The sequence below is a fragment of the Gossypium hirsutum genome, chromosome D04 (assembly GCF_007990345.1).
Source record: "Gossypium hirsutum isolate 1008001.06 chromosome D04, Gossypium_hirsutum_v2.1, whole genome shotgun sequence".
NCBI classification, from domain to species: Eukaryota; Viridiplantae; Streptophyta; class Magnoliopsida; order Malvales; family Malvaceae; genus Gossypium; species Gossypium hirsutum.
Window position 1 is genome coordinate 1,299,080 of NC_053440.1, and position 144,179 is coordinate 1,443,258.

Below are 144,179 nucleotides of genomic sequence, written 5' to 3' on the forward strand. Positions count from 1 at the left end.
TTGTGTATTTATATGATATGATTACTGTTCATGGATGTGATGTCGTAGGTAGGCCCCCATGCATGCAGACACGTACTCTACTCTAGGGTTAACACATGTTTTCTAAATATAGGTTTGCTTAGATATGGGTTCGACTCTTTGATGGTGTGAACCCACATTGTGCGGTCCCATAAGGGTGGGAACACTTGACGTGCGAACTCAAAGTGTCAACAATGTAGAATGTCAAGACCTAATCGGGTAATCGGGTAGCGTATTGGTAATAGCGAGTACCATAACAAACATAATACATATGATGATTTGATTTTAATTTTTGTTACTTGTATAGAAATTTTTTTATCATATTAATAATTTTTTGTAGTAATCAATATTTTTAAAAAAATATATAAATTATGTAATAATATAATTATAATTTGAACTACCAAATATAACCTGGGGAATTACAATATAATTAGTCAACCAAATACGTTTAAAGAATTATAATTATGTGTAATTACAAGAAAAATATAATTACTACCTTAGTAATTAAATTTATAGTGGAAACAAACCGTAGGTTTTTTTGCTTGTAAACTTATTTCATCTATAAAAAATTCATATCAATAATAGAAAGAACAATAACAAGAAAATGTTAATTACAACATAGGATGGGTTACACACCGCAGGATCGGATGGCAATTCAATGAGAAGTTGAGGGGACGATAAGCCTGCAATGGCTGTGTAATGGTGTACGCGTGAATGCAACGCAATGCAGGAAAGAAAAAGTGGAATCTGTGAGGTCCAAATGAGCAAAGAAAGCGCTTAAGCTGTACCATGGCCCAACCCCAACCCCAACCCCAACATAGCATAGTTTAGCTTTCTTAACCCAGCAACTAACGGGCGTCAGCAAATAAAGCTAAAGTAAATATTGCATTCCATTTGCTCACTTGTCTTAAGGTCTCTCACCTCACCTCAGCTCTTGAATAAACGATGGGCGTGATGTCCCCGTCAAACCAGAGCTGCCAGTGCCAAAGCCAATACTGTGGCAGTGATTTTGTATTGTAATTTGTAACTGCAAAAAAAGACATATTGTTTTGGATTTCGTGCTTGTCTGACATTTCACATGACAACTAGATGTAGGTTCCACTACCCACCTTTACTTATTTAGCTTAACTTTTTTTTTTTTGGCTCAATCCTTTACTTTTTATTTGCTTTTCTCTTTCTCGCTCACTCTGGCCTACTGTTGTTTCGCTTTTTAGAGGAGGGGCAGGTGGGTGGAGGCTTAGATTCTTAAATCCTCTTCGCAGTTCTCATTCCAACGGCTGGAAAGAAGGCCTTTTCATGCCGGCCCGCCCGCCAGCATCGCCTCTCCTGTTTCTTTCTTTTTATTATCACCTTTTCATTTTAGACCCCTTTCTTCCCACTTTTCTGATTTCCTTTCTACTGCTATCAAATATGAATCTGGGTTTCATTCTCACTGCTTCCTACCACTAATGTTTGTTTTCCTTTTTTGTTAACTCCGATAGAATCTCTGCCTGCCGGGATTTTGAGCTGTTCCTACTACTGCAGTGCAAATATTTGTTTTTTAATAAGGTTAAACCATCCACGGAGCCTTTTCCCATTAGCTGTAGAAGCACTAGTAGTTCTTCTTTCCCATATCAGTAATATGGTTTTGACTTCATTTTTCTGATATGGGTTTTTGTGGTGAAGATTTTTGCTAATATTAGGCCTCGGATCGAAACATTTCCAACCATTTTGTAGAATCTTCCCAGCAGAGTAGACATAGAGGAAGACAATGGGGTGGGTTACAGTAGCAGATAGAGTTAATATTGGGTTAGTATGTTTGTTTATGATGTTGTGGAGTGTGAGTGGAATTGGTGTGAACTGGGGAACCCAGGCATCCCACCCTCTGCCCCCAGACACTATGGTAAGGTTGCTACGAGATAATGGGTTTCAAAGGGTGAAGCTGTTTGATGCAGATTATGATACACTCAAGACACTGGGTAAGACTGGGATTGAGGTAATGGTGGGAATCCCAAATGACATGCTTGCTATTGTGGGTGGCAGCATGAAGGCTGCTGAGAAATGGGTTGCAAAAAATGTCACCCAACATATAACTTCCAATAATGTCAACATCAGGTCAGCTTTCTCTTTCTTTTTCACTTCCTATCATCATCTTGCTTAGCTGCTTCATCAATGAATTTCAGCTTTGAAAATTACTTGTTTATATATGCTGTTGAGTTGAGACCCTTCTTCTCGCCTTATCTGTAATTAAAACTTTTCTCTGCTTTTAATTTCTATTGTGTTGTATTATTTGTCCTTGTGCAACAATGTTCTTAGTGATCGGAATTATTATTTTGATTGGGGTGAAGTCAGGGTCAAGGCTGTCTTGGGTGTGTAGGAAGAAAACAGAGTGTTCTTATAAAATATTGAATTTTTTTCAATAAATTTTAAATTTTCTCAGTGGATTTGACAACTCATATTAATTGATAATGCAAACTTTAGATAAAAAAAGCATTGAATGAGACAAATTAGTGTACAACTACTCATCATCTGATGTAAAACATGTTAACTCAAAATTATTTATAAAATAGGTTAAAATGTGCTATTAGTCCCTGTACTTAAATAAAATTTGAAATTTAGTCTTTATAATTTAAAAGTTAAACATCAAGTTCTTTTGCTTTTTTTTATTTAAAAATCTTAGTCCAATCATTAACATTGTTAGCATTTTCCATCAAAATTTGTTAATTTAGTTTTTGATTATAGTGCCCTCATATGAGGATACATATAATTGACAAAAAATAAACATGTTAAGTTGACAAATTTTGATAGAAACTACAAACAACGAGAATAATTGAACTAGAATTTTAACTTTTAAAGTGCAAGGACTAAATCTCATATTTTGGATAAGTTCAAGGACTAATAACATATTTTTGCCTTTAAAATATTCATATTTGAATCGTTTTTGTTCTAATGAGAATAGGGATTGAGGGTGTTTGAACCCGTCAAAATATAGTTTTTCAATTTGGGTAATGAAAACCCAAGGCTTATAAATAAGGTATTTATTTATATTTATTTTTAATAAAAGCATTTAATGAGATGATATTATCTAGTTCACTGATTTATGTATTGCTAGTATTCCAAATATAAACTCATAAAATTAATGAAAGGTGTGATAAATATGAAATATTAACTTGAGTACCACCTCGGCCTGAATAGATCTGGCTTCAAACCGTAAAACGGATGAGGACACTTGTAGTTAATCTAGTACATGTAGCAAAAGGCTTTTAAGCCACCAAAGCATGTTTAGTTTCAATATATTAAAAAATTAATTAGATGGACTTTTGTTTCAAAATAGAAATAAAACTTCTAAAAAGTTAATTATCAATTGTACTTAAAAAAGTGATGGGGAAACTCAGGATTTAAAATTTGGAAGCCTAACAATCAACTCGAAGTTTTAGACTCTTTCTTGCTTCTTAAGCAACTTAGTGCAAGAGAAGTTTAAGCACCAAAAGAACTTTGAATTCAACTCTAAAATTTCAACATAGAGTATAATTAAAATTCAATAGAAAAATTTCAAAATTGAAAACAAAAAGAATGCAAGAGAAGAAGAAAAGAGAATCCTTAAGAACTGGGTAGGCCAAAAGAGACTTCTTGAACAATAAGAAGGCTTGTGGCGCAAAGAGATTGGAGACTTTCAAAAATCTTGAAAATTCAATAAGATTAAGAATAAAAGAAATTCGCTGGTTGAGTCTTAGCTCGATTGGTATGGACATTATTGTCAATGCAGGAGGATGTGGGTTCGAGTGTGCTGAAACGCGTTATCTTCCTATTTATGGGGTAGGGAGGGGCTATGAGTAGTTCTAAGCATTGTGTTAAAAGAAAACAGATATGATCAGAAGAAACAACTCACTTGAAGTATTTTATATAAAAAAGACCTGGGGTGTAAGTTTCGGCCTGTGTGCAATATGTTTTACTAGAAGTGGCGGCCAAACTTGTTACGAAGTTCTCCAACAAGAAACTTGTAAATGACTACATTGAAACACAAGAGCATTCTTGTTGAATTTCTTTGAAGTTATTTGAAACAACTCTTGCATGTAGATGTTCAACTTTGATCTTGTGATTGGACCTTGAGGAAAAATCGGACTTGAATCCTTTGAGCCCTTTATGAATGCATCAAAAAGTTATATTTTAAAGACATGCAATACAAAGCATGAGAAGAAAATAAACTAGATTAGTGAATTGACAATAATCATGAAGGAGAAATATGAAGATAGAAAAATAACAAAATAAAAGGAAAAATAACGATTATAATTGTAGTAAACACTATAAGCATATATAGCATTAAAATGCATTTAAACCATAACAAATAATTTATTTTAATTAAGAGATGTATTCTTCTTTTTTCTGGTCACTTTGATTAATAAATAAAAAAGGAAAAACAAGTTTTATGAAGACAATTTAGTAAAATGTGTTTTTAAGTAATCTTCCACTTCTTTAACCAAATAAGAATCATTATATTCGAGCTAAATGAACCTAACTGAATAATATAACATGCAAGTATCAGAAGTAATCTTACATTCCATGAATCAAAATTAAGTTTGAAGCTTCTTTTATCTCCATTCTTGCAATCTCCCGGCAAATTTGCCTGAAAATTTATCTTTGCTTTTACTTTACTTTCCAATGACTCATATGAGTTGACATTGATCTTTTTGGTCTTAAACCTTTTAGCTATATTTATATGAGGCAAAGCAATTGATTATTAAAATTGGTATGGACTGTTGCATGTCTAATAATGACTATTTCCTTCCTAACCACTTAAATATCAACAGTCCTTAAGATGTATTTACAACTTTTGGCAAACATCAAGATGTTGGACCATAACATAAATTTCTAGCTTTGGCTTTCTCTACAGATATGTAGCTGTTGGTAATGAACCTTTCTTGGAGACATATAATGGAAGCTACCTTGGAATAACCTTCCCTGCGCTTCGGAACATCCAGCTTGCGTTGGTCAAAGCTGGGCATAACAACCAAGTAAAAGTCACTGTTCCCCTCAATGCTGATGTTTATGAAAGTACAAATGGCTCTCCGTCTGGTGGGGACTTCCGTGCTGACATCCATGACATCATGCTTACAATTGTCAACTTCTTGAGTCTTAGTTCTGCACCCTTCACTGTGAACATCTATCCTTTTATAAGCCTCTATTCTGATCCCAACTTCCCAGTTGAGTACGCATTCTTTGATGGCAATGCATCGCCAGTAAGTGATGGTGGGACATTATATTACAATATGTTTGACGCTAACCTTGATACCCTTGCACATGCATTACAAAAAAATGGATTTGCAGATTTGCCCATTATAGTTGGTGAGATTGGGTGGCCCACTGATGGAGACCGAAATGCTAACACAGAGTATGCTCGGCGGTTCAATCAAGGTTTTATGTCTCATATTTCAGGTGGGAGAGGAACCCCGATGAGACCTGGCCCAATAGATGCATATTTATTTAGCTTGATTGATGAGGATTCTAAAAGCATTGCTCCAGGAAATTTTGAACGCCACTGGGGGATCTTTACATTTGATGGGCAGGCCAAATACCCTCTGAACCTTGGTACTACAAACTCGGGAGCTTTAATTTCTGCAAAAGGTGTACAATACTTGGAGAGGAAGTGGTGTGTGATGAAGCCTTCAGTCAGACTTGATGATCCACAAGTGGAACCAAGTGTGAGCTTCGCATGTGGTCTTGCCGACTGCACTTGCCTTGGTTACGGGACATCTTGCGGAAATCTCGATGCTTGGGGGAACATATCTTATGCCTTTAACAGTTACTTTCAGAAGAATAACCAGCGCGAAGATGCCTGCAAATTTCCAAATGTTTCGATGATCACAAAAGCAGATCCCTCCCCAAGAGATGGAAATTGCAAATTTAATATAATGATCCAGCCCTATTATGGATCTGCAGGATGGTACGCGCGGAAGCCATTGGGATTGACTTCTGTTCTTCTCATTTTCTCGTTGGTTCTGTGAATTCTAATGATTCTACTTGAGGTAATCTTGTGAGAGACTGAAAAGTGTATGAATTAGAGCCAAAGCCCTCCGAAAAAATCCAGGTGGCTTTGATCATGTTTTTTTCTGTTTCAGTTTCTTTTCAGTCCACAACATCATACTCCTGAGAAAGGATTTTGCTCTTCTTTTTCTTTCATGATGATGATGGTAGTAGTAATCACCCCCCCTTTGACATTTAATTATGCAAAGATTTCTTTTAATGAAGAAATTATGTTAAGAGCAATGGGGTCTCCCACATCTGCAGGAGGAAGAGCAAAATTTGCACCAGTGCTGGTATATGATAGATTATGGAGCAAGCACAGCTTGTGGATAAGGCTTGGTCCGCAATTACCAACCTTGTGGTTTTTGCTCAAACCATTTGACAATTTTATTTAAATTAGATAAAGACGAGGACAACAAATTGGCAAACGATACCAAAACTACACCGAAAAGAAAAAACACAAATAGGAAGCCAAATGTGCTTTGGGAGAGAACCTCAAATGATGTTCATCTTTAATTCTCGACATGACATAAATCCCTAACAACTTTATCATCCTAGCACTTGTGTTTACTTGTTTTGTGTACTTGGTTCAATCAACTTGGTGGTAAGTGTTGGAGAAGTTTCACCAGTGTTTTGAAATTTTCAATAGAACTACCATTGGGTTTAACAGCCTTGCAAACCAGCTCTTTTTGAACTCTAATTTTCTCTCTCATTTTCTTCCCTTCTTGGCTGCACAATATCAACTTCAATGCTTTCTTTGCTCCTCCTTTTGTCAATGTTCCACCTTCTAAGCCCAACGCAAATCCCCATACAACCTCCACAGTACGAGTGTTCAATTGTTGGTCTCCAAAAAATGGCCTGCAGATCATAGGCACACCTCCATTAATACTTTCCAGGACTGAATTCCATCCGCCATGACTTACAAAAACCCCAACTGATGGATGTTCCAATATTTGTTGCTGAGGAGCCCATGGAACTATCTTTCCTTTGGAGCTAGTTCTTTCCAGGAATCCTTGTGGCAGTTGTTTCTCAGGATTTCCCTTCAAAGACCAAAGAAATGGAAACTCACATTCCTCCAGGGCTTCACATAATGCTTGTAGCTCATGGGGTGGTGGGGTTATCAAGCTTCCAAAGCTGATGTATACCACCGATGCTGCCTCATGCTTGCTTACCCAATCCAAGCACCCATGCGAGTCATCCACTGTGGAACTAGAAATTGATACCAAAGTGAAGGGACCAACGTTGAGGAACATACTGAATCTTAATTTCAGCATGTTCACCACTGTATTATCTAACTCTTCGTATGAATTTGCGACAATTGCCGTGGCGCGTGACAGTGACACTCCGATTTTATGCAACAATGCTGGCATGGGGGCATCAATGTCTCCAGAGGCTATTCCATTAGGTAAGTCAGTAACACGAAAGCCAGAAAATTCAGGAAAATCAAGTGGTTTGTCTTCCGGATCTGCAATTTTATGAATATTCATATAAATGACAACATTATATTTGGTCAGCACCGAGCTTTAATCATGGTAAAAGAGAATTAACATCATTGCATCAATAAGATAGTATTACCTCATCAATTTTCAAAGACAAAAAAAGCAATTTTATATACTTACTCATATTTAATATTAATTAATTTACCTAATAGAAAATTTTGAAATTTGATTAAAATTGAAAAAAAAATTTGTGTTAAATATTTATGTTTTGGTTGTCATGGAATAATTTTTCGTCTCACACTAGAAAAATTACATCTTTAAAAAATTTATGAGATGAGATTGTTTTATTTAGTGAAGAACTCTTAAAATGAGGATTGATCTTTAAATTAAAAATAGTTTAGAAAAACTTAAAACATCTATGTTTTCGTTTTAAGAGTTTTGTAATTATCTCTACTTTTTTTAATTAAATTCTTTCTTATGTTTTTTATTTAAGATTTTTTTTCAAAAATAAAAATAATTAAATTAAAATTTTAAAATATATAAATTAATTAAAAAAATATTAAATATAGATAAATTTATAATAATATTTAAAATGATATTGGTGACCATTAATATGCATCACAATCAATATAATTAATTTATAGTTCTAAGCAAAAGTAGCATTGTTGTTGTATATTAAAGATATTTAATACCTTCCTACCTACCTAATAAAAACCATCCATATTTCCTAACCAAAAAAAAAAAAAAGTCCATATCCGTCCTACCTACCGCTCAAGAGTGATTGAAATTTTCTTTAACTACAAAAATATTGAACTAGCAAATCACAATTTCTTAAAATTCTTAATTTGTTTCACATAAGTATTATTTTCAAGGTAAAAAAATGTGAGTTCGAGTGCATTAAAACGCATTATCTTTCTATTTATTAGTTTGTTTAGGAAGTATTAGGGAACAAATAATGAAATGATAGGAAGGAAAAAACAACCATAGCTTATATTATGTTTAATTAACAAAATGAACGAGAGTGAAGTTAAGCATTTTTTTTGATAGAAAGAAAGCATAAGCATCCTTACTGTTAATTCCTACATGCTGGCGAATAACATCGGTCTGGAGATGAAGGAAGAGTGCCCTAGGGCCAGACATCCAAACCGCCACCCAAGGAATATTCAGCTCGTCCGCGATATCAGCCCCAAATGCATAAAATGCATCTGTTATCAAACAATCAACTGGTTTACCAGTTTCAGACACAACAGCATCTATAGCCTTTATAAAACTCCCAGGAACTGCCTTAAGGAAATAATCGACGGGCTCATGAGGATTCCCTCTAAAGCTATACCCCTCAGGTAATCCATCCCATACATTAAAAGGCTTAATTTTATCATGGTTTTTGCTAAAAGTTGAGTTGTTTGATTGTTGGGTGCTAAGGAAGGAAAACATGGTGTCGGGGCAAGCGTCTGATAGTTGACGGGTAATGTTGAGAAGAGGGGCCGCATGGGTGCCGAAAGGGAAAGCCAACACTGCTATGTGTTTAGAAGCATTCTTGTAGCCTTCCATTGGATGTTCTTTCTCTATTCTCTCTGCAAATATAAGAAGGGACTTGTTTTTCTCCAAGCTTGTGAGTTATGAAAATAGATGAACTGTACTTATACTAGTAAAGGGAAAACAAGAAACAATTAAGGCCGATAGTTGGGACTTACAGTATGCGGGACATAAAATATGTGGTTTTACAAGCAACCGTCATTTTCACTCTTCAAAAAGTAGACTTAGTTGAAGGCCTTGTTACGTGGAAATTTAAGTTCCATTAATTGGTTAATGTAAAAATTATTATTTGATGTGGACTGAGTTTTAGTTCGATTAGTATGAGTATTCCTGTTAATGTAGAAGAAGATGAATTTGAGTTATAGGTTGTGGAAAGACTAGTATTCTGTTAAAAAGAGTACAATATTATTTAATTAATGAGAAGAAATTAGAATTTAATTTGTTTTCTTTTTCCAAAAAGTTAATTTAGTTTATTTAAATAAAGTTAATCTAACTATATATCATAAGTGAAACTTTTATGTAATAAAATTTATAAAAAATTGGTATAATAATTAAATATGAATTTAGTTAAAATAGTATTGTATTTTGGGTTTAAATCTTGTTACGTATATATTTTTCTAGATTTTATATAAAATTGTAAAATAATAAAAATGTCTTTAGAAATATATTTGTAGCTTTATAAAAAAATAGAGTAAATTCCATTCATAATTATTCTAAAATAGAGTTTGTCATATTTTGGTCACTAATTGTTTTTAATTTAATCATTCTAATTAAAAGAATTTACAAATTAGTCACTGTCGTTAAATTTTCTGTCACCCTCTAACAGATTGCACAATAATCAATCCACCTAAATTTTTTCCATGTAATCCTCTATGATTATTTGCTTATTTATAAATTTGATGTGTTTTGTGCAAATGTTGATCGAAAATATATATATTTTTTTGTAAATTATAAAGAGGAGGGTAAAGCCTTAACAGCAATGTGACTAGCATGACTTGAATTTAAGCCACACTCGAAGCGATAAACACTCTGATTATTAGGCCACCACACGAGGTTGAATTGAAAATAATTTTGAAACATGGTTCATGTGTTATTTTCCATAGATTGTGCCGTTTGAGGGTTTGTTTGTTATGGTTTTTGTGCGAATGTTGAGATAATTATTTTAGTTTAGGTTCTGTTGTATTGAAAAGTGCATGTATTGTTAGAGCTTGGGAATGAAACTTTTGTTTAGATTGTTGAGTTAATTGTGGTCGGGGTTGTTGATGCACTAAAAGTTGATGAAATATGGACTAATATAACAGGAGATGGCCTGCCAGTTTTGAATTATTACTGGTGTAAATTTTTTGGTCTTTGTGCGCAGTGTCATATAATAGAAAATTAATAGGAAGTTGGACCATGTGGTCCATGGCTTTTTCTACTTGCAAATGAAGAAAAAGGTAGGTGAGAAAGTTTGTAATAATTAGCTTTTAATTGGTGTTGGAAAAGGCAGTTTCGAAATTTCATTTTCGTAAATTGGATATGGAGTTAGTATAAAAATATATTAAAATTTGATCCAATAATTTTGTTGAACTAATTGATAATTTAAGTGCAGAGATTAAATTGTAAAAAATTTAATCATTATAGATTTTTAATTAGCTAAATGTTCAAAATTGTAAATAAACTATTTTGTTACATCAAATAGCGGATGATACGTTAACATCCTCTAATTTTGATTAATGTTTAATGAATTAAGATTTAAACCAAGTATATAAAGGTGAGATAGTGCAAAATTGTCATATTTCTTTCTTCTTCTCCACCGTTTGAACATGAAAACCTAAGGGAAAGACCATTTTTTAACTCAAAGCAATTGATCCCTAATTGGTAAGCTTTTCCAAGTCATTTTTTTATAATTTTTATGTGTTTGAGGTCACGGGAGCTCGATTTAGCTAGCCCATGTACCAATTTACAAAACTATTGAAGTTTTTAAAAGTTTTCATTGTTGATTTCTTGAATAAATTGGTGTTAACTTGATAGATTTTAAGCTTAGATTATGAAAAAGGACTAGATTGTAATGTTTAATTGATAGTTTTGTACATAAGGACTAAAGTGAATAAAATGTGAAATTGAGGTGGAATTTTGGTATAAATAGAGAGTAGAAGGTTTGTAATGAATGTAATTAAATTCAGATTTTAAAGTCAGGCTTAAAATTGAAAGATATTGTCATTTCGATTTTAGGGACTAAATTGACTAAAAAGTAAACATTTAGGGGTATCAAAAAATAAGATTGTATAGGTTCATTCATGTCATAGCATATTGTATAAATTTTTTATTTTGACGGATTGGATGGAATAAGTGTATAGAAAAGAATTGGATCAAACCGGTAATAATCCAAGAAAAAACCAAAATTGTCAATTAGTCCCTGAAGATTCAACTTGTTTGTTGTTTTGGCTAAGTAAGCTCATATGGTATTTATTTATATAGATTGTTGTGTATTATTGTGATTATATAAGTGTTTGGTTGTGAATTTGATCAAAAGGTGAGATTTGGACTAAATTGAAAAGTAATGTTAATATGTGTAATAGATGCCTATATGAACTTAGTAAAGGTTAGGATACGGTTGGCATGCCAATAGGATTTTGTGTACACCTTTACGAGATTGATTACAGATGTTACCAAGATCCAACATTTGTTATGGACTCGCAAATACATTTAACACAGGTTTAGCTCGGACGAGTAACCTGTTGTCGTGTTAAAGGGTTAGCTCAGACAGGTAACTTGACATGTATGTATACTTAGCTTGGATAAACATTCAGATGTGTTGATATAAAGGTTTAGCCCAAATGGGTAACCTGACACGAATATATATATTCATCTCGGACAAGCAACTGGTGTGTTGTAATTACCTGTGTATCCAAGTCTGTTTTCTAGGGTTCATTGGGTGAAATAGTTTATATGAAATGGAAATTAATGATGTTGATGTTCACTTAAATAAATGTTGAATGGAACTTGAATAATGCATTGGAAAAATGTCATGAATATGTATATGATTACATTATCCCTTGAATGAATGAGTTTGGAATCAGTTATACAAAATGACATGAATTGGTATGGTAAGTGATTGAGTTGCCATGTGGTTTGATTACATGTTAATACTCACCTTATTGATGCTTTGCTTTGCCATGTTTAGCCAAACCATGTCAAGTTAAGGTTGTTTATTGTATTTAGATAAAATATGAGGTAAGTTTTGTTTAATGCCTATGAACAGCATCCTATATGCTTACCTAGTTTGTTTTCGTAACGACCCGATAGTCACGAGTGTCGGAAAGTACATTTCTGAAACTCCGTTACCGTAAATCAGACTCGTAAATATTTATTAAAAATATTGACGAAGTTAGTTGTGTAGTTAATTAGGTTTTGGTTAGGTGAAATTGCATGAATTAAGAGTAACTAGGTAAAAAAAAAGACTAAATTGTATAAAAGGTGAAAGTTGAATTATAGATTAAAGAAAAATTAAAGGGACCAAAGGAGCAATTATGCCAATGGTCATTATTAAGGCTGCATAAGTGTATATATATTATAAATATTTAAAGTTAATATATATATATTATAATATTATAATATTAAAACTTAAAAGTTAAGTATATATATTATTATATTATAATGATAAAGTAAAAGAAAAAGAAATAGAAAAAGAAGGAGAGAAAGAAACGAAACAGAGAAGGAAACGAAATAGAGAAGGAAAGAAAGAAAAGAAAGAAGGAGAAAAGTTAGGGTTTCAAGGGTTCAAAGCTCAATTGGTTAGTCAATTTAGTCCATTTTCTTGTAATTTTTATGTTTTTGGAATTACGGTATTAAATACTACTCAACCCATGTCAAAATTTTAGAAATTATTAAGTTTTTAAGTGATGTTTATGTTGAATAATTTTAGTATTAGATATTAAATTGATAGATTTTTAAGTTAGAAATGGGAAAGGATTGAATTGTAGAATAAAATGTAAATTTTGAGTATTAGGGACTAAATTGTGAAAATTAGAAATTTAAGGATTTAAGTGAAATTATGGAGTTAAATCTAGTCTAAAGTGGAATTTGTATGAAAATATAAGATTGATTGTGAAGAAATAAAATTAGTCTCGGTTTAGGGACTAAATTGGAATTTAGGCAAATATTGAGTAAAAATTGAAATATTAAATATGAGATTTAATTGTGTTGTATTGATGAATTTTAATTGTTTTAATTCCGTAGCTAACGTCATACCAGAATCCTTAACTAAAAAGAGAAAAGATAAAGTCGACGAGGAATAGCTCGAAATTTCTAGTTTGTATTTCTATAATCCAAAGCTAGTTATTAATTGTTGTAATATTTATTTAATGTATATGGTAAGTGTTGAGGTGGGTAATTGATATTTTGATATTTGATTGAATGAATTGAATTGGTAGATATATGTATTGAATGGATTGATTTTTTTTTGAATTGAAATGAATATATGTGAAATTAAACCCTATTAACTGTATCGGGTTGAGTCGGATATAGATGGCATGCCATAGGATTGGAAGAGTTCAGGGATTTCTTCGACGTCGAGTCGATGAGACACTGGGTATCAATTTATTACTTCGTATTAATTTGATGAGGCACTGGGTGCCAATTTACTTCAGTTTAACCGATGAGAAACTGGGTGTCAATTTATTACTTCAAATTATCCGATGAGGCACTGGGTGCCAAACTGGTGTGTTTTGGTTGGATTCGTGTATCCGCCTGAGTCTGAGTCATGTTAATAGGGGTAAATGAATAATAAAGTCTTATAATTGATATTGAAATGGAATGATATGAGAAATGAAGTGGAATAGTGAATTGAATATGGTATGGATAAAGCAATTGCATTATGGATAAAGCAATTGCATAAATGAAATGTGATTAAAATTGTGAAAAGTTATTTCTATAGCAAGTGATGGAAAATTTAGTATTGTATGGTTTTAAATGTTCAATTGTGCTTAACATTTTATTATACATATTATATTGTTTTATTTTTAAATATTCGGATTATAGAAATACCACTGAGTTTTTACTCAGCGTACGGTTTTGTTTTTCGTGCGCAAGTTAGGTACTTAATTTTGATCGCCGATTCAGCATCCAACAACGACCCGAACTCAAACATGGTGATGTTTTTCCTTTTGTGTTGGCATGTACCTAGGGTGTCTAAATATTAATCATTTTGCGGATTGATTGTAAATAAGATTATAAGTTAATATTGGATGGTTATATACATATAAATATGTGTTTATGTTTATGTTTGAGGTCATATTATGGCAAATTTTAGTTAATGTTTAAATGAACATGAAATGGGTAAAATAAATTGAAATTGGCATGTTTACAAATTGGATTTGAATGATGTTTTATTGGTATGTTTTGATGATATAATTGTGGTACCTATGAGGATACATTGGTTAGGCACCTAGGATGATTGTTTTGACATATTTTGGATGTGCTTGATTGTGGTTTGAATTGGTTAAGCGAATGATTTTTGAGTTGCTTATTGTTCAAGCTTGCAGGGAATGGTAAACTTGTTGTTAAAGGTATATTTTAAGTCCACACGGCCAGACACACGGGTATGTGATTGGACTGTGTGAGACACATGGCTTGACACACGGGCGTGTGAACCTTGCAGCTTTAAAAATTTTTAATATTTTACGAAAAATTCTCTAAGTCTCCGAATTAGTCCCGATTTGTTTCTAACACGTATTTTGGGCCCCGATGGCTCAAATAATGGACATTATGTATGAATTTAATTGGTTTTTGATCTGAATATTATATGATATCAATATTTAAATTTATGTCTATTTGATCGACAAGCTTCAGTAATGCTCTGAAACCTTATTCCGGTGAAACATTATGTGGGTTAGGGATGTTACATTTTTCCTTTTCCCTTGTAGGTCATCACCTTGCAAAACTTGTCAAGCCAGATCGTTTTGAAGCTCACACTATCCTAACACAACAGCTTTTTATTTATTTATATTGAGTCAGTATTGTGGCTTGTATATTAGGTTAAGGTGTTAATGAAATGGTCACTTTCTAATTCATATGGAATGTATGATGTTGTGGCAAATGTGGAATGTATGAAAGGTTTGGTATGTAATATATGGTGTATGGATCAACTATGCTTGATGTGGTTTAGTACATGATTTTAAACTTGAACATGTCATGTAGATATGCTATAAATTACATATAGATGATATGGTAAGTTGAATGAGTATATAAGCTTATATGTTTATGTCCTTATAATGAAAATGAGATGGTTTGTTTGAATATGAATTGACATAGTGAAGATTGGTATTTGGTTGGTTGGTTTGGATAAACAGATAGTTTTGTAATAGGTTGAGCTTATATCGAATTGGTTTTGATTAGAAATGTTTAAATGACTTGTTTTGGTATGAAATGTTATGAGTTTGGAATGTTTTTAGGTGAGCATAATGGTTGGTTTGATTGGAAATTGTGAAATAGGTACCAAATGACTCATTTTTATCATACAGGGTCTTCATCTTGATAACCATCTTCCCTCATCGCAACATTGGCTGACAGTATGTGACGTCACGACATCGAGTAGCCTGACGTTGTGATGTGACATACTATTTTGGCGACATAACGACGTGGAAAAGATGATGTCACAACGGTAATGGTGAATGGTGAATGGCAACAATGGTCATGGTGATTGATGACCAAAAACTGAAAAAAAGTTTCTAATTTTTGGGTTTTTGAGAGATTTATAGAGAGAATGAGATGTGAGAGGGAGGAGTGAACATTGGCAATTAAGTTTTATGTTGGCACATATCAGAAATTGAAAGCATGCAAGCAGTAGATGCCGACAAAAACAGTGGTGGAAGTCACAATAAATTCTTGTAGATTTGGAGTTTTGTGATGAATTTTAAGAAAAAACTAAGATGGGAAAGAAAAAAGAGGAGAACTGGATGATTATTTTGGTGAAGAATGACATGATTATGGGTTGTTCACCGTTGGGGTGGCAATCGTTACTGAAATCTGGAATTTAAAAATGATTTTTTTGGCAAACAATGAAGATTCTGTTTGAATGTTCTTCCCAAAGTAAAGAGAGAGGCAGCACATTTAACGCTTTTGGTTTTTTAATATTTTTACAAAAATAAAAACATAATTTAATTTATTAAGGGCATATTCATCATTGAGTACTTTTTTTGCTATTACATATCTATCTCTTTTAGTCAAACACACGAATACTATTACAATATTTATTCCATTATATCCAACTAAACCATTGATATGTTTATGATCTATTTCATTACAGTGTTGTTCTATTCCTATAGAATGACTATTCCATTACAACCTTTTTCCAATTCAGTGAACCGAACGTGTCGTAAGGTAAGTGATTGATTTCATTATGTGGTTACCATCAAAGATCCCCGGCAATATCTCATTCAATCCCCCCACAAATTTTCCTTTTCTTTCTTCACTAAAAACTTGTTACAATTCAAATATGCAAAAACCGATTTAGGATTTTGTTTTCCTCTTTGTTTCTTGATGATGATGATTGTACTGATCCCACATATGCACCAATTCTGGTATATGTTAGGGCAAGCACAGCAAATCAATAAGGAAATGTTGGTAGAGGAAAGCCTTGGACCGGAATTACCAACCTCAAGATGTTTGGTCAACAATATTTTAATCAAGCATTAACTTGGTGGTAAGTGTTAGAGACAAGTTTCACCAGTGTTTTGAAATTTTCATTAGAGCTACCATTGGGTTTAACAGCCTTGCAAGCCAGCTCTTTTTGAACTCTAATTTTCTCTCTCATTTTCTTCCCTTCTTGGCTGCACAATATCAACTTCATTGCTTTCTTTGCTCCTTCTTTTGTCAATGTTCCACCTTCTAACCCCAACCCGAATCCCCATACAACCTCCACAGTACGAGTGTTCAATTGTTGGTCTCCAAAAAATGGCCTGCAGATCATAGGCACACATCCATTAATACTTTCCAGGACTGAATTCCATCCACCATGACTTACAAAAACCCCAACTGATGGATGTTCCAATATTTTCTGCTGCGGAGCCCATGGAACTATCTTTCCTTTGGAGCTGGTTCTTTCCAGGAATCCTAGTGGCAGCTGTTTCTCAGGACTTCCCCTCAAAGACCAAAGATATGGAAACTCACATTCTTCCAGGGCTTCACATAATGCATGTAGCTCATGGGGTGGTGGGGTTATCACGCTTCCAAAGCTGATGTATACCACCGACGCTGCCTCATGCTTGCTCATCCAATCCAAGGTCCCATGCGAGTCATCCACTGTGGAACTGGAAACTGATACCAGATTGAAGGGACCAACGTTGAGGAACGTACTGAATCTTAATTTCAGCATGTTCACCACTGTATTATCCAAGTCTTCGTATGAATTTGTGGCAACTGCCGCGGCGCGTGACAGTGACACTCCCATTTTATTCAACAATGCCGGCATGGGGGCGTCAATGTCTCCGGAGGTTAATCCATTGGGTAAGTCAGCAACACGTATGCTAGAAAAATGGGGAAGAAAATGAAGTGGTTTGTCTTTAGGACCTGCAAATTTATGAATATTCATATTTGTTCAGCACCCAATTGTTTTTTAAAGATTAAAGTATAATTTTATTGTATACTAATTTAAAATTTTATAAATTATAAAGAGGAGTTAATTTTTAAATTTTTATTAGTTAATTTTTTTATATTTTTTTATTTAAGTTTTTTTTCTTTGATTAAAGTTTTTAATTATGTAAGTTAATTAAAGAGCAGAAAGGATATATGATGAGTGTCTAAAAATTAAGAATTTTAGAATCTTTCTAATATAAGTTATAGGTTAACATATTAAAAAAATCTTTAAACTATTCTACTTTGTTTAAACAAGCCCTTATACTATTTTATCATTTTTGTACTTAAATAAACCCCTAAACTATGATTTTTACCCACAAAAGTTCTTGATTTTAATACTGAAGGTAAAAATATTTAAAAAATTTAAACTAATTTGCATTTTATATTGATGTGAATTTTTTGAGAATATTTTATTAAATAAAAATAAAAAATATTTTAAAAATTCTTGAAAGTGCTTATATATAAAACACAATCAATTACTCTTTTAAAAATTTTGATTACTTTCTAAAATTAAATGTTGATGTTAAAATGTATATAATTTCTATTGCATCAATAAGAAATTAAAATAAGAACTTGAAATTTAAAATATATTTATTTTAATATTAAAATCAAGAACTTTTATGAGAAAAAAAAGGTTCGGGTTTATTTAACTACAAAAATAATACTATAATAGTTTAATGGAGATTTTTTTTAAATATATTAGCTTTCTGTAAATTCTTCAAAAATACTATTGTTTGCAATTAATATGCTTCACAGTCAAATATTTAATTAATTGATTTTGGACCAACCAGCCTACCAAAAGTCTTATTGTTAATTGTAACAATAATAAAGTTTTTCTCTTTCATGCATGAAATTGGTAAGTTTACGAGCTAGTATGTTAAAACCTACCTAATAAAAACCATCCATATCCTACCTCTCACAAAAAAGGGATTCAAAAGTTATTAAGCTAGTTAGGGTGAGTAAAATTTTTTTTTGAGATTAAAATTAAATTGTATAATTTTACCATTTTAATAATCTATATCGTATGAATCCTTACCGTTAATTCCTACATACTGGCGAATAATATCAGAGTCGACATGAACGAAGAGTGCCCTGGGACTAGCGGTCCAAAGAGCCACCCAAGGGATGTTAAGCTGATCCGCGATATCAGCCCCAAACGCATAAAATGCATCTGTTATCAAAAAATCAATTGGTTTACCAGTTTCAAACACAACAACATCTATAGCCTTCATAAAATTTCTAGGTACCGCCTTAAGGAAATAGTCGACAGGCTCGTGAGGGTTCCCTCTAAAAGTATACCCCTTAGGTAATCCATCCCATACATTAAAAGACTTAATTTTATCAAGATTTTTGGGAAAAGTTGAGTTGTTTGATTGTTGGGTGCTAAGGAAGGAAAACATGGTGTGGGGGCAGGCGTCTGATAGCTGGTGGACGAAGTTGAGAAGAGGGACAGCATGGGTGCCGAAGGGGAAAGCCAACACTGCTATGTGTTTAGAAGCATTCCTGTAGCTTTCCATTGGATATTCTCTGAGGGAATTTCTTGTTCTCCAAGATTTGTGAGTATGAAAATTAGATGAAAAACTATACTTAAACTAATAAGAAAAAACAAGTTTTGGTTGATAGTTTGCATTACGTTGGGACTTGAAATATGTGGTTTTGTACATGCAACCATCATTTTCATTTTTCCAGAAACCAATGTTAGTTGTAGGGATTGTTACGTCCAAATTTAAGTTCCATTAGTTAGTTAATTTAAAAGAATTCCTTTGGTGTGATGTAATTACTTGTATATCCAAGTTCATTTTCTAGGGTTCATTGGGCGAAATAGTTTATATGAAATGAGATATTTGAAATGAGAATTAATGACGTTGATGTTCACTAGAAGAAATGTTGAATTGAACTTGAATAATGTATCAGAAAAATGTCATGAATATGTATGTGATTACATTATCCCTTGAATGAATGAGTTTGGAATCAATGATACAAAATGACATGAATTGGTATGGTAAGTGATTGAGTTGCCATGTGGTTTGATTACATTTTAGTATCACCTTATTGATGCTTTGCTTTGCCATGTTTAGTCAAACTATGTCAAGTTAAGGTTGTTTATTGTATTTAGATAAAAGATGAGGTAAGTTTTGTTTAATACCTATGAACTTATTAAACATCCTATGTGTTTACCTAGTTTGTTTTCCCTTTCTCTTATAGGTCGTCACCTTGCGGAACTTGTCAAGCCAACTCATTTTGAAGCTCACACTATCCTATCACTGAATTAGTAGCTTTTTTGTTTTTATCATTTTGAGTCAGGATTCCGCCATGTATATATTGTAACACCCCTAACCCGTATCCGACGCCGAAATAGGGTTACGGAGCATTACCAGACTTAAAGATCAAACAATCATAGATTTCGTTTGCATAACACATTTGATTTAGAAACCAATCAAATTCGTTCATATAGTCCCTAATATGAGTCCTCGAGGCCCAAAATAGACATTAAAAACAAGTCGTGACTAAACTGAGAACTTAAAGAAATATTTCGGAAAACATAGAAAATTTTCAAAGTGCAGGGGATACACGACCGTGTCTCAGGCCGTGTGGGTAATCGAAATAGGGACACACAATCGTGTCTTAGACCTTGTCTGCACCTGTGTAACTCACTGACTTGGGTCACACGGCCAAGCCACACGCCCATGTGCTAGACCATGTGAAAACTAGAGGGTATACTGACTTGTGTCACACGGCCAAGTCACACGCCCGTGTGCTAGGCCGTATGAGGCTACTGACTTGTTTTCTAAAGAGGTTACAGGGGACACACAGCCGTGTCACCTGGCCATGTGTCACACACGGCTGAGACACATGCTCCTGTCTCTGCCCGTGTGGACAAAAATAGGCCATGTTTCAAGCCATATTTCTCACCCAAATTTGAACCAACCTAAATCAATAATTTGCATATAACCATGACACATTTAGACATTTAAAACCAACCAACATCAAGCTTATAACATGATAACATCACACACAACTATGATACTCATAAGCACCTCCATTGGCCACTTTAAAACATAACAATTATGCCTACAAAATCCACATAAATGATCAAACACATATATGCATTTTCGTGCCTAAAACTTAACATGTATATCACTTATCAACCTCAACTATTTGGTACCCAAGATACCAATTCACAACTAGCACACACTCACATTATAAACATACACCCATATGATAAGGCCATTTACACATATATATATACAGAAAAAAATATACCTAAATACAAGCCAAAATCAAATGGCTAAAAACATGACAATACAAATAGACTACCATTAGCCAAAATAACCTATACATGCCATTAAAACCAAAATGCATAACCAAAAGTACCAAAATAGTCGATAGATAGTGTGATGAGATCTCCGACAACTTCCAATCCAAACGAGCTTTCGAAACACTATAAAACACGAAAAATAACACATAGTAAGCAATTAAGCTTAGTAAGTTTGTATAACTAACTAAAAATATAACTTACCTTTCAACCACAATTTAGGTAAGTAAATTAAATCATAACACAATTCAATTTGGCTTCATTAGCCTAACACATATCCAACAACCAAGTTAGCATGAATTCATTTGTCATATACATACCATTTCCAAGTAATTCACTTAAATACCTGTAATAGTTCATATCAAACTCATATAACTTCGTAACTGAATTGTTCCCGTTGAACCACTTAGAATAATATCGGATACGCGGGTATCTCGCACACTATGTTTCAATACGTGGTCAAAACCACCATGATCTCATTTCAATGCTCTCTCTCGAGCCATAACTAGGTCTGCTCACACAAGCTGTCAATCAAGACGTAGCTACACGGTGCTGCTCACACAAGCTGTAAAGTAACCGCAACACATGCTAGAAACTCAACCACCGGTAGGACGTACGAGACTAGCACCTAAAACACGGTAACCCCTAATGACATGTCATTTGTATCTTATATATTCCTAAGGTTCAAACGAGATCCGAAAGTCGCCGAAACTTTGTTGGATATTTTCGTAGGGTCATATCATCAAGAATATAACATAAAAGCATTTAAATCAAACATAATTTAATGCTATTTAAGTATACGAACTTACCTCAAACTTGTACGGAGAAAAACAATTGTTCAGTCCAAAACTTTATCTTTTCCCCGATCTAATTCTGTATATTGCTTTTCTTGATCTATATAATCAAATTTAACTAATTTAAACCTCATTCTAATCAATTCAATCCAAAAATCAAGTTTTGGAAAAATTACCATTTTGCCCCTATACCTTTGATTTCTTTACAATTTAGTCTCTAGGCTCGTAAAATGAAATTCATGCAATTTCACTCTTACCCAAGCCTAGAAAAATTCTATACATGCTTATAACAGCTCATACATTTCATAATTTCACACATTTACCACACAATTTATCACATTTCTCAATTTAATCCCTAATGACAATTTCATCAAAAATCACTTAACAAAAGTTGTTTAACTCACAAAAAAGATTCATTTTCTTCCATTAAACTTCACAAACAACTAACATGCATTCATGGTAAAACCCTAGACATTAAACAGTTTTGCAAATTAGTCCCTAGGCTAGCTAGATTAAGCTACAACGATTACGAAAACATAAAAATAATTAAAAACAGAACAAAAATTACTCACATGCAAAGAGATATCCCTAGCCGAACCTAACAAGATTCCATGGAGTTTCTTTCTTTTATTTTTCGGTGGAAGAAGAAGAACTAAAGATGATATCTTTTGCTTTCCCTTAATTTACATTAACATATTTATTGATTTACTAAATTAACCTAATTAATTAACCTTATAATCACTTCATTTTATGTCCAACTTTTCCCACTAGTAATTTTAATGGTCTAATTATCATATAAGGACCTCTACTTTAAAGTTCTATAGCTATTTAATACCTTTAGCTAATAGAACACAACTTTTACATTTTACGTGATTTAGTCTTTTTCATCAAATTGAACATGCAAATGGTAAAATTTCTTATTGAAATTTTTATATGATAATACTATCATGCTTTAGATCATAAAATAATATTAAAATAAAATTTTTAATCTCGTATTTGTGGTCTCGAAACCACTATTTCGATTTCTGAAAACGGGTTATTACATATATGGTTAATGTGTTAATGAAATGGTCACTTTCTAATTCATATGGTATGTATGATGTTGTGGCAAATGTGGATTGTATGAAAGGTTTTGTATTTAATATATGGTCTATGAATTAGCTATGCTTGATGTGGTTTAGTACATGATTTAAAACTTGAACATGTCATGCAGATATGCTATGACTTACATATAGATGATATGGTAAGTTGAATGAGTATATGAGCTTATATGCTTATGTACTTGTAATGAAAATGAGATGGCATGTTTGAATATGAATTGGCATAGTTAAGATTGGTATTTGGTTGGTTGGTTTGGATGAAATTTGATTGTTTGTATAGAAATGGATAGTTTTGTAATAGGTTAAGCTTATATTGAATTGGTTTTGATTAGAAATGGTTGCATGACTTGTTTTGGTATGAAATGATACGAGTTTGGAATGTTTTTAAGTGAGCATAATGGTTGGTTTGATTGGAAATTATGAAATAGGTACCAAATGACTCATTTTTATCAAATATAGGGTCCTCGTCTCGATGAGCATCTTCCCTCAACGCAACATCGGTTGATAGTATGTGACGTCGCAACGTCAAGTAGCTTGACATCGTGACGTGACATACTATTTTGGCGACGTCACGATGCAGAAAAGATGATGTCATGACGGTCATGGTGAATGGTGAATGGCAACAACGGTCATGGTGATTGATGATCGTAAACTGAAAAAACAAGTTTTTAATTTTTAGGTTTTTGAAAGATTTACAGAGAGAATGAGAAGTGAGAGGGGGGACTGAATATTGGTAATTAAGTTTTATGTTGGCACATATAAGAAATTGAAAGCATGCAAGCAGTAGATGCCGAAAAAAACAGTGGTGAAAGTCTTGAGAATTTTTATAGATCTGGACTTTTATGATGAATTTTAAGAAAACTAAGATGGGAAAGAAAGAGAGGAGAATTTGATGATTATTTTGGTGAAGAATGGCATGATTCTGGGTTGTTCGCCGTTAGGGTGGCAATCGTTATCAGAATCTGGAATTTAAAAATGTTTTTTTTTTTGGCAAACAATGAAGATTCCGTTTGAATGTTCTTCTCAAAGTTAAGAGAGAGGCAACACATTTAACACATTTAGTTTTTTTTTAATATTTTTACAAAAATAAAAATAAAATTTAATTTATTAAAGGGCATATTTATTATTCGAGTATATTTTTTTTACTATTACATATCTATACCTCTCAACCAACCACACAAATACTATTACAATACTCATTCCATTAAATCTAACCAAACCATTGGTATGCCTATTTAATTCCATTATAGTCTTATTTCATTTCTACAAAATGACTATTCTATTACAGTCTTATTTCAGTTTAGTGAACCAAACGTGCTGTAATGTAAGTGATTGATTTTATTACGTGGTTACCATCAAAGATCCCCAAATTGGCAATATCTCATTCAATCCCCCCACAATTTCTCCTTTTATTTCTTCACTAAAAAGTTTTTTTCCCCTTCCCTTTTTTTTCTTTGATATTTTCCATTGGGAAGATGGTTTTGCTCTCTTGCTATCAAGAATGGAAGGTTTGTTCTTTTATTTTTGAAAAATTAGAATTAAATTGTCTATTTTTACGATAATAAAAATGTAAAAATCCGAAATTTAATACGAAATTTAAAGGATTATATTTTTTAACATGTTTAAAAATCTGAAATTTTTGTTTATTTCTGGTAGAAAATAATTAGATTAGAGAATCATTAATGTTATTTATGGAAATTTAAGATTGACTATTCTTTATTAAAATATACAACTACTTGTTACAATTCAAATATGCAAAAACCGATTTAGGATTTTGTTTTCCTCTTTGTTTCTTGATGATGATGATTGTACTGATCCCACATATGCACCAATTCTGGTATATGTTAGGGCAAGCACAGCAAATCAATAAGGAAATGTTGGTAGAGGAAAGCCTTGGACCGGAATTACCAACCTCAAGATGTTTGGTCAACAATATTTTAATCAAGCATTAACTTGGTGGTAAGTGTTAGAGACAAGTTTCACCAGTGTTTTGAAATTTTCATTAGAGCTACCATTGGGTTTAACAGCCTTGCAAGCCAGCTCTTTTTGAACTCTAATTTTCTCTCTCATTTTCTTCCCTTCTTGGCTGCACAATATCAACTTCAATGCTTTCTTTGCTCCTTCTTTTGTCAATGTTCCACCTTCTAACCCCAACCCGAATCCCCATACAACCTCCACTGTACGAGTGTTCAATTGTTGGTCTCCAAAAAATGGCCTGCAGATCATTGGCACACATCCATTAATACTTTCCAGGACTGAATTCCATCCGACATGACTTACAAAAACCCCAACTGATGGATGTTCCAATATTTTCTGCTGAGGAGCCCATGGAACTATCTTTCCTTTGGAGCTGGTTCTTTCCAGGAATCCTAGTGGCAGCTGTTTCTCAGGACTTCCCCTCAAAGACCAAAGATATGGAAACTCACATTCTTCCAGGGCTTCACATAATGCATGTAGCTCATGGGGTGGTGGGGTTATCACGCTTCCAAAGCTGATGTATACCACCGACGCTGCCTCATGCTTGCTCATCCAATCCAAGGTCCCATGCGAGTCATCCACTGTGGAACTGGAAACTGATACCAGATTGAAGGGACCAACGTTGAGGAACGTACTGAATCTTAATTTCAGCATGTTTACCACTGTATTATCCAAGTCTTCGTATGAATTTGTGGCAACTGCCGCGGCGCGTGACAGTGACACTCCCATTTTATACAACAATGCCGGCATGGGGGCGTCAATGTCTCCGGAGGTTAATCCATTGGGTAAGTCAGCAACACGTATGCTAGAAAAATGGGGAAGAAAATGAAGTGGTTTGTCTTTAGGACCTGCAAATTTATGAATATTCATATTTGTTCAGCACCCAATTGTTTTTGGAGGTAACAAAGTGTAATTTTAATATTAAAATCAACAACTTTTATACCTAAAAGTCTTAGGTTAAAGGTTTAAAGTTTTTTTAATATATTAGCTTTCAGTAAATTCTTCAAAAATCCTATAGATTGCAATTAATATGCTTCACGGTCAATTTAATTAATTGATTTTGGACCAATTGTTGTTGTAACAAGAATAAAGTTATTCTCTTTCATGCATGAAATTGGTAAGTTTATGAGCTAGTGTGTTAAAACCTACCTACCTAATAAAAACCATCCATATCCTACCTATCACAAAAAAGGGATTCAAAAGTTATTAAGCTAGTTAGGTTGAGTAGTAATTTTTTTAGATTAAAATTAAATTGTATAATTTTACGATAATAACAATATAATTTTATCATTTTAATAATCTATATCATATGTATGAATCTTTACCGTTAATTCCTACATGGTGACGAATAATATCGGAGTCGACATGAACGAAGAGTGCCCTGGGACTAGCGGTCCAAAGAGCCACCCAAGGGATGTTAAGCTGATCCGCGATATCTGCCCCAAATGCATAAAATGCATCTGTTATCAAACAATCAAATGGTTTACCAGTTTCAAACACAACAGCATTTATAGCCTTCATAAAATTTCCAGGTACCGCCTTAAGGAAATAGTCGACTGGCTCGTGAGGATTTCCCCTAAAACTATACCCCACAGGTAATCCATCCCATACATTAAAAGGCTTGATTTTATCAAGATTTTTGGGAAAAGTTGAGTTGTTGGATTGTTGGGTGCTAAGGAAGGAAAACATGGTGTGGGGGCAGGCGTCTGATAGCTGGCGGATGAGGTTGAGAAGAGGGACAGCATGGGTGCCGAAGGGGAAAGCCAACACTGCTATGTGTTTAGAAGCACTCCTGTAACCTTCCATTGAATATTCTGCGAGGGGATTTGTTTTTCTCCAAGATTTGTGAGTTACGAAAATTAGATGAAAAACTATAATTTAAACTAATAAGAAAAAACAAGTTTTGGTTGATAGTTTGCATTACGTTGGGACTTGAAATATGTGGTTTTTACATGCAACCATCATTTTCATTTTTCTAGAAACCAATGTTAGTTGTAGGGATTGTTACGTCCAAATTTAAGTTCCAATATTAGTAAGTTAATTTAAAAGTTACAATTTTATACGGAATTTATAAAAATTAAATATGATTTTAATTAAATTAATAAACTTAAAATAATAAAAATTTAAATTTAAATCCCATCATATATTTTTTTAAAATTTAAATTCCATCATGGCATTGATTATATGTTGTTGATTGTTACTCAATTTTTTAAGTCATGATAGAGACCCGAGACACACATATTCCATCTTCAATACGGTGATTGTACAGTCACACTCGAGGACGTAACTTTAGAGCTAGGTTTACCGGTGGATGTGCCAGTCGTTACGGGATCAGTGGTCACTGGTGATTGGAGCGTCGTTTGCGAGCAACTGTTAGGCAAGGTGCCAAACAAGTTTTACGGTACCCCGATAAAGTTGAAATTGTTGGAAGAAAATTTTGAATATCTCCACGAGAGATCAAGTGCCCTTGAAATAGAACAATACGCCTGAGCGTACAACCTGAAGTTAATCGAGGGTTTTCTAATGCTCGGTAAATCTTGAACTCTTGTACATTTAATGTGGCTGTTACAACTTGTCGACTTGAAAGAAGTGGACTGACTTAGTTGAAGGTCAGCCTTGTTGGTGATGTGGTACCGAGAGATGCGTCAGGCGACGCAACCACAAAAAATTAAAATCGGTGATTGCGTACTCCTTCTGCAGCCATGGGCATAGTTCTAATTATCATTTTTATGTCCTTGAGTCGACACCCCTTATACTTTTCCACTCGTAACAAGGTAAAATTAATTTGATAATATAGTTATCATAATATTATTTCATGATTATATTTTTGAAAAAAACATATTATTTGAATAGATGGAACTATAGCCCGAGTTATGTGAGACTACCCGAGGAGCTCAAAGATATCTGAATACTATTAGATTAACGTCGAAAGCGGATGTTAATTTTTTTAAAAAAATAATTATATAATATTTATCTAAGGATTTAAAAATTAATATTAAGTATATAATAAACTTTATTATTTCGTACTATAGTTTGAATGGATGTTATACTCCGGTTCAAGAATTCAAGAATGCATCTTGTTCGAATTCGTGGTCAATCCCAATTATTGACACTTGAATGTGTCATTGATAGTTTACACCATAGTGGAGATGCACGAATTTGATCGAGTGATGCGGCAATTTGAGTTTAGGCAAACTATTCTGCCGCCACCCCAAGACATCGGAGCACTGCACAAGGTCGACTTGCGAGGGAGAACCGACAAAGATTGGCGTAAATTTCACTAGCAATATATCAACATTTGGGAGCATATATACGAATTCTTACCTATTCATGTACCATATTTCGCTCGGGAATTGGCCACCGCTTCGGAATGCATGTCACGCCGTACGAGGAGGCCAAATGACCGCACCGGAATCCAAGGCTTGAAGTAGGTACCGAGATAGGTTCATCAGCGGCTTCAACCCAACAAGTGGCTCCAATGGTTGTACCACACTATGTTCAAGTGGAGACCTTAGAAGTGGAACCGAATAACCTCTCTTATGAGGAAGAACCGGTTCAAATTTTGGTTGGAGAAGTGAAGGAACTCCGAAATAAAAGAATTCATTTGATGAAGGTTCTTTAGCGAAATCACAGGGTCAAGGAAGTTACCTGGGAAAGGAAGACTTCCATGAAGGAACAATATCCTCATCTTTTCAATAAGAAAAAAAATTTGGAGACGAAATTCTTTTATCGGAGAGAGAGTTGTCACACCCAAATTTTATTTTTAATGACCTTTAACTTTAGACGTCATCGAACCTAGATAAATTATTTTAAATTCAACACCTCTACAAATGAGAGATTAGAGTGATTTACATGTTGTGAATTATGGTATAATGAGGGGCTAGTTTTCTTCTTCTAATAGGTGCATGGCTAATAATATTAAATATTTGTAATAGGATTAAAGAGGGGGCTAATAATAACCGTTGATTACAGCAAGTGTTTCTTCTTTTAATCCAAAAATTGATTTCATTAGCTAAGGGAGAAGAGGGAAGGAGCTCGCTTGAAGTTAGGGACGGTTGGGAGAAATTTTGGTGAGCTTTTCTTGGTCTTTGTCAATTCTAATTGCTCAAATTTTTACTGATTCAGTCTTGTTGTTTCGGTTGATGAATACTGTCCGTTTAGGACATGTTTAAGTTGTTCAACTTAGTGCTTTTGGTATACAAGATATTCGGTGTACACTCGGCTGTAATGTGTGTTGAATTAAGCTTTTAGTAAATTAATTTGCATGTTTCTCTAAGCTGCTATGCAGGAAAAAATTTCTGCTGTTCAAATAATAAAATGTGATGCTGTCCTAATGCTAGATTTTCAACATTTATTTTTATGCTAATGTGTCTAAATTATGTTGTTAATGTGTCTTGTTTATACCTTGCATTGCTGCTGATTTATGTTGTCCAAAGCTAGACATATTAGTGGTGTAATAACTATTTAATGCTTTGTTTTGTTTGTTGATTTATGTTGTCCAAAGCCAGACATATTAATGGTGTTATTGTTGTTTAATGCCCTGTTTTATTTGCTGATTTATGTTGTCCAAAGTAGGACATATTGATTTCGTTTTTGCTGCCTAGTGCCCTATTGTATTACCCTTACATTGTCCAAAATCAAGATGTGTTAAATGCTTTATAGCTGTTAAAATAACCTGCATTGTTGATGTATTATGCTGCCCAAAGTAGGAAATTAATGCTGTCCTGATGATGTGTATTCTGTGAGTTATCTGAAAAGTGGGCCGTGTGCCGAAAATAGCTTTGTGGAGGTTCGGAAGGACTGATAGAGGGAAGATAATTTAAGAAATGGAAAATGGCTTTGCAGAGGTTCAGAAGTGTTGATCAAAGTTTAAACAAAGGGAAGATATTTTGAAGAAGTGGAAAAATGGCTTTGCGGAGGTTCGGAAGGGTTGATCGGAGTTTAAGAATGAGGAAGTCATTAGCATTCTCTAAGATGACAAATCATACCTTCTCATCTTTATGATTTGCTAATTTTCCCAAATTCACATTGTAATCGGTCCGACATCCTTGTATTTTGTATAGTTGTGCTAAATCCCATATCGTGTCGTGGGCTACTAATGTGGTGATGTTCATAAAATGTGCAAGAGCTACTATAAGATTGAACAATTTTGGAGAGAATTGTTGTAGTCTGTACTGTTTTGTAGGAGGTTTTAAATTAAAAGTTTTGACTACCTTAATCAATGGTCGAGAGTTCGATCATCGTCCTGAGTATGGAGTAGATTTAATGGGCCTACAGAATGCAGAGAATTAATTACTAGACTTGCTCCAATAGATAACTTAAAAGATAAAAAAAAAATAATTTTGAACTTATGTGTTTCGTGTCTCCTAATTTTCAGATATCATCCTACACTCGAACTTCGGAGGGACTCAGCCAAACTGCGGACCCAATTTCTTTTTGAGGCCTTATTTTTTTGTTTTGTAATGTGTACATATCGGGGCATCATATGCTTGACTACTCGTTGATCTTGGTATTCCCCTGTCTTTTTTTTTTATGTCAAACTGTTGTATATGGTTGTTGAGTTAAGGAGTATCTTAGTGCGGTGATAGAAAAATGTATGAAATGTATAACAATATGCAACCGTATTAGTTAAGCCAAGTTCGTGATTCAAAACTCTCTGATGGAAGCTGAAATGGTTGTCGGTCGTTCGACTCGTTTTGGGGTTGTTACATTGCCAAATCCAATTGGAGAATTGGTTCGCGCATAGATAAGAAATTGTACCTATGCTACCAAATGTAGATATACTTGGCATGGAATTTCGCCTAATATTCACCGGTTCTTCCCCGCAAATTGATATTGTGCTGTTCTTTAGTGTCATGGGATGACGGTGAAATATTTTGCCTAAACCCAAACTGGCGCATCACTCGACCGGATTCGTGCATATCGACTGTCGCAAAAACTATCAATGGCACCTTGATATGCTATATATTGTGATTGACCAAAAATTTGGTCGAGATGCATTCTTCAATTCTCGGATTAACGTATGTCATCTATTCAAACTATAGTACGAAATTATAAATTTTATTAGGTACCTAATACTAAATTTCAAATACTTACGTAAATATTATATAATTTAAAATTCAAAACTAACGTGAGCTTCTTATCGTTGATCTTATAGTAGTCGGATATCTTCGAGATCATCTGCTATACCTACATGACTCGTCTCATTGTTCGACCTATTCAAATAGTATGTTGTTTAAAAAATATAATAATTTAAAAAATATTATGATAACTATATTACCTATGGTAAATCTTTCCTTATTACGAGTAGGAATACATAAGGGGTGTTTACTCGGGGTTGTAAAAATGGTAGCCGGTACCATGCCCATGACTGAAGGAGTATGCAACCGCCGATTTTAATTTTTTATGGTTCTGTCACCCAACACATCTCTCGATACAATGTCGTCAATACAACTGATCCCCAACTGAGTCGCCCCACTTCTTTCAAGTCAACGAGTTTTAGTAGCCACATTAAATGTATTAGATTTCAAGATTTATCAGGCATTAGAAGACCCCCGATTAACCTTAGGATGAAGGTTCTAACGTATTGTTCTATTTCAATGGCACTCACTGAGTTGTTGATATAATTGAAATTGTCTTCCAACCATTTCATCCCTACCCGACTACCACTAAACTTGTCAGACACCTTGCCTAATAGTTGCTCGCAAATTGTGCTCCAATTGCCAATGCTCACTGACCCCGTAATGACTGGCTTATCCACCAATAAACCGAGTTGTAAAGCTACGTCCTCGAGTGTAATTGTATACTCATCGCACGAAAGATGGAATGTGTGTGTCTTGACTCTCCATCTTTCCACCAATGTGTTGATAAGTGCGGGATCCAATTTAATCCTCCGAGCATACAAGATACGTGCAAGAATCCCGCCTCTTGCAAGTGTTGTTCAATAACATGCGGTGCCCTTGTAGTTAAATTATGTGTGTAAGTCTCTAAATTTTGATTTTCGGTCTGATTATATAAATATAAAAAAATATAAAATTAATAATGTTATAACAACTTAATAATGGACTTAATTAAAATTAAAAAATTAAAAATATTTTCTTACCAATTACAATTGGACGCCGGAAATGTGTTTGTTATCCAAACGAATAAACGAAATTTCCATAATAAAAATAAATTAAAATCAAAGAAATTACAAATATAATATTAAAACAACAAGATTTTGAGAGAAATTGAATGAAAAATAGAGAACTAAATAGTTAAGAGAATTGAGAGAATGTAATTTGAATGCAAATGACAGAAAATGACTTGGGTTTATATAGCAAATAAATTAGCCATTGGAAAAAAATTTTGCCATTGGATTTTTTACCATTGGGAAAAAGACGAGTTTTCAGCTGAAAACAGGACACGCTTTCTACCACCTCAATTAAAAACACGTCCCGCTGAACGCGTTTTTTATTTCTCTCACCAAAATCAGCCTACTTTCCTATATATATATATATATGATAAAATCGACCTAAATCTCTAATTTCTTTTTTAAATTGTCATAATCTAGTCAAAAACACTTTATACCTACTAATTATTTTATTTGTTCCATCCGGTTTTAAAATTTAACACTTAAATAAAAAAAAACCTAACTCATTTTATCTTCCCAAAAAATTAGTTAACCCTAAATCTTTTTTTCGTTGTTTATTTTAAATACCATTTTAATGAGTTAAATTAGCAGAATATATCAATTTCAAAAAATATTAAGCAAAGTAGGTGGATTGTATATATAAATAAAAGAGTTATTAATTAAAACAATGAATTAAGAAACTTGAAAATAATATGTTTATTAATTAACAACATTAATTAAAAATTTTAAAAAAAAATTTAAAATAATATGAAATAAAAAATACATACGTGAGTAGGAAAGGAAATAAATTCAGGGTTCAATTAATAAACCATAAACATTTAAGTATATGAGCAAAGGAGGTGATGTGTCAAATTATTAAAGAAAATACATTTTATAGAATATGCTTTCCGACACCTCAACTGTTTCCTTCTCTAAAATAAACTCATATCCCTAAATATGAGAAAAGACGACATACTTTACTAAATATTTTTTAAAAGTCATATTTTTATCTAATTTACCCCGGTTTAGTGTTTTCTATTTTTAGAAAAATTGTACATATAAATTAGTATTATTATATTATTATTATTTCTATTAAAACCTACACGACTATACGTGGGAATTTAAGTTTTCATTTTATTGTTTTCTTTTTGTCTCATATCACCAGTAGCGTATCTAGAGGGTTGGCTGGGCTCCGATCCTCCTAAAATAAAAAAAATATCTATTTAGGCCCTTTAAAAATTTAAAAATGTAAAAATTTTAAATTAGTAAAGATAAAATTACATTTTGGCCCCCTAAAAATGACAAAATTTGATTTAATTCTTTAAAAATTATAAAAATATAGGCTATTAAAAATTACAATTTAATTTCGGCCCCTTAAAAAATTTATCTGGCTTCGTCGTTATGTATCGCTAAAGTATTTAATCTCAATGTTGTTTTTATATTAATCGCACATCGCCCATCCCTTTCTCGTCTCCTCTCATTTTGCCATTTCCCCTTTTCTTTCTCCGTTTCCTCCGTCTTCATCAAGCAATGAAGCTTGTGGATCTCGTTGTTGTTTAACAAAAAGAAAAAAAAAACACGAGGGTTAGGGTGCTGTCTTCATCAAGCAATGAAGAGGAAACGTTGTCACCGTCATTGATATAGCCACCACCGTCGTACTTTGATAGAGATTGGCATGTGGCGTTCTTGGAGATGATGTACAACTTGACGCTTCATCACTACCAACCGTAGGAGATCAATCGCCTCACCCTTTGAATGATACTCTTGCAGTTGCTGAGGATAACGATGACGATGATGTAGATCTGTTTAGTTAAGAGACCAAGTAGGAAAATAAGGTAGCAGAAGAACGCAGATAGAGCCACTGGCCTCCGCCAAGAAGACAGAATGTGAGTCCTTTAACTTGTTTTTATTACGCATGTCAACTAATGCTTGTAAATTTTCTTTATGTTCTAAGTTGACAATTTTAACTTGGGATTTTATTCTTCATTCTCAGCTCGCAAGTCCTCGGTACTGTTGGATATTAAACCATGGGATAAACATGAAGAAGCAGTAAGAGGTGTTATGATGGAGGGACTGCTTTGGGGAGCATGTAAGTGGTCTTTGAAGTTTTGAAGCATGCCATTACAGATCCTGTCAAGAAATCCAATTTTGATTTGGGAGTTCTTAACCTTTTATTATTATATATTATTATTCAAAATGTTGCACATGAGTCATTGAGGGAATCATTTGATAAAGGAGATTTTAGTTTAGATATGTTTTGACTATGACCACTGTTGGGGATTGTAACCAAAATCCTGTCACTTGTTGAATAAATAAATACAGCACAACTTGAATCCGTATAGAACTATTTTTTTTCTATTTAACTTTGACTAGAACAAAGTTTTTTCAACCCTTAAATAGATGTAGTCGAAACTTTTTTTGTATACTTCGTTTTTTTTCAACATTAGTGAATTTCTCCTCCTCTGCTTGTGGTTTTCCCCGAAAGGTTTCCACGTAAAAAATGTATTCTTATTTTTCTTTTCTTATCTTATTACTTTAGGATCATTCTACCACCATTATCGGCGTTTATTATAACAAACACTTTATATATTACAGTTTTGAGCATTTATGCCGCATTTGAATGTTTAATTCTAAAAGTGTCTGAATTCTGGCAACATGCCAATTAAAAGGGTAAGCCCGCTGCCTCTCATTTTATCTCCATGTTCTGAATCATATACACGATGAAGCAAATTAATGACATGAGATGGTTTGTGAAATGAGTTTTAGGTAAAATGCTGTGAACAAAAAGAGGTGTTCGATCATTTATGTAAAGAAATGTTGATGGAGGGCGTCGTCAAAGTGTAACCATTGTCTTCATCAGACCATTTATACTACTATAGTGTAATTATGTTCCATAGGAATATATGTAGACTATAATTATGTATTTGGACTATATTGGGTTGGTGTATTTGGTTTTGTTTGATTTTATTTAGATTATGTTTGTATATTGAATTAAGGCTATAAATAAATTGATATTTTAATTCTTCTGATGAAAAATTAACACTATTAAATTAAATTACAATATTAGCAATTGGACCTATGCTGATGGTCCACACTATTACCATACGTTCCAGGATATAATTGGAATTTCACTTTACACCGATGCAAGAACAACCGTCGGTATATCTGAATTAATACACTTTTTACTAACTATTCACGCTGTCATTGTATGCCTAGGGATATAATTGGAATTTCCTAAGAGCTATTACTATATGTTTGATGTCTATACCAACAAATGATATGCTTGAACTGTCGATATAGGCCTTGGTGCCTATTCTATGGTCACATTTCCCGTTGGTAAAATCTATACTGACGTTACATTTAGTAACGGTTATTTTCCTGTTGGAATAGCCCATTTGTATGTCGGTATAGAGTTTCTAGATCTATTAGCAACAGTTTTTGAGTCGTTATTTATGACAATTTGTTTGAAGTGATTTCTTACATTAAGCGACAATATCATCTCATACTTAACATATAACAATTTACCATTCAAAAAATTTAAAATAAATGAGAAATATAAAAATAAAAACGATTTTTCTGTACTAACCATATTGTAACTAGTATGATCAAAATTTATACAAAAAATGGAACCTAAAATTTGTTGTTCTGATTTACTATCGAAATATGTATTTCAGTAGATACAATCAATAGCAATACAAATTTAACTTCTTTGTTACACACTAATCCGATAAAAAAAAATCTATTTGTTTGTTGCGAAGCTCAAATTTGATATAGCAAAATGACTAAAAAGGTGTAGCATATAAAAATACACACTAAACCCCATACCTGTAAATGTGAAAGCTCATCAATATTCCAGTTTTTATTTCACATAAGTCGCAGTTACAAAAATTTCATGAAAGCAAATCATTATTGAAATTCAATAAGGTCTTTCTCCGATGAAATTCCCAGGAGGATCATAGTTGCAAGTCATGAAAACACCCTTTCCTCCATCACAAACCACCCTGGCACACCCAACTCTTTTGGTACTGCTCCACACTATCTGCGTATAATGCCCACATTCCTGCCCTCCGGCACAGGAATTAGACCAGTAATTGTACCATTTACTCTCGGACACCCAAGCAGCAACCGCGTCGGCAGGCATCCAGCCATCACCACCACCCCAAAATATGTTTTCTCCATAAGGTCCATTGGAGTGCCTCAAAGCACAATCTTCACGCCTTTGGTTAGCATACCATTGAGCATAATGTGCGAGCCTTTCATCCCACACCAATGGTGGCATTCTATTAGCGGCACGAGCAGCATTTTGAGGAGCCATGAACTGGTTAACCAGGCTGAGGTAATTGGCCTCAGTGGTTTAGAATAACAATACGAAAACAATGATGGCGCCATTGCAGACTCTCATTTGAGAATTTTCCATCAAGGACTAGGAGTGTTAGTGGAATGTACAAATTCTCACAATATAAAATACGAAAGAGTTGTTCTATTTAATTTGTTTGTTTTTCTTATTATATAAATAAGGAGATAGCTTGTGTATGGGATATGGCAAGCATGTTCGATTATGATTGCCACATTTGTTGTTGTGGAGTCAAGGTTTTTAAAACAAAATTTTCAGTTTATAATTCAGTTTTAGCTTGATTTGCATAAGTATTGCTGCTTATGCAGGAGGATGTGGGTTCGAGTGTGTTAGCGCATATTATCATCATATTTAAATATTTCACCTTATTCTAAGCAAAAATCAAATTTTAAACCTAAAGTTCTTATAGGATAATATAATATTAAATAAATAAAATGAAATGGAATTAATTAAAAATATTCTACATTAAGTGATAAGTAGCTCTTATCTACTTATTATTTCCCACTTCTTTTTTATAAAAAAATCCTATCAGATTGTTTTTATTTGCAAAAACTTAAATCATTGAAAATATTTTCAATGGTCAATCAAACAATACCTAAATTTCCTAGTGCTAAATTAAATATTCAAAATTATCAAAATATTTTTGAATTAATTATTCATAAGTTGATGGATATTGTTAGGAAAAATTAGTAACTTTAGAAAAAAATTAGTGATTTAGACGGTTGGTTCTTCAGAAAACACTTTACATTAAATAAGTTTTCTTTTGATAGCTTAACTTCTTTGGTTTGTTGGTTAAATGCTTGCATTTTTTACGATTTGAATCTTCTCCCATGTTTATTTATACATTTTTAATGAATGTTGCTTCAAGCTCATTTTTTATTTTATTTTTTAAATTTTTTTAATTAATAAACATGTTATTTTCAAGTTTTTAATTTTATTTTTTAATTAATAACTTATTTATTTATATAGAAAAATAATAATTATATAATTATACAATGAAAATAATTATATATATATCATTATGTTAAATATATTTTGTTTTTAAAAGCATCAACGGGTTAAATATATTATGTTAAATATAATTTTACATACAGATGGGTTATGAGTTAACATTAACAGGTTAGAGAAAAATGTGTTAGGATCAACGGGGTTTACTAAGGGTTAATTCACTAGGTAAGCTTTTTACAGGTTAAGTGGATTAAATCCTAAGTGTCTCTATCATCTCAATATATCAATTCAATGGTGTAGTCTCGACATACACAATCGAAGTAAGTTCTAGAATTACAAATCAACCTGACATATGCACAACCAAAACTAAAATGAACAAGACAATATATGCTTTATAGGTTCAAAAGCTCACAAAAAAATTATGGTTTTGATGTCAAACTTGCAATTTCAAAATTGTAAGATAATAATTCAATTCAATGAGACAACCTAAAATATAATTTCTGAAAAACAACTTATCATGCTTGAATCTCTCGTGTCTTAAAGTATAAATCAACCAATACATAATAATCCACAAATTAACCCAAAACAATATCAATAAAAATTCCAAATAAAAAATAATAATCACTCTAATGGAGGGTATGAGAAATTACTTAAACACAACAAATAATTAAGAGATTTTATCACAGATATCCAAACAACCTCCCCACACTTAAGATGTACATTGTCCTTAATGTACGAACATATATAAGCACAAAATAAGCACAATATCAAAAGAGAGAGAGAAACCGTCCTGAATTTGGATGAAATCTCGAGAATAGGAGAAACCGAAATTGTGGCAAGTCTATATGAAGTGCATGTTTCTGAGCAAACTAATAAGAAGATAAACGCAAATAAATAAGAAGATAAAGAGATTACAAACTCGAACAAAAACAACCATCAAAATAAGAAAAACCCATATAGTTCAAAATAGAAATAAAAATAAAGAAGTCTCACAAACCAAAATAAAAAAACTAAAACTAAAAATAAAAGTACAATTGCAAATAATATAAATAAAGAAAATAAAATGAAAAAGATCAATGATCGTCGTGAGAGGCATCAGGATCCTGAGTCGCATAATCGGGTGGAGAGATATAGAGATGCTGACAAATCTAATGTAAAGTCGCGTCGATGCCATCAAACCGCTTAAAGCATCATTGCTTAAATCGATTGAACCATTCGGAGAGGTTCTCGAGTGTAATAGTAGGAGTAGCAGTAGGGTAACTTGGTGGTGGAGAACGATGTGGGTCCGCACGGTGAAAAGGATCATCATCGGGAAACTCCTCATGTTTATCCCGAGGGTCTGAATGAGATAATATGTATTGACATACGGGCCTAAATAGATAAGACCCTTCCTACTGCGGTCAGTCTGATGGCGGCAAGCGAAGGTAATGAAGCAGGCAAGATCATTGAGATGGCGCTGCGTCATACACCAAAGGAAATACACATCATATGTACCCACAACACTAATACTTTCTCTTCGATCAGTTAATGTGTGGGCCAAAATGGCATAAACATAGCGCAATGCCGGAGGTAGAGACATTGCCTTCAATTGACTTGGGTCATATGGTGTTGCAGTCGTAGCAATGCCAGTCCAATAGAGAGAAGGGGGACTGATGGATGTGCTGATATAATGTGAAGAACCCCTCGGCACTCATGAACTCTTCAAAATAGAGTCCAAGGGTGGCTCCGAAGCCCATGACGCTCAAATAACATGTCGTACCACCGAGTTAGAAAGAAATAGTGCATGATTCATCATGTCTCAACATCACTTGCTGCAGAAAAAATGCCGAACAAAAATCTAATGTAAGCTCCAATTAGGTGGGCTCGATAATAGAGAAAAATCGATCCGAATGAGTTTTCTCGATTAGTGTACGCACTCTATCGATCAAGTGTACCGCCTGTAGGGTTTCCCAATTGATACAACGACATAATCCCAAGGGTTGCTGTTGTAAGTGCTGATATAGATCCTCTTGAGGACCCAAAAGGGAATTGGAGATATGAGTATCTCGTAACTAAGGTGGGGCCCGAAGATGAGGTTACGCCCAGAGTCTTCCCCTTTTTCGAAGCGGGAACGGCGGGCTTAAATTTACCACGGGTGTTTGTCATGATGTACCTAAAATAAAAGATAACATCAAATATCAGATAACCAAGAAAAACCAGTATCACCATCAATTAATTGAGCAAATAGATAAATTAGTAGAATAAATAAACCAATCAACATGCAATTTATCTCAAAACGACCACCGAATCATATAACTAAAAACTAACACTCATACCTAAAACAAAAACCAAATCTAATACTAAAATAAATAAATTAAAGAATAACATAAACTAAATAATAAACAACTAACTATTGAAATCTAACAGGAGTGCTAAACTAAATAGATAAACTAATAATAGTAAGGATAATAATAAATAAAATAATAAAACTAATAAAACCAAATATAATGAATATAATAAAAATAAATAAAATAAATAATAAAAAGAAAAAGAAAATGGGCCAAACGGTAAGGTTTTGGGTAGTTGTCGACGACGGTCAATGGAGGTGGTTAGCACGAAGGTGGATCGACGGTGACGCATGGGGTAAGGGAAATGAGGGGTTAGATTGAGCATCGTTTAGGATTCTTTGTACAAACGAGCGTCGTGGCGTCGCTTTGTCTCTTCTTTGTACAATCTCAAACTGTCATAAGCATTTACTCACCATTCATCTAACTCATTTAGTTGCAACAGTCTCTTCTTACCTGCAAGTTTAGGATCCTAGTTCAAAATTTTTATTGCCCAAAATGCTTTGTGTTCGAGTTCAAGTGGTAAGTGACAACTCTTCCCATAAACAAATTTGTAGGGGGATGTTCCTATAAATGTTTTATACACAATCCTATATTCCCATAAAGCATCATCTAATTTTAAAGCCTAGTCTTTTTTATTCGTCTCTATGGTCTTTTCTAGGATACGTTTGAGTTCTTAGTTCAACACTTTAACTTAACCACTAGTTTGAGGGTGATAAGAGGTAACTGTTTTATGATGTACACTGTATTTCTTAAGGATCCTATCAAATTGAGTATTGCAAAAATGTGTACCCTTATCACTGATAATGACTCAAGGTGCTCTAAAATGAGAGAAAAGTTTCTTAAGAAATTGTTCTAGGTAAAGCATGAGCTTCCACCCATTTTGAAAATCATAAGAAGCAACATACCTATCAGTGTCTTTGAACACAGTGGGCTAATAAAAACATGATTTAAGGACCTTATGTGTTGTTCTAAGTTCACTATAGTGTCTTTCATCGGTCTAAAGTGACAATGCTTTAAAATTCTATTTCCTTCTAGTTCCGAAACACATCTTCGAATCATTTAATCTACACACATGCAAAAAAGAAAAGAATCCTCCCAAAAATAGTTTTTCACATCAGCAAAGAATCGCTTCTTTTGGTGATGAGTCAAATCTTTTGGTAAGACATTAGTTACCAAATTATTCCCAATATTTTCAAACCAAGGGTTTTCAAAATCAGTTACCACAAAGAGTTATCCTTCAGGAAACGAGTCGTTTATCTCCCTTTCATTGAGCTTTTCAATGTAGGGTTCTCGAGTCTTGAGAGGTGGCTGCTACAAGATTTTCAGCTCTTTTCTTATCTTTAATTTCCAAATCAAATTCCTGTAACAATAAAATTCATCTTATAAGTCGAGGTTTTACATTTGGTTTAGTAAGAAGATAACATAGGGTAGAGTGGCCAGTGTATACAACAACTTTAGACAATATTAAATAAGGTTTAAATTTATCAAATGTAAAAACCACAATTAGCAATTCTTTTTCTGTAGTGGTATAATTCTCTTATGCGTTTGTCAAAGTCTTGCTAACATAATTGATCGGTTGAAAATGCTTATCTCTTCGCTGTCCAGTAACTGCACCTACTGAAAAATCACTCGCATCACACATTAGTTCAAAGGGTAACTTCCAATCAGGTGCAACCATAATGGGGCATTAATTAATTTTTCCTTAAGAACATTAACTGCCTATAAACATTCTTGACTAAAATTAAATGACATGTCTTTTTCTAGCAAATTAGTTAAAGACTTAGCTATTTTAGAAAAATCTTTAATAAACCTCCTATAGAACTCAACATGTCTTAGGAAACTTCTAATAGCCTTAACTAAATTAGGGAGAGGTAATTTTTTGAGAGTTTCAATTTTCGCTCTATCGACTTTAGTCCCTTTACTAGACATTTTATGGCCCAAAATAATTTTTCTTGAACCATGAAGTGATGATACTTTTCCCAATTAAACACAAGGTTCGTTTTCTCACATCTCATTAGAAAATGTTTTAAATTCTTAAGGTATAAATGGAAAAAATTACCAAATATCCAAAATTCGTCCATAAATAATTCTATAATGTCTTCCACGAGTTCATCAAAGATAGCTAACATGCAACGCTGAAAAGTGGTAGGAGCATTACATAGTCCAAAATGCATTATTTGATAAGCAAACGTACTATATGGACATGCAAATGTCATTTTTTCTTGATCCTCAAGAGCTATCCAAATTTGAATGTAGTCAGAAAGTCCATCTAGAAAGCAATAATACACGTGACCAGATAATCTCTCTAACATTTGATCTACAAATGGAAGAGGAAAATAGTCTTTCCTTGTAGCATTGTTTAACTTCCTGTAGTCAATGCAAACTTTTCATACCATGACTGTTCTTGTCAGAATCAACTCGTTCTTCTCATTAGCCTCAACAGTCATGCCTCCTTTCTTAGGAACAACCTGCACATGACACACCCAAGTACTATCAGAAATAGGATAAATAACTCCAACATCTAAAAATTTAATTACCTCAATATTAACAACTTATTTCATGTTGGGATTTAACCTTCTTTGAGCTTGATCACATTGCTTATACTTATCTTCCATTAAAATCTTGTGGGTGCAAAAAGGACTAATTCTTCGAATATCAAAAAATTTCCAAGCTATAGCTCTTTTGTGTTCCTTCAAAACTTGAAATAACTCATCCTTCACATTCGGTTTTAAGTCTGAAGCAATAATCACTGGTAGTGTAGAATTATTTCCAAAGAATGCATACTCCAAATGATTCGGCAATCGCTTCAACTCTAATTTGAGAGGTTTTTCAATAGAGGGTTTCAACTTTAAATCTTTACTTACCTCAATGTCTTCAAAATCTTTTTGTCTGAATGGAGACGCATTGCCATCCAAATTAGTTTTCATTTCACTTATCACAAATTTATCTTCATTAGCCTCTTCTCATTGAAGAAAACACAATTCCAATGTGTTATTATGAATAATTTTCTGTAATGAATCTTGAATAGCATGATCAATAGAATCAATAAAATGACAATAATCTCCTTGCTCTCTAGAAAATCGCATAGCATCATAAATTTGAAAAATGATCTCATAATCACCTACCCTAAGCACAAGTTTACCATTACCCACATCAATAATAGCTTTAGCAGTGGTTAAAAAGGTTTGACCTAAAATTAAAGGCACATCAACATCCTCATCCATGTCAAGTAGAACAAAATCAACAAGGAATATGAATTTATCTAATTTCACGAGTACATTTTCAATTATGCCCTTAGGATATTTAACAGATTTTCCAGCTAATTAAATACTCATCCTAGTGGATCAAATTAATACTAGCACCCCAATCAACCAATGTTTTTTCAATGTTTAAACTACCATAAAGCAAGAAATAATAAAACTTTTTGGATCTTTCAACTTAGTGTGCAGTTTATTTTGGAGAATGGCTGAGCACTCCTCATTCAGTTCCACAATGGATAACTCTTCTAACTTTATTTTATTTTTCAATAGCTCATTTAAAAATTTTGCATATGTGAGCATCTACGAAAGAGCTTCAAGAAAACATAAGTTAATATGCAATTGCTTAAAAAGTTTAATAAATTTACCAAATTGTTCATCCATGTGGTCTTTCTTCAACTTTATTGGATATGGGATCGATGGTTTGTATGCTTTAAGCACTGATGTTTGAATTTTTTTGGTTTTTGTCACCCCATCATCTTTATCATCAGTTTCTTGTTTCAACTCTTTTTCAAGCTCAGGCAACACTTTTCCATTCCTCAATGTAATTGCATTCATATTTTCCTTTGGGTTTGGTTTAGTGTTGCTAGGTAAATTATCTTGTTTTCTTTCCAAAACTAATTTAGCAAGCTGTCCAATTTGATTGTCAAGTCCATGACTTGATGCTTGCTGATTTTTCAAAGTTGTCTCAGTGTTTTGAAATCATGTTTCAGAAATTGAAATAAATTTAGCAAGCATCTCTTCAAGGTTTGGTTTCTTTTCTTACTGATAAGGCTACTGAAAACCAGGAAGGGGGTTGTGACCTTTGATTTTCTTGACCACCCCAAGAAAAATTTGGGTGATTCCTCCATCCTGCGTTATAAGTATTATTATAGGGGTTATTTTGAGGTTTAGAATTATTACCCATAAATTTGACTTGCTCATGCTTCATGTTAGACTTGAAAGGTGAATATTCTGAATAAATCATCCCCACTCCATTCGCATCGCATTGCATCACTGGATTTACCTGCTTAAAAAAATTTAAACCATCAATTTTCTTACCAAAAGCTTCAACCTGATTTGCCAACATAGAAACTGCATCAACATTAAAAACTTCATCTGCTTTGATAGGTTTTACTCTTGTAACTTGTCATTGATAATTATTCAGTGTCATCTCCTCAATAAACTCTTGAGCTGTCTTAGGTGTTTTGTTGTTCAATGTTCCTCCAGCTACTGTATCAATCATCTGTCTGGTTAAGGGATTCAAAACATTGAAAAAAGTTTGAACTTGGAGCCATAAAGGTAGTCCATGGTGAGGACACCTCAAGAAATCTTTAAATCTTTCCCATGTTTTATAAAGAGTTTCGATATCAAACTAAACAAAAAAAGAGATGTCGTTCCTCAACTTAGTTGTTTTTTTCCACTATTTTACCTTGTTCTTCAATGAAAATGGGAGCAATTGTAAGCGTATGCCATCATCAGTAATGCCGTTGATCTTGAAAGTGTCGCAAATCTCTAAAAAGTTTGTCAAATCAGTATTTGGATCTTCATCTTACAAACCAACAGACTAAACATATTGTTGCACCATCTGAATTGTGTTCGGCTTGATCTCAAAATTATTTGCATTAATAGTCGGTTTGACAATACTCGATTTAGCCCCAATCAGAGTGGGCTTAGCATACTCATACATAGTTCAATGGGTAGGATGTGTAAGAGGTAGCTGATTATTTTTATTATCACCCATCTCCACAGTAATATCCTTTTCCTCTTAATTGTCTACTAAATTCTGTTGACTTTGCCTTGCTTCTCTAACCTCTCTACGATTTTTACGAGCAGTCTTTTCAATCTCACTATAAAAATAATAATGGATCTGACAGGTTTCTTCTAGTCATAAACCAAAAGAACTTGCTAGAAGCAAACAAACAAAAAATTAGAATGAAAAAATTAAATAAATATTAAAAATATTAAATTAAAAATTAAAAATGGCTAAATAAATGAAAATAAAGTTTTCCTAATATTTTAATCTCGGTAACAACGCCTAAAACTTGATATCCACGAAACTAACTAAAAATTCGACAAAGGCAAGTGCATCTATCAATTAATAGTATAGCTACGGTAAGCACAGGTATCATTCCCATGAAGATTAAAAATACTAGTAATTACTGTCTTTCTATTATTTAACCGACAAATTAAAGTGATTAATTAAAACTAAAATTAACTAAATTAATTAACTAGAGAGCACGATAAAGAACAAGTCAGGAAAACAAATGATTAACAATCAAGAAGCGAAACAACACCCAAGAAAGAATCCACCTATATTTCATCTATCATTATCAATCTGAATTAAACAAAATTTTCACTTAGTATCTTGATCCGTAGAAATTCCTAAATTATGCTAATATCTCTTTTGAGAATAAGAGCAACTAACCCTAGGTTGATTAATTAAAATTTCTTTCTAATTAAAATTCCATTAACTCGATCTATGGATCTACCTATTAGACTTGACTCTAATCCGATAGATTTATGTTATCCTATTTCTAGGATTGCATGCAAATCTACTCAATTATGCTAGATCTACTCTTAAACAGAGACTTTTCGTCCTCTATTCAAGCACATCAACCATGGATTAATAATCCGAAAATATTAAATCAAGAATTAAGCACACAAAATTGAGAACAAGGTCCAAGTATTTATTGCGTAAAACAGAAATCAAAGACATAATTCATCATAGGGTTCATCTCCCTTAGGTATTTAGAAAGTTAGTTCATAATCAAAAAATAAAAATATCTTAGAGACAGTAAAACCACAAGAAATAATTAAACTCATATAAACTTTAAAGAAATCAAAAGGAGATCTTCAATCTTGATAGAAATTTACTTCTGATTCGGTTTCAATGGTGTTTTCTAAATTGTTTTCTTCAAAAATCTCTGATGGCTTTCTCTCATCTTTTTATATTTGGTATATATAGGTCTTAGAATGTCCGAAAAACCTAATAATTACATTTTTCCATGTGTTCGGAATGTGATTCGTGGCAGCCCATATGGATCACACGACCGTGTACCCAGCCTATGTGGCTCCTAAAACTTGCTCTGATTTCGTTCTTTTTTCGCTTATTTTGCTCTCAAATGCTCTCCTAAGTATAGAAGCATGAAATTAAACGATTAGGAGCATAAAATTCACCATTTTAAATCGAATAATCATCCAAAAACGCAATAAGAATGAGGTTTGTGGCTTATTGATCAAATATACACCTTCTCTAAGGATAACCTAGATTCAAATCACAGTTGTACAAAAAAAAGTTATACAGTAATGAAAATTGTCAAAAACGAAAGTTATATGATATGCTTAAGAAAAAAAGCATATACCAAAATTTATAATGTTTTGATTAAAAATTTTGGGGCTAAATTAGCTATATGTCTTCTTCTTTTTTTGTAATTGGCCAAATATATATATTTTTTTAAGATTTAGGAAAATAAGTTGATTTTGGAGAGATAGTATGAAAAGCGTGTCTAGTTGGGCGCACTTTCTGCATAGTTGGCAGAAAAGCTCGTCCAGCTGAGTGAGCTTTTCGCACAGTTGTTAGGAAAGCTCGTCCAGCTTTTGCTGATATGTCAGGGAAAATGCGCCTAACTGGACGTGTTTTCTTTGAAATTTTAAAAAAGCGTTTTCTGCTGAGCGCGTTTTAAATAACAGCCTCTTTAGCCAATTAATAAAAAACGATATTTAATTTAGCCAAATTTTGGTATTGAGAAATTTTTTTTTTTTTTTGATAAAAATTATGTATAGATGTGCTCCGCACCATTCCAAACCAGTTGACTCTTGCAACGCGCATTGCTGATTGCTTGCAAGGATGGGAGAATCCAATCTAATGCCAGCGGGTCCAGTTTTCTTTCTTCTTCCTATGAATAAAACAAAAGAACAGGAACACAAAAATCTACCAATGATATCTGATGAGACGTGCCAGCATGTCATCATGTTCTTTCTTCCCTTTTTTTTTTCATTGATACATGCAATTTGCGAAGGCAAAGTAGTGTGTTTCCTTATCCTAATTCAAATCAGCTCTGCTGCTGCTGCTCTGTTATCAATTTATTATTCATCTTTTCAAAGCTTTTTATATTATTTTAAATAACTAAAATATCACCCCAGAAAGGAAAAGTGAAAATCGAGGCTAAAAAAAATAATTATTATGCTTTATAAAGCAAACCATGTGGCTCAGTTCAGGACATTAACATATGGCACAATCACTCATCTTCATGTGACTTTTTCTTTTTTCTCTCAGTCATTCTTGTCGTGAATCAAACCATCTCATCTGCAAATGTCTCCTCCCTCTCCCCTCATCTTTCTTCTGGTTTTCTTGCTTGTTACTACTTCATTTGTCTCGCAGATCTGCTCGGCAGCCGATGAGGTAGATCCAAACCTACGGTTTGAGAACCCAAGGCTTCGTGAAGCCTACATTGCTTTGCAAGCTTGGAAGTCTGCCATATTTTCGGACCCCTTTAACTTCACTGCCAACTGGAATGGCTCTGATGTTTGCTCGTATATGGGAATCTACTGTGCTCCCTCTCCTTCCAACCCCAAAATCAGAGTGGTTGCCGGCATTGACCTTAATCATGCCGACATTGCTGGTTATCTTCCTCCAGAGCTTGGCCGCCTCACTGATCTTGCACTCTTTCACCTCAACTCCAACCGTTTTTGTGGTGTTGTCCCAACCAGCTTCCGCCGCATGAAGCTGCTTCATGAGCTTGACTTGAGCAACAATCGTTTTGTAGGCAAGTTCCCTAATGTGGTTCTCTCCCTTCCTTCTCTCAAGTACTTGGATCTTCGGTTCAATGAGTTTGAAGGATCGGTCCCATCCAAGCTTTTCGACAAGGAACTTGATGCGCTTTTCTTAAACGACAACTGGTTCAGATTTGGTATTCCTGAGAACCTTGGCAACTCTCCCGTTTCGGTACTGGTCTTCGCCAACAACGATCTTGGAGGTTGCATTCCTGCAAGCATAGGGAAGATGGGCAAAACGCTGAATGAAATCATCCTCATGAACGACAACCTTACTGGATGTTTGCCTCCACAGATCGGGATGCTCAAGGAGCTTACTGTCTTCGATGTCAGCTTCAATCATCTCCAGGGATCTTTGCCATCCACGATCGGCAACATGAAGAGCTTAGAGCAGCTGGATGTTGCCCACAATGGCTTCACCGGTGTGATTCCGTCCACTGTGTGCCAGCTTTCCAGCTTGCAAAACTTTACCTACTCTTTCAATTATTTCACCGGAGGACCACCCAGCTGCCCTGCAATATCTGGGGCAGAGGTCGCAAATGGTACCATGAACTGTATTCCTGGCAAGAAGGATCAGAGATCTTCCATGGAATGCTCTTCCGATGCTGCTCGTCCTGTGGACTGCAGCAAGTTCAAATGTAATGGTGGTGGAAGTTCCGGCGGCGGAGGAGGAGGAGGCGGTGGTGGTGGAAACTCTCCATCGCCGAAAAGGAGGCATACTCCTAGGCCTCCAACGCCGCGTCAATCCAGTTCACCAAAGTCCTTTACGAAATCCCCTCCACCACCTTCTTCAAAGTCTTCGCCTTCCACTAGATCACATCCTCCACCACCACCGTCATCCCACTCTTCACCAATGCCTCCTTTCCATTCCCCACCGTCGCCACCACCACCGAATTACTCTCACTCTTTAACTCCACCACCCCCGACTCAAAGAGTGTCACCAAAGACGCATCTTCCACCGCCACCTCCGCCTGTTCACTACGAGCCCATACAATCTCCACCTCCACCACCAATGGTACAACCACCTGCACCAGCCCCATCAGGCCATTACTATAGTGCACCACCACCACCAAACCGTTACTCCAACGCCCCACCACCAAGCCATTACCACAATACACCACCCTCACCACCAATGGAGCAACCACCTCGAACTCCATCAGGCCATTACTATCATAATCCACCACCACCAACAAAGAATATATCACCAAGTACCCATTATGCACCACCTCCTCCCCCATCTGTTCATTATGTTCCCACGCCTAGTCATTCATCGCCTCCACCGCCGCCACCTCAAGTTCAGTATTTTCCACCCCCTTATCCGTCAAGAGGGCAGCAAGCAAGTCCACCTCCACCACCATCTCATGAGCATACGGGGACTCAATCTCCACCTCCACCAGCAGAGTATCATCCACCTCCCAAGGAGTCATGTCATCCTATCCCTCCTCCACCCCCACCAGAATGCACAACTCCCGTACCAGCACCACCACCGCCAAGCCAACATTCAACCCCATCACCATATGCACCAGCACCTGGTCATCACTATTCAAAACCATCCCCACCTCCTAAACAACAATGGCATTATCCACCATCCCCACAACATCAAAACCCTTCTCCCCCACCCCCGCCAACCCACTATGCGTATACATTCCCACCGCCACCACCATCTCCTTCTCCACCGCCACCCTCATTTGAAAATACGCCACTCCCACCAATTAGAGGAGTATCATACGCATCTCCTCCTCCGCCAGTTATTCCCTACTACTAAAGAACTGCTTTTACACGACATTGAGTTGTAGTTCAAAATCTTCAGGTGCAACCATGATGGCATGTTAACCTGCGTGTTGTTTCTTCAGCTTTTTTGAGAACTATTTTTTCCCCTAAATATATAATAACTTAATATTTTATTTGTATTGTCTTTTTTATTTCCTTTGTATTGTTCTGCTAATATATATGGTAATGTATACAGGTAATGATTTGAATAATTTGTAGACACAACATTACATTTTTCTTCGCCACCTTGGTTGTCAATGTTTTCCAAATTTTCCTTGATTGTGAGTTCTCCTAGGCATTTGGTGTCGGTGTTTGTACCTATAACATAACAACAACAAAATGAACTGTCCAGCATCATTAGCATGTGATGTAAGACAGCAAGCACCGTGGCCAGATCTGAGACGCGGAGAGAGGTTGAGTTTTGGTTTTAAGGGGAGGTTAAAAGCCCTATTCCGTGTTGGTGGATGAAGTTGGTGAGAAAGTAAACTCACCACTCACCATGTAATTATTGATCTGACACTGCTGATCACACTTAGTGGAGCTGTCCCACTGTAACAGGAACATTTTGTAAATTGAGTTTTTTCGATTTGAGAAATTTTATATTATAAATAATTGCTTAATATGAGTTTTAATGGGTGTTGAAATACGTGACATCCGTGCACCTAGCATTTAAGAGGGAAACAATAATTTTAGATTAAAATATTTACCTTTTTTTTTAAGGATAGTTTAGATGAGTGATGTATTTATTTGTGATTAGTATAAAAATAAAAATGGTAATGAGATTAGATATTATAGCGTGAAATAAAAAAAAGCTAAACATGCCGTATTACCCATCGAAATTCACACTCGAAAATGTTGATTTTTAACTAAAATTATTGAATTTGTCTTTTTTTTTTCAAAATTTACATGATTAGGTTAATTTTGGAAAGAGAAGAAAAACACGTCAAGTTGGATTGGACGCGTTTTTAGCGGATTTGGTAGGAAAACGCTTCCAACTGAATGCACTTTCCTACTCAGTCAGCAAAGCGCATCCAGTTGGACACATTTTCCCTAACATTAACTTTTTTTCCTATTTAAACCTCAAATTTTTCACTTTTTCAATTCACTCTCAACTCTCCCAGTCCATTTTCAATTCCCTCTATACTCTTTCTTAATTTTCACTCAATTCTCTCAGTTCATTTTCATTTTTATTAAAATTGTCTTAAGTTTTGTTAATTAATTTTGTATTACGATTTTTACTCATATTTATTGAAATTCTACAAACTCCTATTTGTCTAGATGGAAAGCACATTTCAGTTGTTCAATTGCAAATGGTAAGAAATTATTTCTATTATTTTTAATCAAGTTTAATTTAATTATTAAGTTGTTATATTAAAATTTAAAATTTTGTATTTTTTTTATAATAGCCGGAAGATTAGATTTTGGAGAAGTATATTCACAATCTATCCGCTTCTCCATCGTCTTTAATCAAACCATACTTGAGAGATAAGGGACTTATTCATGTGGCCTAAGCGCATTGGTGGAAAGATGAAGACCCGAAACACACATTTTATCTTTCATGCGGCGAGTGTACAATCACACTCGAGAACTTGCAGTTACAACTCAGGTTATCGGTAGATGGATTGGTAGTGACTGGGTCAGTTGTCTGTCGATTAGAGAGATGTATGCGAGCAACTTTTAGGGAAGATTTTAGACAATTTTTGAACGTCGATTGGTTGAAAAGAAATTTTGTTATGCTAAATGCAGAATCGAGTAAAGTTGAAGGAGAATAACACGCTCATATGTACATCCTTATGATCATCGGGAGTCTCATAATGCCTGATAAATCGCGAAATCTTATCCATTTAAGGTGGCTGCTAAAACTCATAGACTTTAGAGAAATGGGTCGACTCAGTTGGGGGTCAACCAAGTTGGTGACATTGTATTGGGAAATATGTTGGGCGATGCAGCCATAGAAAATTAAAATCGGTGGTTGCATACTACTCCTGCAATCATGGGCGTGGTATCGATTGCCTTTTTTACGTCATCAAGTTGACTACCTTTATACATTCCCACTCGTAACAAGGTAAAATTCATTTGATAATATATCGTCTATAATAAAAATTTTAAAATTTTGTATTAACATATTATTTGAATAGGTAGAACCATGGGCGGAGTTACGTGGGACTACCAGAGGAGCTTAAAGATATACGAGTACTCTTAGATCAACGACCAGATGCGGAGGTATATATTTTTTAAAATTTCAATTATATAATATTAACGTAGTTGATTTAAAAATTAATAGTAAATATATAATTAAAATTATTGTCCTATAGTTTGAATTGATTTCATACTCTAATCTGAGAATTCAAGCATGCATCCTATTCGAATTCTTAGTGAATCTCAATATCTGGCACGTGAAGATGTCATAGGTAGTGTACACTACAGTGAAGATGCATGAATCTGATAGAGTTACGTGACAGTTCAGGTTTAAGCAAATGATTATGTCGGCACCCCAAGATATCAAAGATCTGCACAATATCGACTAGCGGGGAAAATTGATAAAAATTGGGTTACATTCCATGCGCAACATATCAACATATGGAACCATAGGTTCGACTTTATACCTAATTGCAAAGCCATTGTCGCACGGAACTAGCCTACGATCTAGAGTACATGACATTGTTTAGACACCATGGTAAGCCATATCTACAATCGGAGGAGGCGAGGGGTAGGTAATGTCATACAAGGAGGCCACAATGAGCACCTATAAATCCAAGGTCTGGAGTAACTGTCGAGGCGGGTCCATCATCAACACCAACATGAGAAGAGGCACTGATGGCAGCACCACCCTTGGTTAGTATGACTTGACTTATTTTGGTGCTTTCATTAAGCCCATCTTTTTTACATAAACACCACATTTCTCTGTTTCTACACCGTATCCAAGTATTATTTTTGGACCACCACCTCTATCATCACTATATTACACGCTGATGCCACTGACATATCAGACAATGTTATATACACCGCCGGTTATGTTTGCGGCACTGATAAGAAGTGCATATTTTTTTCCATTAGTGTATAGGACACAATATACTTATACGCCGATAGTGTTGCAAACACCCCTAGAATCATTGTTCTACCAAAGTGGACCATCTTGCAACTAGCTTCGCAACCACCTGTTCGTAGAACGGAGAAGACGCGATGGAAATTGAGGAGCACACCACAATCAAGGTGACGATGAAGACAAAGACAAAGAAGAAGAAGAAGAATCAGGTTTACAACTTAAACGAAGAAGAATTTCGTCTCGCAATCGACAACCACCCCGTTGTGGCACACATTCTGCCTGACGACACAGATGATTTTTTTTGTACTTGCCATGTGAATCTTAATTGTTTAGCTAAGTTTTAGTTGATAAAATTGTATGAATATTGGATATGAAATATTATTAAATAAATATTTTTTTGAATCGAAACTGTTATTTTTGTCATTTTATATTGTAAACCAAGTTTTATTCGTCATTTTATACGGATATTGCAAATTTGTACAAGGATCCAGTTTTCACGAGAAAAATGAAACAAAGTTGTATATTGCATTGTTCTCTATAGTATAATAAACTGATATTTATAAATTACAAAAAATTTGAGAATGAATGAAAAAAAATCAACAAATAGTGGTTAAAAAGTTTATAAACCGATTGCGGTATTTGTTGATAAATGTGTCCATATTGTAGTAAACATATAACTATTTTCTATTTATTTAAACGATAAATAAATGAATAAAGTTAATTTCACATTTCACTATTATGTCTTTTGTATTTATATTTTTTTTTATATTTTGCATGCACGACAAAATTGTGACAAGCAAATATTAGCTCATTGATTGTCTAAAGTTCAAACTAAAGATAAGTGGCTTTGTAAAGAATGTTTACATTGCGAGAAAGACAACTTAATTCAATAGATAATCTAAATGAGTTCGTAATCCCGTAAAAGATTCAAAGTGAGCATTTGATTCAAATACCAAGAAGGATTATTATGTTGTCTACAATTCCAATTGGGGAGATGGCTAGTCTTGGCTATAGGAACAGTTGACTCCATGAGTAGAGACATAGATATATTCATTAGGAGAATAATATTTTGGACTAGACTCAAGATGAATTAATTTTGAATCTGTTTTTGAATTAATTCACTTGTGACGTTTATGGTGCGATTTACCTAAATCTTGAGTTAGTCACTAACCATCCGTATGCAACTCATGTGATTTGATATGAGTGGAGGCTTATGCTCTAAAGATGATCGAGCTCATAGCCGGTATGTTGGGTACATGACTTGTGTATGGCATTGCTTTACTAGTAATAGTGGAATTTATAGCTCAATTAAAGAGTTAATGATATCCTCTTATTGGCATTATGTGGAATGATAAATATGAAACGTGACCACGAGTTGCTTGTTCTCGAACGAGCAATTTATCACAGTTATTTGTTGATAGTGATCATATTAATTATTAAGAAGACACAATGGTGACAATGAGAAATAGGATTGTATTGAGTGAACGGATTTAACTCAAAGGAATCAATAATATCATATGAGGGTAACACACACATGGCGAGGTCATTGGACAAAGCAGTTGGATGAATTACTTTTGTAAAGAGTATATAATAAGGAGTTTTCAATCATGATACTTCTTGTAGACTGACTCCATGGTTAAGTAATTGCGAATTATTGGAACGATGCTTCTGGACATAATTACAGTCACTAGAGCCTAATTGAATAAGTCTGATTGGTCCCTCCGCTAGCTTAACAAAAGCTCGATCACACTGCATTTGAATCAAAAGAAAATCCTACAACTTTAGGAATAATTTAATTGAGTTGATTTATTCGATGTGGAATTAAATTAGGTGGTCGTAAGAATTGTTCAACTAGAGAATTTGATTAAAAAATTTTCTTGAAGAATTAATTAGGAAAATATAAGTGATTTTTGAAAAAATTAATTTTGATCAAGTAAAATTAAATTAATCAAATCAATTAAAATTAATATGATATTTTTGGAAGTAAATTTTTAAGTCAGACAATTGGCACAACGGGTAATTAAACTTGAAAATTGAACCTGAGATCATAAATTGGGTCTAGGAGCCCAAAACTCAGATCAAGACCTGAAAACTAGTTGAACCGTGCCCGGTATGTGAAGCCAGGCCGACGACCCAATTGGTGGCTAGACCAAACCGGTCGGGTTGTCATTGACCCAGACCGAACTAGCAACAGCCGAACCGGCTCGGGGTGCCATAAGGGTGTCGCACCTGCAACGTTAGGCACTGCGGTGCCGGTGGCTACGACGGCGGCGTCTCGGTGGCCAGCGACGATTGATCGTTAGTGGTTGAATAGTGGAAGGGTTACACTCCTACTATGACTCTATCAGAGAATTTGATTTTAGATTAAATATTTCAAAAATAATATTATTTTAATAGTTTAATTTTAATTTTAATTTAATAATTCTCTTAATAATATTTTATTAATTTAATATTAAAGTGATTATCTTAACATTAAATTTAATTTAAAGTTTATCTAGATAAACATTATATTATTTTAATAGGATTTAATATGAAATTTAATCTAATATTTATCTTGATAAATATTATATTAATTTAATATTAAAATAATTAATTTTAATCATAGTTGAACTCTCCAAACTCTCCCTATACAAACAGAGCATTGGGTTATTATTTATACACACTTGAATTCAAGAGAAAGTTTTAAAGAGAAAATTCGCTAAAGGGATTATTCTAGAAAATTTCTAGAGATATTTTTCTGATTTACAACTTAACCCAAAATTTTAGAGAAATTGCAAATAGTAATTTTTGTGAAAAATTTTCTAATTTGAAGCAATCCCACACTCAGCAGACGTGAGCTTAAAGATAGCGGAGAAGACTACTCGGTCGAAGTGCTCATCCTAGACGAATCGAAAAGGTAAAACTTTGATTAAGTGTTTATTACTTTAGATATCACAACCAATACCTTGTTTTGGAAAAAAAAAATTTAAACTCTGGTTTTTTCCTAAATTTATTTTCCGCTGCGTTTTCCAAACCCATTTTTCCAACAGTCTTGTCCTCATAGTATCCTCCAAGTATGGACATGACAGCCTTGTATGCCCTGGGTTCTTGCAATACCGCATAACCTTGGTTGGTTTGTCCTCTCCCAAATATCCATGTTGTCGTGTATCCGAGTAGATTTTGGTCAACCTTTTGGTTTGGGTACTAACTTAAATGAAGCGTCTGATATCGGTGGTTACGTACTTTCATTTGGGACCCTTTGGAATTCATATTTCCACACGTTATACATGTATTGTAGTTTGTACACTTCATCCACAAAGCTCATGTGATCCAAACATATCGAAGGATATGTTGCAATTGCATGAGCGAATGAAAATGAAGTGCTTCAAATCTTTCACAGTCACAAGTCTATCGTCTCAAGTTTACACGGTGCACTCCACTCGCAATACTTTGGTCAAGTCTATCGAACTTGTAACCCAAAATGATTGGTTTTTGCGTGAGTGACACACTGAATGCATACAGTTCGCTCGTTCTATAGCCTCTCTAATTTCTTTCATAATGTCCTCACACCAAATGTGACCCTTCATTTGTCTAACATATTTTTCCGCTCGCTTTGGAAATAGTGCGTCCAACTGGACATGTTTTCCTTCTCTCTTCAAAATCAGCCTAATTCGGTAATTTTGGTTAAAAATTAGCATATATGAGTAATTCACCCTAAATATTGATTTAATTTAATATTGTTTAATTATTTAATTGATTCACCCTAAAATATATGTATAATTTATAATATATAAAATAAATACATATTATTCAAACCTAATAACTAAATTCAGTTTGGTTATGTCAGTTCTACTGCTTTAATTTAGTTGAGTCAATTTTTGTAAATTATAATTGATTAAGTCGATTTAATAAAAAAACTTGACTAAACCGAATAAAAAAACCGAATCCTCTCCCCTATTCAAGAGAAGTACTGATAAAGTAAAATGGTGAGACCTTGACAACAATAATAAATTTTGATGTTTAGGATTCAGAGTTTTTTGGGTCTCACTGGGTATTATCAAAGGTTTATCGAGGGTTTTTCCTTAATAGTAACCCCATTGACTAAGAGGTTGAGGAAGAACACTCCGTTTAAGTGCAGAGAAGAGCAATAGGTTAGTTTTGAAAAGTTAAAATCTGTATTGACAGAAGCTCTCATCCTAATTCAACCAAAACCTGGTAATGAGTATGTTATGTATAATAATGCTTCGCATGTTGGGTTTGGATGTGTTCTAATGCAAGATGGTAAGGTAGTAGCCTATGTCTCGAGACAACTTGGGCCACATGAGTGTAATTACCCTACTAATGGTTTGGAGTTGGCAGTTGTTGTCTTTGCTCTTAAAATTTGGAGACACTACTTATATGGTGAGAAGTGTACTATTTACATGGATCACAAAAGTCTCAAATATCTCATTACCTAGAAGGAACTTAATTTGAGACAACGTAGATGGATTGAATTGTTGAAAGACTGTAACAACCTGTTTTTAATGAAATCAAAATAGTGGTTTCGGGACCACAAGTCTGAATTTAAAAAATTTAGTTTAATATTATTTTATGGTCTATAGTATGGTAGAATATCGTATAAAAATTTCGTTAAAAATTTTACCGTTTACATGCCTAATTTGATAAAAAGGACTAAATTGCATAAAGTGCAAATGTTGTGTTCTAATAGCTAAAGGTATTAAATAACTATAGAATTTTAAATTGAAGATCCTTATGTAGTAAATAGGTCATTAAAATGCTTAGTGGTTAAGCATGAGTAGTCATCACTGGAAATTGAATAAATTATTAAGGGTAATTTTAGAAATTAGTAATTTAAGTTATAATCTATTCTCATCATCATCCACCAAAAAATAAAAATAAAGAAACCTAGCCATGGAAGCTTGAATTTGGACAAGCTTATTTTGCTCAATTAGGTATGTATTTTTTTTTCCCATTTTTGATGATTTTTATGTTTCCGAGACCGTAGTAGCTTAAACTAGCTAGCTCAGGGATTAATTTGCAAAATTTTTAAAGTATTAGGGTTTTTCCATTGATGAATATGTAGGGTTTTTCCATTGATGAATATGCTTGAAGTTTGAAGTTTGATAATAGAAAATGAATGGTTTTTGTTAGATAAACAACTTTTATAAAGAGAATTTTGATGGAATTATCAATTAGGAATTAAATTGAAAAAGATGATAAATTTATGGTAAATTTTGTGAAATATATGTGTAATGACCCAAAATTCACGGGCATCGGAAAAGTATAATATCGGGCCCCCGTCTTAGTAAATTAAGTTTGAAAATAATTATTAGAAATATTTACGAGGCTAGTTGTGTGTTTAATTAGATTTTTATTTAGTGAATATAACTTAATTTAAAGTAATTAGGAAAAGGATCAAATTGAATAACAAATGAAAGCCTAATTATAGATTAAAAGAAAGTGAAAGGGGCTAAAATGAAAATTAAGCCATTTATATGAAATGAGGCGGCATATGAACATTAAAATCTAAGATTTTATTTGAGTTATACATAAATATTATATTATTGTTATAATTATTAACCATTATTATGGTTTTATATTATTATTATTATTAATAAATAAAGTAAATAGTAGACAAATGGATGGTGATAAAATAATACATGTGTAATTAAAATATGTATATATTTGTAGTTTTTAGATTTAATTTGCTTATTAATTAGTATAGGATATTTATTATTTATTATTAGTTATTAGTTATTATTAAATTAAAGATATTTAATAATTAAATAATTAGTATAAGATTTTTGGATAATAATAAATTATGATTTTGCCAAGTGTGTGGTAAAAATAAAATACAAGTGTACTACATTTATTTATTTACTTGAAAATTAGGTAAAAGATAATTATTAATTAAATAATTATATTATGAGATTTTTATTTGATAGACAAATTAAGTAGTGACAATTGTAAGGTATTGATGGTGTACAAATGCGAATATATAATTAAATAATTTATAGATATTTAGATTAAAAATAAGAATAATAATAAATTAAATTAAACTAACAAATAAAATAAAGTAAATGAATTATAAAAGAAATAAAGAACAAAAGATAGAAAGAGGAAACAAAGAGTCATTCGAAACAGGGGAAGGAAAAAGAAAGAAAGAAAAGAAAAAGAAAAAACTAGGGATTTAAAGCTTGAAGTTAATTGGTAAGTTAAATCAAGTCTTTTTCTCATAAATTTGATGTTTTTGGAATTCTAGAGTGAAATAGATTTTTGAATAGGGTTTATGTTGAATAAATGATGGAATTGAGGGTTTATTTGATAGAAATTTTGATTAGAATTAATAAAAGGATTAAATTGCAAAAGAAACTATAAGTTTAATGCTGTAATTAATAGGAAAAATTACTATTATTTTCGTAGTTAACAAAGAACCCAAGGCATCAGCATCAAAAGGAAAGGAGAAAGCTATCGAGGATTAAAACGGGAGATTTACGGTTTGTATTACTATAATTCAAGTTATTTATTATTAAATGTTAAATTTTAATTTATGTGTTTGGTAAATGAAATGTGAGGTAAGTATTATTATTATTATTATTATTATTATTATTATTATTATTATTATTATTATTATGAGTGAGAATTAAATTGAATAGTTGATATAAATTAATATTTGAATTGTTTGTTGTATGAAAGCGGGAAATGAATTTGAATCGAATTGTGAATGGTATTAAATTGTATGGAAATGTATTGAGTTGTGAAAATGTGTGAATTTGTGGATTAATTATTGATTGAAGGGTGGAAAAATGATTGAATTGAAAATGTGAGAAATTGTGATTGAATTGAGGTTATATGTGATTTAAATACCCTATTAACTAGTCGGGCTGAGTCGGATATAGTTGGCATGCCATAGGATTGGAAGAGTTCAGAGATACTTCAACCTCGAGTCGATGAGACACTGGGTGTCACTATATTTCTTCGAATAGATATGATGAGGTACTGGGTACCAACTTTCTTCGGCTTTGCCGATGAGACACTGGGTGTCAACTATTGCTTCGAACTATCCGATGAGGCACTGGGTGCCATTCTGGTGTGTTTGGTTGGATCCGTGTATCCGCCAAAGTCCGAGTTTTGTTAATAGGGTAAATAATGAAAAGATAAACTGAATGAGTTGATCAATCGAGCTATTGAAATGAAATGAAAAGTTGAATGGTGAATTGAAATGTGATATGAGATTAAAAAATGAACCTAAGGTTCATGATATGTTCTAATTCAAATTGTGGTTATATGATATTGATTGATGGATTGCTATTGTTGAGATATTGAATTTAAATTTGTATATACGATTTATGCGTTATATGTTTATTATTGTTATAATTTGAATTATGGTAATACCACTGAGTATGAAATACTCAGTGTACGGTTGTTTCCGTGCGTAGGTTGATAGAAATCAAAGGTTCCGGTTCAGCATCCAGATCAATCCCGACTTCAACATAACTTTGGTGATGTATACTTTCTTTTAGTAATGTGGCATGTACATAGGATGTGTATAAAGGTTATTATGTTTTAATATAAATGGTTAAAAATGTTAGTATTAAAAATTTATGATTTATAATGAAAGAAGCTTATCTATTTTTATTTAATTAGTACATTGTTAAATTGAAATTGATATTATATCAATTGAGTTTGATTAGAAGGAATTTAGAATAGAAAATGAGAATGTGACATGAATTGGTTGATTTGATTATATTTGAAAATGATATGATTTTAAATTGCAGGGGGTTTTATGTAAAAATAAGCAGAAATGCTACCAAAATTTATAAAAATAAAATAAATGAAAAAAAATGAAGTCAATTGGAGTCAATTGGTAAACAAACATATGAATTTATGATTTATTTTAGTATGTTGGTTATTTATTTAAGAATTATTTGTAAATCATTTGATATGTCCGGTAATGCCTCGTAACCTTGTTCCGGCGACGGTTTGGGGTTAAGGGGTGTTACAATATGGGCTACTATTAATATGTATAAAATTGGCTAGGCTTGAGTAAGGATTAAATTGTATGAATTTTATTTTTCGAGCTTAGGGACTAAATTACAAAGGAATTAAAAGTGTAAGGTAAAATGGTAATTTTGCCAAAATTCCATGTTGGATTAAATTGAATGAGAATTATATTGAAATGAGTTAAATACATTTGTATAGATCCTGTCATACCTCGTACAGGGTTAGATCGAGGCAAAGAAAAATATCTGATTAGTCACCTTCATATCTACGTACACTTGTCGAGGTAAGTTCGTGTAATTAAATTGAGTTTTTGCATCTTTTAATTAAATCATATGTATGTGATTTGTATAATTGCCATGTATAAATACCGATCACATATTGGACGATTACTGAGTCCTATTTGAATCTTAGAAATTCGTAAGATACAAATGACATGTCATAAGGGTTACTGATTTGGTTTGGGTCTTGCATGTGTTGCTGACACACCACAACTCGTATGAGCTTCCTAATTTGCAGCTCGTATGAACTTCTCGATTTACAGCTTGTGAGAGCATACTGATTCATAGCTCGTATGAGCATACATGAATATGAATTGGCGGATTACAGTTTAGTACACCTCGTGCGTACTACCCGTGTATCCAACGATCTTTTAAATGGTTCAATGGACACAGTTCTGTTACAAGATTATATGAGTTCGATATGAACTATTACTGGTATTTACATGAAATACATGAAATATGATTATTTGATGAATTCAACCAAGTATGTTAGATCTTTTATGTGATTTTCATGGCTAATATGTCGGTGATCATGTGTTTAGACTTTTGGTCAAATTGGTTGAAATATGCTTTGTTTACTTACCTATTTTATGGATATATGGTAAGTTAAATTTGTGTCATATGAACTTACTAAGCTTAAATGCTTACTCTGTGTTATTTTCCATGTTTTATAGTAATTCGGAAGCTCATTCGGGTTGGAAGCTGATCGGAGCTATTTCACACTATCCATTGACTCTTTTGATACTTTCAGTAAATTAATTCCAGTTATAATGACATGTATAGGATATTTTGGCCAATGTTGGTATATAAATGTTTTGTTGAGACAAGCCATTTGAATGGCTTGTGTTTGATACATTTTGATTTGTTTATATATGTGGCCTTAACATATTTAATGTGTGTTTGAAATGGTTGAATGATGGAAAACTTATAGGCATATTGATGATTGGTTTGAAATAGTATAATTGGTACAATTATGCATATATGTAATTGGTTATCTAAGTAGATATGGATATTTGGTTGACATGTTATTAATTTGTCATTTGAGGTGCCTAAGGGCATAGTGGTTGTATGTTGTGATAATACATGTTTAAGACTTGATTTGAATGTCTTGTTATGGCTTGTTGATATGCAAATTATTGTGTTTAGGTTGGTACCAAATTGGGTAAGAAATGTGGCTTGGAAATGACTTATTTTTGTCCACATTGGCAGAGACACGGGCATGTGTCTCAGCCGTGTGTGACACACAACAATGTGTCCCCTGTATCTTTTAAATTGCACAAGTCAGTATGCTCACACGGCTTAGCATATGGGCATGTGGTTTGGCCGTGTGACCCAAGTCAAAGAGTTACACGGGCACGGATACGGGCTGGGACACGGCTGTGTGTCCTTATTTCGAATGCCCACACGGACTGAGACACGGACGTATCTTTTGACCGTGTTAGTCACACAGCCTGGCCACATGGCCATGTGCCTCTTGCAACTTTGAAAATTTTTAATGTTTTCCAAAAACAATTTTGAGTACTCGGTCTAGTCCTGACTTGTTTCTAACGTGTATTTTGGGTCTCGAGGGCTCATATAAGGGACAATATGTTTGATTTCGGTTATTTTCTGATATGAATGCTATATTATATGAAATTTCTAAATAATTTATCTGTAAACTCCGGTAATGCTCAGTAACCCTATTCAGGCAATAGATACGGGTTAGGGGTGTTATAAAGACTAAGACTTTATGATCGAGTATCACCCTAGAAAAAGCTAATGTAGTGATCGATGCCTTGAATAGGAAGGCAATGTTTGACTTGAGAGCTATATATGTTTGTCCGTTTGAGTCTGTTTGATGATGGGGGTATCTTGGCTGAGTTGCTAGTGAAACTTGTGTGGATTTAGGAAATCAAAGATAAGCAGAGTTTGGATGAATCTTTAGCACTTCGGTTTAAACAAGTTAAGGATGGGTTGACTGAGGACATTGGGATTAATTCTAATGGAATATTGTGCTTCAGAGGCAGATATTGTGTACCCAACAATTAGAATTTGAGACAATATATACTTTAGGAAGCACATAGCAGCCTTTATGTTATGCATCCTGGTGGTACTAAAATGTATCGTGACTTAAGGGAAGTTTATTGGTGGTCGAGACTTAAATGGGAGGTAACCGAGTTCATATCAAAATGTTTGACTTGTCAGCAAGTTAAAGCTAAGCATCAGTTTCCATCAGGGTTGCTCCATTCGAATTCCGTAGTGGAAGTGGGAGAAAGTGACAACGGACTTTTTTAGTGTAAGTTGCCTATGACACCTATTAAGAAAGACTCAATTTGGATAATAGTGGATAGATTGATGAAATCCATCCATTTTATTCCTGTTTGCACTTATCATTCTCTTCAAAAGTTAGCTAAGTTTTATATTTTTGAGATAGTGAGACTGCATGAAGTGCTAGTGTCGGTTATTTCAGATCGTGATCCTCGATTTACGTCTCGATTTTGGAAGAAATTGCATAAGGCTTTGGGTACTTGGTTGGATTTCAATACGGGTTTCATCCATAATCTAATGGTCGATCAGAAAGGTTTATTCAAATTTGAAAGATATGTTGAAGAGTTGTGTGATCAACTTTCAGTGTAGTTGGTAGGAGTATCTACCGGTGGTGGAGTTCACCTACAATAACAGTTTCCAATCAAGTATCCAAATGGCACCTTACGAGGCTCTGTATGGTCGCAAGTGTCACTTACCTTTATGTTGGACTGAATTGGGTCCAGAATTGGTTTCAGAGACCAAGGATAAAATTCAAATAATTTGAGTTAGATTGAAGGCAGCTTCTGATAGGCAAAAGCCGTATGCTGACTTAAAATGTAGGGACATCGAATATAATGTGGGAGATTGAGTTTTCCTTAAAGTCTGTCAATGGAAGAAAGTTTTAAGGTTCAGTCGAAAGGGCAAGTTAAGCGCTAAGTTCATTGGCCCATACCAAGTGCTCTAGAAGGATTGGTCTTGTGGCATATAAACTAGAATTGCCTCCTGAGTTGGATCATATTCACGATGTGTTTCACGTCTCGATGTTGAGACGATATCGATCAGATCCCTCACATGTTGTTCTAGTAAAAGAGATCGAGGTTAGATCGGATTTGACATTTGAGAATGAGCCTATTCAAATATTGGATTGTGAAGTTAAAATTTTGAGGCGAAAGCAAATTCCCTTAGGCAAAGTGCTTTGGAGAAATCATGGTATTGAATAGGCTACTTGGGAGCCAAAGGACTCAATTTGGCTTCAGTATCCTTATCTTTTTTAATCAGGTAATTTCGTGGATGAAATTTCTTTAAGGGGTAGAGCTATAACATCCCAAATTTTAGTTTAATGGGAATGCAAAATTATTTCTAAAATAAGGAAAAGCCCAGTGGTTAATTGATAATTATGGAAGCATGGAAATTAGATTAAGGTTCCAAGTTCGATTCTTTTCCCTTGCAAAATAATTAAATTTTGCAAAATCCCTCTTTTTCCCATAGTGTGTGCTGTCCAGGCCTAGTAAAACCTAGGAATATTATTTTTAACTAATTTGATCAGCCTTTAATCACCTTTTCTCCACCCTAGCCGTCCCTTCCCTCTCCTCTCTTCATTTCTCTTCAAATTTTCCTTTTTTTTTCTCTTGTTGCTACTGCCTAAACAACCTTGAACCACCATCTCTTTTTCTTTTCTTTTGCCACAAGATCTTGCATCATTCTCCCCTCTTTCTTGGTGTCATTTCCCCTTAATTTTCTAGCCCCAAATATGAAATCTTGGACCTCCAAGAACGATCTTCATTGTTTCCAAGAAGTCTCATTGCCGCCCCTTTCTCCTAGCTTGTGTAAGTGCTTGTTTTCTTTCAATTTCTTGATGGATCTTTCAAGTTGAATACCCAAATTTCCAGATCTGGAATTGGGGTGATTTTTAAAGACTCAATGGCTATTTTCCAGCCTTTAAAGTTATTTCATTTGTGGTTTTAAATCAGGCCCGATTTGCCACTGTTGGTGGTGGTGTGCCACGCTTAGAGGCACAAAAGGGAACTGTTGTTTCTTTAATTTTTCCCATCTATTTCTAGAAATATCTTAGGTTCTTGAACCTTTCCTAATCAGCTTTTAATCATGTGTACTTTAGGAAAAATCAATCTTGATCATTTGTCGATTCAGATATGATAATTCAGGAAGCGTAAGTGTGGTTGATTATGGGATAATGCGTAGTTTCGATTTAGATGTTGGGAAAATTGTTAATTAATCGAATTAAAGATTTGAATGATGGAATAGCTACAGATTTTTCAGTATTTAATTGTGTTAGGTTATGACTTAAAGCCCCAAATCAATAGTGAAGCTATTAGACGTTTGCGAGTACATTTCGCATCAAACCAGTGTAAGGAACCTAACTAGTTTGTATCTGAAAAATCGTTATAATTGTAGTGATTAGATTGAACTCATAAAAGGGTGTTTGGGGGCTGTTTAAGTGGTATATTAATTGAGTTTAATGATGATTTTTAATCTAGGTTTGTTTTAAAGTTTTAAAGAGAAATCGCGAGATTCGCAAGTGTGTTGCAGTAGAGCGTAAAACAAGGTGTAGGTCCTAACTCGTTAACATAAATGGTTAATAATATTTTTAATGTTATAATTGGTGTCTAAGCTTGCTGGTCGGGCTTGGCTAAATGGCTAAGTAATTAAATTGTAAGTGGTTGAACTAAGTACGTTTCGAGCCCTAATTGTTTGGCATGTTAGCAAAGATGTGAGATTGACTGAATGAGTGTATGATTGATTTGGTTGTGGATGATTAGTTAATATTATGTATGTTGGTTGTATGTATAGCATGTTCTCGAATGAGAATGAGGCTTATGCATGATATATTTGTATGAATGATTTGTTATAAAATGTTTGAAAGGATGTTATACATGCACTCAAAAAAGTATTGTAAGTTTATATGACATTGTGATATGTTGAACGACACCATCTTAATGGTGAATTGAAAGTTGGATAAATGATCCAATCGACTGAAAGTATATGAATGTATAAGGGCACGTTGATTGCGCCACTGAAATAAGAAAGTATCGAATTTGTGACTATATATGAGATTGTATGGCATCTTGTATGCGCATCGAGATAGGTTTGATATTGTGGTTGACGGGGGAGTTCTGTGGTGTACTAACGGCATATTAAGTCCGCATTTATACATAGTCAGTGCATTGCACCAGGAGTACTGTGGAGAATGTAGATTTTATCGCATTTAATGTTAAATGGCAGAATTTCTGCAACTATGTTTATACGGTGGTTGTTTTACCATATTGAACTTTGCTCACAATGTTGGAGTTTGGTAGGCGAGTTCTGAGGAACTCATGGTGTGTAGCGGATGGTTGGGGTAGGAATTTATTTTGCATTATGACATGATCATGACTCATTATAATATTGTTATTGATGTTTTGATTATGATATATGGATTCTTGTGTGAATGCCTAAAATTTATGCTAAATGCTCTTATTGTTTAGACTCACACTGAGCTAGTTAGCTCACCCCATTACTTCAACTTCTCAAGTAATGAACGAAATTAGGATCAGACTTGGCATGCAGACGTACGATGGACTTCGAACCTAGATTTCATTTTTATTTAAAGTTCTCTAATTTTATTTGGTTTTATAAAGTTTTAATTTTTGAATTGTGGTTTGAGTTTATTTCTATTTTGGGGATTTTTCATGCATGCATAGTTTCATACTTGAGATTGGTTTATAAGATTATTCTAAAATTGGACTGAGCATGTTACTTGGCTTAATTAATAATCTGGTTTTTAATCGATTTTTTCGTTGCAATCAAGATAATCAAAGTTATTTTTCAAAAGCAATGATGTGCAAAGGTTTTTCTAAAAACCATGCCAGTGCCACTAACTTAACTTAATAAAGGTTGGATTTAAAAATGAATGTTTTTCCCGAGATAATAAAAGTGACAACGATTTTATTTAAAAGAGAGCATGTTTGAGGTTTTCAACTAGCATTACGGTAGATTCGTAGTTTAGGTGTGCAATGTGACCTTTACGATTCAACCATAACGTCTAGCCTCGGTTTGGGAGGTTACATAGCAAGAGATCAATATTCAAGATTTAATTCACTTATCGATTTCATTGAAAAGTTTCTCTTACCATGTTTCATTTGTATAGCCCATTGTAGACTAAATAGAACACATAGGATATACGAAACAGTCACAGTATTGCATCAAAGTGCCACTTTCATTCGCATCCAAGTGCCGCTTTATTTTGTGCGCATAAGATTTCCTAATGACATGCCATTCATATCCTACTAATTCACATCTTGTCTACATGGGCTTTTAACACATTTATTCCATTGTATTTACTTAGTTAAATAAAAACAATTCAAACTTTTCACTTTTTACTACTTAGTCCTTTTAACATAAACTTTCAATATAGCTTGTAATTTAACCATACATTCACTTTCCATATCATCACACTTCATTCACATTCTCTTTTCAACATTTAAGTCCACATGACTTATTTTGTTCACTTTACAATTTAATCCTTTTACTACTACTTCAATATACTAGTTCAATTCAATAACATAAATAAAATTTAAATCATATATATCACTACCCATTCGTAAATTTTATACATAATATTATCATATTAACAATTAAATTAACTATTTTAGCATGATTTATATTTAAAATAAAAATTGAATAAAGTAAATTTCTTGAAGTACTTACAACCAAAGCTTGGAAGAAATCTTGTCTTCTTTCTTTACTCCTTGGCTACTTCCTGGCCTTTTTCTCCAACTAATCCTTCACTTTTCTTCTCTTTTTCTTCATTTCCATATCAATATATATAACATTTACTTGTTAAAATCATGATCGAATAGCATACGTATGCTATTTAAATGAAACTAACATGAATTTCATGAAAAAAAAACTTATCATTCTTACGTTGCTCACTTGAAATCAAACCCTAGTTCTTATTTTCTCTCTCCTCCAAGACAACCATTGATACTCCTTTTCATGAAATTAAGGTGGCTAATAAGCTTCTCTGTTGATTTTACTAAGGATTCATGAAAGGAATTGGAGGAATTAAGCATGGAAAGCTTGAAAATGGTGGAAAGGACTTATTGTAATAAAAGAAAAAGTTGATATGGTGGAATATTGAAGGTGGCGTGAAGACGGAGATGAAATGGATGATTTTTCATCATCTTTCTATAATATTCTATAAAAAAATCTACTTAATTTATTAATTAAAATAAAAAATAATCAAATATTCAAACCAATTAGATTTTTCCACAATTTAGTCCTTAATCATCAAGCTTTTCATAATTATTTAATTTAAGTAATTACCATTTAATCCTTCAACTTTCTTTATAATACCATCCATGAATCATCCTTTATTTTGGTAAAATTTCACTTCTAACCCTTATTCATTTTTCCTTCAATTCAATGCAATCACTTCAAAATTTTAATTTTCTTACTTTTGCCCCGATACTTTTTATTCTTGTATAATTTAGTCAATACCCCAAATTATTTTTTTTCATTTCAAAAATATTTTTAATTTTCTATCGGCTCTAACTACTTTCTATACTAACACTCAAAAATTCTTATTTGATCTAATTTTAAAATTCTCAAGTATACTTAACTCGACTTGGCACTGTTCCTAACTCGATAATAAATTAGGGATATTACATTAAGGCTTAAAAGTCATTAATTATGTTATAAAATGAGCATAAGAGTCAAATGGTAAAGTGAAATGGTAAGTTTCAAATTGGTAAGGCATAGATGAGGTTTGGTTTTTAAATGGTTAAATGTTGATATGAAATGTAATTTGTATTGTTTGAATTTAGTTGAGGATTATGTGTTGACTGTTTTGTTTAAAGGTTAGATTGAATATTAAGCTTTTTTGGCATGAATATCGATTGTAAATAGATTTAAGTTTGTTTGGAAAGATTGCTCTTTTTTATTCAAAGTTTGTTGTCGCGACATTGAAGATTGGATATTTCTCCTTAAGGTTCGAAGTTGGATGTTGTGACATCCGTGACATTAACATGAAAATTTGAAATTTTTACAATTTGGTCTCGTTTCATACTCAGGTTGAGCAAAGAGCTTCCGTATCTCGATTAAGACTTAGATTTGAATGTTTAACATAAATTGAATGTGTTTAGCATTAAATTGCATGTATAAGTGATTGTTATATTGTGCTTTTGACTGTGATTGCTTAGGCAAGGAATGTAGCATTTTGTAACTCAAACCCGATAACCAGATCGGACTAGGAGTGTTACATATTTACTTAGTTGGCTACTTATAATTAATAGGATATAATGAATATTTTGACCATTCAAATACAAACATTAAATTAGTATTTTCCTTAACCTAAATTTTAGAGTTTTTCTTAATCTAAATATTGTTTAGCTAGATAAATCTAATTACACAACGGATGATTAGTTTACTAAAATGCTTCTTCAAATTTTAGTTATTTATTTTATTTATTTTTTTATTTTTTTAGTTATTAAATTTGTATTATTTATCAAATTATTATAAAATAGATGGAAAAAATTAAAGTCTATTAATTTTGTTGATGTGATATTCACATGGTAATTCACATTAACAATTAATTAAATTTTTTATAAAATATATATATATTTTTTACATTTTTTAGAAGATAAATAATTGCTGAGGTGACATACTTTCGGATTATGCCAAAATTTTATCGAAACTGAAATATTGCCTTGACCAACAACAACCTGGAAAACTCAATGTAACCTGCAAAAGGTTTAATTGCTGTGATGCTTTTAAAGAAGGATCTAAATATAAGCGATTAAATTGATGGATGAAATTTGTATTAAATAAAAAAAGTAATGGCATCTTTATCGAGTAGATTTTGCCTACAACGAATGAATGGCAAGATGTGAGGAGGTTGTATTGTTAGCAAAACATGGGGTCCCGTTTTGCTTGGCGTTTTTGGTGGCTGAGCCTCTGAAAATAAAGCAAAAATAAAAAATAAAGAGAAAACCAGTAATCTTTTGACGGGATGAAACTTTCTGACTGTGATTTTTGGGTTTCTTTTAGGCTCCCACTTTCTACGGTGTTGGTTTTCCATTTTTGTCAATTGGATCGGTGTAATTCCCGGCGAGATTCGGTCTCATCCGGATTGGATCCGGACCCCTCTTTTAACAACATTGAGTTCATTTTGAATTTGAATGAAATAGGATGCTCTCATAAAATATATTGTTGTTAAAGCAATAGGGATACAAAATCCGTATTCATATTAACTATCATAGTGTATTGGATTTTAATGGGGAACTGTTTAAGCATTGAGGGGCAACTGCATCAACATTATCACCATCTCCAATCTCTCAGCAAATGTTCAGGTTATATATTAATTTCTTTCCTTCGTCCTTTTCCTGTTTTCTTTTGATTTCATTGTTCGAGTTTCGAACTCTGGTTTCAATATCTGTTCTTTTAATATTGTTTTATTGGTTTAATTTCTTCCTCCAAAAGAATTTACAGCAAAGAGAAACAGCCGTTCTATTCGAAACTCTTTGAGTTGTTTAAATTTCATATGGTAAAAGTTTATTAGGTGTGCCATTGTTCAATGCTGATCTCTTGATTATGTTATGAATGTGACTATTTTTACATGGTTCTAGAAGAGTTCAAAAGTCTATATGTTATAATTTTCAGAAAAAAAAACAGCCTAAAATTTATTTCAAAAACCTACAACAATTGAACTGAGAGTGGTTGGGACTGATCTTTAAATTGTACAGAATTATTAAATAATGATGCATGTCAGATGTTTCATACTTGTATGTTCGCACATTTGAAGAATTTGACGGCCTTTTGTTTGTAGATACTGCTTTACTATGAACAACTTAGGACAGAGGACTTAAAAAGTTAAAGCTACTGCCTCTCCAACAAAAAAACAGAAATGCAGGACTCACCTGAAACCAAAATCCCATGCATCCTTCCTTTGGCAGCCAAGGATGTCAAAGATCTGCGGCAGAATCCTGGATATAGCAATGTTGATATATTCACATATGAGGAGATGAGGCTGGCTACAAATCAATTCAGGCCAGACTATATTCTTGGTGAGGGTGGCTTTGGGGCTGTTTACAAAGGAGTAATAGATGAGACTGTGAGGCCCGGTTATACATCTACAGCAGTCGCAATTAAGGAGCTTAATCCTGATGGGTTCCAAGGTGACAGAGAATGGCTGGTAATCTCCTTGTATTGTCTCCACATCTTCTATGTAATTATTTTAATCTGAGGTGTTATCATTTTATTTTTTTGCTATATCTACATATTTGGATGCATAGTATATCATTTGAAATACTGGTATAAACTTTATCAATACAACCAGAGAGAGAGATGTGCAAATTTTTCTTCTAGCAGAAGAAGAATGCTCGTATACTGGCAGGATCCTGAGGATTACAGTTATGAGAATCCATTTTAAATGATGGGGGTAATTGCACATCTCATCTTATTATCCTATAGATATAGTAGTTTCCCACAATTAAATTGCTTGGCCTAATTCAAATCTGTTAGTTAATTCTTGTTTTTGTTTATAGCTATCTAGGAGTATAGAAAAAGGTCAATAATTTAAGCATTAACTTAATGTATTAGGTAGGGTTGTATTTTTGGGCATTTGGAATTTAGTGACAAATTTTAAAAGTTTCATTTGGTTTATCTTCTTTTTTCTTGTTGAGAAAAAAATTCATTCAGAAGCAGATGTTTGGTTGCTATTTCTCAATTTTGTCGATGCATAAATAGTTTCAACAATACTTAATCATTGAATGAGACCTGAAAAATGACCTGTTTCAAGTTGGTACGTTATATTATTATATGCAGTTTTTTTTTTATTGAGAATAGCAGTTCAAGGTAGAATATGATTGCTTTGGTCTGCATATGATTCTTTGTTCTGCAGACTGAAGTCAACTATCTAGGGCAACTCAGCCATTCAAATCTTGTGAAGCTCATTGGATACTGTTGTGAGGATGAGCATCGACTGCTTGTCTATGAATACATGGCAAGTGGAAGCCTTGAAAAGCACCTTTTCCGCAGTAAGTGGTTAGATATATAACAACCTCTTATGCTTTTATATTTCCATCTGGTTGTACTTGTACATAATGAATACCACCTTTCCATAACTTGGGAGATAAAGCATATTATCTGCCGGCAAATAAGTTGTGTTTGTTTTGGTTGTTCAATGGCCTCGGAAGTCAGACCTTTTCAGGAGACTTTCCATAACATGGATATTTTTTCAAGAAATTACTCCATTAGTGGGATAAAAGTGCAAGAGTGGTTTTAAGTATCTTTTGATATTTTCTGAACTAATGCATTCACAGCATTCATTCACATTTATGGTGATTAATATTTGTCAACTTGAATTTCATTTGATTTTAGAACGGACTCTTATACCAGAAAATGATGGAAAATAAAATTATATGCTGTCTGATGAAAGGGAAAGAGCATTATTTTCTTGCTCCAAACTTAGTCTGGACGAATGGAAAAATCCCAAGTTTTTACTTACATCAATCTAGATAGTTGGTTAAAAAGGGTGTTCCATTAGTTCACTTAACCCCAACTTTGTTATTCCTCCTATAGTTTCTAGTATTTACATCCATCAATGATGTTTTGTGGCTCTTCTTACCTGGTATTGCTTAGATTTTGTGGCTGGGTAATAATATTAGAGATAAAGAGCATGCTAGAAAAAATATCTGCTAAAAGCATCTGCATAGTTCTTACATTTCAAAGAAAGAGGTTTCTGTTTTCTGTTATAGAAAGAATGGAAGCATTTTTTATACACCTATCTATTCTTGGTTGTTAGGGGTTGGTTGCAGTTTGACTTGGTCAAAAAGGATGAAGATTGCTTTAGATGCAGCAAAAGGGCTTGCTTTTCTTCATGGTGCCGAAAGACCTATCATATATCGTGACTTCAAGACATCAAACATCTTATTGGATGCGGTTAGTCCTCATTTTTGGTTTTGTTATTTATGAGTAGTCCTTACGTTAATCGAGTGCATCTTGTTTTGTGGGATCTTTAAAAATGGGAAGCCTCATCAACCTGTTCATGGTCCTTGCTAAGTTCGCTTCTTTCTTTTTTTTTTTTTTGTAGTATAGAAAAATCATTAATTTGAATTGTAAATTTACAATAGCTCCTTAAGGTCAAGAACCTTATAGATGATAAATTCATTGGAAGTTTAATGCTGACAAGGATCCATTCCTAGTTAAATTGAAATTTAAGTTTTCATTATGTGGTCTCTTTTGAATAAGTTTTAGTTTCCAAAATGCTCGTAACATGTAGGACTTCAATGCAAAGCTCGCAGACTTTGGACTTGCAAAGGATGGACCAACTGGAGACCAGACCCACGTGTCAACACGAGTGATGGGCACATACGGATATGCTGCTCCTGAATATGTTATGACTGGTTAGTAGTTAATTATTCTGTTTCAAGATAATTGAAAATCTTCATCATTGCCAAAGAGAGATATTTTAGTCATACTGGTAGGATCTTGATAGTCAATTATTGATAAGTTTTCTCTATGAGCAGTAATTAGCATTCCGTTCAGTTGTGCTGAAGTTGAAAAGTAGCAATTTCTGGAGTTGTCTCTAAGTTTTCCGAGGCAGATACCTGGTGTTATGATAGTAGTCTAATAGACATATAGTATTCTGAAAATGCATTTTCCCCATATGAAATCAACTGCAATATTCAACAGAAATGTTTGAACAATTTCAACTTTATTTTGACTTCTAAATTCTTCATGCATTGTTTGGTTATTAGTGAAATAATATGAGGAAAAAGCTTATTTAATTTATACATATTACAATGATTAGACATAAAATAAAGAATTGTTGGTATATATCTGAATTTGAAATTAAAAGGATGTGTAAAAACTTTTGTAGAAAATAAGATCTCTTCAAAATAAGCAAAATAAATTCCTTCTCTTTTCCAAAAACAAGTCATGTGAGTAGCTAAAAATTACCAATTGAACTCAGTTTATTGCTAACTCGTATGCTAAAACATGGTGAAAAAATAATACTGCTACCAAACATAGCATTAGTGTACTAGAATTGTTTGTGCATCTTATGACTTGAGAAATTTGTGGCATATATTTATTTTGCATGAAAATATTTACTTTCCATTTTGGGCTGTAGCGTATAAACTGTTGAAAAGAATAATAAAAGGAATAGATGGGAGTAAATAAACGAACAACTTGGTGGCTTATCTCATCTACACTTAATCAATCCGATTCTGCGTGTAACACTTGCTTCTTGAACCTTGCTCTGTCTTTTGTTTAATCCAAATATATTATTGAATAAAAGTGGTTATATAAATGCATTTTATAGTAGGTTTCTTGCACAAAAGCTGCACATACCAGTAGAGAGTCAAAGCTTATTTATTTCTTCATCATCTTATCTTTGAAGTTCAACTTTTATGAAATATGTTGTATTGTTAAATCAGAAGACAATGATCACAAAATTGGTTTGATTGCTGAATAGAAACTGATACAATAGTTATATGATGCACTGCCTTTGTTATATCCTTTGATAAACTGACATGTTTGTACTTGATGGTGTTAAGTTATGCCAGTATTAGAAATGATAATGGCTAACCAAGTTGCAGTAATGATATGACCAGGCCATTTAACGGCAAGAAGTGATGTTTATGGATATGGAGTAGTGTTACTAGAGATGCTCCTTGGAAGAAGAGCAATGGACAAATGCAGGCCTAGCCGAGAGCATAACCTGGTTGAGTGGGCTCGTCCGCTCTTGAACCATAATAAGAAGGTTCTGAGGATCTTAGACCCTAAAATGGATGGTCAGTACTCAGCTAAAACTGCAAGAAAGGTAGCCAATTTAGCCTATCAATGCCTTAGCCAAAACCCAAAAGGGAGACCTCTCATGAATGAAGTGGTTGAATTACTTGAAACACTTGAGACAAATGATGATAGTCAGGAAGAGGCTTGCACTTCTGTGAAGAAGAGGAACTCTGGCAGAACTGGAAGTCACAGAGAAGGGAGTGCAGACAGAAGCAGATCAACAAATGTAAGAAGCAGGAGTGAACCTCCCAAAGAGTGTGAACTTTATGATCCTACAAGTTTTGAAACGGAAGAGAAGTCTGAATCCGACAGAGGTTGAATCTGTAGCAAATGAGAGTGGAAAGTTGGAAAGTGTTGAAAAGATTTATGCGAGGATCTGTTGTTTTAGTCTTGGGAGCTGCCACTTGCACTTGCTGTCACAGTGGAGTTTTCTCAGCTGGTACATGTATTTATAAATTAAAATTTAAGGGTGGATGATGTACCTTTCCATTTTCAGATTGTTGGAAAGATAGTAAGGAATTATGGTACAACTGGTCACCATATGCAGTTTTGAAAGAGTAGTAATTGGGAATTGGGACAACATGGTCCTCCAGTCTTCTTTTGCATCTGTTAATCAATGTTGGGGCCTGAGCAGTTGTAAGTTTTGTCTGCATAGTATGCATTTGCTTCTACGGCCGTCATTGAATCTATTGTGAATGAAACAGCAAGATTCAATGTCTCTTTTTCTCCATCAGCTCAATGGATTATATGAGCAAGACAAGGCTATTGTGCAACGTATATTTATTTATTAATTATTATCATTTCATTGAATCTAAAATTTATATTTTTCTTAATATTATCTTTGTTAACTACAAATAATAATTTGTCTAATTTTTACGTTTATTAGTATGATTTAAAATATATCTTTTCTTTTTTAATTTGTTGAAATAATTAAATACATTGATCATAATTGTTTTAAAATAAAAAAAGATTAGGGATAAATCTCAAATTTATATAAGAGTTATTGATGATTTGTCTTAAAAGAATTTGATTTATTTAAATTTCCACCATTTTTAAATTTATGCTTATATATAATAGTTTTATATCAAATATTAATATGCAAAATTAATACTTTAAAAATTTTCATTAAAATTTACTAAAATGCAAAATAATGTGTATCCGATCGATTCCTATTTTGAAAGCATGCCAAAGTTTATGAGAGCATACCAGAAAAATATGAGGGAGTACTAAAACACACAAGGAAGAGGCTAATACTACCCAAAAAAAACATGAAGTGTATATAAAAAATTACGAGAGAATGTCAAGTACCAAATATTACGAGGAAATGTAAAAAATTTTGAGAAATACCAAAAAAGATAAAGAATTACGAAAGAATACCAAAAATTTTAAAAAACTACCAAAAAAAAAAGTACCAAAAATTGAGAGATTACCAAAAAAATATTCGCCTTATAAAATTTGTTTTATATTTTTATTATTTGAGTTTTATTAGAATAGGTTTTTTCGTGGTTTACACTGTTGTACTGCCGTTACGACATTTATTATCACAGATATATGAAGTGTTTATCAGGTATAACATTCGTCAGATGCTAAAAACTTGCTGTCTAAAACGAAAAAACGATGATTACGCAGAGTGAGAACCAAATTTAAATATTATGGCTTGTATTGAATCCCGGGCATCTGACTGAAGCGTCTATATCATGCCAAAATGGAGAAGCCATTCAAACTCAATTGATTTTCACAGTGATTGGGAAGGAAGGAAACACGAGAGGCAAGTATGGCTGATAAAGGTGATAAGGAGACAGAGATTACATCAGACACTGAGAAGAAAGGACCCAAACAACGAAAGTCCTCATGGGGAAAGCTACGGCATGTGGATTCTCTAAATTTGGAGGCTGGTAGAATATTTTCTTCAGACAAGGGCCTGGGTCCAAGGTCATTCCTCTCTAATCCACTCCTTATTTATAGAATAGATTGCCACAAACTTTATTTATTTATTTTGCTCAACCACCCTTTGTGTAATTGTGTACAGATGGATTGAGCGACGACGTTGAGTTTAGCATTTCAGAGTATTGGAATAGTGTATGGAGATCTTGGAACTTCTCCACTATACACATTCGCCGGTATTTTCCCTGAAAGCATAGGACACCCTGACAACCTTCTTGGGGCTCTGTCCCTCATCCTCTACTGCATAATTCTCTTTCCTTTGGTCAAGTATACATTCGTGGTTTTGAATGCTAATGACTATGGAGAAGGTAAGTTAATAAAGTAACTGGGCCCTCTAGTTTTCATTTCTTTATTTCCTAGTCCTACTACTTAGTAACCCCCTCCCCCCATGTTGCATGTTTAGATTGTGTTAACCACGTATAATAAATATGATTTCAGGCGGAACATTTGCACTCTACTCTTTGTTGTGCCGACATGTTAGAGTGAGCTTAGTTCCAAATCAACAACCAGAGGATAGAGATCTGTCTAACTACAAGTTGGAAACCCCATCTAGCCAGTTGAAGCGAGCACACTATATTAGAGGAAAGTTGGAGAGCAGTGAAGCTGTCAAAATTATTCTTTTGCTGGTCACTCTCCTAGGGACTTCTATGGTTATAGGAGATGGGATTGTGACTCCATCCATATCAGGTGCATATCAACTCCATTTTTCATCACCATCTATTCACTTCAAATTTCACAATGTTTAAATTTCTTCTTCTTCTTCTTCTTCTTCTTCTTCTTCTTTTTTTTTGTTGTTCTTTCCGCCGTTTGGTGGCATCCAATCCTTGGGACAAGGTTCCTACTATCACATCTTCACCATTATTGCAATCCTACAACCATTTTAAGCCAAATGCTTTCCTCCATGTATTGACGTAAAAACACTAATGTTTTTTCAGAGGCTGTGGTGGGATTTACGGTGCTAATACTGTTCACCCTTTTCTATGCTCAGCAATTTGGAACTGACAAAGTGGGGTTTTCATTTGCCCCAATCTTAACCTTGTGGTTTCTTTTACTCATCGGCATTGGTTTTTACAACCTCCACGCTTATGGTTTTGGTGTATTACGTGCGGTTAATCCGTATTATATAGTGCATTATTTCAGAAGACGAGGCAAGGAAGGGTGGAGATCACTTGGTGGAGTAGTTCTTTCCACTACAGGTGTGTGGCCCAGATTCATTTACAGTTTGATCATCTCCTCATTTTCATTGCCTAAACTGTAAGTACATTTAAAAATAGGGACGGAAGCTATGTTTGCTGACCTCGGTCACTTCAGTGTTCGGGCGATTCAAGTAAGTTTACTTTATATAAAACCAGCAAAAAATGTCATTTCTTCCCAAACTTTTATTCAGTTTTCATAGTCTTGGAATCTATGATGACCATACTCCAAAGTAGGATGGTTTGACTGGAAACAGTCAAAATTTCCCCCCTTTTTGGTTATTCGACATAATTTCTTTTACTCATTGATCTACAGTTGAGTTTCTCTTTCGTGGTCATGCCTTCCATACTCGTTGCTTATTGTGGCCAAGCTGCCTACCTCACCGAACACCCTACAGACGTTGTGGACACTTTCTACAGATCAATTCCAGGTAAAAATCTTAATTAAAAGAAAATTGGGTGTGATGAATTGTACTAATTTTATATGGATATAGGTCCAATGTACTGGCCAGCATTCGTGATAGCGGTTCTCGCCTCAGTTATTGCCAGCCAAGCAATGATATCTGGTGTATTTTCAATTATCACTCAGTCGTTATCGCTTGCATGTTTTCCAAAAGTGAAGGTAGTCCACACCTCCGCCAAGTATGAGGGTCAGGTTTATATACCAGAGATCAACTACAATATTCTCATGATTGCATGTATTTTGGTCACCGTGGGCTTCAAAACCACAGAAAATATCCGCCACGCATATGGTATTACTCAAACTGCTGAGTTTATTTAGTTAATCGAAGCCGCAACAAATCAATTCAAATCAGAAATGAAATATATTGATCACTTTATTTCACTAGGATTATAGGAATTGCTGTGGTGGCTGTAATGATCATCACAACAGGAATGCTTGCGCTTATCATGCTTATCATATGGAGGACAAACATATTCTGGGTTATCCTCTTCTGCGGGTTCTATGGCATCATAGAGCTTGTATTATTCACATCTGTGTTGTCTAAATTTGTTCAGGGAGGATTCCTTCCAATAGTCTTCGCAGCTTTTATGATGGGTATTATGGGAATATGGCATTACGTGCATCATAAGAGATACGACTTTGAGCTCAGGAACAAGGTTTCTAGTGAATACATGACACAGCTAGCCAAAGATCCAAGGATAAACCGGGTGCCAGGAATGGGGCTTTTGTGCTCGGAGCTGGTTCATGGCATACCTCCCATATTTCCTCATTTCGTTTCAAACATACCTTCCATCCATTCAATTCTAGTGTTTCTGTCGCTTAAGAAACTTCCGGTTAGCAAAATATCGGAGGAGGTGCGTCTCCTGTTCAGGCATGTGGACCCAAGAGAGTACCGCATGTTCCATTGTATTGTAAGGTACGGGTATATGGATATCATTGGAACCAATGAGGAGTTTGAGCATCAACTGCTAGAGAGGTTCAAGGATTTCATTCGTAAGGAATACTTAATAGCTGATGGAGGGGCACGGAACAAACCACCGATGATAGAACGGGTGGAATCGTACCTGCACCAATTCAGGGAGTTGAGGAGGAGATTGGGTTTGTTGAGAGAGCTGCAGATGGAGGAGTTGTTTACCTACTAGGAGAAGCTCATGTGAAGGCCAAACAAAATTCTTACACCCTAACAAAAATAAATGTCTATACTTTTCGGAGGAACAACTTCGGGCAAGGGGAGGCACAAATGATGGTATCACACACTAGGCTTCTAAGGGTCGGAATGACATACGAGATTTAGAGCAACAGATGGGTGAAACCTGTTTTCAGCAAACAAACAAAAAAAAGGAAACAACAGATCCTATGTTAGACACTCCTGTTTAGTAGTACTTTTTAAAATTACTTTTGACATGAATGGAAATTTTGGGCTTTTAAAATGTATGAAAAATTAAAATTTTTAGTTTTTCTCTTTTAAAAATACGACACAATTTAATTACGTTTTCACCTTTACAACATATGGTACTTTTTATTCTCCGGTTAATTGTTTAAAAAATGTTTAAAATTTATTTTTTATATATTAAAATATTAACAACAAATTATAATAATTTATTTTCTATATTATTTTATTAAAATATCATAATATTAACAAATTTGAACATTATTTAAATGCTTATTTGTTACTTTATAATACCATATTTAAAATGAACATTTTATTTCTAAAAAATACTTTTTGACAACAATATTAAATACTTAAATCTTAAATTAAAATTTTTAAAAATACTTCTAAAACTCACTTTTTAAAAGTACTTCTCAAAAGTAATGTTAAACTAGCCTAGACGAGTCAATTGTTTTACTTCTAACAATTGCTTCATTATAAAATAAGTTCAACCCTTAGTTCAACTCTTTCTACATTTAAGGTCTTTCGTCTTAAATACAAATCAATTAATTTAATAATCAGATGTGGTAGCCTAAGATGTTCGACAACTGGTCACCTTTCTTTGATTAACACACATGCATTTTAGGTAGTGTTCGGAAAGTTACTTAGTAATTGAATTTGAGTGTAATTGCTTGTAATTAGAGAAGAATGATATTTTTGACTAACTATTATAATTTATGGATCCCGTCGAATTTGGGGTAATTGGAGCACTCAAATTTGTTATATGTAAAAATAACACATCATTGTGTCTAGCTCCATTCTCTAAAATGTTATCTTACTTCACGATATGGTGCAAGAAAATTTTTTTATTTAATTCAGATTCATAGTTCTAACACTTTGTACATTTGGTTATAAAAACTTATATAAATTTAATTTCAGAGGAAGACTTATGCTAGATTATAACCATTTTTATAATAAGTAAATTAAAGTCTGAAAATTATAAAAATTTATAATAATAAAAAGTTTTATAAAGTGTCTAATGACTTTTAGAACACTTCTTATAAATAATATAATTTTTTGCCCTAATGTTAGAAAGCTATTTTTAAAAATAAATTATGGCAAAAAATTATAACATTTTTTTATATATAAATAAGTGCATTATTATTTTTATAATATATAGCATAGACACACAAATAAGTTATGTCCATATTTTTTTACCATAACTTTTTATAAATAAGTATATTATAATACTTTTATAACACGTAAATTATATTTTATAATATACTTTATGGTCATAATTTTAGAATTTTTTTAAGATTTAAATAATATAATTTTTTTAGGATTTATAATATAATTTTAGAAAGTTTTTGTAACAACTATCCTAAACACTCATACATGTTTATGCTTATAATATATATTTTAACTAAAACGTGTATAAAAAATAATTTTTAAAATTTAAATCATGTATGAGTGTTTAAAAAGTTATAAGGTAATTGGTGTAATTACTCCAATTCTCACCCTCCCCCTAAGAATTGAAAAGTGTAATTGGGGTGCTCAATCCATAAATTACAATGGATATCCAAACATGTAAATATTAGGCGACTTTCCAAAGACTACAATGAATATGTAAATAACTTATGAATTGCAAGTTGTATGTCATTGCTTTAACTATTGGATAAGATATTGTATCTTAGCTTGCTATGTTTCCATGCATGAGAGTGAGTTATAAGCTTGTTGAGCATGTGGTTGTTGTGCCATTGAGGTAATGTAAATATAATATTTTTCATTTGAACTTATTAAGCATGTTTATGTTTAGTGCTGTTGTTATTACGCGTAGATTGTATTTTTGAGATTATTGAAATCATCGCCCTTTTTTAGAGCATCAAACAACAATCAAGATCATAAGAATTTAAAATTTGTGTATTTAAGTATTGTGACATGTGCATACTTATTTCATATGTTAGTTGGTACTTGAAACATTGGTTGTGATGTAGTTGTTGAAGGCTTAATTATTTTTGCAAATTCATGTTTGTAATGGAATTTTACTTTGCATGCATGCAACCCTCGAATTGAATGACTTCATAAATGCTAGCCTTGTTTCATGAAAATTTTATTGGATAATGGTTTAAATTTAGCAAGTTTAATGAAGAGTTTTACTTGTGTACGATTATTTTTGAAGCATTTTTCCTGGTTGTCTTGGTGGGAGATGTTTTGGAATAAATTTTTGGTGTTTAGAACTAAAAAAATTGATCCCCTACACATAAGTTTTGGTACCCATACTGTATGCATCGGTTCTTAGGTTCTTAGTTTAAAAAGGGCAAAAATTCATCCTAAGTGTCTAGGGTTCGGAACTCCTGCCAAGAGTATCACACTCAAACTCGATAGAATGCTAAATTAGATAGTACAAGGGTTTGGGTCTGGTACCTAAGGCTTTAGGTATCGATACTTGGGCCCTTAACAGTGACATTGCATTGTTTTGTTGAAATTAAGCCCTCCAAGGCTCGTATTTAGTCCCGAACACCTACAATTAATTTCTAAATGGTTTAAACATGATTTTAAAATTCAAAATTTATTTTTCTCTATTTTCTATGATTTTATATAAATCTTTTATTATTTAGTTTCTTAAATAAATTCAAAAAATATTGTCACAAAAGTGCTCCAATGACACCTCACATCAATACTGGTTGTTAGGACGGGTGACGGATGTTACAAGTTTTTTAATATTAACTTAGAGTTAATTAAGTCTTAGTTTAATGACAATGTTAGGGTTCTTAAAATTTTGAGATCTCATGTTTAAGTTCACTCTGTGTAAACCATATGAACTCTCAATCTATATTTGTTCTGGTTTGTGCCCCACCGTATATAAGCATTATATAATTTTATTGTGATATAGGATATATTCTGATCATCAGTCTGATCTAATTATAATTATTAAATGTATTCTTTGTAATTACAATTAATTGTATGTGTAACTTCCAAAAAATTAAAAATTACATTATGATTATATTATAATATAATGCAATTTATAATTAAATTTAATAATAAATTAAAATATTTTTCTTTCAAAAAATTAAATTAAAATATTTTATATATAATTAGAATTTTATTATTTTCAATTGGACATTATTGAATATAAAGTTAAAAATAATGAATAATTAACTAATTAATCAAGGGTAAAGTTGTGTTATTCAAAATTTAATTAATAAGTAAAACTCAACAAGGGATATAAGATTTTGAGTATTTTCGCATCACGTCTTTTTATACTAACAACAATGCCGATGTAAATCTAATTAAAACGGAATACGCTATGTGTTTTTTAACAAGTATATAGTGTTGGTTAGGCATGCTATAGCAACATTCCATCTTTGGAAACCTTAACCGTTGGAAGCAATTAAGTCGACATAAACATTATTAGAGACCTGAATAGAAATATCTTTCTAAAGCAGCACAAGATACATGAAAATTATACACGTACTAAAGAAATAGGATTTGATATCAAAGTAGAAAATTGAAGGGGAATTGCTAGAATTGATGAAATGTTGAGTCCTAATCATAGAAACCATTTATAGCAACTACTTTTGCTGGCAGCTCAGGGATTGTGTTACACACAAAATCAATTAGAATTTAAAAGTCCTCCTATCCTTTACAGTTCATCCACACATCAATTTCCTTCTAAAAACTGAGAATTTTCAGTAGAATGATCAAGCCATTCAGATAACATGTAATCCTTCTGACGTGAATCCCACAGCTAAACATAAGCATCTGGAGGAGCTTCTTCAGGAATCTAGATAACGGGAAAGTCTAGTTTCAGGTAAGAATGCCAGAAACAAAACAAAACAATATCACAAAAATATCAGATTGCCCTTTTTTAGCTGCAGACGGCAGTAAATGGCATAAATTATTTTGTGTATCTGCTACTATCATCCATAAAAGCAGCAAGTTGCCTTCTTTTGTGAACGGGAAAAAAATAAAAAGAATCAGAAGATGATATCCCTAAAAAGTTAACCCTAAGATGCTACTTGAAATCTAGTAATCCTAGCTCAATCTTAGTATATATATATATTAGCATTTATTGAAGTCCTTTACCTATCCAGGAGTCGATCTAGTGATTCTAACTCAATCTTAAAATATAAATAGATATATTAGCATATAATTGAAGTCCTTTACCTCTCCAGGAGTCCATTTCTCTTTTAACCAAATATTTGAATCCCCAGAAGCAACCGTCGTTGGCAAGTTATTTCTGTCACATTCCGAAATAAGAATAAGCTTATTTCCAACTGATATCCCATCATACCAATAAACTCGTTCAGGCAATACAAATACAAAAAGGCTAGCTACTAAACAATTTTTTGGAATAGAAAAGATTTGTTTCCCAATGGAGAGAAAATTTCTCCATTAACATACCCTAACTGAACATTTGTAGCTTCTCGTCCAACCGCTTCAGAATTTGAGAGCGAGACATTCAAGAAAGCAGGAGACTGTATGCTGGATGAGCTGAAGTTTTGCGTTGATACTGCTGCGGCAGAAAATTGGTTAATAGCAGGATTAATGGCACTACTGTTGCTGAAGTTGGCCATATTTGTGGGGAAGGAAGCTGCTACTGACTGGTTAGGTTGCTGGTTACCAAATGAAACTGCCATGTCATTACTGAAATGAGAAGCATGCATTATATGTACATGAATAGCGCAAATGGTAAACCTTGAAACTTACAGGCATTGGCCGATGGAACATTGTTTGCTGAAAATACAGAAGGCCTGAGAAAATTCTTTGCAAAGTTACAAAACCCTGAGGGCTAAACTTAGGGTCTGGGACTTTCATAGTCATAGATAAAACTCAAGAAAAACCAAATAAAATATTCTTACCCCGGTGAGAATCCTGTATTAAGTGAAGCTCCCAGCTGACTAAAACTGGAGACTGACGGAGGGACATTGCTTTGAGGAGCGACAGTATTTTGAGTAGTGGGAGAAAGGACAATTGTAGTGGCTCCCGGAAATGGAATTTGTTGTGCCGCCGCAGAGCCAGCAGGTCCCCTATAGGGATTACGAAGAAAGTTTTCAAACTCAACTAACTTTGAATTCAGTAAATTCCTCTCTCGCTCAATCTGTTATGGGATTTTAAGCAGTTAGTAAGTTCTGGTCACTAATTGCCATTACATACTATGATATAAACATTATTTTCGTAACAATGTTTAAAATTGATAAGACAAAGGCATGAAATTCTTTGCAGAACAGAAATACCACTGATAACATTTACAAAGAAATGGTTGGTACATAAACAAGAACAAAGTAACTTGAAGATAAGACATTGAGAGTTGTTCACTTATTCAGAGTAAAATTGTCTTATAAGCAGCCAGAGAATTTCTTTTAAGGCTAGCAAAGAAAATCTATTATGAAATTCTCTAATCTATCAATCTATATGAGAGTGTTTATGTGTATATATAGGGTATAAGTACATTCTGTTGAAACAAACTTCAGACTTAACAAGTTAATTCCTAGTTCCTAGGGTTTAAGCCCTATATCAAATGGTACTTCAGCTATCTTTTGCAAGAAATTCAAGTAAACAATATCTGGAACTGATTTTGTCTTTTATGCAACTGTCCTCTGGATCTATTACACCTTTTATTGCAGGTTTCTTACTTTCTCACCCAAGCTACAACAAAATATTCGAAATAGCCAAAAGTATGTCTGAAAAAATAATTCCAAAGTAAAAATTAAGCATGAAATCACGGAGGTATACTAAGCTGAGCATGTAGATATGATTAACATGTAACTGTAAATCTGGAAAGTAAGGTATTGAAGATCTCCTCACAATAGATTGCAAGCTTAACCCACGTTTTGCATCATCATAAGCTGCTGCCCGCAATTCTTCATAGCTGACATCACCGACAATATCGCAAGGGGAACTAAAAACAAAATAATGCAATTTTAGATCACATTAATTTCCCATACCATTTCATAATTACAAGAATAAAATGTATCTACCACCTAAACGGTTAGAAAATTTTATCTCGACTACACTAGTCAATAAGTTTAGAATTTAAACAACAGAAGATTAGCTAGACAAAGCATAGTCTAATGTTTTTTAATTCGTCTGCTCAATTTAACAAAAGTGAAGTTTTTGAGGATGTCATTCTTTCCGGAAGCCTAAAACACCTGAACTAAAAAGCCAATCTTTCTATCCACTTCTTGTGAGGATATTTTGTTCTTAAAATTCAAAAATACTCTTTGCAACAACTATGGTAGAAGTTGAGAACCCATTGAAAGGCCTGTAGATTATCTACATGATAAAACATACTTTTTCCAATGGCTGTAGCATGTAAGCTTCCACAAGGGTCTCTCGTGCTCAAAATCTTCAGCAATAATACGTTTGCAGGACTCAGGATCATTGCATCTGTTGCATCCAGAAGTTTAACATTTTGTCAAGTATAGAACTCAACTAATGAAGATGTCACAAATTGATGGCATGACCACTCACTGCTACTCACCTATGGTTTGTTGCCTGAGGCTGATTGTCAGGCTGCCGCAATGAAGGGGCACCACTGCTTGCAGAAGATCGGGTCCATGTATTCTGAAGAATAATTTATTACAATATGATAAAGAAAAAAATAAGATGAGATAAACTTAGGATACCCTTTAATAGAAGCAAAGGGCATCCAAAAACTTCCCGAGTTTCATGCAACAAAGGAAAGCCAGAAATGACATCATCAATCAAAATAACCACATGTGGATTAAATTGTTATATACAATTCTTTAACCTTGAACTGGCTCTGTTTATTTCCAAAATCATTGGCCCCTTTTGACTGAGCATTGTTCTGGACACCAAAACCAAATGGGTTTGGCTTTTGTTGGTGTGAGATAGCTTGTGTGCCAAATCCAAATGCATTAGACTTTGGCTGTTGCTGAATCACATGAAGAAATTTGCACCTTTCACCATACTGACAGCTGGAGGATGAGAGGCCAAAGATTAAGAATTGGTTAGATAATCTAATAGTGTTGAAAAATTAGACACATAATGTGTAGAGATGAAGATTATATAAATGCAGAAACTAATACTTCATCAAGAAACTTTTAGGCAGAAAAAAAATGCTAAGAAAATAAAAGATAATAAATCAAGTATAAGAACCCACAAACCTATCAATTCAAGTGAACTATTAGAAACATATCTTTTTGTATTTTTAATTAAATATATCAAGTGCATGGCTACAAATTGAGGTATTTAGGTCCGTACATGGGTTGGAAGGGGTTAATGGTTTTATAACTATTATCCTATGAAGAGAGGATGTCGAAATATTGTAATAAACTCTATCCATAATTACAAATTTAAACTAAAATAAGCCCGTTTATTTTCAAGGTTTGAAAAAAAAAGTACTTTAAAAGGATTAGTAATTGCTAATTTTTGTACCTTAAAGAGGTTTCTGATTATTCTCCTATAAAAAAAGTCATTCTTAGGCACGCCATATTTGATGATGTTTTCTACTATGTTTCTACATACATGGGAGGAAGATGGCCATAGATTTTATAAGTAGATTGGAAAACGGTAAGATGGATGAACAATTCAGGAAGATTTCTCAACAACTCTATCATCAAGAATTTTAAATAGAGAGTTCAGAAGAAAACTTCGAAAAGCTTACCAAAGATGATTTTAAACTTTCAGTTGATGAAGATGGTTTCAGAAAATGAAATGCTCCACCATTATGTCATGCATTGATGCTAATAGCTAAGCTATAAAAGCAGACAATAAATTAATTTAAATTTATAATAATTTATTATTATATTTTATTTCAAAAAATTATTTTTTATATTATTAAATTGATAATAATTTTATCTCATTTAAATAATTTGTTTCACTTTAATATAATTTTATTTTAAAATTAAAAGAAATTAAACCTTATCAAACTAAAATAAGTTAAATAAGAAACACAAATAACTTGAATCTTAAATTTCCCAAACCTAAATAATCCAAGTGTCAAACCTGAATAGCAAAACCCAAAATCACCCAACCAGAAAAAACCCAAGTACCAAACCTAAATGACTCGAACATGAAATGATTCAAACTCGAAATGACTCGAACTTGAAACTAACCCAACCCAAAATCACTCAGATTTTAAACCCGAATTAACTAAAACTAGATTGACTCGACTTGAAACCAACCTGTCAACCCAACTGATAAGTCTAACTAACAGTTATGCTAAATGGGCCTAGATGAGCTGCAAAGGTAATATTTTTGGACAAATATCTCGTCACATTTAAAAAGTGTTTGAGGATGTACCGACATTATTTAATGTAGGTGCTCCATTAAACAAGAATACAAGAAATCTTGGTGGTCTAACAAGGAAGTACAACACAAATCAAGTTAAAAGAACTTGTTACAAAGATTTCCGTAGTTGTGGAGATGTACAACCTAGAAAAGAACAAATTGCAAAGAAATATGACAAGACAGCAAAAAGTAAGCTTGAAGTTTGAATAACTCATGAACAAGCTTAGCTAGAGCTCATTTAGGTTGGTTTATGAAGTTAAATAAGCGAGTTTGAACATTTGAATATCTTGTTTCTGTTGGTATAAATGAATACGTTTGAATGAAATAGTACATTTGAATTGCTCATGAACAAGCTTAGCTAGAATTCATTTATGTTGGTTTACAAAGTTTAATAAATGAGTTTGAACAACAAATTTTGAGGCTTGATTTATAAACAAACCAGGTTTCATCATAGGTAAGCCTAGTTCATCTATTTTCATGAACAAGCTCAATATGCCATTCATGAAGAAGCTTGTTAGAAAAGCTAGGGAAGAGCTTTCTTTTATCAGTATCAAGTTTGATAGTTTTTAGTTTTAATTACCTTTTATAAAATTAAAATCAAGATTTAATGTCTATATCATCAAAAAGTAGGTATAAATAGATTAAAATTCATTCACAATATTTTTTATAAATATGATTGTTAAATTATTTTATGCACATGAATTGGAGCAAATTACAAATTTTGAATCATGGGAAAAGAGAGAACTTCTCTTGCAGTCAATCCCATATCCCTTAAGGATGTAGGCAGAACAAGTGGGTTGTACATATTACAGGGCAACCCCTGAACAAAATATGGTCAAGCATTTGGGGGCACCAAATGAATTGCCAATGGTCACCTAGGCCAAAATATGTTGATTGGCTTCAAGCCCTTGCAGCATTTTGGTCCACAATAAGATGCTGTTTAAGGATTTAAGTTGTTATATTACAAGTCAAGATGAGATCTCAATAGTAGCTCATGTTCGACCAACATGCCCCAATTAGCTTAGCTGAGCATAGTTTGAACAAGGTTTCTTAAGCCTAGTAATTATTCAAGCTTATCTGATCTACCCAAGTCGAGTTTGAGCAAGTGCCAATCAGCTCTACTCAATTCATTACACCCCTAATTCTGTTAAATGGTTGGATAGCTTAAGGGAGCTAAGTTTGAGCAAGGATCAGTGAGGAAGCTTTTTTAAGTTGTTTAAGTTGTTCAATGAGAAATCAGATGATAAAACAACATTGGGGAGTATAATAATTCAAAATTTAAAATACAATTATACTCTATATCAACAGATTCAAAAGAAACAAAATAAGCAAAGCTTTGAAAAAGGCGAATAGTAGAAAAACAACTGACTAGATGACAAATGGGAGAAGAAAGACCATCTTGGCTTACAAACTGAGATAAGGTTCTAAAAACTTGAAAGATGACAGATGAGCAACAAATGCACGGCCTAAGACCTCTAAACAAGAATAGAGCAAACATAAAAAATAGTGCAAATTATAGAGAGATAAGTCAACAGCCATACGATAAAATTGGAGAGGGTGAACAAACAAAGATCAAAGGAGAAGACTAGTATTTCTAATAACAGTCTGACTTTGTCTCAGGTTTCAAACTGAGATCTCACAATAACGAGACAGATGTGCATGATATTCATAAATTCAGGAAAAAGAGATAAACTTATGTGCCACTAGTGAAATCTTGCGAGGACCTTAGAAAATAGAGGAGTTTAAACCATTAATATTTGTGAAATAAAGACACATGACGGAGCAGCTACTCATGTAAAGACTAATAGTGTAAAGTAGCAATTTCATATCTTCACTCAATCATTCAAGAGGACGGGAGAATAAGAAGAGTTGTATTGGCAGTCTTTTAAGATGTCAAAATTTCCATTGAAATTAAGGAAATATATTACATGAGAAAGACAATAGCAGCAACAATACATATGGGAGTGATTGCTTAAAATCTCCATCATATTACTCATTCCCTAGTGCTCTAATTGACCCAACTTTTTTCCCTTCACTTCAGTTTGTCTGATATGTTGCAGTACTTCAGCTTAAAGCTTTGCCAAAAGAACAGGTTAAACAAGGAAAACTTTAAGCAACCATGTTCAAGTCCCCGCAGCATATTAATTACTTTAATATAGAATATAATAGACTGTCACATATGTTGAAGTTTCTTTGATTGAGACTGGATTTCAACTCAAAAAAATAAAAACTAAACAACAACAACAAACCTAAAGATTCATTATGGAACTTAATCAAATTTGCAGCTAACCAATTATTTCACGAGAAACTCATTGTTTTTTCCTCATATTTACTGAACGCAGAGCACAATTGGTTCGTTGATTGAAGTACTAATTTCTGATTCTGAACCTAACCTAAAACTACCATTCACAATGAACCTATCGAAATCTGAGCAGTGTGGTTTTTCCTATAAAATCCAGAATTAGTGTTTGCCATTCTCTTTAAAGTAAGATGGAAGGGGGGAAAGAGAATCCAACAGATTCTATATTCTCCTAGAGATTGCTCTAAGTATTACCCGATTTATATGAACCATTGGGCAGGCGAGATAAAAAAGAAGAACTGAAGAAGAGGGGGTACCTGCCGCGCTGAAAGTTTCTGCAAGCTTCTTTCTTATTATGCATTTGAAAGTGTTATTTTGAAATAGCTTCTAATTCCAAAAGCTTCTGCTTGAATTTGTGAATTGACAGCGTCGCCAAATTTCTTTACTTCGGGAGATTTTATATTTTTATGGGTACTAAAAACAAACTTTAAGAAAAGTTGGATGACCTATAGCGCAGTTTACCCTATTTTTATTTGTTAAAATTATATAATTATTTAGTAAGTGTGGTTTTATATTTTGGTCACTTTAATTTTTTTTTACCAATTTAGTCATTCAAGACAAATGTTTCAATTGGTCACTATCGTTAAAATTCTGTTAATCCACTCACGAATTGCTAATGTGGCATTCTTTTACTTTTGATTAAAGATAGGGACCTCTCTATAATTAGTTCAAAATATTTTTTTTTGTTTATTTGCAACATGAAGATTTCAATGGTGGCATCATCAACATTTGAATACTTTTAAGAAGGGGAATCCAACAACGACGGCGACAAACCATGGCCATGACCCCACCCTTTTTGATGAGCCCATCTGCCAGCATAACACCACTGGCCACCCTTTTCGATGTTAACCCGTCTGAAATTTATTTGTCATCTATTTTCAATATTGAGATTTACTTCTTCTTTTCTTTTTCTTTTTTTTTTGTTCTCGGTTTGGTTTCCAAGAAACTAAGGGAAAAATGAAACACGAATCTTGAGTTCTAAACTTATTTTAGTCTTATTAAACAATTGAATTAGCTAAAGCTGGGTTCAATCAAGGTTATTGTTTTTACCTTTCTTTTTTTTTACTTTTCATGCTTCTTAAGAACAAACAGAAAAATAAAAATCCTAACATCAAAATTCAATTAAAAAAGTGTTTTGGACTTTTTATAGAAAGGTTTCTAGTTTTAGTCAAAAATTAAAAAAAAATGACACGTCAGCAATCCATTAGTGGATTAACGAAATTCTGAACGGCAGTGACCAATTCGAACAATTATTTTAACTAGAGTGACTAAATTGACAAAAAAATTTAAAATGACCTATGGTATAGTTTACCATTAAATCAATATGAAGTTGGGAACTTACTTCTTTTGACCTTTCATTGAATATACTAGTTCAGCCACTATTGTCTATATATTCAAATGATTAACTTAATCGAGATATAAATAATTATTGAAAATTATTTGGTGCATTGTCTTGAGAGAATATTAAAAAAATTTAAAAAAAAAAGTTAAAACAGACACATGTCATGTACTAAACTTTGCATGTGAAGTTAAAAAACTCCATTAGCAATGGAAAGAATACTAACTCAATAATTATACATATTTTAACTATCAAGGATACTGGCGACAATTGTAATAAGAAATATTGTTCTATTAATTAGTTCATATTCTTAAATTTTTAAATTTATTATGAATTTTTTTATAATTGCAGTTATTTTTATCCGTTTTACCGTTAGAGTTTAATTATGTTAAAATCGAGGCAGAGGTGTTCATGGGTCGGGTTTGGGTCGAGCCTACGTATGATATTAACATACTTTATGTGTCACATCCTGAAATTGGATCAAGAAGTTTCAAGGGTAATTTTAGAATTTTGGCTCAAGAAGAATTTAGAAATTCGAAAATGTGGTAACCTAGAAGTGTCTTCGTCCATGACTTTTTGAAAACTAAATCAATTTGTGAAATTAATTTGGAAGAGACCCTTAATTGTAGTACGTGGACTATTTTGAAAAGGGGGTTAAAATTGAGAGAACCACACAGGTAACTGTACCAAAGTTTTAAAAATACCCTATTTTCCCTCTCCACATCAGGAAACTCAAGAAACCCTTCTCCCCCACTTGTTTTTTCCTCCCTCGAAGTTCCCAAATATCATTCACCTATTTTGACCTTCCAAACTCTAATTCTTTTGATTTCCATTGAATTTCAAACACGAAATCCCTTTCAAACTTAAAGAGAAACACCAAGAACACCATTAAATCCCCTTGTCATCTGACTTGTGGGTTTTTTGAATTTTCTATTAAATGCTCATTTTCCCCCTTAATATAGGTAATGTTTTGTTTTCCTAATAGTTTTTGAGGTAATCTAGCCATTTAAATCGAGTTTTAAGCAATTAAATCAAAGGTTTTGGGTAGAAGTCAGAATTTGGGTTGTTAATGGTGAAATCCTGGATTTTGAATGAAATTACTATTTCAAAGTTCTTTTCAACTTGTTTTGTTGTAATTGGAAGGTTTGTAAACTCTCCTTTAAGTTTCATTAAAGAATTCGAAGGTTTTGTTGAGTTTTCGTTAAAAAGAGCCATGTATATTGAAATTTTTAGAACCATGAATCTGAGCCATTTAGGGTGGTTTGAAGGTTGAGAACTATTCTTAGATGAGTAATTAGACGTTTAGAATCAGTTTTAAGTAATAGGAATAAGTAAGGATTAAGATAAATGAGTTTCGATTATACTAGTCGAAATTTCAATTCCAAGAGGAACTAACCTTAAACCTATGTTTTTGCTTGTTGAGATGTGGTTATAATTGTAAATTAATTGTGTATATTGTGTGGTTGTTATGTGTGAAGCTTCAGAGTCGTTAGGACCTTCTTCGAGTAAGGCGAAAGGTAAAGAAAAGTTAATTTAAGCTTTCGGCAAATAGGTGAAAACGTGAACGGTGAGTGTTTTGGAATCACTACTTGTAGACACGATTCATAATGTTAAATTGGGGCTTAGGAGTAGCCTAAACCATTATCCTAAGTTCTGAGTAGCTTTCTTATTCCTCCCGTTTATTTTGTAAAAAAAAAATTGTGACCATGTGATGTGGATTAAGAAATACAATGAGTTAATGTGATATGTGATATATGTTGTGTTAGCTCTTGTGAAATGCTTTAGTTATGAGCATGCTAAACATGCCAAGTGATAGTGATGATATTGTGTAAATAATGTAAATGTGTAGTGAAAGTGTGCAGAAAATAGTAAGTAAATATGTGTTTTATTATGAATACTTTGGCTTTGTGACCTTTTGAGATCGTTGGATATAGTTGGCATGCCATAAGATTTTGTGAGTACTCACCATTGTGTTGTAATTTTGGGCCATTGAGGTTCGGGACAGTTTGGAGAGATAAGGGAATGTGAGCTAAGCTTCATTCATCAAGATATGTTGGTGTGTTGGAGAGTGTTAGCTTGATGCTACACTTTTGGGATATGTTCGACTCTTTGAGTCATTGGTATGTTGGAGATCTGTGTATCCAATGTGTGGTGATAGAGCCCACTTTTATGTTTCATAGTCTCAAGTTGTCAATTTATCAATTAATGAATTATGTGTGAAATGTGATGCATGTATAACTATGTGAATACAATGTTAGATGTAATAGTAAGTGATGCATAAATCTGTTAGTTTGGCACTATAGTTAAACACTGTTGAGAATGTGTCTTTTGTGGTCTCGTTTAACGTATGATATTTTGTGCATTTGCGGTAATTCTGTACATTCATTGAGCTTGTTTGAGCTCACATACTCCGTTCTAAACCATTACAAACAATTAGCGTTTGCGGTGTGAGCGATGCGATTCCAAGGAAGTGGTTCAAGTTAGGTTTAGTAAATTGAGTAGGTGACATTTTGATTATTTTTTTAACTGTAGGAATAAAGGCAATGTAGCTAGAATTTTGGCTGGTTATGCTTATTATGTCTTTAGTGTTTTGATATGATTATGGACTTTTAGGATTCGATGGATGTTTATCATTATTCTACTAGTTTTGTTATGGTTTAATTAAATTGAGGTAGGGGTGTTATTTTGGACTATGGTTATGAACATTTTGAGGTGTGATGATGTGTTAGTTGATGCATGTTGAAGAGGAAAACATTAAAGTGTGTAAAATGCCCTGTTTTGTTGTGATTTTGGACTAACTGTACAGAGGTATCGATACTCGGGGTAAAGATATAGATACTTTTGCTTTGTATCGATAATTTGTTTGGTTCTAAAATTGGTGAAGAAACAGAATGCTAAAAAGGTACCGATTTTCTTAATGGTATCGATACCAGTCCCCATAAATATTGATACCTGCGATGGTGTATCAATACCTAGGTGATGTCTTTGGCAATTCCATTAAATGGTCCTTGAGCATGTTTTCAAAATTGTTCCTATTAAGTCGTTTTCAACATTGCTTAGTGCATTTTAGACTCAAAAACTTCTGTTAATGTTTATATGTGGCAATTGTTGTATGCAATTGAGACTATGTGGATATGCACAAATTGCGATGTTTGATGTAGCGTCCTGTTACTCGGGCTCGGCGACCAAGCCGGGTATAAGGTGTTACATTATGTTTGCCCAAGCTTGGCCCCCCCGAAAACTTTGCCCAAACCCGCCCATATTTGCAAAAGACTAACCCAAGCCTATTTTATGTCCACCCATATTATTTTTTAATTTTTTAAAATATTTATTTTATTTTATTTTAATATTTAATAATTTTATACATTTTTTATTTATTGAAAATTTTTATATAGTCATCTTAACATTATTTTAATGTTTACATTAGAGTAATATTATATATTTAATATGGGTTTAATTTTTTAATGTGTTCTAAATTACATAATATATAAAAAATAACATAATATAAAATATTATAAACTTAAAAATGGGTTGGACTAAGCTTAGGCCTTGAATGGTCAAGTTTGAGGCCAGCCCATATTTTAAACGAACCTAATTTTTTTACCCAAACCCATTTTTCGGGTCTAATATTTTTGTCTAAACCTTCCCAAATTTCGGGCGGACCTTCGGTCCTGGACGAATAACTCGACCCATGAACAGATCTAGATTGGGGTGCTATTCGAGTAAAGCTTTCCAACAAAAATGATTCATTTCCACTTCTCCCAATTTATCATGGTGTAGGTGTATTTTTTTTTTATAATATAGAAATTTATATATGATTAAATTTACTAAAATTAATCTAGAACTCAAGGGAATTTGAATCAACCTAAATATTTATTATAAACTGAAATGTCAACATTAGTAAGGTGGTTATTTATATTGAATTATGATGAAAGTTACGTTGTAGCTAACCTAATTAATAGACAAGAAAAGTCTATACATGTTTCACAAGGAGGAGTAGACAAATTCGTAAAAAAGGGTCTATGTTTTAGCTACCATTACGGCTGGACTAATCTGCATGTATTGTGCTAAACCATGGAAACACGAGTTGGTCAATTTAGAACATATATAGTGCCAGTGGTCCAAGTTCTAAGTTTAGTATCATTGTTTTGGAGATTAATGATTGGGTTCCTTTATCTTTAATGATCGAATTTAAATTCTCTCTTTGAAAAAATAATATATTTTATCATGGCATTTAACATTTGTTAACATAATAGTAAAAATTACATTTTAATCCTTAAAAAATTATAATTTAATTGTCTTTAAAAAGTTTTGAAATACGCATTCAGGGTGGGGTCGAACTTAATTATTTTCATCTATATACACTTGTATTTTTTTTTGAACAAATAAGTTAATAAAATTATTCATGAATTACACTAATATACTTTGTATAATATACTCATATGGTTTTTGCATGTAAAGCAAAATAGAAGCAAATATTAACTCACTGGTTGTCTAATGTTTAACTAATACTGAATGGTATTACGTGGTCGAATCGTAATACGGAAAGACAACTTATACTAGTAAACAAATCTAAATATGTCCTTAGTCTAATCGAAAATGAGTAAATCGATTGAAAGACTAATATGTTGTCATCAAGTCCAATTGGGGAGATGTTTTGTCTTGAGCATCGGAGCAGATGACTCTCGAAAGATAGAGATATAGATATGACTGACTGGACTAACAGTACATTGGACTGAACCCAAATAGAATAGATCTTGAATCCATTTATGGATTTATTCACTTGAGACGTTCATAGTGTGACATGCATTAATCCTGAGTGGATGATAGACTATGTATGTGTGACTCGTATACTTTGATGTAAGTAAAAGTCTGAGTTCAAATAGATAAGGAACCAAGAGCTCGTGCGTTGGGTATATGATATCTTCTCACTAGCATTATATGATAGATGAAACGTAAACATGGTTACGGGTCGTTTGTCTTTGTGATGAATGACTTGATTACTATTTGATAGTAGCTGGCTTTTCATTAAGGAAGATGTAATAGTTACCATAAGACAAAATAGGTTCATATTGGAGAACGAAATTATCTCAAAGATATTAAGGATATCTTATGACGGTAACACACTTATGATAAGGTTATTAGACGAGCATTAATCGAGTAGCTTTCGTAATGGTGTGTAATTGGGGAGAGGTCAATCATGATACTATAGTGAAATGATATCATGAATAAATGAGTTTATAATTAATAGGCGAAAAGCCAAAAATTAGTTATAAATCAATTGAGCCCTAATCACATATGTCCAATTGATCCCTCCACTACCTCATTGAAACCAAAAATGAATTGCATGATGAATCAAATGAACAAAAATGGATAGAAATGATAAAGTTAGAGAAATAGGTTACATTCGAAAATGAATGTGGTTTCTCACTTAGTACGAAAATGACCTGAGAACTAATTTAAGTTTTTCAAATTATTATTTAATTAAATAATTGAAGTTTGAAAATGGAATTAAATTAATTGATCATTATGAAATCCATTGAATGTAGATATTAAATATATTTTCTCATAGATTCTTTTACGATAAAGTTGTCATGATTTTAATGGAATTAAAATTAGGTTAAGAAAATTATTTAAAAATAATAATGTCTATTTTGAGAAATAGAAAAACATGTATTAGATTGGATTAAATTATAAAGTGTTAGGTTAAAAATCTAAGAAGCACGTATAATTGGACCCAATACAGGAAAGACTCAAATCCACATCATAATACATATGAGAGAAAGCACACCCTATTAACCCCTCTCTCTCTTAGTTCAACTAGGGGATTGTTTTTCTATTAAATATGCATTAAACACATTTTACTAATTCAACTAGGGTTTCACTTCCTCTCCCTATAAATAGATAACACCCATAGGGCTAAATACACAATAAGTTATATACAACTTTGAGATATTGTTGTGCTGTTCGAAAATAGTAAGAATTTATTTCTAAGTACAAATTCTATTTTCTGGGAATAATATTTCTATCAGTTTTTACAAGAGAGACATTTACTTTCCAACTGGAAGTAAAGTAACTAATTTATAGTTGTGTTTGATTAAAAAATATTTAGCCCACGCTCGAAGCAATTCTTAGTACGAGAATAGTGTAGAATGTTGTTTGGTTGAAAGCTAGGAACGAAAAGGATCCTTCTAACTTAAAACAGAGGTGCAATTTCAGAAAATGTTTATTACTATATATATTACAAACCGACTCGATTTTCAAAATTTTAATTTTCTGCTGTGGAAGAAAACTGTTTTCGAACCGAATTTTTTCCAACAGTAATGTTGATTAAAGGATATCATTTACCCTTTATTAGGCTATGAATTCCACAATTGTAAGTGAAGTTATTTCATGCAAAAGTCGTATATCCAACGTGTTGGCTTTCAACTTTATTACCAATTGACCTCGTGCTTTTAATACATCGAAGTATACAAGACACACACATACACAATCTGTCACTTACTCAAGATTGAGATATGTCAAACTATAAATGTTACAAATGAATAAATCCATAAATGGATCTAAGATTTATTATACTTGGGTCTTTTATGATGTACTGTCAGTCCAGACAGTCAAATCTATATCTCTATCTTCTAGGAGTCATTTGCTCCCATACCCAAGATAAGGTATCTCCCTGATTGGACTTGATAGATGGCATAATAGTCTTTTAATCAACTTGTTCAATTTTGATTAGACTATGAAGCATTTAGATTATCTACTAATATAAGTTGTCTTTCCGCATCATGATTCGACCACATAATACAACTTAATATTAATTAAACGTTAGATAATCAGTGAGCTAATATTTGCTTACATTTTACTTTGCGTGCAAAAACTGATAAGGACGTCATACAAAAGATATTAATGAGAATGATGAAATTTTGTTAAATCAATTTATTCAAAAAACTACAAGTACATTTGACAATATTACTACACTAAAGGCACTAGATCCTAGCAGTATCTATAATGACCCAACTTTTGTCGGTGTCGAAAAATACAATTTTGAAACCCCATTTCCATAAACTAAGTCCATAAAAATGAAATATAAAGATTAAATAAGTCAATTTGGAAATATATTGAAGATTTGTTAAGCAATTTAACCAAGAAAATTGTTAATTAAAGCTTAGGGACTAAATTATAAAATTTTAATCACTCTTGAATTTTAATTTAGAAATGCTTGAGGACCTAGTTAGAAATAATCCAAAGGACCAAAACGATTATTAAACCATTTTTCTTTGATGAATTAGAGGGAAATGATGATGATGGTCATTTATTTGATGTAATTATAACTAAAGAAAATAAATAAGTTTAATTAATGACTAATCATGATTAATTAAGTTTAATTAAGCATTAATCTAACTTTAAATAATATGTAAGTGGATGGAAAGATGAATTCTATCATCATCTTCATACTCTACCGTCATTATTAAAGAAAAGGAAAGAAAAATGTTAGACATTTTTAGTTCATTCGGCCACAAATTTCACCAAGGTAATTAAACCTTTTCTTGCAAATTTTTATAGACTCTTAATAATGGAAGCTTGATTTAGCTAGTCCATTTATCAATTTCTTCAATTTTTATATGTTTAACAAGTTGCTATTAGAGAGACATTGATGAATTAGGCTTGAAATTGAAGAGAATTAGATAGTGAACTTTGATTATGTTAAGGACTAAGTTAGAAATTAAGTTAAGCTAGTTAGATAACTTTGTGGCATTAAAGACTAAATTGAATAAATTGAAAACTATTATGAAATTGTACTATGGATAGAAAGTATAGGGTCATTAATGAAAAAGTGTGAAATCTAATTATAATTCAATGTTAAATATGGGAAAATATGTGTATCCTGAGTATAAGAACTAAATTGAATAAAATAAAAAATTTATTGGCTATGTATTTTAATATTATTGGGATGTGAACTAGCCTATTATAATTGATTTATTGAACATATATATCTAAAGATGACGTCAGGTCATCTCGAGAGAAAGGAAAAGCGAGAGTCGTATACGAGTAACAAAGAATTTGATTTGTACTTTTATGATTCGAGTTCAATAATACATACATACATATATTATGTATATTATTGGCGATCTCTATTGCAAGATAGCTTCAATTTTCTTGGGATCTACACAGACTCCCTCGATTGAAATAACATGACCCAAAAAGACAAATTTCGATAACCAAAATTCACATTTACTAGGCTTCCTGAATAGTTGTTTTTCTCGCAACACTTGTAACACAATTTTTAGATGTTTATCATGCTCTTCCTCATATTATGAGTATATAAGGATGTCATCAACAAAAAGCCACAACAAATTGATCTAAATATGGTTGAAAAATGCAATTCATGAGATGGAGATGGATTATCATCAAACATTTTAGAGTTAATGTACCATTTGGTACTTGAGTTGGCTACAAGGTTCAATTTGGTACATGAGTATTTTTTTTCTCAATTTAGCACCTAAATTTGACTTCAAAGTTCAATTTAATACCCAAGCCAAATGGCATCATATAACCCTATGAATGTTTGATAGGTGTGCTCTAGTAAAAAAAACACATATATTTAGTTGGGATAATGATACAAGCACCAAGGTCCAACCTTAGGTCCATGGTGGAGATGGATTTAGCTTTCCTAAGGCCTAATCATGTGGTCCAAGTCTAAGAAACTTAAAACCAAGCTAAACATGTTAGTTCAAGATTTTATGACCAAAGGCCTTCAAAGTTATCGAGGAGAAAAGTTTGAGTTTCAAGAATGTGGATCTTGGGTCCATTTAAACAATAGTACATTGTTAGTGGAGTTTTTAAATTTTACAAGTAGGTACAAGGGGTTGACAAGTTTTCATAAAAAAAGTATACTGCTAGTGTACCAAATACTAACCCTTTGGTTAATTCAATACTCTTTGAGTTTATTATTTGCAAGATTCTACTCTTCACACTTCAACTTACTAAGTGCCGATTTAGAGGGTTGATTAGAGTCTTTAGTAGTGTTTGCTGAAGACTATCTTCAAAGGACTCCATTGGACATCACCTTTTCATTTTTTCTTCTCTATCGTTTTCTTATCTTTCTTAATCCATTCCAATCTTGATTTAAGATTTATGAATCTTTTTCTATTGCTGACTTGTTTGTTGAATTTTTAGGTTTCAAGATCCAAGTCCTTCAAGTCATTTCTTCAATCTTGATATTCAAATAGATTGCATCTTTCTTTTCTTTTTCATTCGGTTTCTGTTGTTTTGCTTTTAACTTATTGTCTTCCATTTTCAGATTCCAAATCAGATACCATTCATGCTTCTTGTGATGCAAGACACTCCTTGTTTAAGACCTAGTGTCCCCATCCACTAAATCCTCCCTCTTGATTTGTTCTTTTGTTTTCTATTGCTTCTTGCTTCGTTTTCTAACTTGTTTTAGTTGTTTGATTCAAATCTATTCAAGAACCATTAAAAGCTTCCAAGAACGATTCTTAAGCCTCAAGAAAGCTTCCCAATTCAGATCTTGAATTCTCCTCTCTTGTAAATTCATCCTTGGCCTTATCTTCATACGTTCTTGATTGTTTTCCATTGGTTTCAATTGATTCATTCACTAAACTCAAATATGAAAAATTTTAGGTCTATTCAAACATTCTTCATTAGCAAGAAATCTTAATCCCCTTCAAGGTCCATTTATACTGACCGGCCAACCTTGGAAACTAAGTTTCCTTTTTCTTTTGGATCTCTTTCCTTGCTAATTTTGTTGCTTATTGCCAATTGTGCTAACTTCTTGGCTCTTCTCTTTGTTTCAAATTTCTTTGCTGCCAAGAAACATCTTTCCTTTCAAAAATCAATATTCCATTCTTCACAACTTGAAAATCTTAATCTTAGTTGCTGAAAATACTAAATAAAGAAAATACTCGGGTACCAAATTGAACATTAAAGCTAAAATCAGGTACCAAACTGGGAAAAAACCTCAAGTATCAGATTGAAAAAAATTCAAGTACCAAAGTGAAATTGAAACAAAACTTAGGTATCAAATAGTATATTAACCCAACATACTAAATCAAACACTTTCTTGAACTTGTTACATAATACTACAAAAAAGTCTTTTGCAGGATCTCAATTTAGGATACATAGCATATATAATACTTTCTTAGTTACATAAAAGAATTTGCTTGTCGTCTACCTTGGCTCCAATGATTCCTTTTTGGGGAATCTTGCCTCCCACCCATTTGTCTCGGTCCGTACAACTTTCTGGAGAAATATAATGATGGATTATAAGAATCAGCACTGCTCTTTGTGTCGTCCTCGCAAGAAAGTGTCATCAGTTTCTTATGAAAATATTGTAAATCATCATCAACCACATGTCTCCTCCGCACATTATCAGGAGAAAACCTGAATGTCTTCTTCTGTTTAGCTTTAATAGACTCTGTGGGATTCATGTAGCTTGGTTTTTGAGCATGATTATCTTCTAATGTGCCTGCAACGGGAGTGTTGCTAGACAACGTGGTTGGAGATGCGGATGAGGTTGATGTCGAGGTCTCTTCATAGACGGATTCGGAACTTGGGGCAGACAATGATCCCGAAGTTTGCATGGATGTAGGAGGTCTAGCAAGAATTCTGGTTGTGACATTGTTCCTTTTCACTTTTAGGGGCTCATGTTCATAAGAGCTGGAGTGGAAGCTGAAATTGTTATCTTCACTTTTCCGAGAAATTGTGTTCATCATCATCACCATCTCTGCTGGTTCAGTACCCTCTTCCATTGCCCTGGTATCCCAGGGCTTGGTTGCCGTCCAACGATCAAGCCAATTCCAATCCGGACTATTCCTATCTAACCGTTGATGATTGTGAGAGTACGGCTGCTTATTCGCTCTCGCATTTGGACTGGCACATGATCTTGACTGCTGACAAAGTTATATATATATATCGATCATGGATAAAAATCAGCCCTACTTAACCTGAAGAAAAACTATGGTGTCCAAGCTACATTACCTGTTTTAAGACAGAGTATGCTACTGCTCTCTCCCTCTTGATTGCACCTTGTTGTCTCATTTGTTGTTTAGCTCTTAGTTCCTCTAAAGTTCCCAGACTGTCGCACCATCCTCGCTGAAAATAGTTTAAAAGATATAAACAAATGGTATCAGCTTATCATATAGGCACGAGTATAATTGTGTATGGATTATGTATAACCACCTCAGCTTGTTTTGCTGGATCTTCATCCATTAGTTTGGGCATAGCTTGTCCTTCAGAAGATGTCACACATTGTGCTCTTACTCGAGCTTGGACTCTGACAAGAGCTTGCATACACCTTAATGTCACAGCAGCTTGCTTTCGGACTTGACGACCCCGGAATATAGCTTGAATCCTCACTACTGCTTTCAACGCCCTTAGAGCTCGTCTTGCCTGCCAGCATTCATTTCCTTGTGAAAAGGGAAGGCACTTAAAAGAATATGAACAATTTTTTACCAATTTGTACTTGTTATCCATGGCCAATTACTGAAAGGTTAATTCAATTCTTCATAAAAGACTGTTCACAACTCAATTTACAATAAGGCGTGCTTTTGCAGAAAGAAATTTTGCAGTATCAAAATCAAATCAAGTTTCATTCATATCTCACAGGACAGACCTCCATTAAAGAAAATGCAAAACCACTTGGATCAGAGAAACGAAAAAGAAAAGAGAAGAAAATGGTACTTCAATTCCTACAAAGGTTTATACTTAATTACCATTTTCTCTTACCATATATCTCTCCATGGGCTTGTAAATTACTAAATGGCAATTCATTGCAATTGACCCCAAAACTTGGAACAAAAACAACATAATTTTGGAGCTTTTAGTCTTCCAAATGACAATTCATTGTCTATAGTGCAAGCAAAGTAAGAAGCTATACCAGCAAGGCTCGAAATGCGGTCTGGATTCGAATGGCGGCCCATTCCCGCTTAACAGCTCTGAAATCTTTGGGTGGAGCACGAGCAACAGTAGCCATAGCTGAAGCGAGCACATCATCCACCAACAAAGATGAATCAGAGGCCTCTGAAGCAGCCACGTGGTGCATCCTGGGAACCTTTGATGAGATAGATCCCAACCCTTCGGATGAGCTCCTCCATAGCCTCCACTTCTTCTTCGTCTTATCTCCCACCTTCTCCTACAAACCCAATTAACAGAAAAATGAAACCATGAAAGCATAAATAAAAAGAAGAAAGAAAAAAGAGGTAAACCTAGTGTGAAGTTACTTGATTAGTAGGATCTTGAAGTGGTTTGAAAGTTATAAGCGATTTAAACCATTTTCCTGAGGCACCCATTGTTTGGAAAAAGCTAGAATTTGCAGGAAAAACAGCAAATGATGGTGATGATGTTTAGCAGATGGGATGATTTGGGGCATAGGCATAGGCATAAGCGAGCATTTTATTGGGAAAGATTAAATTTTGAAATTTTGAAATTCGAAAATAAAGGACTACATAATAAATTGACTTTAATAAATCTTAACGGATACATTGACTTTTAGCTTTTGGATTTGATCTGAAAGACCGCTCCTCCTTAACTTAAGCAGCTTCTATGCCATTAATAATCCGACAACTTCAAAATACAGAACTTAGCCTCTACCCCTTTTATTTCACGGAAAATGATTTTCGAAAAATTATTATTTTTTAAATGTTTGCATAAATTTATGGAAGAATATTTTATAAAAGTTATTTTCAATGAAATAAACATACATTTGATATTATAATAAGTAGTGAATTGATTACAAAGTAATGTTAATGTGAAATTATAATAAAGAATGAATCTTGGTGATGTTAAGGATTAAATTGTAAACTTTGTGAAATTTATAATTGAAACAAGAGAAGTGTATGTATGAAAATTTGTCATGTGAAATAAGATATTATAATATGGTGAAAAATAAATTATATGGCAATAGGGACTAAATTGAAAAAATGTACAAAAGTTTATGTGTGAAACAATTTAATATGTAACTAAAGAAATAATGGTAAAAGTTTAATGAATATGTTATGAGATGATGAAATATGCATAAAGTATTGTAAAAGTGAAAGTGCGAAGTGCATTATTCTCCAATTTAAAGGTTGGGAAAGGCTATGAATAGTTCTAAATATTGTATCAAAAAGAGCAGATATCATCATCATCATCATCAAGGAATAAATAATTTAATTAAATAATTATTCTGAACAAAAATATTAATTAAATAATTATATATATGAATTTGCTAATATATATTTTTTAAGTGAAAATTGAAATTTGATACTATACTTCATTTTGATTGGTATGTGTCATTATGCTAACTCTATATTGAATGTTGTTGCTTTACTTTTATTTGGCTGAATTTTGCCACTAAAGTTTATTTTTTTTATTGAATTTTTCTATTCAATTTTAATTTAAAATAATTTGTAGACAATTTAATAATAAAGTTTATATTTTAATATTTAATTAATATACTAGTAAAATTAAATAAAATTGGTTAATTTATATAAAAAATAAACTTAATTTTTTTTATGATGTATGTATTTTTTATTTTTCAATTTTTTATTTCATTGAATAGAAATTCTACTATTGAGTTTTAATATTTATAAGTTAAATTATATTTAACTATTAAAATAAAATATTTGAATTTTTTTTTATTAAATTATGTTTTCAAATCATCAAAATTAATATTGAGTGGTAAAATTCAATTAATAAATCAAAGTTAGTGGGAAACTTTATTAAAATTCAAAGCTTTGTAGTAAATTTCAATCACATAATATTTTTCAAAATATAATGGTAAATATCAATGAAAAAATTATATTAACAGATTTCAAAATTAACGTATAGTATGATGATAAATTTACACTTTAACCTAATGATTATTGATTAAATAAAATAAACATTATAAAAAGTAAATAAAATATCGATTATCAATAAACTAGCATTAATTCAAAGAAATATTTTAGACTGTGGAATTATTAAATCTCAAATCTCAAAGTATATCATATTATTATTATTTAAACAATAATATTATCTATTTGGATTTGTTAATTTGTAATATACCTAAATCTAAAGCATGCTTTACTTTCGGTACGCTTTTTGTCTGCTCTTGTGGCATGCTTGTGTTTGGTGTTTTTGTGCTTTATTATAGTTTTCCAGCGATTGGGAGATTTTGTGTCTTTGTCCATGGAGGAGGAAATTGCTAGTGTACCACTTGATGACAGAGAGGAAGAGGCCTGGTAAGTCAACCTAAGGAAAGAGTCAAAGGCAGAGAGTTTTCAGTATTGCCTAGTTGGTTGTTTTCTCACAGCCAGCATGGTCAATTTTCAGTCCATGAGGAACACATTGGCCAATCTTTAGTATTTGCTAAGTAGAGTTTCGATTTCAGACATTGGTGATAAAAGATTTTTGTTTTGGTTTTATCATGAGGTTGACATTGTTAGGGTAATCAATGAAGGTCCATGGACTTTTAATGCTCATCTCATTTTAGTTCAATGATTGTAGGAAGGTGAGGATCCGTTGGGGGTTTTGCTATTTTATGCTAATTTTTGGGTACAAGTTCATGACTTGCCCTCAAGGTTGATATCCAACGGTTTAGAAAAAATAATTTGACAATTTTTTAGGCACTTTTATCGATTATGATGCTGGATTTATTTTGAGGGCTGTTAAGGGCTATATAAGAATTCATACTCAGATAGAAGTCTAATCTCCTTTGAAGCGTAAGAAGAAGATAATGGTGTCAACTAAAGACCAACTTTACACTCGTTTTCAATATGAGCGGCTTACCTTATTCTATTTTTTTGTACGATCGTCATGGTCACTCTGAGAGTTTTTGTCCAATCCAAGTAATTCATGGAACGAAGAAGTTAGTGAGGGAATAGGATGTCTCTCTTCGAGCTATGAATTGCTGAGCAGTGCCATCAACAGGTTTTTGGTTACATGACGAAGGGAAAGTTTTGAGAGGGAATCTTGGGGGCGAAATTAGGAAAGGAGAATTATCCTCCTAATTTTCAAAAACCAAATCATAATTATGATTTTTGCTTTAATCTTGGCATAAATCTTCTGGGATCGTAAAACAAATTAGGAGAAAATTTTGGAAGATTAGAGGGTAATGATAAGCTCGGATATGGTGGAATGGGTAGTGAATAGCCCAATGTAATTTAATGATGGCAAGAAAAAGCCTAGGACTACTATCGGTGGATCAACTAATTTAAGATGAAGGATTCACTGACAATTTTGAATGGACAAGAAGTGGCCTTTAACACAAATAGATTAGCAAGCCTGTGTCCACAAGCCAATCAGGCATAATGAATCTAATAAGTTGAAATGTTCGTGGGCTGAAGACCTACAAGTAGTACGTAGTCTCCAATGTTTGTTGAGAGAAAATAATCCCCAAATAGTTTTCTTAATGGAAACCAAATTACAGGGTTCTTGTATGGCTAAAGTTCGATGACGATGTGGTTGGAACAATAAAATGGATGTTAGTTCATTAGGGGCAAGTGGTGGTATGTTTATTGGTTAGAAAGATATATATATTTGTGTTAGGTTACCAGTCCAGACTAAACCTTTAATGATACATTCAATTGCTTGTCCAAGCTTAAAATATACATGTAAAGTTACCAGTCTAGGCTAAACATTTAAAACAACATCATGTTGCTGGTCTAAGCTAAATCTATGTCACACGTATCTTTGAATCCGCAACAAATGCTAAATCTCGATAATCATCAGTAATCAATCCGTACAAGCGTGCACAAGACCTTAACTAAATTCACCCGGGCATTTTCAACACATAGATATACATTTCTTTACAATTTAGTCCAAATCTCACCTTTTGTACCAAATCGTAAACAACCCAAATTTCAACCAAACATACACATATTATAATTCAAATACACATATTCCATATGAACTTACCTGATCAAATAAAGGCAACAAGTTGAATTTGTAAGGACTAATCGATAATTTTGGCTTTTCCCCAATTATCACTAGTTTGGTTCAATTCTTGATCTATATAATTATTCAATTCAATCTATCAACATCAAACACTTTTATATCATCCCATACTTTGCATGAACTAGTTTAATTTCATTTTTGATTACCCTTGAAGTTTTTCATTTTATTCAATTTAGTCCCTAAAATTGAAATAGCCGTAACTTTCAATTTTGAGCTTCGATTTCAAAACTGATCTGAATCACATCCTTCTATGGCCCTCTATTATCTATTATTATAGAAATTTCACATCAATTTCTCAATTTATACACTTTATTCCTTATGTTCAGAAACTAGCAATTAAACATTACAATCTAGTCCTTTTTCACATCTAATCTTAAAATTTAACAATTTAACACCAATTGCTTCAAGAAATAATCAATGGGAACTTTCAAAAACTTTAACAGTTTTGCACATTAATATATGGGCTAACTAAATCAAGTTCCCATGACCTCAAAAATATATAAATTACAAGAAAATGACTTGAATTACCTTAGAATTCAGAGACCAAAAGCTTTGAAGCTTTAACAATGGCTTGTATGTTTCCTTTTGTTTTCATTCGGTGGACAAGAAAAGAAAATAAAATATGACAATCAACATTTTCTTTATATACTTTGTTTAACTTTTAATTGATCACAATTAACTTAATTAATTAGTTTTAATATTAATTAAGCAAAGTGGATGGCAACATCCATTTCCACTATTGAATAAAATAAAATGATTTAATTACCATTTTGATCCCTTTACAATTTAAAAATTTATAGTGACGAGACTTTTACAATTTAGTCATTCTACCTTAATTAACTATCAATTCAACAAAATTACCAGACCAAACTTTAATATATTTCTATATTAACCTCATAAATATTAAGTATTAAAATTACGGACTCAATTTACAAAAATAGTATTTTAAAATAACCGTTTGTGACACAACTGAAAATCAAACTGTTATAGTTTACAATAAAACCAAGTTTCGAAGATAGAGAGAAACTTTGTATAAAAAGACAATAATAGCTGGTTTCACCTAAAATATAGTAGAAAAGCAGATAACAATCTTACAACTACTTGAAGTTTGCCAACCCAATTGATTGAAATTGGCACCTGAAAAATGTCACTAAGATAGAAATCATCATAATGTTGTTTTTGAGGCTTTATTTGTCTATGCAAGGAACTAAGGTTCTACTCTGGTTAAGGTATGTTGGGTTCTTGTGATAGTCTTATTGCTTTGGTAAATGCTTGTGGAAGATAGGGGAAGGAAGGGGAGAGAGAGAAAAAAATATTTTTAATTTAATTTAATATTAATTTTAAATGTCATATGTTATAACCTTATTTGCTTAGGATATTTATATGATAACGAAATCATAGTTTAGATACGGTTTTTGAAAAATGAAAAACTTAAATGGAAGAAAAGCCTTTAGTTTGGGTCCAATGTTTTGTTTAAAATCTTTTGGAGGAAAGGAAACATTTCATTAACATAAGAAGAGTACAATCATATGAGCCCAAAAGCACAAGAGGTGACAACACTTAGAACGTGGGTAAAGAGCCACCCAATCAACCATAGCCACAAGCATTCCTATCTGTCACTTCTTGCATCGAGGGAGGACAGTGATCGGATTTATCAACACCAGCAGGGCTATCGTACTTGCGACCAGTAGAACCACCGTCGAGGAGGAGCCAAAGCCAAAGGTGGGTCCATCTGGAACTCCGTCTGGGACACCGACGGCTTGAGATCCTTGCCTTCGAGAGGGCATCAACACCATAACAGTAGGGGTTCTAGTGCATTGCATTGGTAGCAAATTAACTTATTTGCATTAGAATGTTAAAGAGTAGAAGAAACTGGTGTGATGACATCAAAATCCATCGGAGCTCAGATTCAGCGGAACTCCGGAGAGGCACCAGCGTGGCAACACCAAGAGAGCAGAGGACTTCATCAAACAAAGGAAAGATCAAAAAAAAAAAGTTTGTAAAAACAGTGACCTTACAAATAGTTTGAAAGACAAATGGCGAAAAATGGGAGAACCCATAGAGCACCAAGACACTGCCTTTCACCGCCGGCTTGAGACCGGCAAAAGAAGAGAAAGGTATGAACTTGAGTTTTTATGCCGAAAACAATGAAAAAAAAGAAGCTACAGTTGTATATGGAGATGTGAGCGGATAGCTCCGGCGGCCGGGCAGCCTCTACAAAAAACAAAAAAACAAAAAAACAAAAAAACAAAACTTGAAAGAGAAAAGAAACTTCTAGGGAGGACTGAGGAGTGAGGAGGGCAATGTGCCGTGCATGATGTACAAAGGCCTAGTCTTAATCCTATATAAAATTAAGTAATACTAGTAGTATTAATTAGTAGCGGAAAGCCGGACCCTTGGGCTAACGAGTCCAAGGTAAGCAAGCCTAGGAGACAAGAGAAGGTTTGGACTTGGTCTTGGAGAAGGGATGGGGCCACAAGGTTTGACAGCAAGCCTGGGTGATAAATTAACATGTTCAAGTGCCTTGAATTGTAGCTGAGCTGGGTAGTCTCTGACACAACCAATGCGAGGTCCCACTCCTGTACTCCATTTGTATCTCACTGCTTCCTTCATCTTCCCCGTATCAATGGATTTCTCTTTCCCATGAATTGCATTATCTTCAGATATCTCTGCTGCAACTTTCAGTTCCTTTTGAATTTTATCTTCCCAGGGGATATCTTCATCTATGGGATTTTTCTGCAGATCCATGAATTAATTATAAATTAAATAATAAGAATCTTTAATATCTTCAAGTAATGGAGCAGGGTCAGTTGAGTTACCTTAACGTTGGTCAAGTCGACATGATGTTCCTCTAGGAAACTGCACAATTCCATGAAATTTTCTTCTGTCGGGCGATAATGACCGCTGTAGGCCCAGATTGCCTGAAAAATCACATAGAAAATGACAACGAACTTTTCACGTATGTTGAAAATGATCAAAACATAATTCTTACTCATACTATATACAGTATAAATCACATTTTCGTGCATGCGGATTCAAGGGTGCAACACATACGTGAAGTATACCATGACGAACAACCAATCTGCCAGATGCAATGGTGGCTCCCCCTGCTAGGAAACTTGAGTGCTGAAACAGACCTTTCACTTTCTCAGCAACGTATAGGATTCTGGATGTACTAAGAACAAATATCCATTTGCTTCCTTCTCTGGTGCTCACTGGCGCTTTGTTTTGTTTATAAATCAGCTTCCCCTTCTCCAGAATAACTTCGTACGCTTCCCTTTCTTTCTGCAAAACCAAACAATAAAAAAGCATTCTTCTCAACTGCAATAAAAAAGGAGCAAAGCAAGTATGATACTACTCTACTGAATTGCCCTTATAAATTACCGGTCCAAGATATTTGATGCATTGACGCTGTAGGTCTGCCCTCGAGCATGTATCAAGAGTGACTGCTTTGCCATCTCCAACATCCAACCTTCATTAATACGATGGAAATGTAACTAATTCTTCAAAAATGACAAAAGAAAAGCCGTATTACTGGAGATGGAATTTCCCTATTTACCAGTAGAAGAAGGGTTGACAACTCCCGCTCTCAAACCAAACATTGTAGTAAAAGTGTAGATTGTGACCGTAACGATGGCGCGGATCAATCTGCATGCCCCAATCACATAATATCAAAGGAAAATATTTGTAAAATTAAACGAGACCGTAACAAGCAGAATCCGTGTTGAGGTCATCATGACTTTGATCGTACTTAAAAGTGGGGTTTACTTAATCAAAACAAGCCCTGTTAAAACTCCAAACTAAGGCTGACTTACAGCTTCCAGCCAGTGACGTAAAGCCAACTGCTGACCTTTCACGTCCTTTGATAACCCTTTCCCTACCTACATGTACACCAAAGATTCAAAGTTCAAATAATGAAAACTAGGATTGACTGACATTTTCCTTTAGAAACTCATTCATTTCATTGCCACACGCTAGCCAAATGGAAAAGGAAACAACTACACAAACCTTGGCGGCTCTTGTCCGAGCTCGTGCCCATCGGGAAACAGCTGTTTCTGATTTGTTAGCATTAAAGAATGAAACAGAACTCCGTCTAAGGGCTGCAAATTCTAAAGCCTTCCACCTGCACCCCCCCAAAAAAAGAATAATGAACCATGACCCAAATGAAAATGCAGAAAAGAAAACCAAAAGATGGTACTTTAAAGAGAACAAACCAGAGCTCTTCAACAACTACAGCACAATCTGCAAGGTTTCTTCGAGTCCGGTAACTCTTGTAAAACTTTTGCAGCTTAGTTGCTGCTGCATGAAGCTTCTCTGTTGAGTCATTAACCAATATTTTATCATCATTTCCAGTTCCACAGCCTGAATCCGAAATCTTGGTACACATCAGATTATCCGCTGCTGGAACTGTAGTGGTTTTAAGCTCCAACTTCTCGGGTTTCTTTCTCTTTAACCTACTAGTCTCATGACCAGATTCATCATCATTATAATTCTCCAAATCCCTTCTCCTGAATGTCTCCATCATGTTTGTCATCAGAACCATATCTCTGCAAAACGATTTGACTATATCAACAACAATCTATCAAAAACCCTCAACTCAGTGTCATAACAATTATGAAGAAAGGAGTCACCTGATAAAAGTAGGAAATTAAACAAAAGCAATTAATTAGTACAGAAATGTCGAGGAGGGTGAGTTTTGGTTGTTAAGACTACTGGGATAGAGCCTCCTTTATATATAGCAATGAAAATTAATGAAGTTTACTAAAAAATGCATGATTCCTTCAAATACGTAAGAGACACAACAGAAAGACATGACTGAAAATGAGAGCCGTTTTTGAAAATCCTTGTCCCCATCAAAACCTGATGCTTTTGAATAGAAAATACATAACACGAGTTGTTTGAAAACGAAGACTTCAAAGTTCCCCCCTACATTTTCCTATCATCTAACTTTAAATCCTTTTGAAAACGGTCGATGACTGTTTATAACTACTGTAAACTTGTGGACCCTTCAAAATTCCTGTTTTTCCTTGCGAATTTTTTCCCCCCTTTTGGTTATGAGGAGAAGAAGAAAGAATTAGTCAAACAACCTGCTCCATCGTTTCCATTGTAGAATAGTAGAAGCTTGTGTTTTTTTATTATTTTATGTTTTCACTCGTTTCACAAAGCGAAGACAATAGCTTCCTATGATGTCTTTGGTCGGAGCTTCATAAAATTCTTACTTAATTTAGAATCTCTGATGTGTAAAATAAAATAATAGTTTCTTTTTGAAGTGTAGAGCAAATTGGAGAACATATCGAAGAGAAACTACCGACCAACAACCATAGAAGTCAAAGACTTGGAAGACGAAATTTTCAGGGTCAAACGTAAATAAATTTAGTCATTATTCATGCATGTAGGGCATGCCTTATTCCCTGGGGAAACCAAAAATGCTTATCATGACTGCCAAACGTTTTATTTTCTCCCTCTTTCATTACTTCTTATATTTTCTACTTCCTCTTTAACTTCCTATATTTTTATTTTTATTTTTAGTTTGCATATGTTTATATATAAATGCATGCTGACAAGAAGAAAATATCATTTCTTGTTTTTTTTTTTTTAAGGAATGCCATTTTCTTGTTGAAGATGACTTAATTCTACAACAGCAGCAAAGAAAAGATTAATCACCCAGTGTGTGATTCACAAATGATCTTGATTTCTCAAAAATTCCCTCTCAAAAGCTTGAAACACCCTCGCCAAAACTAGCTGAATTTAATTTTGAATCTGTTTGACTTTTTTTGGTAAACTATTAAAATAATTAATTTTGTTTGTCTCGTGTTACATTTTAGTTCTTTATATTAGAAATGTTAAGTTTTAGTCATTTAAGTTATCGTTTTGTTACGAAATAGTCACTCTACAGTTAATATCTGTTTCCTCCCAAACGACATTTTGATGTGTCAACGTTGATATCCAATTGGGATGAGAAAAGTTAATTTTTTTTATGAAAATAGAATACAAAATTTTACCCTAAAATCCAATTTTCTCCGATTTAAGAAGCAATAGTTGGTTTTTTTTTTTGCTACCATTAGAGAAGAGAAAAGAAGAGCAGAACGACGGAAAAAAAGAAGAAATGGATACACCAACCTCTATACCTGCTTGCTATTGAGGTTGCTTACGATACACAAATAAACAAAGATGAAGCATGTTTTTTTTTGTCTGTCACATATACAAAAAAAAATGAAAAGATCACCATCTTTTTACAAAAGAAACCATAATATCTGAACCAAAAACCTAGGTAAAGAACAAAAAAACCCATTACTTACGATAATCCATACCTGGACCTTCTATTGATTCGATCCTTTGTTCTTCCATTTTGAATAACAAACCCAACAGATTGATGGAGCACTCAATTTGATTTCTACCATTTCGATTCAACAAAGATGACTATGAAAATATATGGTTTTTTTCGATCAAAATGGAAACAAAAACTAAAAGAAAAAAGAGACCAAATGTTCCGTTTTTCCAGTTCAAAGATTAATCTGATGCATTAGTTTTGATTAAATCGGGAAACCAAATTAACATTTTCCTTTAATTATAGAAAATTCAATTAGTTAAATTTATTTAATTAAATAATGAATTAATTTACTTGGTTGGACATCCACATTGGCATTTAAAACTCGTTTTAATTGCAACGTCGGACTGTCGTTTAGGAGGCAACAAATCTTAACGGCAGAGCGACCATCTCGTAACAAAACGATAATGTAAGTGAGTAAAATATAACATTCCAAATATAAGTGACTAACATGTAACTTGGGGCAAACAAAAGTGACTATTTTGGTAGTTTACCCTTTTCTTTTTATTTTTTTAAGGTTAAATTCTGCTATTAGTCCCTATACTTGATGAGAGTTATAAATATAATACATTTACTTTAATTTGGTTATTTTTTGATTTTTAAAATTTCAGTTTTCACGAACCAATAATTGTTAAATTCATTAAGCTAAATTTTGCTTTTGGAATCTAATGCGACAAACATATTATTATATGTGTAATGCCATAAGAGTTTGTTATATATGCGTATTACTCACTAAAAACCTAATTAATGAATTAACGACTATTATCTACATCAAGATTGAAATTTCAAAATTCGAAAAGTATAGAGACTTAGAATGATCTAATTAAAGAATATGAAGTGGTGAGATCGATTCCAATGAGATTGAAAACAACAGTACCAGTGAGATTGGAAACAATTCTGGGATATGTATTTTGATGTAAACACAGTGATGGTGTTGAGGTAAAAGTAAAAAATGACCATAAAAGATATTAGATTAAAATTAGTGTATATATAATTAAAATATATATTAAAATCATACTTATATTAAATAATAAAAAATAAAAAATAGTTTTATTGTTAGTGTTAAATGATTCTTAGAAAATATTAGAGTTATATTTATATTAAAAATATTTTTATTATTTTTATATTGATCAATGTTGAGACCTTTTTCAAGGAGTATCTCTACTAGTGCCTGAATTAGAGTCAACTTGTAGCAGCATTGACTACTCAGAAAAATTGTCATGTTTGAGTTGGCAAAATTTGGCAACAAATTATCTTGAGTTGTAATTTTGGCAACAAATTATTTTGGGATATGTAATTTGATCATTAACTATCATCTTCACGCAAGTTTTATTTTATTTAATTTAGAAAAATTCATGTGAGTCAGAAATCAACTTAAATTTTTATGTAACCAAATATTTCGGTGCATCTTGGAGAACCGAGATGCATCCAAAACTGATAAATTCAACACAAACCCAACCTAGCCACTCGAAAAAAGACTAGCAAAAGATCGACCGATAGTGGTTTGGCGATGACTCGCAGTGGCAATAGCGACGACCTAACGACAACATTGGTGATGCCAACTCTGGCAACAATGTATGTTCGTGGTGGTGACAACAATTCAACTGTAGATCCTTTCAGTTTTTTTCTACTCATTTGGATTTTAGGAAAACCCAAAAATCGAGATATTTGGCTTTTAACTAAAAGACCCTAGGTATGCTTTTGGGTAATAATTGTAATTTTTATCATCTATTTTTCTAAGACAAAATTATGGAAACTTTGGCTAGTCAGAGTCATTTAGTTTTATGCTTTTCTACGATATATTTAAATTGACTAAAAAGTATGTTCATGCATATGTATGATAAACATGCCATATAGTTTAGGAAAAGAGTCTCATATGTTATTGTCATGACATTTTAATCATTCATGATTAAAACCAGAAATGAAAACCTTGCATGCTTTTTAAAATATTGAGTGAGAAAATGTCGTTAAATAAGACCTACGACTTCCATCAATGGTCTTTTGTAATGGCATAACAATTTGCCTACCCCATGGTAGGTATTGCCATGTGGACTTCATTGAGGAGATTTTCTTAAAAAAAGGTAGCTATCTTGTGATCACATATGATAATTTTTGGCCTTGAAGTTGGTGGAATTCACTGAAGAGGTTTTCCTTTTTGTACAAGACAACTAGTCACACATGTTACTCGCTGAGGTTATCCTACAATGACTTATTTATGGTACATGGAGTGATAGGTGTTGAATTGATGGTTATACACACAAGATCATTCTAGTTAAGTAACTTCCCACGAAGCTCTACTTAAGACTTAATTTAGAATGGTGATTAAACGTTAAACAATTATTAGTACGTGTGAATATTAAAAGGATTAGGTTCACGTATTAATTGGATGGAAATCCATGTTCTTACTAGTTGATTATGATTTCCCCACAGTGACTTAATTCAATGAGTGTAGGAATTATCATTGCAACGACTTCCAAATATTTTTAAGGTTTAATGTAAGATGCATGCATTATCTTAATGAATATCGTTTGTTGCAAAGGTTTTTTAATATTTGCTTAATACAAAGATATTAATGAATGGATGTTTTATTTTCAGTTTGAAAAATGACACCTAATCTCCTACTAAACATACTTACTAAGAACAAACTGAACGAAAATAACTATAATGAATGGAAAAAAAACCTCATAATTGTTTTAAGTTATGATAAACTCAAAAATGTTCTTGATAATAAATGCCTTCCGATAACTCAAGTTGAGGCTAGAAAATGCTGAAAGGAGTTTGATGAGATAGCTCGTTGCTACATGCTAGAAAGTGTGGCCAACACCTTTTATAAGAAACTGGAGAGCTGTAAGATTAAGAAAGCGATTCTAGACAAACTAGAAGACATATTTGTAGACCAAGCTGCATTGGCTCGATAGTCGGCTATAACTAGTTTGATGAATGCCCAGCAAAAACCCAGTATTCCATTCAAAGAAAATATGATTACTCTTATGGGATGCTTTACTGAGGTCATGAATAATGAGACCAATCTTGACCAGAACATGCAAATAGAAATGGTGTTCAAAAGTTTGTACAAGGACTTTGCAAGCTTTAAAGAATATAACATTGGGAACAAGAATATGAAACTTACATAATGAATGAAGGAATTACAATCCTATGAGTTGGTGTTGAATGACAGTCATTCAATCTAAAAAGCAGAAGTAAACTTAACGATTGCTTCTTCCTCTAAAAGGAAAGGAAAGCCTGCTAAGAAAAATAAGCCTAAATCCCTAGGGTCAACTAAAATGGAAAGGAAGAGAACCAAGAAGCCTAAAGACTTATCTAATTCTAAGTGTTTCTTTTATAACAAGAAAGGGCACTTTAAGGTTAGCTGCAAAGATTGAAAGGATTACCTAGTCACTAAGGGAAAATGTATGAAACTCTTTATGATAGAAATTTGCTTAGTGGAAGATTCAATAGACCACTAACCATTGATTTTGGAGCCACTAACCATGTGTGTGTTTCTATACAATGGTTTAAGGAAATGAAGGATCTTAGAATAAGAGTATCGTTGTGGATCGAAAATGGGACAAGTGTGGTAGTTGAAGCAATCGAAAATGTACACTTTTATTTTAATAATTTTAGGAAGATTATTTTGATAGACGTTTTCTGTGTATCAAGTTTCAAAATAAACTTAATTTTTGTTGCATGTTTATTTAAAGATTGCTTGACTGTGGCTTTTAATAATAATGTTCAATATTTAGAAGTCTTACTGTTATTTGTAATAGATGGATGTCTAATAATCTCTATTTTATCAAACTAAATATGTACGCACTACTTGAACTGTATTAGAAAATAAAAGATTTAAAATTTCTTACTTTAACGAGGTGTACCTTTGGCATTTGAGACTTGGTCATATTAACCAAGAAAGAATCACTAGACTTGTGAAAGATGACACCTTAAGTTCGCTTAAGAAAATTAATCTTTCACAATGTAAATCTTGCTTGGAAGGTAAGATGACTAAGCAATCTTTTAATGCAAAAAGAACGAGGGTCATGAAACCTTTAGAATTTTTGCATACTGATGTATATGGCCCCATAAACGTCAGTTCAAGAGGTGGTTACAATTATTACGTAACTTTTAAGATGATTATTTCAGATATGAGTATGTGTACCTAATGTTCCATAAAAGTGAAACATTTAATAAATTCAAAGATTTTCGTGTGGAAGTGGAGAAACAACTAGGTTTACCCATAAAAAAACTTTAGTATGATTGAGGTGGGGAATATTTATTGGATGAGTTCCTAGGGTATCTCGTAGAGAATGAGATATTATCCTAATTATCTATGTTGTGAACTCTACAATAGAATGGCGTTGTAGAGAGAAGGAATCAAAATTTAGCAAACATGGTTCGATCAATGTTAAGTTGTTTGAAGCTGCCAATCTCCTTTTAGGGATATGCTTTACAAAAGGCTTGTTATATTCTAAGTGATGTACCGCCAAACCTAAAGGTCCCTATGAATTGTGGTACGATAGGAAGCCAAATTTAAAGCATTTTATGATTTGGGGATGCCCAACCCACTTATTGGACAAATATTTGATAAAGTTGGATTCACGGATAGAATTGTCCATGTTTGTAGGATATCTTAAAAAAATAAAAGGTGGTGTGTTTTATAACCTGAAAGAGAAAATAATTATAGTGTCGACTCATGCTACCTTCATTGAGGAGAGTTACATGAACGACTTTAAACTTCGAAGTAAATAAGTACTCGAGGAACTTTAAGGAAATACATAAAACCCTATAGTAATAATCTTAGAACCAACTCCTAATAGTATACTTGCAAATAGTCAGTAGCATATGAAGCATTGTTATAGTGGGAGGGTCTCTCAGTGGCTTGAGTTCTTCCAATTTAGTGGAAGTGTTTTAAACATTGAGTTTGTCAAAAAAAATATGATGGCCCACTCACATTTGATAAAGTGATGTAGAATGTTGATTCCAAGCTCTAAGAAATAGCTATGAAAGTTTAGATAGATTCTATGCAATCTAACTCTGTGTGGGAACTTGTAGGTTTATCAGAAGAGATAAAACCCATAGGATGTAAGTGGATCTACAAGAAGAAAAGAAATACGGGTAGAAAAATGGAAACTTATAAGGTCAAACTTGTAAGAAAGAGTTTTACTCAAAAGGAAGGTATTGATTACGAGGAATTTTTTCTCCGATTGTCATGATCAAGTCAATCCACATATTGTTTTCCATTGTAACGGCTCTTGATTACGAGATCTACCAAATGGATGTCAAGACAATATTCTTAAACGACTATCTTGAAGAGAGGATCTATATGAAGCAACCCACCAAATATATAGCTAAAGGAAACAAGTATATAGTTTACAAACTACTTAGATCTATATATGGGCTTAAGCAAGCATACCACTCATGGAAGTAAATTTTTTATCAAATGATCAAAACTTTTGGATTTTAACAAAACATAGATGAACCTTGTTTTTATAAACGTATTGGGGATGGAAAGGTTGTTTTTCTCATTCTATTTGTCGATGACATTCTACTCATTATAAATGATGTAGAGACATTGACATCAGTTAAATTGTGGTTAAATCAACAATTTAATATGAAGGATTTAGGAGAAACTAACTTTGTTCTAGTTATTTGAATCCTAAGGGATCAAAAGAACAAAGTTATAACATTTTCACAAGCTTCATACATACACAATATATTGGAATGTTATGCAATGGTCGATTTAAAGAAAGGAACTCAAACTTTAGTATCGAGATTTTATCTTTCTTTGAAGGATTGTCTTAAAACATAAAAAAAATGAGAACACGTGAGAAAAGTTCCTTATACTTTTCAGTAGGAAGCCTCATGTATGCTATGTTATGCGCACATCCAGATATCTATTTCACAATAGGTTTGGTAAGTCGATATCAGACAAATCCTAGTCGAAGACATCGGCAAGCAGTTAAGCATATACTCAAGTATTTAGGAAAAATGAGAGATTATATGCTTGTGTATTACGGGGGAGATCTTACTCCTATCAGCCATACCAATTCAGAGTTCCAAATGTGTCAAGATTCAAAGAAATTGACATTGGGCTGTGTCTTTGTCCTAGGAAGTGGATCCATAGTGTGGAAAAGTGTCAAACAAAGTTGTACTGGTGACTCCACTATGGAACCTAAATATGTTGCAACTACTGAGGCTACAAAAGAAGCAATATGGCATCAAAAGTTCCTTACGAATCATAAAGATGTTTTTGGTATGAAGAAAGTTATCACACTGTATTGTGACAACAGTGCGACAATAGCTAGCACCATTGGAACCAGAAAACACAAGAGGACAAAAGACATAGATAGAAAGTATCATATCATAGGGAGACAATAGTAGATGTGGTCAAAGTTGTATCAGAGGACAACCTTGCGGACCTGTTTACCAAGACTCTAATAGCTAGAAGTTTTGAGAAACATGTAAAGAACATGGGAATGCGAAATATGACTCATCTACTTAACTAAGGCCTTATTTAGTATTGCTTAAAAAAAATACTTTTAGAAGAAAAATTGTGCTAAACAAGCTGCTTTTGACTAAAATTTTTGGCTTTTCAAAAGCACTTTTAAAAAAAAGAATTTAAATTTTTTAGCTTTTCCTCTACCAAAAGCACTTTTGGTGCTTAATTACTTTTTTTCCCCTCCAACAATATGATACTTTCCCTTTTTTTTATTGGTGCTTCACTACAAATGTGTTAAAATTATTAATTAAAAATAAAAAAATTATTTTTAAAATAAGAAAAATGTGTTAATATCTAATTATAAATATTTAATAGTTATATTTAATTATTTAAAATATAGTTTATATATTCTAATTAAAATTTATAAATAATTAACATTTATTGCTTAAAAAATTTAAAATTTATATTTCATATATTAAAATATTAACAACAAGTTATAATAAATTAATTTTTATATTCTTACTAAAATATAATAATATTAACTAATTTGAACACTATTTAAATACATATTTGTTACTTGATAATACAATGTCTAAAATGGACATTTTATTCCTCAAAGCACTTTTTGACAGCAATGCTAAATACTCAAATCTTAAACCAAACTTTTCAAAAGTACTTCTCAAAATCATTTTTCAAAAGCATTTTTTACAAGAACTTCTTTCTCAAAATCATTTTTCGAAAGCACTTTTTAAAAGCACTTCTTTCTCAAAATTATTTTTCGAATGCACTTTTTAAAAGCACTTCTTTCTCAAAATTATTTTTCGAAAGCACTTTTTAAAAGCAATTCTCAAAAGCAATGCTAAACACTCAAATCTTAAACCAAACTTTTCAAAAGTACTTCTCAAAATCATTTTTCAAAAGCACTTTTTAAAAGTACTTCTTTCTCAAAATCATTTTTCGAAAACACTTTTTAAAAGCACTTCTTTCTCAAAATCAATTTTCGAAAGCACTTTTTAAAAGCACTTCTCAAAAGCAATGCTAAACTAACCCTAAGGAAAGTGGGAGACTATAAGATTTGGAGCCCTAATTGTAGTATATTCGTTATGTATACTTGTATTTTTCGAACAAATTGGTTTAATAAAATATCTATTACTTACATTAATACCCTTGTATATTTCCATCAATGTTTTTTGCTCGCAAAGCAAAATGAAAACAAATATTGGCTCAATGGTTATCTAAACATTTAATTAATATTAAGTGGTATTACGTGGTCAGATCGTAATACGAAAAGATAACTTATATTAGTAGATGAACCTAAACATGTTCTTAGCTTAATCGGAAATGAGCAAACTGATTGAAAGATTAATATGTCGCCTATCAAGTCCAATTGGGGAAATGTTTTGTATTGAGCATCAGAGCAGATGACTCCCAGAAGATAGAGACATAAAATTGACTTACTGGACTAACAGTACATCGGACAAAACTCAAGTAGAATAGATTTTAAATTCATTTATGAATTTATGAATTTATTCACTTGTGACATTTATAATGTGACATACATTAATCCTGAGTGGATGATGGTCTATGTATGTGTGACTTGTATAATTTGATGTAAGTAAAGGTCTAGTTCAAATAGATAAGGAATTGAAAGCTAGTGTGTCGACAATATTGTTGAAAAAAATCTAGTTGAAAAATGGTTTTCTTGCACAGTGAAAAAATAAAATTTTAAAAGCTGAGTCAGATTGTGATAATTATAATATAAACTTTTTCCCAAAATCGCAGTTGTGTTTTGGGCTAACGGATCCTTGTCGTTCCTAGCTTTTAACTGAACGACCTTCTCTACTATTCTCGTACCACGAACTGCTTCGAGCGTTGGCTCGAAAACATTCGAATCAAATACAAAACCAAAAAATATTTTCTTTACTTTCAGTGGGAAAATAAAACTCACTTATAGAAACCGGTAGAGTAGTTATCCCAAAAAAATAGAATTTATATTTAGATATAAATTGATTATTTTTTGCCAGAATAACAATATCTCAACTAACTTGTTATATCTTTAGCCCTATTGGTGCCATCTATTTATAAGAAGAGGAAGTGAAACCCTAGTTGAATGTGCAAAATGCATTTAATGCCTATTTAATAGAAAAACAAGAAACAATCCTCTAGTTGAACTAGGAGAAAAAGGGGCTAATAGGGTACGTTTCTCCTCATATGTATTATGATGGGGATTCGAGCATCTCTGGTATTTGGTCCAATTATACGTGCTTCTTTGACTTTTAAACTAAAACTTTAAATTTAATCCAACCCAATACATTTTTTTCTATTTCTCAAAATAAACATTATTTATTAAATTAATTTAAATTAATTAAATTTCTAATTAAATAATTTTCTCAATCCAATTCTAATTTCATTAAAATCATGACAACTTTACCATAAAAAGAATCTATGAGAAAATATATTTAATTTCTACATCCAACAAATTTCATAATAACCAATTAATTTAAGTCCATTTTCAAGCTTGAATTAATTATATAATAAATCGCAAAACATAAATTAAATCTCAGGTCATTTCCATACTAAGTAAGAAACCACATTTATTTTCGAATGTAACTTATTTCTCTAACTTTATCATTTCTATTCATTTTATTCAACATGCAATTCATTTCTAGCTTCAATGAGCTAGCAAAGGGACCGGTTAGGTATATGTGATTAGGGCTCAAATAATTTATAATTAAGTTCTAGCATTTCACTTATTAATTATAAACTCATTTAGTCACAAAGTCATTCCACTATAGTATTATGACTGGGCTCTCCCTAATAACATACCATTACAAAAGTTACACGATCAGTGCTCATCCAATAACCTTGTCATAAGTGTGTTATCCTTATAGGATATCCTTAATCTTTTTGGGATAAATTCGTTCTCCCAATATGATCTTATTTTATCTCATGATAACTATTACATCTTCTTTCATGAAAACTCAACAACTATCAAATAGTAATTAAGTCATTCATCACAAAGGCAAACTACCCGTGGCCACGTTTACTTTTCAATTATCATGTAATTCCAATGAGATGATATCATTTACCTATGTCTTGGGTTATGAATTCCGCTATTATAAATGATGCTACATATTGCAAAAATTGTATACCCAACACACCAACTTTCAATTCCTTATCTATACGAACTTAAGCTTTTAGTTACACCAAATTATATGAGTATTCCCCCTACTTAGCCCATGCTTGTCCTAAAGTATGGTTCCTATCCACTATGTAATTTAGATTTTACCATGAAAGAAGTATCACTCTAAAGTTTTATAAAAATTAGGCATAATGCATATGAAAATAAAGAGAACCTTCAGCTTGCTTTAAGAAAAAATGAAAAAATATTCCAGCTTAAACACACAAAAATTAAATTGACTTGGATTATTTCATGAAAATTAGGTAATTTACTAAACTTACCAAGACACCCTATTTGTTTCCACCCTTAGTCCCCAAATGCAATTCTTTATTATTATTTTTTACCTGTTTTTCCTTCTTCTTCTTTTTTTTTCTTTTCTTAAGAATATATTGAACCTTTTGATGCGAAGAGAGATTACAACCAATCACCCCATCCCAGTTACTTAGCCTAACATACTTCTAATTTATTATATTTATATATGTTTTTCTTTTCTTAAGAATATATTTAACCTTTTGAGGTGAAGAGAGATGACAACCAAGCACCCTACCCTGGTTACTCAGCCCAACACATTCTTAAAATTTTTTTTGTTTAATTTTGGTTAACGGAGTTTTACCTAACACATCACACAACCTTTTGACATGAAGTAGGATGACAACCCAAGCACCCTACCCCAGTTACTCAGTCAGTCATGTTTTAAGTTGTGCTCATAACTACGGAGGCATCAAAATTTATTATTATCATGAAACAAAATTTTAATTTTGGAGGACTATAAAAAACAATCAAGTATCAAAAATAAGTTTCGATAACTACCTAACAGTCATGAAAATAGATTTAGCATACATTTGTATTAAGTGTCCTCTTTGCATTTAGACTTAATCGATTTTACTATAAGCAAGATAGAGTTAACTTCATTATATCATAATATTTTAGCCTAAATAGAAATAAAATAGTGGAGATGAAATCAAACTAGCAAAATCATAACTAACTCAGTAGACAAGAATCATGCTCGCAGGTCAAATAGTGGGCAATTCCTGGTTAAAATCTTGGGCATGAAAAGAGGCAGAATATTCTTAAAAAATTAAATGTGGGCAAAAACGAGCATAAGGCAACAACAACTGTAACATAACAGTAAAAATAGTAGATAAAATAATAGAAATAAAGAGGAATGCTTCCTCCTACTTAAAATACATTGTCCTCGATGTGAAAGAAAAGGAAAAAGAAGGAAAAAAAAACAAATAGGTAAAAGTAAAAGGGTTTACAAAAACTCCCTATGTAGTCACTAGAGGTGCTCATGGGCTGGGCCGGGCCCAAAAAATTTCAACCCGTGTCCTAGGCCCGGGCCCAACTTGGCCCAAAATATGGGCCTGAAATTTTCTTCTGGCCTGGCCCGAGAAAAAATTACTAAGCCCGAGCCTGGCTCGGCTCGACCTATTTTTTAATAAACACCAAAAAATTATTTTAAAAATAAAAAAACTATTTTAAAAATATTTTAAAATTAAAAAAAAATATATATGTATTTATTATATATTCGGGCCAGTCCGGGCCGGGCCCGGGCCAAAAAATATATGTATTTTTACCTGAACCCTCCCATATTTCAAACGAGTTGTCGCGTCGAGCCGGGCCACACGACCCATGAGCACCTCTAGTAGTCAATGTCATTCACGCATGGCTACAAGGAGGGGAAGGTTTGGCGTCGCGTGGAGGAGAGGAAGCAGGGGAAGGCTGCGGTGCGACTTCTATTACTAGCCATGGTGATTTGAAAATCATCGGTGAGGGAGAGGGAGAGGACTAACGTCGGCTTGAGGGAGTATTGGGTGAATATAGGTGAATAATTAGGGTTTGAAAGTGTAAGAAAAATGATGTTTAGCTGTAGGGTGGTTTTTTGGGCGTAGGTTTGGGTGAGCTTAAAGCAAGGATGCACTATCCCTACTTGGATTAGGGTAAAATTTGGGGTTTTGCTAAAACATACCCATTCCTTCAAGATGTTGTTCCAATTTTAATTTTTCTTCTCATCGATTTTTTTTGGATATAAGAAGAGAGAATAAAATTTATTAATATGCAATAAAATAAAAAAATAGAAAATAGAAAATAAAATATATATAAATAAAATACAAATAAAATTGGGTTGCCTCCCAACAAACGCTTGTTTAACGTCGTTAGCTTGACGCCCCAACTAGTATTGGGGTTTTTCTAGCTAAATTCTTTCAATTGTACGAGCTTGGAAATTCTCTTTTTTTACCACATCCACCATATTCGGGTTCAATCGTCCTTGCGTCTCTTGCTTTGGTTTTGTATTTTCCTTCAAGAAAATCGTATGTGTGCATGTCAAGGGGTTAATCCCTTCTAAGCCGGCAATGGTCTCATTATTCTCTAAAAATGCGCATTTGAGATGCTCGAAAAGTGATTTTAATTTTAGATTTGGTGCCTACACAAAATAAGGTAGAAGTTTAGTGTCCATAGGAGCCAATAATTCATTAACAGATTTGCAAATAGATCTTGAATCGAAATAATCATCAAACAATGTTTCAAGTTTATCTTTATAAGGTGACTCAAAAGTTTCTTCTACTGATGAGTCAATTAATTTGACACGGTTTAAGTTCAAGATTTCACTTGGGTGACTAATAGCGTCATAAACATTAAACTTCACGATCTCTCCGTCAAATTCCATCGTGAGGGTTCTGCTATGCACGTCAATCTTAGTATATGCAGTACTAAGGAAAGGTCACCCCAACAAGATGTCTAAAAATCTATGAGCATTATCCTCTTCCATTTTTATCACATAAAAGTCCGCAGGAAAGATAAGCCTGTTAACTTTCACTAATACGTCTTCAAGGACTCCTTCGGGATACACAATAGACCTGTCTGCTAATTATATGATAACTCCTATTTTCATAAAAAAACCAACGTTAAGTTATTCATAAATAGAAAAAGGTGTAATAGCCCAATTTGCCTGGGGCCCATTCAGAATAAGAAAAAATAAAAAATAAAAAAATTAATAATTAAATGTCCATTGTCCAAATACTTGGGCCCAACGTGGCCCAAATCGTTTTAACCTAAACTACCTAAATTTAACCTAACCCCAAGCCCAAATACTAAATGCTAAACCCAATTAACCTAACCCAACTAATGTGCAGAAACAAAAAACCTAACAAACTTGTGCGCCGCTCCTCACTTGCACAGCAGCTAGCTGCACGCCACCACCACCGCACCACGTTGGTCCCCGTACCACCAGCTGGACTCTTCCGTACCTACAGTGAGGACAAATGAACACAGGCTCTGCCTTCGCACGTACGCCACCGCCACGCACCACGCCTCCACTGCGCCATGTCACCGTACGACCGTACCTGCAAATAGAGCAAACAACGCAACAGAAAAGAGGAAATTGTATTTTTCATATTCATTTTTTTCTCGGCCTATAAAAGAAAAGGCGAGACCTTTGTAATCATTGACAGACACACGCAATATCAATACACAAAAAGAATAAAAAAAAGACTGAGTTTTTGAAGGTGATTCTTCAAAGTTTTCCTTTCTTTTTTTCTTTCTGTCATTCGGTTCTTTTTCCGATTCGTATTTCTTTGCTTTTTCCTTTTTTATCAAACACATATAAGAATAGATATAGAATAAAAATGGAGAAATTACCTTTTAACAGCGCCATTAGATCTTCGCTCTCTCCGTCACCGTCGAAGTCTGGGCGGAGATTAATCGGCATTCGAATGGCTAGATTTTTAAGGGGAGAGCGGCTAGGGTTTTGGCCAACCTAATTTAGGAACTGCTAAATAGGGGTTTAGATTTTGGTTTTAAATGGATCATAGAACGGCACCGTTTGAAGCCTGATGCAATAGCTTCAAAACGGCGCCGTATTGGCAATGTAATTCACCAACCCGATGACCCGACCCAGATGCGGCGAGATCTGCGTGTTCTGGCATAGGGAGGGATATTTGCGCCATCGGTCCATCTCTTTTCTGATATATTTGAATCGGTTTCCTTCATTCCTTTCAATTTACCCCCCATTTTTTGCTTTTGTTTCATCCTGGCCCAGGTTATATGCTGCGCTTTGGAGGGATGGGAATTATTTCCCACTTGGTCCCCCAAGTTATCCGCGCATCGCATTCAGCCCCTTTACTCCATTTTATTTACATTTGGCTCTTTTAATTCTATTCTTAATTTAATTTAGTCCATTTCGTTTTTTTATTAATTTAATAATAATATTATTACGATTTGTTAACTCTAGTATTATTTGTATTATTATTAAACTGTCCATTTCATATACATGTTAATTATTTAGATTAACGTATGTATATTATTTGGTATATTATACATATATTTTTATTTACTTTCAAGTCCATTTTAATATTATGATTTCACATAGTATTTTCTTTTTATCTTCCATTAAATCTATTTCAAGTCCGTATGTATACATATATTGTGTGTGATAAATTTTATGCATATGATTTATTAATAATTTTTGATTTTCGCCCTTGCATGCTATTCATTTTTTTAGTTTATTTCCAAGATTATTTACATTAATTTACTCGATATTCTTTTTAATTCTTTAGCTTTTGGTATTAATATCTACCAACGTATAATATGCGATTCTTACCATTGTTATATTGTATTGTTTATCTATATTTATTGATTGTTTGACATTCATTAGTATGCATTTTAGTTTATGAATCCCCATCTCGCATTGTACATCATTATTCACTTTTTTTCGTTCAAAAGAGTTACGTTTAATATCATTTTAATATCAAAACCAATTTATTCAAAAACTTTCAAGACAATGCAAAGCTCGGTGTTTTCAATCTTCGAAAGAATTGATCCCTAACGTATTGGGATCCAATTTTCCTCGTCGAATCTAAATAATCAAGAATATCCCTTTTAATTAAAACATAAATAAAAACTCATTCTCAGGAATTCGATACGTCGTGTCCTAATGTATTGGATGTGACATCTCGTTTTCTCGAAGTGAAGATTTTAAAAATAATAAAGGCTATATTCAATGCTAGGAATTTTGAGAATTTGTGCCCTAATGTATTGGGTTTCAATTTTTATTCTGGCTTAAAGCAATTGAATATCCCTTTTTAACTTCACCGCAAGAGTTTTGAAAATCAAAAGACAAGCTTATTCTCGAGGACTAAAAATGTCGTGTCCTAATGTATTGGGCATGACATTTTATTACTCTGAGACAAGAGGGTCTTTAGCATTCGCCTCAATTGACCCAAGCATCTTTTATAAAATTAACATTAATAAAAAAGGAAGGATCATATTTTAAAATCTTTTCAAATTCTTGACACTAAGACATTAGACAATCAATTCGGTACCAATTTTGCGTGTTACGAGGGTGCTAACCCTTCCTCTGCGTAACCGACTCCCAAACCTATTTTCTCAAAATTCGTAGACCTAAAATCGTTTTCAAGGTGACCCGATCACACATCTTTAAAAGATCAGTGGTGACTCCTAATTTTCTTTTTTAAAAAGTCGGTTAAACTAATTTTTTGTTTTTCAAAAAATGGTTGCGACAAAAGGCATTACATTTATGGAGTCCCCTAAATCACACATAGCTTTTTTAATTCCTAAGTGGCCTATTTTGTATGGTATTGCAAACATGCCCTTGTCTTTACATTTTATTGGCATTCTCTGCTGCAATACCGTAGATACATTTTCACAAACTTACTCTTTCATTTCCAGTTATTTTTTTCTTGTTGGTGCAAAGCTCTTTAAAGAACTTGGCATATCGTGAAATTTATTTGATGGCATCTAGCAACGGTATGTTGATCTTGACATTTCTGAATGTTTCAAAGATCACGTTCAGACCTGTTCATCGTTCTAGAAACAGAGGTTGAATTATGGGTAATGGAGATTTCGTTCAGACCTGTTCATCGTTCTCCTGCTTTTTCTGGGCGAAATCTTAATCAAGATTCCTGCCATGATTTGGTTCCAGTACTTTTCCACTTCGTAACGCCATTGCGTTTGAATGTTGTCTTGGGTTAGGTTTCATTTGTGATGGCAACTTTCCTTGTGAGTTCATTTTCTCAATTGATGTGGTCAACTCTCTTATAAATGCCTCGATTTTCTGTTGAAAATCATTTGTTTCCTTTTGAAAATCAAGAGTTTGTTGTTGTATTTGTTGTTGGAAATCAATAGTTTGTCGTTGTATCTACTGTTGCAAATCAAGCAGATTAGCTGCTAATTTATTGACCATGGTTTCTAGAAAGGTACTTGAATCTTGCATTTGTTGTGGAAATCAATTTTGGTATGGTTTGTTATACTGCAAGTTTTCCCCATAACTCAAGTTAGGATAGTCTTTCCATCTTGGGCTATATGTATTTGCATAGGGGTCATATCGCCTTTGGGGCAGTCTAGGAAAGTTTCCCACAGCATCTAAATGGGCCATAGTATCGTCACACAAACTAAGACATGCATCATTTGCATGTCCGGGTGCTACACAAATTTTGTACAGTCGGGCTGGTCCTGTTTTTACTATAAAAAGATAATTCATATTAGTAAGTCTATCAACTTTATCTTCTAAAGTTGAATTACTTAGCTGGTGAACCCTTCTAGTGGGTTCAGGATTACCTCGAAATTACTGAGTATTTGAAGCCATCTTGGAGATCAAGTCTTCATAGAAGTTCTGGAGAAGAGATTGTTTTGTTATCTCATGTTGTGGGCAACTTTGCATACTTCTTAAATCACTCCAAATAGTCATAAAGAGACTCCACATCTTTTTACCTTATCCTAAAAATCTCCCTCCTTAATTTAGCTGTGCGTGATGCTGAAAAAACTCTGTTGAGAAACAAACGGGAATGATTATCCTATGTTGTGATAGATCTAGAAGGTAAATAAAATAACCATTCCCTAGCAGAGTTTGCTAGGGAAAAGGGAAAGCACATAATTTGATTTGATCCTCATTTATGCCCTGAGGTTTCATACTAAGACAAAACATATGAAACTCTTTTAGATGTTTGTGTGGATTTTCATTTTGTAATCCACGAAAAGTCGGTAGCAACTTGATTAATCCTAACTTAAGTTTAAAATTAGTATCCATAGTAGGATACGCAATACATAACGACTGTTTTTCTGCGAGAGCTTCGACCATTTACTTAATCGTTTGAGCCATATGTTGTTGTGCTAGATTCGAGTTTTTATTGACCCTAGCGTTAAGCACTTCTTCTGGTGGATCGACTCCTATTATTTCATTCTCTACTGTTTGAGTAGGGTTTTCGTTAACCCTAGACTCAACTTCGTCACCTGCGTCTATTTCCGGCAGTGGGTTACTCTGAGTCTCTACCACCTCTAACAGCTTTTTCCGTAGCTTCATTTCTTTACGATTAGCTCTCGCAGTCTTTTCTATTTCTGAATCGAATGTAAGATTTCCTGGATCAGATCTGGTTATTAAAAAAAATATTAGTACGTTACTAGTCCCCGAAAACGGTGCCAAATTTTTGTGTGACGTTGGAAGCACCAAAAATAACCTACCCCTATAAAATAACGAAAAGAATAGTATAAGGAAAGTAGGGTCAAATCCTCAGGACTGAATTTGCACAACTTCTTGTTCCTCGAGATCCCGGGCATAGTCTGCCTAAGAAAAACGGTGTACCTAAAAAAATAAAAATAGAATTAAAAATATGGACGAATTGAGATTCTATAAATTAAAATTGAAATTTTAAAAATAAACAAAATTTAGAAAACGGATTCTTCGATTTAAGGATTCCAGCCTCCGATTGTCTCGATCCTCCTTAGGTTCAATCCTAGGCTTTTAGATGATCCTCCTTATAACAGAATAAGCCAGATATAGTGGAAGAGGACGCCTATGACCACCAGCTCCACTTGGATTTTAGACTTACGATTTAGAGGAACCTGACTCTAGCCAACCGTCACTTTTGTGGGACTGTCTTACACTAGATCATCATTTCTCAATGGTGAATGCCATGCCATTTCATCTTTTGGGATTGACAACAACTGACGCAGTAAGTTAGCGAGCCGACTGTACAACCTTCCTAAAATAAACAAAGCGACCGTTCCTTGCACAAGATGAAAAGATCACTTTTGGAAGGACATGGACAGAAGCGTCAGTCCTGTAATGCAGAGAAATGATGAATACTTGTTGAGAAGGCTAAGTGTGGGATCTAAGCCTCATGAACCTTTTTTGAGGAATCTCGACAACCTTTGGCTAGATGAGTTTAGTGGCTCATGCTTTTTGGGAAAAAGAGATAAGTTTAATCAAATGGAATTTTATTGAATAATAAAAGGAACAAAAAGCTAGAGCATTAGGGAAACGGAATTTTTATAGAAAAGATGAGTCCTAAATTGTGTCATTCCATCCCATATTTATAGTACATGGAAAACCTAATTTGTTCCTAATTAAACTCTAAAAGATAAATAAAGATAAAAGCTGAAATTAAATCTAAAAAATAATCCTAACAATAATCCTATTAAAATTCAAATTTAAATAAAGTCTTATGTTTATTAATCTTTTCTTTGAATTTTTGCCCCCAAGTCTTTCATATTTTGTATTTTTGGCACCACTTGTTTCCTGTTTCGCATGTTGGTTCATTTTGTCTTCAAATTCAGGCTTTTTACCCCTAAATTTCATTTTGCCTTCAATTTAGTCCCTACAAGATAAAAAATCATAAAAAGCACAAATTAGTAGAATCATACTCAAAATATATATGCAATTAACACATAAAAGTATGTCATTTTAGAGTATTATCATATTCACTATTTTGAATGATGCTACATATTGCAAAAATCGTATAGCAAACACACCAACTTTCAATTCCTTATCTATTCGAACTTAGGCTTTTAGTTACACCAAAGTACACGAGTCACATATACATAGTCCATCATCCACTCAAGATTAAGGTATGCCACGCTATGAACGTCACAAGTGAATAAATCCATAAACAGATTCTGGATTTATTCACATTGGGTCATGTCCGATGTATTTTTAGTCCAGTCAATCACATCTCTATCTCTATCTTTTGGGAGTCATCTGCGTCGATGTCCAAGACATAACATCTCCCCAATTAGACTTGATAGACGACATATTAGTCTTTCAATCAATTTGATCATTTCCAATTAGACCAAAGACATGTTAGATGCGTCTACTAATATAAGTTATCTTTTCGTATTACGGTCCGACCAAGTAATATCACTTAGTATTATTTAAACATTAGAAAAATAGTGAGATAATAGTTACTTTTATTTTGCTAACCAGGTGAGGACAATAAACAAAGGGTATAAATGTAAAGTCATGAATAATTTTATTTTACCAATGTTTTCAAAAAATTACAAGTGTATAAAAGAATGTATTACACTTAAGGCACCAGATCCAACATCTCCAACTTGCCCTAGTGAAATAGGTGAGTCATATTCCACATTCACATGCCCTGCACGTGTTTCTCAAAACCATTAGATAGTATAGTCTTTGTAATATGTCTACAAGGTTTCCCTCTAACGTGACTTTTGACTTCATCCACGATTTTGTCTGCCACTATATCCCTTATTTATATCAATGTGTTTTGCTATCATATTGGATCTGGTGTCCTAAGTGTAGTATTTTTTTTATATACACTTTTTTTTTTCAAACAAATTGGTTTAATAAAATTATTCATGAATTACAAATTGGTTTTTTTTTTGTCTATATACACTTTTATTTTTTTCCCAGTGGTTTTTGCATGTAAAATAAAATGGGAGTAAATATTAGCTCACTAGTTATCTAATGTTCAACTAATACTAAGTGGTATTACATGGTCAAATCGTAATATAGAAAGGCAACTTATATTAGTAGATAAAGCTAAACATATCCTTAGTCTAATCGGAAATGAGAAAACCAATTGAAAGGCTAATATGTCGTCTATCAAGTCCAAATAGGGAGATGCTTTGTCTTGAGCATCAGAATTGATGACTCCAAAAAAAATAGAGACACAAATGTGACTGACTGGACTAACAATACATCGAACAGGACCCAAGTAGAATTAATCCTAAATCTATTTATTGACTTATTCACTTGTGCCGTTCATAGTATGTCATACCTTAATCCTGACTGGATGATGTACTATGTATGCGTGACTCGTATACTTTGATGTAAGTAAAATCCTAAGTTTAAATAGATAAGAAACCGAAAGTTGGTGCATTGGGTATACAACTTCTACAATATGTAGCATCATTCACAATAATGAAATTCATAACCCAAGACATGGGTAAATGATGTCCTCTCATTAGTATTACATGATGGATGAAAAGTAAATATGGGCATGGGCCGTTTCTGTTTGTGGTGAATGACTTAATTACTATTTGATACTAATTGCTTTTCATGAATGATGATGTAATGATTACCATAAGATAAAATAATATCATATTGGGAGAAAAAATTTATCACAAAGATATAAAAGATATCCTATAAGGGTAACACATTTATGACAAGGTCATTGGACGAGCAATGATCGAGTAGCTTTTGTAATGATATGTTTTTAGGGAGAGCTCAGTCATAATACTATAGTGGAATGATTTCGTGACTATATGAGTTTATAATTAATAAACAAAAAGCTGGAACTCAAATCATTGGAGCCCTAATTACATATGTCCAATAGCTGTCTTCGCTAGCTCTTTGAAATTGGAAATGAATTGCATGTTGAATCAAATAAACAAAAATGAATAGAAATGATAAAGTTAGAGAAATAAGTTACATTTGTAAATGAATATGGTTTCTCACAAAATTTGGAAATGACTTGAGAATTAATTCAAGTTTTTCGAATTATTATTTAGTTAAATAATTGAAATTTGAAAATAGAATTAAATTAATTTGTCATTGTGAGCCTATTGAATGTATAAATTAAATATATTTTCTCATATATTCTTTTATGATAAAGTTGTCATGACTTTAACGGAATTAGAATTGGGTTGATAAAATTATTTAATCAGAAAATTAATTAATTTAAATTAATTTAATAAATAATATTTATTTTGAAGAATAGAAAAATATTTATTAGGTTGGATTAAATTATAGAGTGATGAGTTATGTAATACCCTGAAAATTACAACAGTAAGAAAGTAAGATAATATTCTTGATATAGTAAAATAAGGAAATAAAGTGATAAAAAGGGTAATATTGAGTTATGTCAACATTGAGAACTATATTATGACATATTAATTCAAGAAATGATTAAATCGCAAAAGTGAGAAAAGTTTTGTGGCCCAAGAGTAAATACTCAAAATTTGAGGGGTTAAAATGTAAATATAAAAAATTTGAAGGGTTAATAGTGTAAATATTTTAAGGGTAGAATAATCTAGAAACTAAGGAAAATAGATGAATTGGGACCAAATTGAAAAGGTGAAGAATTTTGAGAGACTAAATTCCAATTTTACCAAATTAAGTGATGACTCAAGGATGGAATTTCAAAAGATTATGAAGGGCAAAATGGTCAATTTGAAAGAGAGAGAATTCTAGAAGGTAATGATGATGTTTGTGATATTTTTAATTAATTAATTAGATAAATATTATTTTATTAAGATTTTTTAGTATTATTTTATTATTAAATGATTAATATAGAAGGGAGGAAAGATGATGAGTAATCATCATCTTTTCCATGCATTTCACGTTAGAAGAGAAGAGAAGAAAGAAAGTTTTACTTTCTTTACAATTTGGTCCTTTCACCAAAAATTCACCATTTTCACTTAGAAATCAAAGGGATTTCCATAGCCATCAAGAGAGAAAGATAACAAGGAGACTATGGGGAGCTAGAATATCAAGTTGGATTCAAGAAATAGAAGTTGGAGGAGAGAGAAAATCAAGTTAAAGGTTGAAACCAATAGGACAAGGTAAGAACATTGAGATTTCAATATATTTTTAAGTTTGATATTATTGAAAAAGCATGGAAAAGATGTTATAGTAGAGTTTTCTTATATAAAGTCTTATTTTCTTGATATATTAGTGAAGAGAAATAAGTGACAGTGATGGGAAATATTATAGAGCAAGGGAATAAGGAAGTTATAAACTTAGTAATCAACATCTTGCACTAAAACAGTTTTGGACAGTAGCAGTAGGTTAAATTTGAAAAATCACCATAAATTGTGGAAATCGAATTAGAGTATGAACAAAATATTGAATTAAAGCTTATTGAGTCTAGTTTTTCATAAAAGAAACAGTGTAAGTAATGGAATTTTAAATCACGAGTTATAATAAATTTTGTGAGATAAGGTCAAAATGATTTTGGGTTCCCTTGTTCTGACTTTGGAAAATCATAAAAAATTGGAGAAAAATGATTAGGGACTTAAATTTATATGTATGAAATCTTGAATAAGTCTATTTTCAATAGAAAAAAATAGGAACATTATGAATTCTGTACGAGAAGATAATTATTTTTTAGTGAAGAAGGGTCAAAGTTGTCAGGCAACAGAATAGAGATGATTTCAAAGAATAAACCGTACTTATTGGCTAAACCAAAAATTATGAAAATTTTATGGTAAGAATATATGTGAGCCTAGTTTCAGATAAAATTAACGGCTCTCAATTTGGAGTTCTGTAGCTCAAGAAATAAATAATTTAGTGACTATGACTCAAGTGAACAGCTTTGAATGAATATATAAATAAATGGTGAAATTATAGATAATGTTACATATAAGCATATTATATACATTAAGGATGTGGAATGGAGAGGAGGAGGAGGAAAATATATGATTATTCAACTAGCATGAGTTTCATTAAAAATGGCCAATTTGCATGTTTTAGGTTCAGGGACTAAATTGAATAAAAGTAATATTTTAAGGGTAAATTGGTAAAAATATCAGTAAGTGACCAAATTGCATGAAATGTATAACTTGAATGAAATATTAATTTAGATCAAGATTGGGTGAAATTTTGAGGAAAATAGAAAATTATCAAAATGTCGCTGAATTTTGGTACTTCTGCAATTTAGTCTGGTAAGTTCGTGTAACTTAAATTATATTCTTAAATGCTTGAAATGTATGTTATTGGTGTGAATATGATTTGAATGTTCATTGTATGAAAATTGATGAAACATTGATATATTTGATAAAAAGGGGAATAATGCATTGAATGGATGTATGAATGTTTATCACACTATCCATTAATTCTATCGATAGTTTTGGATGTTTTGGTTCTGGTTATAATGACATATATAAGTTAAATTGGCCAACGGCAGCTCACTAGTGTTTCGATTTTGACTTGTTATAAATATGAATGTTTGATGAAATGAAATGTCTATAAATTAATTTGTAAACTCCGGTAATGCTCTATAACCCTATTCTCGAGAAGGATACGGGTTAGGGGTGTTACATTTATTGATATCAGAGCTACGATTTAGTCGGTTCTGTGCCGGGCATAGCATATGTGAAGTTTGGAAATACATGCCATTATATAACCTGTGATAGTGTGATATCTCTAAACTCCGGTGAGATTTGTTTTACTCATAGACAGAAATGCTTTCCCAATCGAATTAAATTCTGATAATGTTGAAAAAAATGGTCAAATATATAAAAAAAAAGTTGATTGTGATGAATCAGAACTCATAAAAGTATGAATAAATGTTTTATAATACATGTCGATGATGAATATTATGTTATATGTATTATTAAAAGTAAATTATAGTGTTACACGAAATATGGTGCTGATAACTAAATTTTAAAATATACAAAAGTAATATATGAAGTATATGATAAGGATTATTAGGGAATTATGGATGAATAGTAAATTTTGAAATATATTACATGTGTTAAAGATAGAGAAGATATAAATGCACGAATTATTGGTACAAGAATTAAATTGTAAAGCATGAAAAACATTATGCGAAAAGTGTAAAAGTGATATGAATTAAATTGTAAAGCATGTAAAAACATTATGCGAAAAGTGTAAAAGTGATATGCATGCATGAAATAATTTGGCCAAGTAGACGAGATTAGAACTATTAGGATATTAAGGGAGTTTAGTGTGCTCTCTAATTATTAGTACGTCAGTGCTCTCTGATAACTAGCACGCTTACTGATTATTAGCACAAGTGCTCTTCGTTTAGCACATCTGTGCTCTCTGTTTAATAGTGCATAATAATAGTGAAAAGAAAAGTGAGAAAAAGTTAGAATTCTCGGTTGAACCTTCGGAATAGAAGAGATACGAGTGAAGTTGCTAGGCCACGTGTGTAGTACTATGTGCAGGCTACTACGTGTACTGGAATGATCGGTCGCATGTGTAGTACTATATGCAGGCTACTATGCGTACCAGATAGCTTCGATCACTTGTGTGGTACTATGTGCAGGCTACTACATGTATCGGATGGAAATGGTCACATGTGTAGTACTATGTGCAGGCTACTATGTGAACTGGGTACCATTGACTATAAAGGTGGTTGTTATGTGATGATTCCACCGAGTATCATTTATTATAAGGTGGTTGTTATGTGCTGATTCCACCGTGTATCTGTTATTATTCCGAAGTGTTCATCGAGAAATTGAGTAAGTAAAAATACATGAGATCATGTAATGACTAAGTGGAATATAATTTGAAAATGTGAATTAAATATGAAAATGTGAATAGAAAGCATGAACTAAATGTTTATGAGACAAATAATGGCTCAATGTGATAGTATATGATATTAACTAATGGATGAATTATTATTGGAAATATATTATTGGATTTAATACTCAGTTTGGATTGAACGCGGGGTTGAGTACAATCGTTCTGTGGCAAAGGATGAATTTACGGATAAGACCATAACTGGGTTATGGCACCTTGAACGTAAGACCATGGTTGGACCATGGAAGTATAGATACATGTGTAAGACCATAGTTGAACTATGGCACAAAAAGAACAATGTACTCATATCCGTAAGCCGTTCTTCGATTCAGTAAGAAATGGTAAGAGACTTATGTGATTGAAATGAAAGATTTCTAAATTAATATTGATATGGTATTTGACAAGGAAATTATGTATGTTGAGACAAGTAACAAACTCAAGTGTGACATATCGAGAAAATAAGTTTATCAAAGTTGAATTTATATGTAATATGTACAAGTACGTTAACCAGTGGTGTTGCTTGATGCTTAGGCAAGTGCCAAGCCATTGGTTGAATGATATGTGTATGACTTGTGTGTCATGCATATGGAATAAGTGTGGAAAGTAAAGAAATGCAAATGAAAGAAAAGAAATTCGGAAGAGTATAAAATTGTTTAAAATCCTATATTGCTAGGGATAAAATTAACAAGTAATGATGTGGATTTATTTACCTTCTGAGTTGATGAATATAGCCACATGAGCATTGTGGTGTCAATATTAAATTATTATTGATGTTTATAAATTTCATATTTGAAATGAATGGACATGATTAAAGTTTATACGAGCTTACTAAGCATTTATTGCTTACATACTTGTTAATAGGGGTAAACAAGTGAAATTATAAAACGAATGAAATTGATCGATTGATTTATTGAAGAAATGAGAAAGTTGAAATTGTGAATTAAATGGAGACTGAAAATAAAGGACATGAACCAAAGGTTCATAAGATGATTAAATTCAGTTTGAGGATATGCAATATTAATTTGATTAATTGTTATTGTTGAAATTTTGAAGTTGAAGTATGAATTAATATATATACCAATAAATCATTATATGTTTGATATTTAAAGGAAATTGAGAATGTATATTAATTAAGAATTTCCTTGTAAATTGAGCAAAAAGGAAACATAGGATTATATGAATAACTCCAAAAGTAATCTACTAAAGGTCTTCTATTCTTATGGAAAGGAAAATGAAGTTCATGATCAAAAGAAAACAAGGAACTTGCGAGGACGAAGTTTATTTTAAGGGGGAGAGAAATGTAATACCCAGAAAATTACTACAGGAAGAAAGTAAGATAATATTCCTGATATAGTAAAATAAGGAAATGAAGTGATAAAAAGGGTAATTTTGAGTTATGTCAATATTGAGAACTATATTATGGCATATTAATTCAAGAAAGGATTAAATAGCAAAAGTGAGAAAAGTTTTGTGGCCTAAGAGTAAATACTCAAAATTTGAGGGGTTAAAATGTAAATATAAAAAAGTTGAAGGGTCAATAGTGTTAATATTTTAAGGGTAGAATAATCTAGAAACTAAGGAAAATGGATGAATTAGGACCAAATTGAAAAGGTGAAGAATTTTGAGGGACTAAATTCCAATTTTACCAAATTAAGTGATGACTCAAGGATGGAATTATGGAATTTCAAAAGATTATGAAGGGCAAAATGGTCAATTCGAAAGAGAGAATTTTAGAAGGTAATGATGATGTTTGTGATATTTTTAATTAATTAATTAGATAAATATTATTTTATTAAGATTTTTTAGTATTATTTTATTATTAAATGATTAATATAGAAGGGAGGAAAGATGATGAGAAATCATCATCTTTTCCATGCATTTCACGTTATAAGAGAAGAGAAGAAAGAAAGTTTTGCTTTCTTTACAATTTGGTCCTTTCACCAAAAATTCACCATTTTCACTTAGAAATCAAAGGAATTTCCATAGCCATCAAGAGAGAAAGATAACAAGGAGACTATGGGGAGCTAGAATATCAAGTTGGATTCAAGAAATAGAAGTTGGAGGAGAGAGAAAATCAAGTTAAAGGTTGAAACCAATAGGACAAGGTAAGAACATTGAGATTTCAATATATTTTTAAGTTTGATATTATTGAAAAAGCATGGAAAAGATGTTATAGTAGAGTTTTCTTATATAAAGTCTTATTTTCTTGATATATTAGTGAAGAGAAATAAGTGAAAGTGATGGGAAATATTATAGAGAAAGGGAATAAGGAAGTTATAAACTTAGTAATCAACATCTTGCACTAAAACAGTTTTGGACAGCAGCAGTAAGTTAAATTTGAAAATTCACCATAAATTGTGGAAATCAAATTAGAGCATGAATAAAATATTGAATTAAAGCTTATTGAGTCTAGTTTTTCATAAAAGAAACAGTGTAAGTAATGGAATTTTAAATCACGAGTTATAATAAATTTTGTGAGATAAGGTCAAAATGATTTCAGGTTCCCCTGTTCGGACTTTGGAAAATCATAAAAAAATTGGAGAAAAATGATTAGGGGCTTAAATTTATATGTATGAAATCTTGAATAAGTATATTTTCAATAGAAAAGAATAGGAAAATTATGAATTCTGTACGAGAAGATAATTATTTTTTAGTGAAGAAGGGTCAAAGTTGTCAGGCAGCAGAATAGAGATGAATTTAAAAAATAAACTGTACTTATTGGCTGAACCAAAAATTATGAAAATTTTATGGTAAGAATACATGTGAGTCTAGTTTCAGATAAAATTAACGTCTCTCAATTTGGAGTTCTATAGCTCAAGAAATAAATAATTTTGTGACTATGACTCAAGTGGACAGCTTTGAATGAATATATAAATAAATGGTGAAATTATAGATAATGTTACATATAAGCATGTTATATACATTAAGGATGGGGAATGGAGAGGAGGAGGAGGAAAATATATGATTATTCAACTAGCATGAGTTTTCATTAAAAATGGCCAATTTGCATGTTTTAGGTTCAGGGACTAAATTGAATAAAAGTAGTATTTTAAGGGTAAATTGGTAAAAATATCAGAAAGTGACCAAATTGCATGAAATGTATAACTTGAATGAAATATTAATTTAGATCAATATTGGGTGAAAATTTGAGGAAAATAGAAAATTATCAAAATGTCCCTGAATTTTGGTACTTCTGCAATTTAGTCTGGTAAGTTCGTGTAACTTGAATTATATTCTTAAATGCTTGAAATGTATGTTATTGGTGTGAATATGATTTGAATGTTCATTGTATGAAAATTAATGAAACATTGATATATATGATAAAAAGGGGAATAATGTATTGAATGAATGTACGAATGTTTATCACACTATCCATTAATTCTATCGGTAGTTTTGGATGTTTTGGTTCTGGTTATAATGACATGTATAAGTTAAATTGGCAAACGTCAGCTCATTAATGTTTCGATTTTGACTGGTTATAAATATGAATGTTTGATGAAATGAAATGTCTGTAAATTAATTTGTAAACTCCGGTAATGCTCTATAACCTTATTCTAGAGAAGGATACGGGTTAGGGGTGTTACAGGTTAAAAGTCTAGGAAGCATATATAATTGTACTTGATACAAGAGAGGCCCAAAACGCCTCATATTAAGTATGAGGGGCAGAAACCTTAGCATTATTAACTAGAGTTAGCCAGCCCTCTCCTAGTTTAACTAGGAGATTGATTTTTCTATTAAATTAGTATTATTTGTGTTCTACTAATTCAACTAGGGTTTTTCTATCTTTCCCTATAAATAGCTTCAATCTGCTCCGCTGTAATCTCAGGGAGATAAGATTTGAAATTCTTCGGTCTGTTCCACTGTAATCTCAGGGGAATAAGACCTGGTGCGATCTACTCTACTGTAACTTCAGAGAGATAAGATCCTTGGTTTTAATCCGCTCCACTGTAATCTCAGGGAGATAGGATTACCAGCTTCAATCTACTCCGCTGTAATCTCAGGGAGATAAGATCTGAAATTCTTCGATCTACTTCGTTGTCGATGCAGGAAGGCAAGATCTTCTATTTTTGATCTGCTTCGCAGTCAGCAGGATCTGATGTCTTCATTGATCTGTTCTCTAGGGAAGATGACCTGTATAATGAACCTGATTATGCCTAATGATTAGGATGGCATGATCTAAATGGATCAAATGCTCCTAACTAGACATGTGTGAATGGTGTTTGCATAATGTAAAATTTTATTTTTTTCGAGAATGATCCCGCTTAGGTTGTCATTACTCGAAGTTTATTAAGGCTTTGTGACTAACGTGCTACGACGCCTTCTTGCTTGACTGGCTTTTCTGAAGAAACATTTAGCCAGGTTGCCCCTACTGTGAACCTCAAAGTTTAATCCATTGGGGTGCTAAATTTTGTACCATCATTCTCCCACTGTAATCCAAGGGTAGAAATATGTGGCTTTTCCTCAATCTTCTCCTATCACTATTCGAGGATACATGACCTGAATCGTTCTAGCTCCTCACACCATTCTCAAGGTGTCGTACTCATGTGCAAATGAAGGATCTCTTCTCCGAGGTAACCTCTTCCTATTGCCTGATAATCATTGCTTGCTTATTTATTTAGCTTTGTCATTAACATAACATCTTGTCATTTTGTTCAATCAATGCATTTGACGACAAAATCCAAAGAGAAAGTCCAAACTTAGACTCTTCCTTCTCAAATTTCCAACCTTTAAAATTGGCGTGTTCTAAACAATAGTCCTGTTTCAGGTTCCTATATTATTTAGAACTTTTCAGAGTAATATGCAAAACTTCCTTTGTGAACGTTTTATTAGTCCATTAATCATTATTCCAACGCAACATGTTTGCAAAAAGGTCATAACAATGGATAAGAATAAAGTCGGTTCTGATCATAACTCAAATAAAACATCAAAGATGGCGAAAGAAAGGCAACAAAGAAGTGGATTGAGAATGTGTGTTTTCACAAAAAGAAAGGAAGAAAGAAAATAAAAGAATGTATTTTCAAGAATACACATAAGAACTAGGTGCCCCAGTTATCGCAGCTTGAGTTTCTCTGTACAAACTTTCCGAAAACCCTTCTGAGTTTGACAGGTGTTCAGGAGATCTGCAATACTCTGTCAATGTTCCAAGACGTTGCATATCCTTTCTTGTTGGTTCAAGTAAAGCAAGATCATCATATCCCCTCGATCAAAATTTGATCCGCTCAAATCCTGATGTTCCAATCCTGCCCAATACTTGAGTCACCTTTTTCGGGTTTTCTACTTAAGCCCTCTTTGGTCTCAAAGTGCCCTTTACGGGTTTTCACCTTAGCCTCTCCAAAGTTTTTTTGTTTTTTTTTTGTTTTTTGTTTAGGAAGCAAAGCGCCCTTCACGGGTTTTCACTTTGGTTCCCCTTTCTTTCAAGTGAAGTATTTCTTGACGGAGTCTGCGTTTACAGGATTTGGTAAACTTTTGCCATCCATCTCGCATAGGATCAAAGCTCCACCAGAAAAGGCCTTCTTTACAACATAAGGGCCTTCCCAATTTGGCATCCATTTTCCTCTAAAATCTCTTTGCATAGGAAGAATCTTTTTTAGTACCAAGTCCCCTTCACGAAATTCTCGGGGGCGAACCTTTTTATTATAGGCTCGCATCATTCGTTTCTGGTACATTTGCCCATGGTGAATAGCTCTTAGCCTCTTTTCCTCTATTAGGTTCAACTGATCGTACCGAGATTGGATCCAATCGGCTTTATCCAACTGTAGCTCAGATAACACCCGTAGAGAAGGGATTTCAACTTCAATGGGTAATATTGCCTCCATTCCATAAACCAGAGAAAAAGGCGTTGCCCCAGTAGAAGTTCTAACAGATGTTCGATAGGCAAGGAGAGTAAATGATAATTTCTCATGCCAATCCTTGTAGGTCTCAGTCATTTTCCCCACAATCCTTTTAATGTTTTTATTGGCCGCCTCCACTGCACCATTCATTTTTGGACGATACGGCGATGAGTTATAATGCTTAATTTTAAATTTGCTACAAACTTCAGCTATTGTGCTATTATTCAAGTTCATCGCATTGTCGGATATGATCCTCTCAGGCATTCCATATCGACAAATGATCTCCTTCTTCAAGAATTTGCTGACTACTGCTTTCGTGACATTTGCATATGAAGCAGCCTCCACCCACTTGGTAAAGTAATCAATTACTACGAAGATGAAGCGATGCCCATTAGAAGCCTTTGGTGATATTGGCCCAATAACATCCATACCCCACATGGAAAACGGCCAAGGAGAGGTCATGACGTGAAGAGGTGAAGGAGGCGCGTGTATTTTGTCTCCGTAAATTTGGCATTTGTGGCACTTCCTGGCATGATCAATACAATCTCCTTCCATGGTGGGCCAATAGTACCTAAATCTCATGATCTGTCTGGCCATC

At 33.1% G+C, this 144,179-nt stretch overlaps 8 protein-coding genes, 1 non-coding gene and 3 pseudogenes across 12 annotated transcripts; 5 read left to right on the top strand and 7 right to left on the bottom strand.

Annotated features, from left to right (window-relative positions):
* Positions 1-919: 919 nt before the first annotated feature.
* Positions 920-6,174, top strand: LOC107931579 (glucan endo-1,3-beta-glucosidase 6). Its single transcript, XM_016863497.2, has 2 exons — positions 920-2,112; positions 4,889-6,174. The coding sequence occupies exons 1-2, from the start codon at positions 1,769-1,771 to the stop codon at positions 5,997-5,999; spliced, it is 1,455 nt and encodes a 484-aa protein (XP_016718986.1). The 5' UTR covers positions 920-1,768; the 3' UTR covers positions 6,000-6,174.
* Positions 6,175-6,611: 437 nt separating this feature from the next.
* On the bottom strand, positions 6,612-9,008 carry LOC107931581 (flavonoid 3-O-glucosyltransferase-like). The gene is given in 2 exon segments (NM_001327333.1): positions 6,612-7,483; positions 8,528-9,008. Coding segments are annotated over 2 exon segments (1,353 nt in total).
* A 7,591-nt stretch (positions 9,009-16,599) lies between these two features.
* LOC107931577 (flavonoid 3-O-glucosyltransferase-like) lies at positions 16,600-19,285 on the bottom strand (annotated as a pseudogene).
* A 5,202-nt stretch (positions 19,286-24,487) lies between these two features.
* Positions 24,488-26,651, bottom strand: LOC107931576 (flavonoid 3-O-glucosyltransferase-like; annotated as a pseudogene).
* Positions 26,652-35,763: 9,112 nt separating this feature from the next.
* On the bottom strand, positions 35,764-36,252 carry LOC107931578 (pathogenesis-related protein PR-1). Its single transcript, XM_016863496.1, has one exon. It carries the CDS (start codon positions 36,220-36,222, stop codon positions 35,824-35,826), a length of 399 nt encoding a protein of 132 aa, XP_016718985.1. The 5' UTR covers positions 36,223-36,252; the 3' UTR covers positions 35,764-35,823.
* Positions 36,253-44,076: 7,824 nt separating this feature from the next.
* LOC121216619 (small nucleolar RNA R71) lies at positions 44,077-44,180 on the top strand. The gene has a single exon (XR_005912799.1). It is a non-coding gene; the product is annotated as a small nucleolar RNA R71 (small nucleolar RNA).
* A 2,647-nt stretch (positions 44,181-46,827) lies between these two features.
* LOC107931564 (leucine-rich repeat extensin-like protein 2) lies at positions 46,828-49,563 on the top strand. The gene has a single exon (XM_016863485.2). The coding sequence runs from the start codon at positions 47,088-47,090 to the stop codon at positions 49,311-49,313; it is 2,226 nt and encodes a 741-aa protein (XP_016718974.2). The 5' UTR covers positions 46,828-47,087; the 3' UTR covers positions 49,314-49,563.
* A 19,829-nt stretch (positions 49,564-69,392) lies between these two features.
* On the top strand, positions 69,393-75,242 carry LOC107931538 (probable serine/threonine-protein kinase PBL17). The gene is made up of 6 exons (XM_016863449.2): positions 69,393-69,978; positions 70,455-70,820; positions 71,529-71,664; positions 72,432-72,568; positions 72,909-73,032; positions 74,245-75,242. The coding sequence occupies exons 2-6, from the start codon at positions 70,533-70,535 to the stop codon at positions 74,742-74,744; spliced, it is 1,185 nt and encodes a 394-aa protein (XP_016718938.1). The 5' UTR covers positions 69,393-69,978; positions 70,455-70,532; the 3' UTR covers positions 74,745-75,242.
* A 957-nt stretch (positions 75,243-76,199) lies between these two features.
* Positions 76,200-79,433, top strand: LOC107931565 (potassium transporter 5-like; annotated as a pseudogene).
* A 3,462-nt stretch (positions 79,434-82,895) lies between these two features.
* Positions 82,896-90,452, bottom strand: LOC107931535 (zinc finger CCCH domain-containing protein 16). Of its 3 annotated transcripts, XM_041091598.1 has the most exons (11): positions 90,267-90,392; positions 87,025-87,115; positions 86,149-86,335; positions 85,879-85,961; positions 85,689-85,784; positions 85,226-85,296; positions 84,257-84,495; positions 84,105-84,148; positions 83,799-84,027; positions 83,562-83,634; positions 82,896-83,178 (listed from the first exon to the last, which is right to left on the bottom strand). In XM_041091598.1, exons 3-11 carry the CDS (start codon positions 86,274-86,276, stop codon positions 83,143-83,145), a joined length of 999 nt encoding a protein of 332 aa, XP_040947532.1. In that variant the 5' UTR covers positions 86,277-86,335; positions 87,025-87,115; positions 90,267-90,392; the 3' UTR covers positions 82,896-83,142. The 3 variants fall into 3 exon arrangements, with proteins under 3 accessions (XP_040947532.1, XP_016718933.1, XP_016718934.1); XM_016863444.2 differs by lacking the exon at positions 87,025-87,115 and having other exon boundaries at positions 85,203-85,296; positions 90,267-90,452; XM_016863445.2 differs by lacking the exon at positions 87,025-87,115 and having other exon boundaries at positions 83,799-84,010; positions 84,257-84,424; positions 90,267-90,423.
* Positions 90,453-101,368: 10,916 nt separating this feature from the next.
* On the bottom strand, positions 101,369-103,936 carry LOC107931542 (protein IQ-DOMAIN 1). 2 transcript variants are annotated; one of them, XM_016863459.2, is made up of 5 exons: positions 103,588-103,936; positions 103,245-103,499; positions 102,548-102,757; positions 102,347-102,460; positions 101,369-102,255 (listed from the first exon to the last, which is right to left on the bottom strand). In XM_016863459.2, the coding sequence occupies exons 1-5, from the start codon at positions 103,654-103,656 to the stop codon at positions 101,512-101,514; spliced, it is 1,392 nt and encodes a 463-aa protein (XP_016718948.1). In that variant the 5' UTR covers positions 103,657-103,936; the 3' UTR covers positions 101,369-101,511. The 2 variants fall into 2 exon arrangements, with proteins under 2 accessions (XP_016718948.1, XP_016718947.1); XM_016863458.2 differs by having other exon boundaries at positions 101,369-102,258; positions 103,588-103,934.
* Positions 103,937-108,762: 4,826 nt separating this feature from the next.
* Positions 108,763-113,775, bottom strand: LOC107931566 (IQ domain-containing protein IQM4). The gene is made up of 10 exons (XM_041091599.1): positions 113,593-113,775; positions 113,402-113,473; positions 111,496-111,828; positions 111,290-111,404; positions 111,097-111,162; positions 110,841-110,929; positions 110,666-110,753; positions 110,336-110,566; positions 110,101-110,202; positions 108,763-110,017 (listed from the first exon to the last, which is right to left on the bottom strand). Exons 3-10 carry the CDS (start codon positions 111,822-111,824, stop codon positions 109,652-109,654), a joined length of 1,386 nt encoding a protein of 461 aa, XP_040947533.1. The 5' UTR covers positions 111,825-111,828; positions 113,402-113,473; positions 113,593-113,775; the 3' UTR covers positions 108,763-109,651.
* Between the last annotated feature and the right edge of the window lie 30,404 nt (positions 113,776-144,179).

What these genes read in the sequence shown, in the direction of transcription:
- LOC107931579 (XM_016863497.2), top strand. Translation starts at nt 1,769, where the DNA reads ATGGGGTGGGTTACAGTAGCAGATAGAGTTAATATTGGGTTAGTATGT. An exon ending in TCCAATAATGTCAACATCAG is followed by an intron (nt 2,113 to 4,888) that starts GTCAGCTTTCTC and finishes CTTTCTCTACAG; the next exon opens with ATATGTAGCTGTTGGTAATG.
- LOC107931578 (XM_016863496.1), bottom strand. Translation starts at nt 36,222, where the DNA reads ATGGCTCCTCAAAATGCTGCTCGTGCCGCTAATAGAATGCCACCATTG.
- LOC107931564 (XM_016863485.2), top strand. Translation starts at nt 47,088, where the DNA reads ATGTCTCCTCCCTCTCCCCTCATCTTTCTTCTGGTTTTCTTGCTTGTT.
- LOC107931538 (XM_016863449.2), top strand. Translation starts at nt 70,533, where the DNA reads ATGCAGGACTCACCTGAAACCAAAATCCCATGCATCCTTCCTTTGGCA. An exon ending in AAGGTGACAGAGAATGGCTG is followed by an intron (nt 70,821 to 71,528) that starts GTAATCTCCTTG and finishes TTTGTTCTGCAG; the next exon opens with ACTGAAGTCAACTATCTAGG. An exon ending in CAAACATCTTATTGGATGCG is followed by an intron (nt 72,569 to 72,908) that starts GTTAGTCCTCAT and finishes CGTAACATGTAG; the next exon opens with GACTTCAATGCAAAGCTCGC.
- LOC107931535 (XM_016863444.2), bottom strand. Translation starts at nt 90,310, where the DNA reads ATGCATAATAAGAAAGAAGCTTGCAGAAACTTTCAGCGCGGCAG. An exon ending in AATACAGGATTCTCACCGGG is followed by an intron (nt 84,149 to 84,256) that starts GTAAGAATATTT and finishes GAATTTTCTCAG; the next exon opens with GCCTTCTGTATTTTCAGCAA. An exon ending in TGTTCCATCGGCCAATGCCT is followed by an intron (nt 84,028 to 84,104) that starts GTAAGTTTCAAG and finishes ATGACATGGCAG; the next exon opens with TTTCATTTGGTAACCAGCAA.
- LOC107931542 (XM_016863458.2), bottom strand. Translation starts at nt 103,656, where the DNA reads ATGGGTGCCTCAGGAAAATGGTTTAAATCGCTTATAACTTTCAAACCA. An exon ending in CCGCATTTCGAGCCTTGCTG is followed by an intron (nt 102,758 to 103,244) that starts GTATAGCTTCTT and finishes GAATGCTGGCAG; the next exon opens with GCAAGACGAGCTCTAAGGGC. An exon ending in ATCCAGCAAAACAAGCTGAG is followed by an intron (nt 102,461 to 102,547) that starts GTGGTTATACAT and finishes AACTATTTTCAG; the next exon opens with CGAGGATGGTGCGACAGTCT.
- LOC107931566 (XM_041091599.1), bottom strand. Translation starts at nt 111,824, where the DNA reads ATGGTTCTGATGACAAACATGATGGAGACATTCAGGAGAAGGGATTTG. An exon ending in TGTCAACCCTTCTTCTACTG is followed by an intron (nt 110,754 to 110,840) that starts GTAAATAGGGAA and finishes GTATTAATGAAG; the next exon opens with GTTGGATGTTGGAGATGGCA. An exon ending in GCATCAAATATCTTGGACCG is followed by an intron (nt 110,567 to 110,665) that starts GTAATTTATAAG and finishes TTGGTTTTGCAG; the next exon opens with AAAGAAAGGGAAGCGTACGA.